Below are 144,179 nucleotides of genomic sequence, written 5' to 3' on the forward strand. Positions count from 1 at the left end.
TAATGTTTTGCTTATAGCAAAACATCATGGATGATAATGGAATTTGGGGTTTTATTTTTCTGAGATCCATTTAAGAAACAAACACTCTAAATTCCATATAGTTCCATCTGTTTTTTGGGTTGGTTTTTTTATAAAAAAAAATCAGCCTGAATGCCATTGCTCATGCAGCCCAAATAGAACTACCCACACACAAGAGAGAGGCATCAGTAGGGTGGGTGGGATCCCAAGGTTTGAAGAATTATTCATTTTTTATTTTATAAATCCTCAAAGGGTGTTGGGGAATAAAAATGAATCCCTGTGACCCACGTATGTGGAGAACTAATAAATTTAGAAACATGGCGCTTTGCACACTCTCCTGCAAGGAGAGAGCCCCAGTAGCAGAGAATAAACTCACAAAAGTTAAGCAGCAGTATAGTGTTAGGAATATAGGTTGCTAAACCGTTTTTATTCCGTACATCTACACACAGCAGCTGGCCTCTCTTTCTATCCCTCTTGCAATGAGCAGACCCCACACTGTAAGTAACTTTAAAATGCATTACTTACAGATTCAAGGTATCAGTAATGCATTGTTCCATGCAGCAGCAAGAATAATACAGGCAAAATATTCCTGGTTAGAAAATGCAGCAAAGATATCTCCAGACACATGCTCTAAGTTCAGAGCTAGCTTAAGTGTGTCTGTCCTCATTGGTTATATGAGGCAGAGAGAGAGAGAGAGAGAAGAACAGAACAGGAAGATAAGGCTTCACTTCCTCCTTCACTGGAGGAGAGTCTTGGAAGTACAATTCTGGGGTCCTTAACCCCTTCATGCACTAACTAGCAATCATACATAGTTTTGTTTGACTGCAAATTTCCCCCAAAGGGGACTCTCCCCCAAACCAGCCCAGTAAGATCTGACCATGCTTTTTAACAGCCATGTAATCTGACTGGTGGGGGGGGGGGGGCGGGAGACACAGAAATCTGGATGGGAGGGAGAAAATTTTAATTATTTATTTATTTATTTATTTATTTATTAATTATTATTATTATTATTATTATTATTATTATTATTATTATTATTACCCTGCCCATCTGGCTGGGTTTGCCCAGCCACTCTGAGAAGCTAACAGAATATATAAATCATAAAACATTAAAGACTTCCTGATACAGGGCTGACTTCACGTGTCTTCTAAAAGTTGTATAGTTCTTTATCTCATTGACATCTGAAGGGAGGGTGTTCCACAGGAAGGGCGCCACTACCGAGAATAGAATGGAGTGGTTGGAATTCTGAAAATAAGCACTCCCTGCTGCAACATTTTGTTGCAGCCCCTCTGGTTTATAGCATAGTAGTTGCCAAGATGTAGCTCTGTGATCACTATGAAAAGTTCCCAGAACAACGCGCATTGATCTTGGTACATGTTGCAGTATTTTCCCCAATGTAATCTGCTTCCTTAACTTGTGCAGACTTTTATTAAAGCAACAGGAAAAAGCCAAGCATGGAAAATATGACTGTATGCCTTTGGATGAGGGGTAGTAGTCAGACTGAGCTTGATGTAGAAGCTAAAAAGGTCATTGATTTTAAAGCACCCTCTGCTTTGCCTTATCCTAGGGGTATATTTCTATTTTATGGATGTATTTTTTTAAATTAAAAAACATCTTTATTGAAAGTTCAAAAAGTACATAATTACATGTGCACTAAACGTGGTGAGACATAAATATAGTGGTACCTCGGGTTACAGATGTTTCAGGTTACATACGCTTCAGGTTACAGACGCTTCAGGTTACAGACTCCGCTAACCCAGAAAAAGTACCTCGGGTTAAGAACTTTTCTTCAGGATGAGAACAGAAATCGTGTGGCGGCAGCGGGAGGCCCCATTAGCTAAAGTGGTACCTTAGGTTAAGAACAGTTTCAGGTTAAGAACGGACCTCCAGAATGAATTAAGTTATTAACCTGAGGTACCACTGTAAAAGAGAGAAAGAGAGAAAGAAAGAGAAACAGAACCCGTGTAGAAGGGAAAATAAAGTGGGGGGGAGGGGGAACCCCCCCAAAACTGTATACTTTACAGTGTTGTTATTATACTTTATGGATGTATAAAAATATTTTGCACATGCAGTGTTTTAGATAATATATTGCCTGTTACATTAAAATGGATACGTATTAAGTAGACCTGGCTTCAAGGAGAAGACCGAGACTGGAGTCATAAGCAAAAGGTTACCAAGCGCTGGCAGGGGAACGACAGCTGTGACAACACTTGCGGGCAGAACGTCTTCGGGACTGCCAGAGTCAATCCAGGGTTTGTTTTCTCATCCCTAACTTTCTCATTGCTGACTGTTTTTCATTTCAGTGATAATAATAAGAGAGGAGAAGGTCCTCCCTTAACACTGAAACAGTTCAATATTTGACCATGGCTATAAATACCAGCCCAAATGCAGCAGGATTTTATGCAGAAGAAAACAAAGATAACGTATATGAAACTGTTCTTGGCGAGATCAAGTACTTGGAGCTGCCTCTAGGAATCACTTTAGGGTAAGTAGCATCATATCGCAAAGAATGCACTTTATTCTGTCCTGTGGGGGTGGTTTTATTTATTTATGTTTGGTTATACAGAGCTATCCTATCATTCCTTCCGACCTCAGTAGAGGTTTAGCTGTTCCTAAAACAAGCAGTAAAAATGGACACCTCTGAAACTGAAGCACATCCTTTGATTTTAATGAAATGTGTTATTTCCATGAAAAGTATTTGGGTTCCATAAGTTAAGGCGAGATTCTTCTGTTTAGTGGTGTTATTTGGATTTCTGTGCTGGAAGCAGCTTTGCATTGGGGAACATGATTTCCTGATGGTATTGGTTTGGTTTCTGTGAATGTATACTCTTTATTTCCCCTGCTTTTGGAGTCTAAGAAAATGTTATATTTGAAAAATAGGTCCCCCCCTGATCCGTCCAACCCCCAGCGAGTGGATTACATTTCATACCCATGCAGATATAGCTTTGATGATTAAAAGGTATTTGTGCAGCTAGTGCAGAGTGAATTACCGAAAGGGTTGACATTCATAGTAGCACATTAACTTACTATAGGCTAAAATATAGCAATTAGCAAAGAAAAAAATACATTTGCGTTTCCATGGCCATATTATATATTTGATTACAAGGTATCATATTCAAGTTTATTTTTAGTACCCGACAGAGGTTTTTTTAAAAATAGCAAGGCTCTGCTGCCAGAAGGATCAGCTTACAAAGATGATTCTGCTAGAAAAACTATGAGAGAGAGCCAACTAAGTCATACTCAGAGTAGACCCATTGAAAGCAGTGGACAAACATTGCACATCACCCAGGATATTTTTATTTTCATGTCACAGTTTTATCAAATTTAACTTCCCCCCTGTTTCGTATGTTCTTCACCCAATGTAAATAAAATGGAAAAGCAATTTTTTAATATCTATTTGTATTTCAGTCCAGGTAGAATGTTGTTGAAAAATTATGGAAGAACCCACAGTAGCAACACTGCCTCCCTCCCTCCTGGTTCTGTGAGGATAGGAGGATGTTTCTTGGATTCCCATATGTCCTCTTTTTCTAGGACACGTCCTCTTTTTAGGGGGGTAAATTTTCTGTCCGGGTGGATTTCTTGAATTTGCCAAACTGTCTGGGGGTGTGGGAGCAGGCTACTTTTTATGTTGCATACTTAGTACTAGACAACCAAGTGCAACACACACACACACACACACACACACACACAAACACTGCAGGAAAGGACCAGGTCCTTGTTTTGGTATATTTTGAAGGGACATTGTAGATTGCACCCCCTCCCCCTCCCCTCTGGCCCCAGGCAAATGTGTCTTTTTCTTTGTTCTTCAAAATATGGCAACCCTAACACCCCTCTATCCAGTTGACCTGTTTGTTCCTGTTGCCCTTTCCTCATCTGAATAGTGTTTCAGGTTGAACTGCAAGTAAGGAGGACGTCAACTGGGCCTAGCTTTATGAGAAACCAAAACAATTCAACATATATATATATATATATATATATATATATATATATATATATATATATATATATATATATATTATTTTGGGCCCTGCCTTTTTCAGTTCAAAGAGTTTGTACTGCCTTACCCTCTCTCCTTCTTACACCTATGAGGTATTTACCGACCCATTTCCAGATACAGTGGCTAGATAGATGCAAATTGTATTTATCAAGAAAGTGTTTGCGCTGTCAGTGTTCTACTCTGGGATATGTGAAGGTGTTATAAAAAGGAGAGACCCATTGATGTGCAGAGTACCGTTTTAGTGTAGGATAACTAGACACCCATCCCACCCACCTTTTCTAAAGACAGAACTTCAGCGACCACCTGAGGGCGTTTCCAGACTGCCGATATTTTCGGGTAGGATTCAGCCCACATACCGACAAATCCAGGTTGTGGAGGAGTGGGAGCTTTTTTGCCACAAACCTGCTTGCAAAGATCGGACGTTTGCGATAAGGAAAGACGCAAAGTACCTCCCTGTAAACTAACAAGAGGGAACGCTCATTCAACAGCCAACATCGTCCGTCTAATATGTCTGCAATCAGGACGAATGCTCAATGAACAGGTCGTCTGGAAGCGCCTCCAAGTCGTTTTAGACGAGCGCAGACCAGTCTTGTACAGAGGTAGGAGCATCTAAATATGTGATGCCCCTCCTCCCTCCCCGGTTGGGGTTTGGTGCGCCGACCTCTGCCTAGGACTGGGCTGTCAGGCTGGGTAAGTCCCGTTGGACTCAGCAATTCCAGGCTTCTGGCCGAATACCTCCAAGTAAGCGCGAGCAAGACTTACTTCCAAGCACAGGAGCCAACTCCTAGGGGCCGAAGTTCCTTCGCTCCCTCTAATAAAATATTTGACGGGATCGCCGCCCCCCACCCAAATTAATGGACATTGCCATTCAGATGGTGTACGTGCACCACGTTACGTGATCGCTTGTGCAGGAAGGGGCTATTTTATTCAAGTTAGCACCCCTGCTTCCAAACACGCACGCATAGGATCGGGCTGCAGGGACAGGTTGGAGAAAGGGAATTAATAAGCGCGGAGCTGGGCAGAGCCTAGCGCTATGCGCAGAGTTAGGCCCCCACCCCATTGGCTGGAAACAGGCTTTCTGGGCGGGGAAGGACGTCCTCTTGAACTTTGTGCCACTGACTCCAAATTAGGAGCTCCTTAGTGCTCAGCAACCCCGCGCCTCCCCGACCCGCAGCGAGGGAAAGCTCCTTGCCCCAGCTCCCCGGCTGCCACAGCAGGAGCGCCCCGCGCCCCAGTTCGGGCCACCGCGCGCCCGAGGGAGTTCTGCAGGAGGCGGGCACCTCCGAAGGTCGACTGCTCCTTCCGGCTCGCTGATTGGCTCGCTTCCTCTGCGCAGCGGCTCGCCCCGCCCCTTCGAGCCTCCCCCGCGGGCTGCCTCGCTTTCCTCGCTCTCGCCCTTTCCCTCTGCGCGCCTCCGCTCGCTTCCCTCCCATCCAAGATGGCGGAGAGCCTGCCGGAGCATGAGCGGATCCTGCAGGAGATTGAGAGCACCGAGACGGCCTGTGTGGGACCCACCTTGAGGTGAGGGGGCGGGGGAGGCTCTCCCCGGCCGGGCGCAGGGGCTGCACGTGCCAGGCTCCCCCCCCCCGCGCGCTCCCCCACCCCATCTCTCTCTGGTTGCCACAGCAGGAGCAAGAGCAATGACAGCTCCTCCCCAGGCACACGCGCACATTGGCTGCGGGGAGCAGGCTCTAGGGAGAGGTGCCCCCTTTCCTACCAAGTCTCAGGAAGGGAGCTTCCTCCGAGCCTTTTAAGTCTTCCCTTCTGTGGAGTTTCTTGCCCTTCCCAACGTCTTGGGGCGGTGGTCTGTCTTGCTGGTGCCCCCCTCCCCCGTTCCTCTGTCGTCTTTCTCTCTCGTGTATCTTGTCTATTGTACCTACTTCAGCCTGACACTTCACCTCTGCCCTTCGCAGGCTCTTCTTTAAACCGAAAAGAAGGGGAGTGGGAGAGGTCTGCCTTCCTCATGATCTGACAGCTCACCTGGCCTCCCAGGACAGGCATATCGGTTAATCAATAGTCTGAGAAATTCAGTTCTGTGCTCCTTGAAATGAGAGAGAAAATGCACTCCTCTGGAGAAGCTGCATTTGGGTTTCTTGAGTTCTGAATTTGTACTAATTGCCTGTGTTTGGAGACCAATGAGCTATCAAATGAAGAAGGGAGACACCTTTTTGGAAAATCCTGTTAGGTGAAATGGGTTCGGTAGTTATCCATTTGTCCTGACAAACGCCCCCACCTTTTAGTTTTATTACTAAAGTTCCTCTGCAACTGATATTGGCCTGACCTTTTCTGGCACTCTATTTGTTTTGCTTAATTAGAGTGTCCCTGTATATTCTAATACGTTTGTTTTTAAGTTTTTTGTAGCTCTCTTCTGCCATTTTTGTTTTCCTTGGCACTTGCAAAGCTTACATCTGGTAGACTCTGGTTCTTGCCTCATCTTGTGTGAAATAGTTGTGCAATATATTGGAAGGAACATAAGAGTTGGATTTCGTATTACCCATTGTGGTTGGAGGAACAGTTTGGATGTTTGTATTTTTTTGGACCTGTGAAAGCCAGTGGGTGTGTCTTGCTATTTATGTAGTCACTGGACTTGTAAATCGGCTTCCTTTGAAAGTGTTGTGTTCACTAATCTTATGTGGAAACGAGGCTGCTCTTACTGTTTCTCACTACAATGTCCTGATCCTAATTACATGCTTTATAGTTGCAACCTGTGCCAAAGAAGTGGGGCACATCTGTTGCGTTCTTTACTAATTACTTATTGCTGCACCATCCAGTGGGCATATCTCCACAAAGATAAAGGTGGCTCTCTGGTGGCTAGAATAACTTTAGGTCTTAGTGATTTTCCTCCCCCTTTCATCTTGCCTGCAACACACCTCTCTTGTGCCATGGGATAGTTCTACAGCATGAAGCTAGGATATATTTTGGTGGTAGATGTTTCATCGCATAGTGGTTCTGATGTTTCATTATGTCATCTGTCTAGACCAGTCATTCTCAACCTTGTTGTTGGACTACAACTTTCATCATCCCTGACCACTGGTCCTGCTAGCAAGGGATGATAGGAGTTGTCGTCCAACAACATGCAGGAGCCCAAGGTTGAGAAAGGCTGGTCTAGAATGAGGATATGTTCGATTCTAATATTGTGTTCAGGTAGAAGATGCTGTGCCCCATTTCTCAGTGCTTGCTTGTTGAATTCACAAAACAAATATTAAATCGGGAAATAATGAAAGAGTGTAAGGATGAGGTGAGGGGAAAGTGGAATGATGTTCAGAGATAGGGCTTGCTTTCCCTGTTAGCAAAGGTTGAAGGAACTGGGTATGGTTAGGCTGGAGAAGAGGATGGGGGGGTTTACATGATAGGACTCCTCACTTAACTAAGGACCGTTGCAGAAAAGAGGGCAAATAGCTGCTCTCTGCTCCCCAGAGGACAGGACCAGAACTAATAGATTAAGTTAAAAGATGGTAGATTTTGGTTGAACAGTAGGATAAACTTTTAATGGAGAAATTTGGCAATGGGACCAATTACCGGTACTTGGGAGTGGGGGTATCTCTCTTGCTGGAGGTCTTCAAGTAGAGGTTAGGCAGCCAGCTGTTGGGGTGTGTGTGCGCGCTCTGCATTTCCTGCATCCAGCAAGGGGCTTGATTGCCATCAAGATCCTCTCCAAAAACTCTGCTTCCATACTCTATTTGCGCTACATAGGTGATTTCGCATGCAGGCTCTATGCTCTTTCTCTTCTGCTCTGGCATACTGAATCCAGTCAAAATCTTCAACAAGCTGTCAAGCTCCACTGAGTTTGGAAGCCCATTACAGTACAAAAGTTAGCACACTCATTCTGTCGCCAGAACTAAAGTTCCTTAAAGCTTAAAAACAAATCAATACTTGTCTTCATGAAACTTTTATTTTCATTATGAGTAGACAAGTCTCCCAAAAGCAATTCGTTCAGTTCCCCTTTACAGTAGAAGGGATTGATGCAGGGACACCAGCTGCACAAGGTTTGAAATAAACCCATTTCTTTCATTAGGTTTTCTACAGGCAAAGTTTCTGTTGAGTTGCTGGCCATATCTGTCTGTCTGTCTGTCTATCTATCTATCTATCTATCTATCTATCTATCTATCTATCTATCTATCATCTATCTATCATCTATCTATCTATCATCTATCTATCATCTATCTATATCAGGCATAGGCCCTCCAGATATTTGGGACTACAATTCTCATCATCTCTAGCTAACAGGACCAATGGTTAGGGATGATGGTAATTGTAGTCCCAAACATTTGGAGGGCTAGCATTTGTCTATGCCTGATATCTATCTATCTATCTATCTATCTATCTATCTATCTATCTATCTAGGTTTCCCATTCTCTCCTACAAAAGAGAAACAAATGTTCTCTATGCCCAGAGGAGTTTCATGTTGTGCACACTGCTTATTTGCCTCTTGTAGAATTATGAACCACTGGAAATGCTGTGCGTAAGTCAGCTGTGTAGGCAAATTTTCTGTGGAAGAGATTCTTGCACAATATGATAGGAAATCCACTCTTTGCCTGGTAAAGTTTACAACTTCAGATTTGTGTGTGCAACAATTTATTAAATAACCATTGTAACAATGCCTTTGAAACAGTAATGGGTTACATCTTGCTACAACCAACTATGCTACTAGCACTGGATATATTGAACAACTTATGTTGCATTTAAAACATATATTTTGTTCCTATCAGTGTTATGGCTGTTTTAACTAGGCTTGTAGAAACCCTCTTAAAACTTTTGAAATAGATAGATAAGCTGAACCTGTTGCTTCCCACCAGTATTTAATAAGGTTATATATATATATATATATATATATATATATGCTACTGCAGTATGAAAAGTATTTAAGGCACTTTCTTCATTATAGGGCAAAAAGTATATTGGAACTTAGGCTAAATATTTACAGTGAACAAGGTTTGTGTGTGCATGTGTGTATATACTCTCTCTCTCTCTCTCTCTCTCTCTCTCTCTCTCTCACACACACACACACACACACACACACACACTTTTTTTTAGTACAAGCAGCCTTTGGCAGATATACCATTTATACATAAGGATCTGGCTTTCTAATACAGCCGGTATACCTTGTGTCATAAGACATTGCTTGCGGAGACTGAAACACAGCCTTCTTCACTAAAGTGCATTGCAAGTCTGCAAGTAGAATGACATAGTATGTACAGTAGTGACTTTGCAAAACTAGATACTGATACATTTTTAAACTATAGCTTTGGGAAGAAGTTGAACAAGTGAAAATTACTTTGCCACCCGCGTATATCCATGTTTTCAATTTACTACTCACCAACTTTATACAGTATAGTGAAATAAGGCAGGGGTCTAACACAAGATGATCTGAGATGGGGAACTAACTTTAGCTTTCAGGAGCTTGGATAATGGTTAAATTCTTTGGAGAGCCTATTTCAGGGCCTTCATTCCACCCCTGCCCCAATTTATGTCTAGTAAGCATCTGATATTGTTGTCTCCCATACTTCTCTGCTGGAATACCTTTTATGTTATTTGTTGCACTTATGCTTCACCTTTTCCCCAAGGAGCTCAAAGTGCAGTACAGTGGTACCTCGGGTTACAGACGCTTCAGGTTACAAACTCTGCTAACCCAGAAAAAGTACCTCGGGTTAAGAACTTTGCTTCAGGATGAGAACAGAAATCGTGCTCCAGCGGCACAGCCGCAGCAGCAGGAGACCCCATTAGCTAAAGTGGTGCTTCAGGTTAAGAACAGTTTCAGGTTAAGAACGGACCTCCAGAACTAATTAAGTTCTTAACCTGAGGTACCACTGTACATGGTTCTCCCCCAGCTAGGCAGGGGCGGGGGGTGGCACAGTGGCTACTGGGCATCGGGCGGGGGGGGCTGCCAGGCGACAGGAGAGCTGCAGGGGGGCAAAGCCACTGTTCATCCTTCAAAAATGTTAGCTATGGGGGAGAAAGATCAACAACTTTGGTCCACCCCAGGTGCCGGCAGGGGTTGCTACGCCGCTGTCTCCTCTGCCTCATTTAATCACCACAACAACCCTGCGAGGTAGGTTATGCTGAGATGTTCTGACTGGCCCATTGAGCTTCATGGATGACTGGCAGTTTGAATTCTGGTCTCCCAGGTCCTATTTTGACACACTAACCACTCCCAGTGGGTCTGAAAGTTATTTTTTCTTTCTTATATTGTAATCTAAAACTCCCCGATATTCATTTTTTTAAAAAGGGAAATCATGCAGAGTTGTATATTTGCTACTGCTGTGTGAATTAAATTAAATTAAATTCAGGTTACCATTATTGAAGACATTTTCCACACTAAAAAAGTGTATTTGATACCTGGGCTTAATTGACTCTAGGTTATTGGTGAAAGATGGAAGCATAAGACAATGGGCCCATGTTTTCTAGGTCAAAAACACCAGTACATTCTTGCAACAATACTGCATTCAAATTATGTGGCGATGCCTCACTTAATGCTCTGTAATTCTCAGTTTCACAACAGAACTTCAAAGAAAGTCATGTGTGTGCTTAAGGCACCTGCGTACACATTGCTGTTGTTGATGTTTGGATGTTCAGTGAACTTGAGAAGGATGGTATAAGGACAGTCATTACCTCGGGCCCCAAGAAACAATGGTCCTGCTCAAAAGTGGCTCTAGGGTTCTTTGGACAGAAAGTGAGATTGCATGAAGCTTGTTTTTCAGGGAGACCAAGCAGTTCTAACAGGCACTAGGGATGTTGTTATGATTCTTTCCCGGTGGTTTCGTCACTTAACAGCACCCAGTATACCATTTGCTACTATGCTTCACAGTAGCCTCTTTGCTGATTGTGTCCTCTGAGGCTTTCCCTATGCCTGTTTTATGTCTGCTTTGCTCAGAATTGGCACAACACCATATAGAATCAAATATGTGCAGGGCCAATGTTTTCCTTTGACTCTTCTTTGGATGGATTTAAGCCATGCTAAACTCTGGAGTCACTTCAGATTTCAGCACTGCATTTTGCTTTCTTCAGTGAAACTGAGACAACCATCAGAAATAATAAAGGTTTTGGAGTAAGCTGATAGGAGAAACATTAACTTTAGATGTGCAGTGGGAAAGGGTGTAATTTCTAATTCCACGGCTTAAGATAACCTAATATAAGAAGCTGGCAATAGAACTGGCAGAGGATTTAGCAGTCAATAGCTGGAGACGATTTACCTATTTGTTCTTCCTTCTCTCAGCAATTGCTTAGAACTGAAGGAACAACTACACACACACACACACACACGTATTGGGAGAAATCCAATTGAATAAATACATTTGTATATACTTTCAAGTGAACATGTGCTGTTTGTGAGAGATACAAAACAGAAAAGGTATTGGAGCCTTTCTTCTTTTCAGGTTATCTCTAGAATGGGAACATAATCTTTTTGGACTCATGGTGTTGATAATAACTCAATAACTTAAGAAAGGAAGAGCAAGAAATTAAAAATAATAATTGTAGTTTTTATTAAGTCCTATCATATTGCTTGAGTGGTGGTCTTCGCAATACCAGGGGAGGAGGATTTTTGCTGAAGCTCTGTAAATATTCCTTTATTTCAAAGATTATTAAGCTGAGCAATATTGTTACAGAGCCTTCGGCTTTCTTCCTCCCTGCCCTTTTATATTAAAACCAGCTAGGGTTGACTTTCACTGCTTTGTGAACTCAAATAAAAAACATTTTTCCAAGGCCTCTTGCTTGCTGTAGAAGGAAAATCTCTTTTGTAAGGGATTTCCTTTTCTGTTGTAACCATTTCCAGAAGGGTAGCACAAGCTACCAGGAGTCCTGGGGCAACTTAAAAAACAAAAGGTGGCATTCAACTAAGATTTTTGAAGAGTCGACCTATTGAAATCAGTGAACATCAATTTCAGCTGAGTACCACTGAACCAAATTATGGCACAAACTTAGTGGACTGTGTGGTCTGTGAAAGCCTATGCCACAGTGAATCTGCTAGTCCTTAAGGGGCCACAAGATTCTGTTGTTTGCCTTTCTGCCTGGAGTAAAGGAATGGCTAAAACTGTCCTAGGCAAGGTAAGTGAGGCATCTACCAGACAAGCGAGGTATAGCTGTCTAGTTCTAGTAGCCCAATTGCCTATAAATAACCCTGCAGTGTGTATTTACCATCGCTTCCTCTTTCAGTGCTAGAGTAAGAGGGAAAATGTCTCCCTGTGCAATGGAACTCTCGCCCAACTGCATATGATTGGGTTCTGCTTTGGACAAATGTGTACATAAGGTCATCTTTGCTTCCTTTAAGAATTACTCTGGTTTGGGTACTGTCAGTCTCTTGGTTTCTTTAGCTTGCTGACCTCCACAAAATACTCAAGTTCTGCCAAGCTCTGTTATTTCAGCTCTTAAGGTTTTGCAATGTCTTACGTATGTAAATTTCCTTTTAATAAGTGACAAAGGCATAACTGTGCACAGAATTGCAACCCAACATTTGAAGCTAGAACTCCAGCGGGTTACAGTGACCATGGGGGATGGAGGCGATATAAATCTCATTGCTAAACTGGTACAATAACACACACCCGCCTATAATCTTGAATTACCTGGTGGTGTTATGGGCAAGACCATATGTTTGTACTGTATGTGCAGATGTCAGGAGGTGGGACTAGTCAGCAAGCACAGTTTTTTGTTAGGGCTACGTAGTGTGACATGGCTGGTGTGTTTAACACTTGGTTAGGTCTAGAAAGTAACTGGTATCTGGGAAAATCACGTAGAATAAGTTCACTGCCTTCAATGTTTTGGTCTACATTGTACACAATTGTAATTTTACAGGTGCCTCTTTGATGTCAGTGGGTTGCTGTTAGTAAGTCTTGAAAGCTGTTATATCTAGAGTCTAATCTGTCCTCTAGCTCTTAAGCTGAAATTAATAGTTTTAGAGATCAAGTATAGCGAGTTCAAGTGCATGGCTGATATACTCCACACAAACAGCTAGGGGAAGTCCTGTCTAAACATGCTGTGTGCTGTGCTTTAAAAGCTTTTTATTTTGCTATAGTTTCAATAGTTGTGGCCAAATCTTGATCTGAGATTGTGTTAGTTGATTCCCACAGTTATAAATGTTGATTTTAAGATTTGGTCACCAAAATGTTAACGAAGTAATTTAGTTTCTTTTTGCCAGCCAAAAGAGCACAAGGTTCAGTTTTGCCCCTGCCAATTCATCCATACAGTACTTTTATTTAGTTAACAAGTGACTACAGTAAAGGATGCTTTATAACTTGTTTTTTAGGTCTGTGTAACTAACATTCTTTAAGTGCACGTCTAAAAGTGTAAAGAGTAAATGTGAAGATTTGCAATGGTGGGTGTACACTAACGTGGAAGCAAGTCATGATTGCCTATATTTCTCTTGTTGGTTGTATACTTAGGGCAAACTTGCTTTTGCCATGGTGTGATGCGCATAATCATGCCTATACAATCATATAATATTTTATGTGCTTTCCATGTGTGCTTTAGGAAAGTTTTTATTTTTGCTATAAAGACTTCATCAGAGAAATGTGGAGCTGCCAACCAATAATATGAAATGTTGATTATCCTTTTTAAAAAGATCAAAGAGACCTGATAAAACTAAACTTGATAGATTTTTATTATGCATTGTGAAATAGTGAACAAATGCTCCAATCTTTCTGACTTTCCATGCATCCTAGTAAATGCTTCTTCAATGCACCAAACCAGTTTAGTCTTTTACCCCACACTCCTTCTGTGTCCCTCATTCCATCTGAATGTACATTTACCGTATTTTTCACTCTATAAGATGTGCATTTCCCCTCCAAAAAGTAAGGGGAAATGTGTGTGTGTCTTATGGAGTGAATGCAGGCTCCTTGGCTTCAGCGATAGCAACGCGAAGCCTCCGAAGCGCAGTGGGAGCGCTCCCGCCACGCTCTGGAGGCTTCGGGTTGCCTTCACTGAAGCCTAGAGAGCGAGAGGGGTGGGTGCGCACTGACCCGTCTCGCTCTCCAGGCTTCAAAGATAGCCGCTGGAGGTTGTGCTCTGGAGGCTTCGGGTTCCTTTCGCTGAAGGGTAGGTGCCCCTTCAGCTAAGGTGCAGCGCCCCTTCAGCTAAGTGGGAGGAGAAATGGAAGGGGCTCCGTTTCTCCTGCCGCTTCGCTGAAGGGGCGCTGCGCAGAGAGGGAGAATTTTTTTTTCTTGTTCTCCTCCTCTAAAACAAGGTGCGTCTTATGGTCGGGTGCGTCCTATAGAGCGAAAAATACGGTAGATAGCAGCTGACCCTGGATCTGGATGAATATTGTAATGTTCAAACGTGGCATAGGTGATGTCCTTGAATACATGGAAAAAGACTCTTTCCCCTTGCTCTCCAAGCATCCTCATGTTCATTGTTGGTGAAGCCACCTACTTTTCCCCTTCAATGGGTCCTTTCCCCTCTAGCACTAGGGTTGAGCTAGGTTAGTCAACCTCTCATTTCATGAAACATTTAAGACAGCAAATGTCTCATTGGCCACTTTCAGGTGCTCCATAGCATGTCACAAAAGTGTTTCTCTTCTTCTGTGGAATCCAAAGGACTCATGGAAGGAGAAGGACTGTTTTCTTCTTGTCCTTTAAGAGTAGTTAGCGATAGTCTCTTCCTGCTTCTGGCTGCTCCCAAACATAGATAACAAGTCCTCTGTGTGTATCAGAGGACTTGAGGTGGGAATGGGGTCTGTGTCTCTTCCTTGCAGGGGCCAACCCACTCATGAGGCAGGTGGAGAAGATGCACTGAAATCTCATTGTTTGCTTTAAAACAAAACAAATGGAAATCTGGGCCGCTAATGGGTACCAGGCAGTGGCCATTTTGCAGGACTCAAATGGGCACACCGACTGCTCTGTTCCTGACACAGCTCTGTTCCTGCTGTACATCCTTTCTCAAAGCTTGGTCTTTTTGTTTTCTGGCTTGTGCCAAAAGAGAGCTGGGCAGGCTAAATGGCCTAAGGTCCACTTTTTTTTTCTTGCTCTATTACTTGCTGGATGCTAATGGAAAATGTCCATTTTGCAGAAGCGTGCTAGGAAGTAATATTGCTCTTAATGCCTGAACGATGATATCATGGAAGCTTGTTTTCATGTAGGAAGCCGGTAAAGAAGTGGCAGTGTAAGATAAGCCACCAAAAGTGGTTGCTGTAAGAAGTGAATGTGTAAGTTATGGGAACTTGCTTTGTGTTGGGGTTTCTGTGTTGAAAGTAAATTATGTGGAAATGGGTATGCTTCCAGGTCCATTCAGGAATGTTACTGGATCCTGTGACTGCATTTGCTGGAAAGATTTCCATGCTGTCACTATTAAAGTATTGATCTGCGGCATTTGCATCATTGTGCCCAGAAAAGAGCATGAACTTAGTTGTCACAGCATAAATTACAGTTTAATACCCTATCTGTTTCTTGTGAATCTTACTATTCATTGCAAGGTTGAGATAACAGAAATAGTGAGAGTTTGGGATATAAAATACATCTCCCAACCAATCACTTGAGTAGTATACCGTAATTGTTTATGTCTTCGATGTCTGAAGGGAGGGTGCTCCACAGGGCAGGTGCCACTACTGAGAAGGCCCTCTGCTTGGTAACTTCACTTCTCGCAGTGAGGGAACTGCCAGAAGGCCTTCACAGCTAGATTGCAGTGTCCGGGCTGAACGATGGGGATGCTCCTTCAGGTATACAGGGCTGAGGCCATTTAGGACTTTAAAGGTCAACGCCAACACTTTGATCTGTACTCAGAAACATATTGGGAGCCAATGTAGATCTTTTAGTGTAGAATCAAGGCCAATTTTCAGATATTTTTCTGGTAGTATATGACCGAACCTATTCTACCAGTTTCCCAACCGTAAACCTCTTGTTCATTTTTTATCGACATATCAAGAGGAGCTTACGCATTAAGCACAACATTGCTAGGTGTGTTTGGGTGTTCCCTGTCTGGCCTGATTTCTTACAGGGGTTAAGTTGAAAGGGTGGTGGCAAGAGGAATTAAGATTTGTGAACATTTTAAAGCAAACACTTAAATTTGTAAACAGCTTTCCCGTTAATGGAACAGTTTGATAACTTGCTGCAAAGGTGGAGTTGCATTTGGGATGTAACCAACATTAATCTGATTCAGAGCAAACCCACTGATATGAACGGACATGATAAATTCAGGTTCATTCATTTTAGTGGATTTACTCGATGAGTAGGATTCACGTTGGATGCAATCGGTTGAAGCGAATCTTTGCAAACAGAATGTGGGCTTCAATGTCTTGTTCTGTTACAAAATGGCAAACTTGCTTATTACTGGGAAGGCTTATTGTATAAAATTGGTAAGTAGCACAAAAGCTTTGCAGGAAGAGGCATCTCCTTGCTTTGCGCTGTAAAAACAGGAAGAAGGAAGTCCATTGCAAATCTGGGTTTACTGATTATCCGTTGACATTTCACTACAAAGGATGTCCATTAACAGCCATCAGTGTGATACATGCTTATCCAGACTGAACAATAACCGCTGTAGTGTCACTACTACAGAATATTGACCCTGGTTATAGGAAGCAATGTTAACTAACAAACTGTACTCAGCCCTTTCCTGCTCATAGAAACAGGATACTATTAGTGAGAACAATTCACAGAAACTGCACATACAGGAAAACGTGCCAAATCAGGCAGAACTAAGATTAATAAATTATCTTCCCCTGTTTGCAAAATTTAAGCAGATTCCATTCTTTAGGCATGTTGTAATCTTCTAAGTAGAGCAGTGACTTATTTTTTAACAGGGATGGAAGAGATAATGTCTGCAAGTAGAAGGTCTGTTTAGGGATTGAGAATATGACCATATTAAATCGGTTGTTGAATTGCAGGAAGCACCTGGGCACCATTTTAGGAAAGATTGTAAGGGTGTGTGTTCAGAAAGCTACATGAAATACAGGAAAAATTAGCATCAGGAGCTGGTGATTAGTGGCAAATGTATGTTGGTAGGTTGTTAGAGCAGAAACTGTGGCAAGGCTTCCTGAGAAATTGCTGTAATAATGTAATGTTGTTGTTGTTTTTTGTACTGTCACATTTGGGTTATGCTAATTACGGTTTGGACAGCATCCAATTTGAAATGCAGTATCTTGTGTGTGTGTGCTTCAGGGTCCAGTGAGCTTTGTTTGAATATTTGAAAACTTCCCCTTGCATGCACAATTCAAGGTTACGGTCTAATAGCAGTTTTGTTAGACAAACATGGAACTAGAACCACATTTTGCTAAGCTTTGTTACTTTTGTTTCCATGTTTCAGCAGAGACTGGTTGGTATATATGAGGAGGCTGGATCAACGTTGGGAATTGGGTAGTTAGAACAAACAAAAGTTTGTTAGCAGCCCTGAGGATAGGCATGGAGGTAGGGTTGTTCATCAGGGCTGCTACCAAACTTCTGCTTGACCCCTTGGCTTTTATGCTGTGGGTTTCTGTCACTCATGTTGTTTAATATCTATATGTACCTACTAGGTACTAGGGACGCAGGTGGCACTGTGGTCTAAACCACAGAGCCTAGGGCTTGCCAATCAGAAGGTCAGCGGTTCGAATCCCCACAACGGCGTGAGCTCCCGTTGCTCGGTCCCTGCTCCTGCCCACCTAGCAGTTTGAAAGCACGTCAACGTGCAAGTAGATAAATAGGTACCACTCCGGCGGAAAGGTAAACAGCATTTCCGTGCGCTGCTCTGGTTCCCCAGAAGCCACTTAGTCATGCTGGCCACATGACCTGGAAGCTGTATGGTGGCTCCCTCAGCCAATTAGGCGAGATGAGCGCCGCAACCCCAGAGTCATCCATGACAGGACCTAATACTCAGGGGTCCCTTTACCTTTACCTACTAGGAGTAATCATCTGGGGATTTGGGACACAGCGTCATTAGGATGCTAATGAGGCCCAGTATCTCTCAGTTTGACTCTGGTGAGGCTGTGCAGGTGCTTAACTTATGCAGTGATGGGCTGGATGAGGGCCAATAACCTGAGGCTCAATCTGACAAGAAGGAGGTGATGGGGTGGGCTGTTCTCATGTTCAAGAACTGGGAAGATGTCCTCTTCTTGACTAAGTTGCACTGCTCTGAAGGAGCAGGAGCATATCCTGGATCTAGCTTTGCGTATGGAGGCCCAGGTGGCCTTCGTGATGTGAGTTCCCATGCCCTTATGATGAGGGTGGTGCTGTTATCTAAACCACTGACCCTCTTGGGCTTGCTGATTGGAAGGTCAGCAGTTCGAATCCTCGCAACGAAGTGAGCTACTGTTGCTCTGTCCCACTTCCTGGCAACCTAGCAGTACAAAAGCATACCAGTGCAAGTAGATAAATAGGTACTACTGCGCCGGAAAGGTAAACAGCGTTCCTGTGCGCTTTGGCTTCCGCCACGGTGTTCCATTGCACCAGAAGTGGTTTAGTCGTGCTGGCCACACAACTCAGAAAGTTGTCTGTGGACAAACGCCGGCTCCCTTGGCCTGAAAGCAAGATGTGTGCCGCAACCCCATAGTCGTCCTTACTGGACTTAACTGTCCAGGGGTCCTTCACCTTTACCTTTACCAGTTGGCTTTACTAGCTCCATCTGTTTGTGGACTGGGATAGCCAGGCCACAATTATTTGTGTTCTGGTATGCTCCCAGTTTACTCCCATTAAGTCAGCTTTTAAAGACCTCCAGTGTTTAGTGATGGTAAACGTTCGGCTTCTGTCAAGAGGGATTTTTATGTAATTGGGGTTTTTATGCGACCATCTCCTTGTCTAGTTGTGGATTGAGATGAGATTGTGCTTTGAGTCCAGCAGAATGATTTGTTCAGTTGCCTTAAAAAAACCAAAAAGTTGCCCAGAACCTGTTTAAGGAGAGGTCCGTCACTGTGTGAAAGTGAGATCCCAAATCCCTGCATTTGCCAACATTTCGCATCTTCTGATCGAGTTGTTTTATTTAATAAATTAATAAATGAACGAGGGTACGTGTGCCAATGATGAATAACTTTTCGGAGAATTTTCTTGTACCTCTGCAGAAATTAATGTAAGTGGTGCTTTATCCCATAATCTGGCCTAATGTGCATCTGTAGTATCCCAACCAAGATCTTGTTGATCCCTGGCATTTCCACATAGGGCTGGGAAAGAGTAGTGACTGAAACAATTGGTAGCTGCTGCCAGTCACTCAACCCTGAGCTAGGCAGACCAATGGTATAAAGCAGCTTATATGTTCCCTTAAGTGTTGCCGATTCATTTTATTCAGTAAGCCACACCTTGTGTGAAGGAGTGCTGCCCTCTAGTGCTCACATGATATTGATGAACTTCAGTGAATAATAAAACAAAAGCATAGTACTGTACAGTGGTACCTCTGGTTACATACTTAATTTGTTCCGGAGGTCGTTCTTAACCTGAAACTGTACTTAACCTGAAGCACCACTTTAGCTAATGGGGCCTCCTGCTGCTGCTGTGCCGCCGGAGCATTTCTGTTCTCATCCTGAAGCAAAGTTCTTAACTCGAGGTACTATTTCTGGGTTAGCGGAGTCTGTAACCTGAAGTGCATGTAACCTGAAGTGTATGTAACCCGAGGTACCATTGTACTGCATGAAATCCTACTATTGTGGGGCTTTCTTAGCCATAGAATTTTGCATGGATAGATAATGAAGTATTTGGATGAAAAGCCAACAAATCCTATCAATTGTAAATGCTGCAAGTCTTTCCTTTCTCAGGAGTACAGGCTTGGAGGAAATGGTAAATTCATAAAGAACATGGGTTCTTATCTGCTTTATCTGTTAATTCAAATGGAAAAGGAGCAGAAAAAAATATGTAGCATTTTTCAGAAATCACTGCATAGTAGATTTAAATGGGCAACAGAAAGAAGTAGAAACAAAGGTTGTGTATAAGTAAACTGCCTAACAAGAGTTATAAAACATGTGAAAAGGAAAATGGGTCAGCAGTGTAACATTTTAAGACTGATCATATGTAACTTCAACAACTTGTGTGTGCTATGAATGGGGTAATGCACAATAATTCATTTTAATTTAAGATTTTTAAAAAAAGCCTCCTTGTCAACAGCACACAAGATATGCAGAGTGCATTAAAATGAATCCAACATAAACCAGACTTTTAAAAAACCCCTTTATACTTCTAAGTGACTGGAGGTTGAACAGTGGTAATGTTTAGCGAACTTCTTCCTTCTTCTTTCACTAAAGAAAATACTAATTTCTAATTTCACTCATACCCATTAAATATTGTTTCATATTTCTCTTAGATCACAGATTTTGAGACAATACAAAAAAAATACTTTATTGTGTGTGCTGATAGGCAAAAGGTTGTCTTGTTTCATGAGACACTGCAAGAAAAGATTTATTATAACTCCCACAAGATGGTGCTATTTCCATGTGTAGCACAAAACGGCTATGGACAGTTGATTGCTTTATTCTGTACTACCTTCATATTGAACAACAAATGGCCTGTAAAAGGGTTGGCACTTTTCTACATTGTATATTATGATCTTTTTGGAAAGACAGGATGCCTTGAGACAACACATTACATCTGAACTGAAAACTTGGAGGACCTTCATTATACAGTATAAAACTACGATCTCCTGCAGCTTATACATAGTGGATTTTCACTTGTTTTTTTGCTATCAGGAACCCATTTTCTTTTCTTTTTCTGTGTTGGTGTTCTGCCTGCAAAATGGGGCCAATAATGCTTTGAGAAAGGTGGGGTGCATTGTAAGCACACATATAGATAAGGATCACAAACAACTGGTTTACGTAATTGTATTCAGGAAGCTGTATCAGTTTTATTAGTATGTATTTCCAATAATTTTCTGGCTGGCCTTCCCTTTGCTGTAAATCACTGTTGATTTCTCTGTTTTATAATTCCCCCTTTAGTTTCCATAACTGATTATTCCTCTATAGATAAGTATCTACAATATTATTACCCCCCCCATTTATTACCCACCCTTCACCGTGAGGTTCCAGGGCAGGTTTCTACAAATTAAAATTCAGTATTAGGTACAGTTAATGAATTACAGACATAGGAATAGAGTGGGTCCTGAAAATGATAGATAGATAGTAGATAGATAGAGATATAGATAGATGATAGATAGATAGATAGATAGATAGATAGATGTACGCACCACCCATCTGACTGAGTTTCCCCAGCCACTCTGGGTAAAGATAAATAAATAAGAAACACAGTAAGACATCAGATATTAAAAACTCCCCTAAACAAGGCTGCCTTCAGATGTCTTCTAAAAGTCAGATAGTTGTTTATCTCCTTGACATCTGATGGGAGGGTATTCCACAGGGTGGGCATGACTACTGAGAAGGCCTTAGGTGTCAGACGCCAGGGCGAAGAGGTGTATCTTTAGTATATGGTGGAAACTACTTAATGTGAGCCAGACAAACCTCTGTGGGGAGGGAATTCCACAGCCTAGGAGCTGCCTAGGTGAAGGATGCTTCCCCTGGGCCCCCACCACCCTGAACTTCTGAGCGCAGTGGAACTACCAAAAGAAACCCTTCTGTGGATCTTAATACTGGAGAAGGTCTGTAGGGAAGGAGGAAATCTTTCAGATATTTGGGGCCAAAGTCATTTATGGATGCATACTGTTATGGCAAACCATGGTTTAGCTTGATGTGAGTGAATCTAGTCTCCTCTCCAGAATCCCTCTGTTTTCCTGCATGGCTCTCAGTTTTCACTATTCATTACTTCCTGTGTTCCCTGCACCATCAAATTTTGTTAACACTAACCACTGTTAAGCCTCCCATGACAGCAGCTGTAATTGTTTGGTGTTGTTTTGCCTCTTACTGTGTTTTGGCTTCCAGTGGCCTGACTTGAATTTCCCGTGTCTGCCAATCTCTGCTTGTTCTCATTTCCCATGCTCCTCGGCCACACTTCCATTCCTCTTTTGTTCTCCCACCAATGCCCTTCCTGCATATGTTCTGCTTGCCTCTGCCAACAGACACATTGGCTTGTGAGTGAGAGTGTTTTTTCCAGTCTCACTTGGTTGATTTCCCTCCTCTGCTCAGCAGCAGAGCCAATGCCATTTATAAGCTCTGGGTATATGCATTTACCCAGAGACATTTGCAAACTGATGCGAACAGCAAATGCCGGGCAAGACTCCCTGAGTCATTGTTGCTGGTGCAAAGGGGAAAATGTGTAATTTGGTGTCTGGTATCTTGACAGGAAGGGACGTGGGTGGCGCTGTGGTCTAAACCACAGAGCCTAGGGCTTGCCGATCAGAAGGTCAGCGGTTCGAATTCCCGCGATGGGGTGAGCTCCCGTTGCTCAGTCCCTGCTCCTGCCTACCTAGCAGTTCGAAAACACGTCAAAGTGCAAGTAGATAAATAGGTACCACTCTGGCAGGAAGGTAAACGGCGTTTCCGTGCGCTGCTCTGCTTCGCCAGAAGCGGCTTAGTCATGCTGGCCACATGACCTGGAAGCTGTCTGTGGACAAACACTGGCTCCCTCGGTCTATAGAGTGATATGAGCCCCACAACCTCAGAGTCGTCCGCGACTGGACCTAACGGTCATGGGTACCTTTACCTTTATTTTGACAGGAAGGTCTATTGAGATATCCTGGATTAGGGGGCAACGGAGGCTCTCCTACCCCACCAAACTCAGTCTTCAGCAGGCCACCTCCCACCTGACTAACCTTACTTCCACCCTGTCCACCTCCTTAGTTTCAGTGTTGCTTTTCTAGAGCTCAGCATTGGTTCGAACGTGGTGCTGACCAACCCCAAGGTTGCAGGTTTGATCCCCGAATGGGACAGCTACACATTCCTGCATTTCAGGGGGTTGGACTAGATGATCCTCAGGGTCCTTTCCAGATCTAAAATTCTATCGGTCTATAAGCAGGAGGATGTGAACAAAGCGAGAATTAGTTTGCTCTGCTATTTCATGCCTTCCGTTCTACTAGTCTCCATGGGCACTGGCTGACTCCCATCTGGGGCTTTATATGTAAATAACTCGAGTAAAAGCTCATCCCAAAATCTTCTCTGGACCCCCAAAATCTTCACTGGAAGGTCCCTCAAATTGCCAGAGCAGATTTTGAGGGTATGCCAGGGAGCCATGGGGACTGAAGAGAGGAAGGTGAAGTCCCACTCTGGAAGCAGAACCCACGTTTGCTCTAGCTCAGACAGCTTTGGTTACAGCCTAATGGAATCACTGTGGTTAATGCTCCATTTTGATGCAATTAAAAATATACATATAAATTTCGTAAGCCATGTGTACCTTTTAATAGGTAGAAAAGAGGGTGTTGTAAAATAAGAACATCTAAGAAAGTGATGCTGAATCTGATATCTGGGTTTTGAGCATGTCTGTGCTAAAAATTGGTATTGCCCTATATTATTTATGTTATTTTACTTCTGTTTGTCTAGGCAAGCTTTCCTGGAAGGAGTGAGGCAGTACAATGGAGCCAAGTTTTGAACTTTTAGACACTGAGCAGTTGGCATTCATTCTCCGCTAGGGGGCTGATTGTGCAAGCTGATTTTGAACTGTATTTGCCTAGTGGCATGCAAAATGATGAAATATGATCTAGCATAGTTGAAGGCCATACATTCTGTATAGCAGCAATTCGTCTATTTTAATAAATGGCTGTTTAGGAGATCTTTGTTGTTTGGCATGCTAAGAGAAGAGCTCTAAGGTATGAATAATAGAGCTGAGATTTGATTGGCTGAATACCTGACTTAATGAAATGAAGTCTTAGTTTATTCTTCAAGCCTTGGGTTATGTCTTTCACTTCCCAAAGGCAATTATGATGGTATTGATAACTGAATTAAGTGGTGAATTTATTAGTTCATGTGTAATCTTGGATTATTATTTTTAAAAACAAATTTGGAGAAGTTTCTGTTATTAGTAAAATTCTAAAAGCCTGCTAATTGCTAACTCAAATGTAATTATTTATATATACTTGACAGGTCTGTATATGATGATCAACCAAATGCACACCAAAAGTTTATGGAAAAGCTAGATGGATGTATACGTAACCATGACAAGGAGATTGAAAAGATGTGCAATTTTCACCACCAAGGCTTTGTAGATGCTATTACAGAACTTCTTAAAGTAAGGGCTGATGCAGAAAAACTCAAGGTAAGGTATTAGTTATGATTACAATTACTGCAAAGTAGTGAAAAAAATATTCTTCATAATCACACATTCCTTTTTCGAATATTTCAAATATTGAATATATTTCTGTGCCTGGAACATTTTAATTGGTGTAAATATCACAGTGGTGAAGACAGAATAATAGAGTTGCATAGCAAGATTGTGGATGTAAATATTTTAGCAAGTTTAATCTATTTTTTTTAACAAGTACCCAAAATTTAGCAGGCTTTCTCCTTTCTCAAGCAAATGCTTCTCTGCTTTCTCAAAGGGCAGTTGGAATTGTTGGGATTCTTTAGAAACATGTTGTGAGATTTCCTCCGAAGTAAATTGTATAACTAGTCCCTTTAGCTCTCTTTACACATTTGCAAGAAAAATATGCACACCAGACAGAATGAGCATAGTTCACCAGAGGTTATGATTAGAACAGCATTATATAAAGGATATTCAGATAACAAGAGACCAAATACAACATCAATGAGGTCATTGAGCATCTTTGTTCAGAAATTAATGAGTTTTTTAATAAACTAGAATGTGCTCCCTTATTATGATGACCTAATGAGTCACTTAATATGTGGGAAAGTCTGAGGTCGAACACTGCCTGCACCTGCGGCATTAAAATGTTGCTGTGGCTTGGAGATTTCCACGTTTGATGTTAATCAACCACCCAGTGTTTGCATTCAGCAAAGTATGAATGTTTAATTACCGTAAAATGCAATCACCATTTCTTGCAGACAATGAATGGAACATAGAGCTCATTGAGGTTATCAAAAAGGGACCAGTGGTCAATTGGGTCAATGATTTGAATTGTTTGACAGACCTACAGAAACAAAAAAAGTTCAAAAATCCCAAGTAAATTTGAGAAGTTTGCCACAGAATCTGTTAGAAAGAACTGTCATAACTAATTGAAGTTAACAAAAACCCTTGGTGATCAAAAGTTCAAGTTCAAGCTGTAGAGTTAATTTGGATTTACATTTCTTTGTTCTAAGTTTCTCATGAAGCATGATCTGATTACAAGGGTGAGCGGCTGCATCAGGGCAATATGTGCATATTTGTCTAACAAAGGTGAAATTATTTTTAAGGTCCAAGTTACTGATACCAACCGAAGGCTTCAAGATGCTGGGAGAGAGGTGAGAAAATGGCGCTTCCTATGTGCTTAATGGATACTTGCAGGAAGCACCGTAGGTGCGCAATTTAACTCTAGTATGTTTGGAAATATCCAAGGTGATTGCTGAGACGGAAGAAATCATCCACTGTAGACTTCAGCAGAGGAATATTACAACAGTGGTTGAGAAGCTGCAGTTGTGTCTTCCGGGTGAGTTACAAATCATGTGCAGTACTTAAGCAACACTTGGCAAAATCAGAAGGATGCGCATTTCAGTACGGTTGGTTTAGAATTACCTCCATGTATTGTCGTTTATTTATTTTTAAAAAGGAATTATCGTTGTTGTGGTCCTCGGCGGAACATTTCAGCTGAGATGTAGCTCACTTAGCTCTGCTCCTGTTTGATATCCAGGCTATTGGTGAAAGATTATGGATGAAGCTAATGATCATGGCTTAATGCATATATAATGTTGTCATGCTGTTGCAATGTCATTTGACCTCTATTTACACAGGCATTCCCTTGACCTCTTGACCCAAGTCTCCTGTTTTTAATTGCTGTGTTTTAATGGGACTGCTTTATTGCATGTTTTAATGATGGATGTTTGTTTTCATGTTTTCAGGATTTTTCACATTTGTGTGCTTCCTTTATATTTTGTTAGCTGCTTAGATGTTTATTTAAGCGGTATATAAATAAAAATAGCTGAAATCTGAAGCTATTTTAAATTGTTTATTAGGAGACTTTAATGCCTCCTCTCGCAACAGCTTTGAGGCCATGAACAAAGTAATATATATATATATATATATATATATATATATATATATATATATATATGAGTTCATGAATTAAAATACAATGCCATCATACAAATGCAGCTGAAAATGGATGGGATATTGGAAATAAGCACCAGCAAAGGCTTTAGAGCAAGCTAAAATAAATACCATCTCCCTTGTCCTGAATCACTGTTTGTGGATATTTTAGCTGCCGAACCCTTGCACATTGCCGTTCTGAATATGCCAGTGTTGTCCCACGTGGTGTGCTGCTTATTAAGAGCTGTTCTGGTAGAAGGCAATGACCTTCTTTTGTCGTGTGTGTGCCCTGTAACTTGCAAGGATTACAGTAGGTGGTACTGTTGGCATACAGTGTGCTGCTCCCAGTAGCTTGTGATGGATCCTAGGGTACTTCCAATGGCTTAACTTAAAAAAGAAGAAGGTTAAGCTTGTGTTGATGTTGGCTTGAACTTACTGTTTGATTTTACTTTTCTGATTGTTCATGGACTCCCCCTTCACCATTCATTCCATTGCCTTACATCCCTCCCCCCCACCCCGTATTATTTCATCCTCTCATTGTAAAACATCCATGAGGCAAGTGTGCATTTGCATATAGAACTGGAGGACATATATGTATTTTGGAACCTTTGCACTTTTTTTTAGTAGGATTTATGTATTTTAATATCTTCGTTTTACACAGTACTGGAGATGTACAGCAAACTAAAAGAGCAGATGAATGTGAAAAGGTGAGTACAATTCCTTTAAGCCGAAGTATTGCTTTTTTTATTATTAATGAATGGGTTCATCCACTTGTCTTCTGCAATTACCGATGGGATGGTAAAGACTACTCTGGTCAAGACATATAATGAATTGTGGTCTGCTCTTTGTACTCTTTTCATGTCTTTGTTTCATGCCTGTCATTACAAATGAACAGATGTTATGAGAAAAATTAACCTTTTTGAAGGGTTTAATGAGAAAAGAAGCCCTGTCTTGTGCAATACGAAACGAAAACATTTTAAGTTCTGTTTGTCACGGTATTTATCACTTTATTTGCTTTGGTGTTTTAGAATAGTCTACAAATAACTGATACAGCGTAGGAACGGCAAAGAAGCTTTCCTTGCTCATAATTTGCTTTTGGCTGCAGTCCTTTGAACATTTTACACAGGTGTAAATTCTATTGAATGCAGTGGGAGTGGCTTCTGAATAAGAATGCTTAGGGTTGCACTTTTTCTTTGAAAGCACATTCCAAAGCAGTATTATAACTGTAAAAAAGAAAGAAAAAGTTATTAATCCTTTCTACTACTTATACATTATAAGTGTTTGTTGTTACCCTGTTTAGTATTAATGTAATTGCTCTAATTGTAACTCCTGTGGAGCTGTGCAATAAAGCACAGTGTTACATCTGTCAATTTGGGGTATATATACATATATGTTTGTGTATTTGCATGAAGAATCTGAATGAATTCTGGTGCGAGGTAGTTATGGGTATGAAGCAACTCATCAAAATGCTAATTTGGCAGCTTCTTAATATTTAGTCCCTGCAAGTCTCTCTCTCTCTCTCTCTCTCTCTCTCTTGTCTCTTTTTGTCTCTGACACTCTTACAATTGTGACTATTTATTTAAAACTTTTAAACCCCTCTCTTCAGCAAAATAAGGGAGGGCATAGCAGGTTACATATTCTAAGCCTGAAGGCAAGGACTATGGCATGGAGAGTAAAAAAAGAAAATGCTGGCACTATTTCTTAGTTACAGAGTTCCTGTAATGACTAGCTCCTAGAAAAATTTCAATGAGAGGAGGAGCAAAAAATTGCTGGTCTTTCTGAAGAGTTGATGGAGAGGTTCTGCAAACCCAACTCTCTCCCTGTCCCACAGCCTGATTGGATAGTGACTGTAGATGACAGCAGGGGGAGGAGCCTGATCATCATTGCATACAATGGTCACTTCTGCTGATCATGCATTTTTCTTCTATACCACTGATTAAAAGTTAAGCAATGAAGAGCCAGGGAAAGCATCTCAGCTTGTTAGGCTGCATCTATGCATTATGCATAACCGCAATTCAGCACTCTAGCCAGGAGATTGCACTTCATTATTTGCACAACTGCAAACGTTTCACAGATGAAACTACGTACAGTCCTGAGCATGAGTGGGTGAAGCTAGGGGCGGAGTCGGGTGATGTGGCCAGCTGGAAAATAGTGGGGCAAACACAACTCAGACTCAAAACGTGACAAAAGAGGAGTGAAGTCTGCAAGCAGACAGCAAGCTCCAGATTGCCAAAGTAGCGAGGCAAGCTGCACACACCACATGGCAATACATGAAATACACATATATTCACTGCATTGCATTTACATCTTTTTGGAGAATTTACTGAAGCAAAGCAAAGGGATGCCCAATCTTTGCCAGCCTGGTACCATCAAGGTGTTTTGAACTGCAACTCCCATCAGCCCCATTCAGCACAGCTGATAGGAGTTGTAGTCAAAAACATCTGGAGGGTGCCAGGTTGGCAAAGCCTGCGCTAGCCTAAATAAGCCATTTATGGCCAGGATTCTTAGCAGATATTATAGCTAAGAATGAACAGCAGCTAGAGGGCATATGGTGTAGAACTCTCCACAAAGGTGGCCAAACATATACTAGGGCAGCTTCTCATCTCCCTCTGCCTCCACATTTGCTCCTTTTGAGATCCTAATCTTATTTGCATGAAACTGCTCAGACTGTTACAGTTTTGTTAGGATTACGTTCAGATGGTAAACAACAACAACAACAACAACAACCCCCCCTTCTTTTCTCCAGATATTATTCTGCTTTAAAGACTATGGAACAGCTAGAAAACATCTACTTTCCTAGAGTTAGTCAGTACCGGTTTTGTCAGATAATGATTGAAAACCTTCCAAAACTTCGTGAGGAAATTAAAGAGATTTCCATGTCGGATCTGAAGGACTTCCTAGAGAGTATTCGGAAGCATTCGGATAAAATTGGTGAAACAGCGATGAAACAGGTATGTTTGCTGAAATCTAAGCATATTCAAGCTTGACTAAACCAATCGTAATCTAGCCTCAATTCATCTGCTTACAAGGCTTTACATGACAAGAGGTGCTACACAAACAGCTTCCTTCCCTCCGCACCCCCATGGGTGCCCGACTTGTGCAAACTTTCTCTCACATTTTCAAAACGTAGGAATTGCATGAATCCAACCTGTGTCAGTTAACTCAACTGGAAAATATTTCGGTCTTGTGTGACTTGGCCATCACTTGTCTTTGCTTTCGTAGGACCATAATGAATTGCATGTGATCTTTTTGTGTGTGTGTTCAATGGCGTGTTTTGCTATTACAGGCACAGCAGCAGAAAACCTTTAATACTGGTCTCCAGAAGCAAAACAATTTCCGTTATGGGAAGAGTCCATATATAAATAATGATGGCATTCCAGAGCCAAGGAATAAAATTGTTTCAAAACAAAACCTTGAAGAGGAAGAGGAAGAACATGAAGATGAGGTATTTCGATCTCAAATAATTTCCCTTCATTTTACTTGTGCTTATTGTTCAGTCTTTAGGAAACAATCCTGAAATAGGTGAAAGTTAATCTTAGAGTCTCTCAGGGGGCTTGTGGTAACCCATGAGACCATCTACCGTATTTTTCGCCCTATAAGACGCACTTTTCCCCCTCCAAAAATGAAGGGGAAATGTGTGTGCGTCCTATGGGGCGAATGCAGGCTTTCACTGAAGCCTGGAGAGCGAGAGGCGTCGGTGCGCACCGACCCCTCTCGCTCTCCAGGCTTCAGGAAGCTATCCGCAAGCCTTGGGAGCCTGGCCGGAGGGCCCGCCGGGCTTGCAAGGCTTGCGGGCAGCAGCCCCGGAGCACGCCCCGTGCTTCGCGCAGATGTCTGCAAGCCTTGCGAGCCCGGCGGGAGTTCCCTGTTCTGGGGGCTGGGGTCGGGGGAAGCTCCGGCTTCCCCAGACCCGCGACTGGGGTGTGTGTGTGTAAATATTTATTTATTTATTTATTTATTTCCCCCCCCAAAAATGAGGTGCGCCCTATGGGCCAGTGTGCCCTATAGGGCGAAAAATCCGGTAGCTTTCTTTTCATTTTGAATAGCAATTTTCCGCATGAAAAAGCCCTCAGTTTTAAAAAAGCAATTTGCCACATCAAATGGGGTGCGGGGAGAAAGCTGCTGGTTGAGGAAAGTGGTTTTTGGATTTTCATTTTTTACAATACTCACTTGTACAAAGTACTGGCACATCTTTTTTGCTGCCCCGGCAGCCATTTTGTGCTGACAGCCATGACACTTTTATCAATATATGAGTTCCAGCACTACATTATTATTTTTTACTAAATAAAGAACAGAGTATAACCATTAATTTTATCCCATGAGGAAAGAGTGGAGAAATAAGTGCTCACTGAATATTATTCAGGCAATTTTGATTTGACTTCAATATTTGTAGAAGGGAATCATACTTTTATCAGGCCTTTATCTGTCAAGGGCACCTGTACAATTACCAAAATGGCCGATCATGGCAGAGTCTGCCTCCTATCTAAATGCTGGCATCCTATTTGGCTTACTGTTATTAGTTTCTAATGCTCATTTGATTTATGAATGTCATGCTGCAGCTGAATGTGTTTTGGTTCCCCCTTCCTACAGGTTTTGACAGCTCATGATCTGGTAGATTTTTCTCCTGTTTATCGATGCTTGCATATTTACTCAGTTCTGGTACGTATATCATTCGTTTTTTTTTGTGGGGATTTTTAATTTTTACATTCCTCTTATCCTTTTGTCTGTTTTCTTTCTGTGTCTCAAAACTACATGAGTTTTCGTAAGACCATTGCAGCTACCTTAACAGAAATCCACCTGTGTTCTAAAAATAATGTGAGTGTGCTGTTTCTGCCAGACTCTGTTGACATCCTTTAGTTTATATCCATTAATACCTGTACCAGAATTTTTATAAGATTGTGTCGATATATGCACCTTCCATCCAGGGTAGGAATTCATGAGAGATTTCCAGTTTTTGTTATTGGGTGATCAGGAGAGAGAGAACCTGTTTCTTGGTAGCAACAGAGCAATAGTAATTGCTATCCCAACAGAGCATCCTTCGTATCAAATTAATTATGGTTCTTGTGTTGTTTTAGGTAAGAATATGCTCACTGTGTAGGGCAGACATAGGCAAACTCGGCCTTCCAGATGTTTTGGGACTACAACTCCCATCATCCCTAGCTAACAGGACCAGTGGTCAGGGATGATGGGAGTTGTAGGCCCAAAACATCTGGAGGGCCAAGTTTGCCTATTCCTGATGTAGGGTAAAGAGCACATTCCAGCAAATGAGTTAAATATACCTAAATTCAGATGTAATTTCAGTGGGAGAATTAAGCATAAGCTTAAGTTGCTCCCATTGAAAGGTACGGGAGTGAAAAAGTGTGTGTTCTGTTGGATAGTTGCAAGATCTTGCTCATGTAGCTAATTTGACAAATATGACTCATATGGGGGCGGGGTGGACCACGAACAACTCAAGTGGCAAAATGGAAACTTTAGAGCTTTCCAAAGGTAAAATTGTAACTAGTAGCTTTGATACAGTAAAAATACTGTACCGCTGTTGCTGATTAGGCATCACAAGCCTTTTCACTTGTTGGAAACTAGCTTTTGTGTGCTTTGTTTCTTGAATAGTCATGGTGATGGGGAGCAGTGGTCGGGACTGGGACCATGACAGGGGAAGGGTTTTAACCCTTTCCCCCCTGCTGTGGAACTGATCTGGACCACCCACCCCCACAGCTGCTATTTACTTTGTGCGTTTAGGAAGAATGCTACTTGAAAAATGCTCCTGCTAGGTAAATACTGTGCTGTATTTGCAATTATGCTACAGTAGTTGTTTCAGAATTACATGTTGCTCTTGGCTGAAGATAAAAACTCACATGGCATGGTAAGTACTTACATACATAGGTGTCCGTTCGCTGAATCTATTTTTAGAGTAATAGAAAGTATTGTATAGTTCTCTTGATCTGATAATGTAAACCACCAGCTTAGTTTACAGATCTTGTATTTTTAAATAATCTTTCAGCTTTGCATTTTGAGAAAGCCATCTGAGTGTAGTGGGTATTTCCATGTCTGTAATTTCTTATTACGGTACCCAATATATCTTTCTGCTTTGAATTTACTAATTAATGGAAACCTAAATAAGTAAGCTAAGCTAACCGCAAGAGTAGTAAAGCTGAACTTGAGCAGTTTAAGAGGGGTTTTTTGTTTTGTTTTTTAAATTCTGCTTACATGCAAATTACATTAATTTCAGTATATACAGATGAGTCAATTTTTGTTGTGGTTTTTAAGTAGACAGATGGTTCTTTCTGAATGAATCATCACGATAAAAAAGATCTAAATAGATTCCCCCCCCCCACATTATGAAGAGTTCTGAGAGTCAGGGGACAATTCCCCCCCCATTTCATAGGAAATAGAAACCAATGAAGTATAGAGGGTGGCCATTAAATACGTGCCACAAATAGATGTTTATTTTAAATATTAAATGAAGTCTTAGCAATGTTAATCAAGGAGAGTGAAAAGCACACCAGAAAAAGGTTTGTTCTCATTTTTCTCAAACTGATATTCCACACCACATAACTATACTACTTGAACATACTGAAACTATTAAGGAAGATAATGCCCTAACAGCAATGCCTACTCTATTTACGGTAGCCCTAATCTGTGTGACATCTTTAAATCTGGGCACGCTATGATGTTTCCAAACCTGAATATAACTATCTAATTAAAATTTAGCATGATGTAAGGGAGAAATAGCTGGTTTCTTTTTCTTTCCTTTCTCTCTCTCCCCCCCCCCCACCCCCGCCCCGGTCCCATACAGTACTTTCAAAACTGCACTTATGCATAATCTAGATAGATTTCGTGAGTGCTGATTTTCTAAAGTACTTTGCAAGAATATGGCTTTGGTGCTAGATTCAGATGGATGAGAACACAACTCTGCTCAATTTATATACCAAAGGGTACCCATTTCCTTTTTCATAGCAAAATATAATCAATTCTAACCATGTTGCTGAATAGTAGTAAATCATATTTGGAAACTTTAAACTTCAAACATCATAAATGGGTTTATTTAATGCTGTAGGAGCTAGCCTTGATTTCTTGTTACCTGCAGAAAAACAGTCAGTACTTTTGGCCGACCTTTCAACATAGTAACACCCCACCCCCATTTTACATTTTCAACTAAATTTAAGATTCTTGGCAAAGCATCCTTCAATAAAGTTGATACCCTTCCAAGCCCAAGACATCAGGAATAATTGTCAGCTTTTCATGTTGTTTTAAATTTCATCCACTGGTGGTGGAAACTTAACAGTGAACAAATCCTTGAGAGGCAAGATATTTCCCCCATGGCTTTTGAAATGTCACAAATCAGCGTTGTAAGTTTTCTTATAAATGATGCGAATTGGAAAAGAAAATGTTCTTTTTGTTCTAAGTAAGGAGTCGTTGAATGTCAACTTGCTGTTCAATAGTATTGTCAAAATGAGTTTGTTGAACTAAATGTGAAATTAGGGGTCGGGAACAGGTTCCATCTGGTAGGCTGGATCCTGAACTCCATCACCCCTAGTGGACCACTTTGACATTTGGGCGGGTCCACACTCCTGTCAGTCACCTGATGTTACAAATGAATGTCTCAGATGAAGTGCTTTTGGGTGTGTTTAGAGTATTGCCATTCCACAAACGTAACATACATTTTTGTCTGTGTACTTTCACAAGATTTATTTTTTTTAAAAAAAGATGTATGTATATATTTATTTTCCCCTTTAGGGTGATGCAGAGACATTTGAAAATTACTATAGAAAACAAAGAAGGAAACAAGCAAGACTAGTGTTGCAGCCACAGTCAAACATGGTACTTAATTTTCCTTTTAATGGAGATTGGTCTGTTTTGAAATACTTAACATATCAGATAACTGTTTATATATATATATATATTGCGTTCTTTTCTTAAAGCATGAAACGGTGGAAGGTTACAGAAGATACTTCAGTCAGATTGTAGGGTGAGTTCCAAAACATGGGTGTCTGTTGCTCTCCTGCTTTATAGGCCTTTCTTTGTGGTAGCTTTTGACTCTTCAGCTTGTTCAGTGTTGATTTGCAGCAATGCTAACTGCATTTTTGCCTAACCTGTTGACTGCTGCCTGCTTCAGATGTTGCCAGATGCCTGGGAGGCAGTGTGGGGGGGGCGGAGAGAGCAAATAACTCATGCTCAACCTCCATCCCGAAATAGCTTAAGCTTGCTTGAAAGCAAATCTTGTGCTTACTCTTGGAATGGGGTTTCCAGTGCAACCCCCCCCCCCCGTTCTCTTTTCCCTGGCCCCACAGAGAATTGTCACTCTCATCAGTGTATGTGTACCATAAACTCATTGACTGTCTGTTTGGATAGGAGAAATTGGTTCTGTCCCACAGCCTTGCCCCCACTGGTGGGGTCACAAATTAGCTTTATGACTGCTATTGCAACTCAGTTACTAGTTTCAAGGCAAATGACAAAGGGTGGCTTTCACCCTCAAGCTGGTTTGTGTAATCCTGTTAAACACCCTCTAGCAGCAAACCCCATAAAAATTGGTAACACTGGTTTAAACCTGTGTGTGTGTGTGTGTGTGTGAGAGAGAGAGAGAGAGAGAGAGAGAGAGAGAGAGAGAGAGAGCAAGAAACAAACAAGAAGCGGGTTGTTGTTTGATTATTTATGATTTTAACAGCGATTATTCCTCTTAACTATTTTCTATGCGTTCAGTTTTTTTGTAGTAGAAGATCACATTTTGCACGTAACCCAAGGATTGATAACGAGAGCTTACACTGATGAACTCTGGAACATGGCGCTTTCAAAGATTATTGCGGTCCTTAGAACTCATTCGGTAAGTGAGAAGGTGTTGTGAAGATGCCCTTTAGGTTTATTTACTTAAAGAACTTCTGAGTGTGTTTAAAGGAAGGATCATGTCAAAGTAAGGGGGTGGGGAATCCAGGTCCATTATTGGGAGGGTGTTGTGGGTTTTTTTGTAATTAAAAATTGCTCAGATTGGGAGAGAGCCTGCCAAGCTTTTGTTTGTCCCACCAGTCTCAGGCTGTGAGCCACAGCCTTGGGCTATCTGCATAATCCTTTGCTGATTTACAACTCCCTGGGTCTTCCAAACTGTGGCTTTAGTCCGGCAGTTTAGAATATGCAGAGTTAATCTGCTGTTATTATTGCAATCCGTCCTAATTAGTTTCAACTGACCTCTTCATTAGATCAGATTGAATTAGTTTAGTGCTGAAAGCAGCACCAGGAAATAGTTCCTAATTATCATTCCAAAACCCCTGTTTCCAAAATAAACTTCACCAGCGGAACCCTTAGAGCTGCCCTCTCTTTTTTTTGGTACTTCTGTTGCAACAGAGACACAATGCCTTGGATCTCTTTCCAGCTACTTGAAACTGGAACAGTGTTGTTAATTTAATATCTGTATTATTTGGTTGAGGGATAATTAATCACTATATAATGTGTGTCATTTAATGCAAAGTTATTTTTGCTCAATTTGCCCAGCTGAATACCTGCATGAGAAAGAGTGGAATAGCTTCAGTTGCTTAGGAGCATTCAACTTTGGGAAACTGCCCTATAATATGAGTCAAGCCATTGGTCCATCTAGTTCAGTATTGTTTACACTGACTGGCAGCAGTTGTCCAGGGTTTCAGATTTGGGTCTCTCTCAGCCTTACCTGGCAATACCAGAGATTGAATCTGGGACATTCTGCATGCAAAGCAGATTCTCTAACTGTTGCTGACAGAATGGGACTGTGGCAACCTGTGTGGTGTCCGTTGTGATTAAAAAATAATATTCGCACCACCTCACAAAAATAGTAGTAATAGTATTCATTTATTACCCACTCTTCATCCAAAGATCCCAGGGCACAAAACAACAATATAAAACACAACATTGTTATTTCAAAAGCAAATCCATCAATATAAGTACATTCCAATAATAATAATAATAATAATAATAATAATAATAATAATAATAATAATTTATTTCCCCAGCCACTCTGAGCAGCTCCCAACAGAATATTAAAAGCACAATAAAACGTCAAACATTAAAAACTTCCCTAAATAGGGCTGCCTTCAGTTGTCTTTTGAAAGTCAGGTGGTTGTTTATTTCCTTGACATCTGATGCAAGGGCATTCCAGAGGGCGGGCGTCACTACCGAGAAGGCCCTCTGCCTGGTTCATTCATGCCATTTTGTTGCATGACTGTTTTGTAGATGGATCATTTTGAGCAGTTAGAATAATAGACTCATAGAATTGTAGGGTTGAAAGGGACCACAAGGGTCATCTACTCCAAGCCTTCCATTGGTTAAAATTCGATTTTTGAAACACAATATGCGGTTTTTACCTTTCAGTCCTATTGCACTGATCCTGATCTTGTTTTGGAGCTGAAGAATCTGATTGTCGTGTTTGCTGACACCTTGCAGGTTGGTGGTAAAATACTTTGTTGTAAGCATTTCATTGGGTGTTCATTTGCAGCCCTTCTGTTGCCCAACTCAATTCAATTCAATGTCTAAACAGTAAGCCAAGGAAATGTATTATTTAAGGACATGTATATACTAAGGATGCCTTTATGTATTGATAGCAGGCATCAACTCTTAAAATTTTGTGGTATCATATTTTCACTTATATTCACTTGCAGCGATAGCATCTTTTAAAATATGTTTTTAAACTCTGTTTTCCTAGGGCTACGGGTTTCCTGTGAATAGACTCTTTGATCTTTTATTTGAAATAAGGGACCAGTACAACGAAACGCTGCTTAAAAAATGGGCTGTATTGTTCAGGTTAGTATCACAGAATATGAAGATCCTGTTTCAAAGTAATGTTAACCAGTTTTGGTTGTTCTTTCGATGGCTATATAGTTGCATATATCCAGCCAGGGGATTTCACTTAAAGAAAAAAATTCTAGCTCTTTAGAATTATTGTCAAAGTTACAATTGAAAGTGTGTGTGAAATGTGTGAAAGATGGAGCAGGACTACAGTGTCCTACATAGTCTTTGTTTATCTCCATGGCTAACAGAAGCTGTCTAAATTACACAAAATAAACAAATACCTGAAGTCCCACGGGTTTCTATTTCCTACCCTTGGACACTCTGCCTAACAGGCAATCACTTTTAAATAGTGCTGCCTCTGCTTCTATGTATTCCTTCCCACCAGCGGTTCACAGCTGCTCCTGTCCCCAGACTTTGAGCGCTAGCAATTAGATGGTTCAAAAGCAGTCTGTGACACCAGAGCTCAGCACATGCTTAGCTCTCAATGTTGAAAGCCGTAGAAGTGCTTCACTTTGGCTAGATTGTGCCCATATACGTTTGCCGTGTGCTTCAGTATTTATGTTTCTAATATGCTCATTTGATTGCACAGGGATATTTTTGAAGCAGATAATTGCAGCCCAATTCCCGTCTCAAATGAAGAAGAGTACAAAATTGTCATTAGCAAATTTCCCTTTCAAGATCCGGAACTTGATAAGGTAAGAAAACACACACTGTGCAAAAGCACCTGGGGAGGCATTCTGATGATCCTCCAAACCAAGTGCACTCCCTCTTTCCTCTCTTCTATGTGCACATAGAAGAGGAGGCTTCTTCCAGTTAGTGGCAAACCATTGTAATTTTGTCTGAATGCAGCAAACTGGTTTGCTCAAATCCTAGTTTGCCTGCGAGCTAGGATCAATTTTCAATATGTGTCTGGTGTATATGCACAATTTTGTTTTTGAAGTGTATGTATTTCCATCCTGGGACTTTGGGGTGAAGTATAGATACATAAAATAAATAATAAATAAATATTATTGTCTCAGTGCAGACGTAACCATTAATTAGGGATGAAGGCGAGGACAATGGGATTGTGTGCCTGGGCCCTTCCTCTCAGCTCATCTTCTTTTGTGTGTAGATTTCCTCTTACTACCCAATCCTCTTTTTCAGTCCTTAGGTGTTCTGGGCATTAAGAGAGCAGTACACACTTGTAGAATCCTGTAAAAGGAGAAATAACCTGATGAATTAGTGTGTTGTTGTTTTTTTGTTTTAAAAAAGCAAAACTTAACATACTTATAGCCTCCCTTGCCTTTTAAAATTCAATTTATACAGCTTGGAATGTATGGCCGTATTTGTGGTCCCAACTTGGAGAGATCTGAATACTGTAGCATATTTTTATATGATGAATTGTGTTGTCAGTCTCTTGCGGCCTTGCCCATCAGATGTTAGGAATGGCATGCCTCTCCCTATGCAGAGAGAGGGGAAACTTTTATGACTATAGAGATATCACAGCCAAATACAGCTTAGCACAGGCACCCCCAACCTTCGGCCCTCCAGATGTTTTGGACTACAATTCCCATAATCCCTGACCACTGGTCCTGTTAGCTAGGGATCATGGGAATTGTAGGCCAAAACATCTGGAGGGCCACAAGTTGGGGATGCCTAGCTTAGCATATGATATTACAGTCCTTTTTCTCCAACCTGCTTAGCTTTAGCCACTTTGAAATGCAGCGTAACATGGCACATATGTGTTTTGTTTCCACAGCAGGGTTTTCCAAAGAAACTTCCAATGTCTCAGTCAGTGCCTCAGATTTATATCCAGGTCAAAGAATTCATTTATGCAAGCCTTAAGTTTTCAGAGTCACTTCATCGCAGGTAAGCATTTACAAAAGCTGTGTGTGTGTGTGTGTGTGTGTGTGTGTGTGTGTAAAAGACACATAGGACCTATATATATATACAAGAAGAAAGGTTTGGAACTCAGAACACAAGGTGTGCTATCTAAAGGTCCCAGGTTCAATTGTATCCCAGGTAGGTAAAGGTAAGACTGCTCTCCGAAAGCCCTGAGAGCTGCTGTCAGTCAGCATAGGCGATGCTGAGTTAGATGGAGCAATTGCGAATATGGTAAGATGCAGTACAACAATGCATGTATGAGGATGGCTGCGTTACCAGATAAGGAATCTGTAAGTTGCATCAAAATCAAACAGCTGGCAGTCTTCTTGCAACTAGGGAGCATGTGGGATCATTGCTAGTGTTGCAGCCTGGTTATGAACATATAGAGGTGCTGAAATGTATTAACTAGTATCCGATCAGGTACACAGAACTCCTGTTTCTGACTTTATACTTATTTTGGCTATGCTCTTCAGAAAAAAAGGCAAATACAAAGTATACATTCAAAGCTATGTAATTAACAGGAAATGAAAATATTATCTTAAAAGAGTTCAAAATAAAACATTATGAAGGAGGTCAACCAGAGAATGCACGTTTAAAGCATTTAATGCAACTACAGAATGCACATTTAATGCTGCCAAGTTAACAAAAAAATATCTTGAACATTTCAAAAGAAAACATTACTAAATGAAATCAAATATAAAATCTACATTTAGAGCAGCACAATTATCAAAAGAACAAAAGATTGTCATAATTATGTTGTTTTGAATGTATATTTTACTTCCTTCTGTTACGTTTTCTTCTGTATTGTTTGGTGTTTTAATGTAGGTTGTAAGCCGCTTTGATATTTTGTTCCATAAATATTTAAAGTGGTATAAAAAATGAAATGAAAAGTAAAAATAAGTATAGAACATATCTGCTGCTGTTGCTGCCAATCCCACTAGTAGTGGTTCACGGCAGGGAGGCGGCTGCAGAAGCCAGACTTGATGACCTGGGTCTGTGCCACGAAACAGCCAGGATGGACTATGATATGGAAATATGGCTAGCACCAGGCATGTTTTTCTAAATCCTCATGGGATTTTCTGGAATTTGCTCTGTGGGCCATCTCATTGCCATCCCAACGTGGACTATAGGGAAAGTTTTTATGGGCCTGGGAATAGAGCCCTCCACTGTTAGACAGATTGAAACTTTAATGTTGGCTGGTCCCAAGGAAAACAGAGCGGTAGGTCAATGTGAACTGGGAAGCAAAATCCTTTCCACATCAGTAGCAAAGTTAGTTTTGTGAAACCCATAGCATCGTATTCAACCATGTCAGTTCCAAAGTGACTAAGAAATGCCACAACGTACTCTCTTCTCTTATGGTAAAGGTAAAGGGACCCCTGACCATTAGGTCCAGTTGTGGCCGACTCTGGGGTTGCGGCGCTCATCTCGCTTTATTGGCTGAGGGAGCTGGCGTACAGCTTCCGGGTCATGTGGCCAGCATGACTAAGCCGCTTCTGGTGAACCAGAGCAGCACACGGAAATGCCGTTTACCTTCCCGCCTATTTATCTACTCTCACTTTGATGTGCTTTCGAACTGCTGGGTTGGCAGGAGCAGGGACCGAGCAACAGGAGCTCACCCCATCGTGGGGATTCGAACCGCCGACCCTCTGATCGGCAAGTCCTAGTCTCTGTGGTTTAACCCACAGCACCACCCATGTCCCTTCTCTTATGGTAACCCCGAGTAATATACCATACCATGTTGGTTAAAAGCTGACCTACTTGGGGCACATAATGAGTCAGCCTCCACCTGGAAAAGTAGGGGTGTGGAGGGCAGAAGATCGTCCAATGCTATTCATGGAGACAGATACAATTTGGGAAAGTTGGGGCAAACCTGAGTAGCTGCTGTATGTCTCCTTGTTAGGGACCACATTTATTCTCTCTCCCCCCTCCCCCATCCTTCAGCATTACATTTTACTTTAAGAACCATTCAAAATAGTAAGACATTCAGGTTCTAATGGATGGGAGAAATTCATTACAAAAATTCATTATAAAAAAAGGCTTCCATTTAAGCCAGTCTGAAAAATATTGCTTGGTTCTAACTGGATAAAATGTGCTGTTCCCTTTTGCGTTCAGAAATCTGGAAGCTATTTCCAGTTTGTCATCAAGCTTTGTGCACTGTTGACAACTGTAAATTGCTCTCCCTTCACACATACTGAACTAATAAATAAGACTTCTGGGTCCTCATCTCTAACCAGGAACTATTAAAATATGCAGATGATTACTCTTTCCCAATGATGCTATGAACATAGTTCGAGTTTTTCATAAATGCATATCTTAAAAGTTTGTTAAACTGTTAACAAAGCAGTTGCTTGACTGATGGCCTGTCCTCTATTGGAGCTGAACAGATTTCTACTTGGTTATCCGGGAAGGGAGAAAAAAGGCTGCACAATTATTTTAAAGTTTCATCAGTGGTTTAATCATTCGTTTTCAAACCATCTTAAATTTTTGCATTTCAGTTCAACAGAGATAGATGATATGCTTAGAAAATCGACAAATTTGCTGCTGACTCGAACTTTAAGCAGTTGTTTACAGAACCTCATAAAAAAGCCTCACATAGGTTTGACGGAGGTAAGTTTTGAAATGCATGCTTCAGTGTTCTGGGTGCTCTTGTGCATAGTTCTCTGATTCTTCAGACTTTCCCTAAGAGCCGTGCATGTCCGCCAAAGCTTCTCAACTAGAAGCTCCTGAAAGGGAACATGCCCACTAGTATAACTATTGGGTTCACTCAGGATAATGGTGGCACTTAACAAGCCCAGAAAGTTATCACCACCCTGCATGAATTGTGATGAATGATATAGGATGCATTGTCCTCTCCAAGAAATGGGAATTCTGTAGTTGGCACAATGTAGTGGCACCCGCCCTTTGGAATGCCCTCTCACCAGATGTCAAAGAGAAGAACAACTACCAGACTTTTAGAAGACATCTGAAGGCAGCCCTGTTTAGGGAAGCTTTTAATGTTTAATAGACACTGTATTTTAATATTTTGTTGGAAGCCACCCAGAGTGGCTGGGGAAACCCAGCCAGATGGGTGGGGTATAAATAATAAATTATTATTATTAGTAGTAGTAGATAATGTATTAGATAATCGTTAGTAGATAATAGTAGGTTCTCTGAAGGTGGAAAATTTGCTTCTTGTAGCAATCCATTTACAACCTTGTAGCTTTTGCTAATAAGCATTCTGAATAATCTCCTTTAAATTAGTTGTGTCTCTTCTGCTATAGTCGATTCAAGTTTGGTTGTGTATTGCAAATGTATTTTATCAGAATTTGTTCCTTTTCTGTGTTTTCTGTTGTTGTTAAAGCTGGTGCAAATTATCATAAACACAACGCATTTGGAACAAGCTTGTAAATACCTTGAGGACTTTATAACCAACATTACAAATATTTCACAAGAAACTCTCCATACTGCAAGACTCTATGGTCTATCGACGTTTAAGGTATGCAAAGAGTTACCATCTTTTGGTTAACATTTTTAAATACACAGGTCCCAACCAGGGAAGACAATTATTCCTTTCTGGGTATAGCTTGGTTTAGTTCTCTGTTTTGGGAGGCAGGTTATGAATGTAACAGCCAGGAATATGTAACTCCACCAAAAATATTATGCAACACTACTGTGGCTTTAGTTCATTATTATTGTGGGGCAGATGTCATTGTTTTTCGATGGTTCTCTTAATTTAAATTGGGATAATCTCATTAAAGTTAATCCATGATGAACTGTGTGCCATATAGGTCTTGATGGGGTCGTATTGGGAAGTAGGCAAAACTGGAACATGTTTGTGCCCAATATTGTCAAAGCTACACCTACATATTTCTCAAACTTGATCATACATGTTGGTAGTTATCTCAGATTGTTTTTAATTAGCAAAAGCATGCCATTGTTTCCCAAAGAAACACATGTGAAAGAATGTTTTAATCAGGTTGCCTGGCTAGAATTATTGCACTGGCATCGCATGCCTTCCATACATCATTGTGGTCCTTTAGATTTGCCCTCTTCTCTGGAAGTTTGAAAGCCACAAACAAACTTCTTCTGCCATTGGGGCTTGGAATAAGAAGCAGTTTCTCATTCCTTGTATGCTAAGGTTACCAGATTTTTTTTCAATGAATCCGGGGACACTTTTAAACTTCGGTAGGAATGACAGGATTTTGTCAGGGGACTGATTTGTAAATCCGGGAAACGGATTTCCCCAGGAAACGGGAACGTCTGGTATCCTTATTGTATGCACAATGATTAGCATCGAGTTTTACTCAGAGCAAATCTACCATATTGGCCTGAATATAAGCTGCACCCGAATATAAGCCACCCCTTTAAAATTGGAGGGGGGGAAAAAGAAAAAATACCCGAATATAAGCTGCTCCCTTCCTCGCTGATCCTGGCTGCACACTGGGCGGGGGCGGGGGGGGGAGTCCTGCTGCGTTACCAGTGGCTTTTCCCCTTCCTCGCTCTCTCCCTTCCTGGCCTTGGGGGAGACGACGGGGGAGTACGCATGGGGCAGGTGCCGCTTTGCCTTGCTCCTGCCGCTGTTTGCCCTCCGCTCCTGGCTGCATACCATAAGTTCGTGAATATAAGCCGCACTTTAACTTTTTATAGTCGGAATTTGGGGGAAAAGTGAGGCTTATATTCAGGCCAATACGGTATTGAAACTAATGTGCCTAACTTAGTCAAGTTCATTAATTTCAGTGGGTATACTCTGTGCATAACTTAGTTCAGCTGGTCTTCAGCTGGTGGGTCGGGACTCACCGGTAAGTCTTGGCCTAATCCAGCGTGGGGAACAGCAGGAGCACTACCACCATGCAAATACATGGGGACAGATTAAGAAATTGGCATCCAAATGCATATTGGTGTTAAAAGTGTGTCCTGGATCTGGAAAGGTTGAAGATTCTTGACTTAGTTGAATACCACCTCATGTCTCTAAGTCAGTACAGGCGAGTTTCTATATAACTTATACCCTAGCACCCTGGCAGATTTCTGGTTGAATCTCTCTCTCTCTCTCTCTCTCTCTCTCTCTCTCTCTCTCTCTCTCTCTCTCTCTCTCGTGTGTGTGTGTGTGTGGGAGAGAGAGAGAGCGCGCGTGCACTTTCCCCTTCCTTGTCTGCAAGACAGTGAACATTATCCATTTGCCAGAGAATGAGGTAAAGATACTTTGTACAGGCTATTCATATTTTACACCTGAGCAAAAACAATGCGATTTGGAGCCAAAATAAAATGGCGGGAATATCTGACTGATGAATATTTTAGAGATTGCAAATCAGGACTTATTAGAGCTGCAGGCAGCTCTGTTGTGTGCTGCAAAAGGCTCTCAATGTTTGACAGATATTACTCTCAAATAAGTATATACAAGATGCCTTGTGCTAATGTAAAGGAAAGTTCGATCCCACCCCCACCATTGAATAGCCATTCTAACCCCCAGTCCCAGCCCCATTTCACATACTGTTTTTCAAACTCTTCAGCTACAAATTTAGTTTGGTAGGTAGAGTGAGGAGCTGTTGTTTTGAGAAACCTGGTTCAAACACCCTTTGGGCTTATGGGATGTTTTATGGATTATTCAATCCTAGATATGGTATTTCCCAGAGGCAAAAAAAATTTGTTGAGTATGTTAAATAAATAAAATATGTGGAGTGGTAATGTAAAGCGTAGCATAGGTTCAAAGTTTAGTCCTATAAATTTGTTGCATTTTGTAAAATAAGTGAACACACAAAAACAGGCATTGGTTGGTTCCATGACAGCTATATCTTCCATTTCAAATAATTGCCTTATTGTGTATACACCCAAATGCGACAGGATTTCACAGACCAACAAACTAAACAGGATTATTCCTACTGAGGCTAGTTCTGTCTTCAGTACTTTTAATTTTGTAACTAAATCTTAAAATAAACCTATCAAATTCCAATGTTAATCTCTGTTGTCAAGGTTAACGGAGGACATAAGCAGGATAAAGGCATGCTCAAAGGAATTAATACCATGCTCCTGAATTTTCAGCCTTGGGAACACTTAATTTGAGGAGTTGCACTGTTATGAATTTTGTAACCAGGGCAAATGGCAAAGATGACGTTTTCCATGGGTGCATGATCTTCCTACAGGATTTGCTGCATTGTAGCTTTGATCCCATGGGTTGGTTCTGTTGAAATATATGGAACCACATTTTATGAACTTCCAAACAGAATCTTATTTTCATATATATAACAGAATCATAGAACTGCAGAGTTGGAAGGGACTTCAAGGACCATCTAGTCTAACCCCCTGCAACTAGAGCATCATACATGACAGACAGCCATCCAGCCTTTGCTTAGCAGGGCACTGGAGAAATCCTCAGAATCCTACTGGTTGCTGTAGCTGCTTAATACAAATATTTATTATAACTGTTTCTTATTGGGAATCTGCCACGCATAAAAATAGTGGCTGTCTCTGCAGCTATGTGTCTCATCCACCCCCAAACAGAAAAGGATACACATGGCAAACTTCCTTTGGGCCATCAGGGAATCTAGCACTGGACTCAACATTACTAGACCTGGGCCTGGAATTAGAGTGGTGGCAGGTGCAGGGCAGAATTGGTAAAATTGTACCTGCTGAAAGGAAGCAGGCACTGCCGCCTTCTCTTCAGATGATGCAAGGAGCTGTCAGGCGAGACTGCTTTCAATAAGCTAATGGACTCTTCTTTTCTATGATCGTTGAGAAAAGGTTTGTTCATGGATGGAGGGGTTACCCCTTTGCGGCTGAAAAGATTTCAGAGCTCTTCTTCCCTCCCATGGATCCTGTTTTTTGGGGTTTGATGCAGAGAGAAGGTAGACGAAAGAGAAGAGAGTCTTTGGCTCTCCCTTCCCATCCTCCTGACAGTCATCAGTTTTCACTCTTTTGCTCAGACAAATTCATTATGTTTTCCCCTGTGCCATGTTTAATGTTGACGTTAGGACTAGGAAGCTCAACAGATCATAGGAACAGGGCACATGTTACTGCAGCACTGGTGGGCGGTAAGGAAATTTTACCATCAAGAAAGATTCGTTAGTGGGCGTTAGGTATAAAAAGGTTGACTACCACGGTCTAGAAGTTGGTTGAGTGGAACTCTGGAACCCAAAGACACTTTTAGTGAAAGTTTTAATGGATATTCCATGTGAAACCAGTAGTAGCAACAGCTGTTTTTTGTTCCTGTGTCAGATAAAAATGTCTGTCCCCCTTGTTATTATGTTCTGTGAGAGTTCACAGTTTGCCGCCTATGTGTATGCTGCATCTTGTGTATACTCAAGAAAGGAATGTACTAGCCTGTCTTCTGTGCTTTGGCTTAACCTTTTCTTTCTTTCTATTTTCACTCTGGGATTAAGTAGAAGTATTAATGAAGGGCCTCTATATCAAGCTATATGCACATTATCTAATTGTCTGTGGGACCATGCTGTGACTGTCATTTGCTGTATCTAAGCTCCTGGAACAAAACAAAACAAAAATCCAAAATTAATTGCAAACAAAGCCCAACCAGGTTATAAAAGCATACCCCTTTGTAGATTCTTCCCCCCACCTCCTGCTCTCTATATTACTAAAAACGTATTATTTTTACCCCAGAGAATCACACCAATGCATACGCTTCACTTGTGATGGAAAATCCTTTTTTTATTAATCCTTGTGTACCTTCTTATGGAAAGCTGAATACATCTCATCAGCCTAGCTATCCTGCCGTTTGGCATGCTCTGCTCTTGTTCATCTCCTGGAGGCAAACTTCATCTCCTGGAGGCAAATTGTATCAGTCTTAATATGTTTTTAAAAAATAACTTGGATTTCTCTCTTGGCATTCTGTTTTGTTTTGGTTTTTTTAAATGATACACCTTATGCAAAATAGTGTTCTGTGAGTTCTTATAGCAGAAGACTCGTAGATTTCAAATTTATTGGTTTCCAGTGTCTTTTTTTAAAAAAAAATATTAGTGACGTGTCTAGATGCTCTACATAAATATCTATTTAGATTTAGTCTAAAATACATCCTTACCAATAACAATATACAGTTGTGTATTATTTGCAGTTTATCATTCCAAAACATTAAAAACGTGAAACAATTACCGTCCTCTCACAAAGTTTGTCAGTTTAATCAAATTAAACATAAGGAGAGCCCTGCTGGATTAGGCCGCCCTAATGCAGCATCCTATTCCCGCCGTAGATATCCGGATGCCCAGGGAAAATCGGACTGCAAAAGCACTTTCCTCACAAACCATGTGTTTGTTTGGGCCCTGGGTGTGAGAGCCAAGGTGCATGTGCAGAGTCATTGCTGAGAGCAAGCAGGCTGAGAGGGGAAGGGTGTCAGAAGAAAAAACCAAAACCAGTCTCTCTATATTAGTAATATGTATGAATGTTACATTTATATATGAAACTGTAATAGGTATGAGTTACTCGTGTGTAAACTGGTGCCTTTCTCAGTTAATTTGCCTTGTTAAACCTTTCTGACTGCACAGCCCCTTCTCATCGTGGCTGTCTCAGTCACTGGCAGAATCCGTCAGTGGGCGTTTCTTGAACCTCTTCCAACATAAAAGTTGTTTGACACCCAGTCTCCTCCTCCTCTCACTGCGCGGGAGTCTTCTGCGCAGGGAAGGCGTGGGTAGCGGAGGACCTGGGCTCTCCTCACTGATGTCCAGTGAAGAGTCCTGGAGCCCTCTCTCCACTTCCCCCCGTCTGCCCCCCTTTATCCCTGGTGTTGCGCTGATTGGCTTCCCCCTCTACTGAGCTGTTTCTCCCCCTGCTGCTGGGTCCTTCGCCAGCATCATCTGAGAGCCTCCCCTTCGCCTCTCCCTCCGATGTCAGTTCCCTGACAGAAACGATGGCACGTTTTTGTAACGTTTGTTGTTCCTTGAGTTGCCTGTTTTATTTTTCTCTTCACAGCAGAGGGATAGCATGTTTCTATGCTGTGAATAGAAAAATAAAACAGTGGTTTAGACATGGACTCCATAGATAGATAGGTCTGGATTACAATAACAATGATTGGGCCCCCCCCTCACTTCTTGACCCTCATTTGCTACATTTGAAGAAACTATCTCTAGGATACTAAAACTTCAGCATACTTCTGTTGTTCCCCACTCCCCAGGATGCGAGACATGCTGCTGAAGGAGAAATTTATACCAAACTTAACCAAAAGATTGATGAGTTCATCCAGCTTGCTGACTATGATTGGACAATGAGTGAGCCAGATGGGAGAGCCAGTGGCTATTTAATGGATCTTATTAATTTCTTGAGGAGCACCTTTCAGGTTTTCACTCACTTGCCTGTAAGTATACAAACTGCAAGTAATTGCAAGTTTTATTTGTAATACAGTCTAAGGGTGCGAATGACACACATGGTGGAAGAAACAACAGTCCTGGGACCTGTATCAAACTTGCTTCGATCACAGATAGACCCAGTTCAGAAATGGGCTGAACTCTTGAAAAAAGAGTTAGGCATTGCAGGATTGGGTCTTGCTTAGTCTCAGGATTATGCATTCCCCACCTTCTCTGGTCTGACCGCTGGAGAGTACCAGAAGTTTCTGCTTTCTATTTGCAATTAGTCATAATTAAGCACACTGTCTGTTTAAAGGGAAAGTGCAAACCCAAGGCTTCTTGTGGTTTGTTTTCATCTTAGCAGGGCCACTGTGATATTCTAAGCAGAAATTGGTCCACACCCTTTTCCCTTGCTAGAATTAACCATGCTGTAGTGTTTCATCTGCACTGGAGCTAACCAGAATTTGTTTTATCCGGAATTAGCAAATGAGATTCCAGTCCTGCCTTCTTCTTCTTTTTCTCTTTTTTTTTCTTTTAAAGAGCCCTGACTAATGTTAATCATGGTGCCAGTCCCAACATTATTCTATGCCACAGCTAACAATGAAACTGCAACCTTGCCGTATTTCATTTGAATCCACAACAGTGGTGAAATAAAGAACTTGGTTCTTGTTTTCTTCTTTTAAAGAAATTCATTTTTAAATGCACCGTAAACCAATGCTTATTCACATATAATTGCTAGAAGATAAGAGAACCAATAATAATTCCTTACATCATTGGGGGAAAACACTGCATGTTATGAAAATTCTCATTCCAGAAGTTCATAAACATTGACTGCTTTTCTATAAATCTGTCGATTTGAGGTTTATAATAACTTGCTGTGAGATGAGTTGTTTTGTTTATAAAAATATTAATCTGCTGCTCCCTCATATAAAGTATCAAGGTGGTGTCCAACGGTATATACAAATAAAATAAACTATAGGATAGCATAAAACCAGCACAATATCCCATATTGTGAATGGTTTTGCAGGTGAAATAGCTACTGCACAATTAAGTTCTTTTAAAAATGGACGTTTGCACACAATAATGTTTTCTACATTTTGTTCTTCCATTGCCTACCTTGCTACAACAGGAAAGTGTTTAGTGTTTACAGAGCTTTTGGGAAACATGGTGTAAAACGACTGTAACACCGTAACACAGGTTTTACATAGAAGATTTTAAACTTTTCCCCTGAATCTTTTATTTTGTTTTGTTTTTTAAATTGTACCCAGACTAGATTTTTTTAAAAAAAGTTTTAAACTATGCTGAAAACCTCTTTGAGTTTCTTCCCCCTAAAATATAAGAAGTATGTAAACTGTTGTTATCAAGTCAAATATTCCTTTGCTTCAAGTATGTGGTCACTGTCTATTTTATGTTCTAGTTGTTATTTTGGCTGCTTATTAATTGGCTGGTTATATTTATGAAAATAAATATAAGTTAACCTGCTCGAGTTCGACTTAAATTTTATTTCATTAAAGGCAATGGACTCCTTATATTATAGGAGTGCTTCAAGAATAAAAATTATGTCTGGTCTCTGCGATCCATCCCGTCCCGTACAACTTGTTTTCTTGTTTTGTGTGAGAGTGTTTTACACTATATCTAGACGGTACTGAATCAAAGAAGTTAAGCTGGAAAACTTCTGAGAGTCATTCGAAATCTATAATTCTGTGCTATGCTTTGGCACAGTGCAAACATGTTAGATTTCCTCAGTGGCTTGTGTTTGGCTGCATTGGCAAGTGACAGAGACTAGACTTGATACATTTAACCAATGTGATTCACCATGGCCATGTTTGTACTAAGAGTTTCCCACAAGTTGGCTTTCTCCAGATGTTTACTGACACATATTCAACCATGGCTAGCCTGCAGATGTTGTGCAATGGAAGAGAAGTCAGTATGTCAAATATCAAGTTGTAGCTGAATGCACTTTAGTAGGGATTGAGAGCAACAAGGGCAGTTGAGAAGGAGGAGATGGATGCTGGACAGTTCCTTCTAAGAATTATTTGGCAGGCCTTGCCTGGATCCTCACATGCAGCAAGGTTATAGACAGTAAGTTTACATCACATTGCTGATGAATCTTTCCTGTGTTAAGAAAGCTAGCTCATGAGGATTCACAGTTCTGTTCCAGGCCTTTGCCTGCTGTGCTGATTTTCAATTTGCAGGGAGTTTCCAGATGTATTCTGGACTGGCATACCATGCTGAAGGTATGAAGGAGGGTTGCCTTCTTGAAAAGATGGGGGTAGCAAGACTTGGTTCCAAGAGAAGCAGGATTTCAATTCATGGAAAGGCTTGGCTGACTAGATCAATGAGAAGCCTTAGGTGAAGGTCTTGACATTTGGTTGGTAAGTAAAGGAAATTTTACTTACAACATCATTCGTATACTGCCCAATGAACAATGTCTTTGGGTGGCTAACAACAGAAGTTTGAATCCATGAAAACAGGGAGAGCTCTAAAAATCATACAGTGAGGAACCAAATAAATGGGTACCTATAGAAGGAAAACATACATTAGTGCTCCAGAGCGCAAAAAGAAAGATCTTAAAATGCCTGTAAAAACAAAAAGGCCTTCATCTGGCACTGAAAAGACCTAGGTGCCGGGCGAGTTTTACATCTGAAGCAGCTGTGTGTGTACAGAGGGGTGGGGACAAATCTATATCTCTTGAGAAGTTTTTGTTTGGGAGTTGATGGGGGTGGGGTGAAGTTTCCTTTAGAAAAAATCTTCTCCCCGCCCCGCCAAAAATCAAGCAAACAAAAACACCCTCCTGCAGAGATGCTGATAGAAGCCAAGTTTGTAGACAGCATCCATGCCATGCTCTGCACTTCCCAGGTAGTTGCAGGTAGGGGGAAAGCTTCTTTTATTGCTGAGAGATGGAGTGACCATATGATGTTGCTCTAGCTGAATCAGATAACTGGTCCATCTAGTCCACCTGTGACTGTCCACGACTCTCCAGGGACTGCAAGTGCCCATTGCCTCCTAATCTGGAAAGTGGGATTCGTAGGTTGTTATCAATGGGGGTTATTAGTGCAGGAGTGGCCAAACTTTGTTGGTCCAATAGGCTCCAATTGGTAGCTTCTCGGTGTGTCTGATTTATGCTAAAAGCAGCCTGGGTTTGCATTTAATGCCAATTTTCAACAGCTGTGAATGTAAGCTGCTCTTGTGAAGGAACAATTTGGGAGTATTTTCTAAGATTCCCAATTGTTCCTTTACTGTCCGGCACCCGACGTCATATGCCGTCAGGTGAGTGACAGGTAGGCTAGGCATGGGGGAAATGGACTTGCAGGCCAAACTGAGAGGCCCGGCAGGCCTAATTTAACCCATGGGGTGGACATTCCCCACTTATTCAGTAGGGAAATGTATCTTAAACTATTAAATACTATGTTCATTGAAACTTGAAGCAAGTGTGTTTCTAGGATCAGACTGTAAGTTCCTAGGCCACATGGCTGTAGGGGAAATCTCCCCACATATATGCCACTTCTGTAGGGTTGTAGTAGTTATGAGTTTGTAGCGTCTGTAGTGAACAAAATATATTATGCAGCCATGTTCTTTGACTTGTGCCTGGCTACATCTTTACTATAGAACACAACCAGAAGCATAACCATGAAGTGACCTGACATGGTCTCATTGGACAACAGATTCCGGAGGAGTCTTTCTCCAGCATTTCTATAATATCATTTTTCAAGCAAGTGTCACTTATTTACTTTTGACTTCAGGGATGAAAACATTTAAAACAGACACTAATGTAGAGGCAGCAATGTAAGGTGTGTGTGTTTTACATATGCCTGTGAAAGCCTTTTAGTCATAAGTGTGTAGCTTGGTCAGTTTCTTAATATCTTAGCACCTTTTCGTGTACAATGAATAGATTTGATCCAGTTTAGCTAGTCTGTGGATGGAAATGCTCCTTCCATATATGGAAGGTACTGAGATCCAGTAGAGTAGAGTAGGAGCCACTGACTTTTCTGGAAACTGGAGAAACTGTGGTTGGCACTACACACAGATCCACTGCAATGAAGTACACATCAACTTAATTCTTCTTTTGAGGCTAATTTTGATCAAGGGAGTGGATTCCATGCACACCAGGAGAGGCTTCTCTGGGCACATGAGTGCCTGGAGTGGAGATTTCCTGCCTAAGGAAGCTAGGCAGGTGATCTTTCCTGACCCCTCCTTCCCATTGCTGCTCCCTATTCCATCTCTCACACTGCTCTGGAGGCTGCAAAGGAAAGGAAGACTAGGTGAAGTTTGTCTCCCGATCTTCTTCCTCCAGAATGAGTGGAACACTACTGAGCACAACTCTGACTCCAGCCTCATAGCGTTTAACTATAAAGTACATCTGCAGCCCACAATAAAGCTATCTTGTCTTTACTATGAGATCTCTGCACAATTATCCTTATTGCTTGTAGCTACTGTGGTGTCATCTGGTTGCTAGATATGTTTCTTTAGCTTCGTTTCCCTAAAAGTGTCTTTGTATTATATTTGTCTGTGTTGCCACTTGATAGCAACAGCATTGTTGTTGTTTTTTAGGGCAGGGTGTTTTTTTTGTATTTGTACTGAAAACAAGACTTTTTACATTTCTGATCCATTTAACGGATGGATGTATTTATTTTTAAACACTGTCTGTTACTATTCCTTACACATATTTTTAGGAAAGTAGCAAAATAACAGATTGATGATGGCTGCGATGTAACATATCCCCCATGTGTGAGCTGAAAGCACTTCTCCATTCACACAGACAAGGGTTGATGCTTCCTTCTGTCAGTGGCTTCTCATGACTCAAGGGATGCTGCTCTGGAGAAGCACTGATCTTGTAGATCAACATTTTGCCGGGGCGAGGGGTGTTACAGGGATCTGCTGCTGCTATAAAGGGGCATCCCAGAAGCCCCAGTACACAGTAGTAGACCATCTGCAGAGATCTGGATTAATCCAAGGAGTTTTGAAATTATATGTTCCCAAAGCTCTTCAAATAGCACTTGAAACGAAATCTACCCAGCCTGTCTGCCGGAAAATACTGCTTAAACAGGATATTTTATTTCTCTGGTTTCTAGCACTGTGCTGTGTATTAATTCATTACACTTTCAGAATATCACTTAAAAATTGTGTCTATTTGGCTCTTACAGCTGCAAACAGAAGACTAATTTGGCTGAACCATGGCAGATCAATCTCGAATAATAATTTTGAACCATTCCCATCTTCAGGAAAGAAAGCCTATTGGCAGACATTACTTATTTTCTCAAGAGCCCTCCCCTACCCCCTCTGACTGCTACCAAATGCAATTTAATGTTGACAGTGCATTTTTATTTTTTGTTTTGTTTTGATTGCCTTACTGGTTTCCTTCTCAGAATAACAACAATGACCATGCAGCTATGTCGGTAAGTAGATGCAAGCTGAAGAAAAAGCATGCACATGGAAAACTTAAACTATGAACTGCCTGCAGGCTTATTGCTTCAATTCTGAGTGACTTTATTTAAAACCCCTCTATTTATACTGATCTGACTCTATACTAAATTGTGTAGCTGCATGCAGAATCCAAGTTGAAGACTAACCTTGGTTTTTGGACATCAAGGCAGAAGGAACCTTTTAAAGCCTCATAGAAACATGATAGGGCATGTGTTGCATCTGAAATGAGATCATTCAAAGGAGACCATAAGACCTCTTGGATGGGAGGTCAGGTGTCAGAATGCAGCTATGGGGATGTGCATACGAAATAAGGTTAAAATGGCTAGATAGTGGCTGAGAATAAAGAGCTGGTGAAAGTTTTAGACAGTCTCTTTCAAAAACATACTTTTTGAAGTGAGGAGAATGTCTGCACCCAAATGTATTTCTTAAAAGATGATGGATTGCTTTAAAAGATTCATGCCCCAATTATTTTCAGGTCACTGACTCATTTTGAGTAGTTTACTTTGGTCCAACATAAATATTTGCATTATAATGAATAACTGCTACTTTCAGATTTGCTAGCGATTGCAAAGCTTCCTCCTTTATTATTTTTTTAAAAGGCTGATGCAGAATTGTGTTCTACTCATTTACCCACAGGACACTTTCCCTACTTTATAATGATTTTGCACCAACACTTTGGTAGAAAAAGTATGCAACAAACGAGATATGATGATCATGTTAGTTCCACGCGTGTTGTGCTATAAGCATAAATAGTTGCAAGGGGTCAACTCATTCCACGTCCCCCTCCACTGTGACTTCTGACTTTCTGAAGACAAATTTAGAGGAAGATAAAAATGCTTAAAGATATTGTTGCAGATAATGCCGGGGTAAAAAACTCATGAAAGTATTGATAACATGAAAGGTAATTCTGGCTGACAGTCACGATGGCAGCCATAAGGAAATCTGATGTCCTAAGCGCAAAGCAGTCCCCCAAATGGCTACCATGTGGCAGCCATGCCTTCTCCAGTTATCTCTAGATAACACAATATTTCATTTGCTGGTCAGGGCTGCTTCATGCATGAAAACTATAACATGAGCAGATCCCAGTTATACATCATAAAGCTTCACTTGTCTGAAGCATACACATGTATTTTATTTCAATGCATATTCACCATTAAAGCATGTTGCAAAGCTGCATTTGGTTGTCTCTCTTTAAAATAGCATATTGGTATGTAGAGTATAGTTTGAAACCTTATATCCAGCTCAGCGGAATATTTATCCTTCAGTCACGTATTGATAATTCTTACCATTCATGATCTTCAATCTAGTTGAAAAAGTGTGCTTCTAAGTCGTTGCTTCTGTTGTTTGATTCAAAGTTTATTCAGTTGTTCATGCAAATCTGTAACTCCCCACACCCTGCCCCTGTTCTAATCTCTGTACATTTTAAACATTTAGAAAGAATGCAGTGTGTGTCCTAACTTGCTTAGAGAGGACAACTGGGAAAATGCCCTCTGACACTAATGTATTTCCTGGATATTGAGACCCATCTCTAAAACAGCAGATAGAGGCACTGAAGGGATGGGTGTTTTCCAGTGACGTAGTCATATTAGTCTGTTGCAATGAAAACAAGTCTTCTTTTACCTTTAGACTACAGAAAGGCGTTATAGCATAAGCTGTCATGAACTACAGTCCCCATGATCACATGCAACAGGATTAATGTATGGAAAGAAGTCCAGGCTTACTTACAACCACCTTCCAGCTGTACTGGTGATAGTTATGAACATAGGGAATTGCTTTGTACTGCATCAAGCTACTGGTCTACCTAGCTCAGAACTACATTGACTTGCAGTGGCTCTACAGGGTTTCAGATGGGGAGAATGGGAAAGTATTATTAGATTGTTTATTTATAATTTCTCCACTAAGAAAAAAGCAATTGGGTGGTTTGCCCAGCATTGCAGAAGAAGTCAATATGCCAGAGTTAGAAACTGATCTTCAACTGATTTCGTAGCAGCCTTATCCATTTTCTCAAGTAAAACTTAGTCACCTTGATTTGCTAAGAGCTAATTGGCCTTATCTTTCCAGAGTTGTTACCAGTTGTTGTGAGCCATTTGGCTTCCCCCAGCTCTGCTAAGGATTTTGCTGTTATGTGTTTGCTTTCACCTTGGAGTTCCTCAGAAAAAAAACATTTGCAGATGCTTTAATTTAACTGTTAGCAATGGTGGAGGTAACACAAATGAGGTGAACAACTGAGTTATCGTAATCTTATTCTTGTGTGGTCTAAAACAGACTTTGAATATTCTGGAAAAAAATGTAGACTATGCTGTTTCCCCCTCAAAGATGATATATAAAAAATCACTGGCAAAATTAGATGTTGGTAGAATGAAAATGGTTAAAGTTTGTCTGATAACTAAGCCTTTCCAAGAGTCTTTATGTTCATAACATATATTCAGAAACCATTATCACAGAATCCAGACCTTTGTTTTAAGTTCACAATCATGTACCATGATCCTAAAAAGCTGCTAGCATATTTGCCTATGATGTGCTCGTATAAAGCATCCTAATTACTTTCTTAGCAGCTATTGCCATGTGGAAGTTAGTTTGACCATCTTAATCAATTGCTTCTGTGTTATAGAAATTGCAGCTATTCCCAGCATGCCTTTTAGATCTGTTTTTAAGAGACACAGTTGTAAACACACCTATTATTATGATTGTTGTTGTTGTTTCTGATATTTTTATGAGAAGGGGTAATTTAGTGCTGCTATTAGATCAACAGGAAGATTCAATTCTTGCTATCAGGAGAATACTTGATTTAGCATTCTTAAATATGTGAGTTACCCTTTAGATTCTATACATTGAAAAGAAAGCTTCTGCTTAATGTGTGATTTAATATTGTTAAACTAATTATGAAGCTAGACTTTCAGATGTAACAGACAAGTCTTGTTGTTCCCTGTTTGCTTGGGGGATTGTGGATTGTGTTTTATTGTTCCCTTGATTGGCAGTAAAAGCCTTATTTCACAGCTTGCAGCGAGGAGCTATTGGATAAAGGGTGGTGGCGCTCCACAAGCTATATTCAAAAACTGTCAATCAAAAGCCCACGTAGGCTACTTAGAGAATGGAGTTTCTTACTGATTCTTCCAAATGTCGTCTCATGCTGTCCTTGATTGGCATAGCCTGGCAGGGAGGATGGATGAATCTGTCACCGGCTGGTTAATTGTGTTGCCGGTCTCAGTCTGACATCAGGTCTTTGACTCTTAAGTGGCTCAATACAAAACAAATTAGCAGATTGTAGTCATATTTCTCATCCTATATGCTTTGACTTTGTTGAATGCAGTCCATAAATCATATTGACTGACACACTACTGAATGATGAAAGCTGCTTTTGAGACAGCTAGCTATGAGTCTAGAAAGCAGCACCGTGAAGGTGCCATGCAAGAAGGATGCATATGGCTGACCCTTTGGGAATTTCCTAGGAGCCAAATGTCTCTTTACGGCAATTGTTCTTAAGAGAAAAGCTTTCGGATACTACAGAAAGGATTTAACATGTCAGCAGATTCTCTTTTACAAGTTCCTTTGAAATCTAAGACGTTTGTCTAAGGGTTTTCTTTTTCTCTCAAACTTGTATTTCAGCAAATGTGACGGGTGGGTAAGCTGAAGGTGTCCTATCTTCTAGCAGGTGTTATTGGTGATTTCTTTTTTAATGTAAGAGAATACTTATTTCTTGAACTTTGCCGTGATGGTATAAATATGGATAATTGATGAATCAAGACAAAGGTGTTAGTAGTTGTTGGGTAGTAGTAATTGTAGGGAACCGAAACAAAACCGTTTCCCCCACTTAAGTTAAATATACATAATGGATGTAAGAGCATCAAACAGGGATCCAATGCTGATGATTAAGGATGATTTTTAAGGCCCTTTGATAAACATTCATTCAGAATCTATGCAATGATGTTATAGTTTCTTGCATGTAAGAAATTGAAAGCGTTGGGTAACAAAAGATGCTTCAAACTGCCCTGTTAAGTCTAGAGACATGGGCTCACTTGCTCAAGATGAATTTGAACAAATACCTCCTTTTAACCCACCCTCATTTGCCAGTTTTGTGCATTTTTAATTTGGAAGACCTGTATACTTACAACAATTTAAAAGTTATTGGTAAACTGAGCAGTAAAAAACAGATTCAGGTACCTATGACTTACAGTTAAAAGTTCAAATGTTTAGACTTGGCTTCTTTATCTTGGTCCAAAATGAAAACCTACATGATCTCAAATGGTTATAACATGTTCCTTTTCCCTCTTCTGCTTTTTTCTTTACTGTGCCATGAGAGCAATAAGCCTGTAGTCCGAGTGCATAGTTGAAAGCAATTAAAAAAATTCATTTTAGGGGGTTAGCATTTGTCTACCATTATAACAAACATTTAATGTATCTGTATGAAACCTAACTCTTAAAAAGCCACACAAATTATCATGCTGTGTATTGTAACCATTACCTTGTGCTCCAGTACTATTGTAACCAATTTTAAACAACTGAATGCATAGGTTTGGTGAGAAATGTGAAATGGAATATATGCATAACAATATAGTCCATAATATAATTGCATTTTGCATTTAATTGGATGTTATGTTTTTTGATAACTTCACTAATATGCTTACTGTTACTACATTACAGTGGCATCAAAAAAATTATGTAAAATAGGACATGGAGCTGATTTGATGGGGTGCTGCATTAAATCAAAATGCAGTTGCTCCATTAAATCAAAATGATATTTCCATCAAGTATCTTAAATCAGCTACATCATAATTGAATTAAGCCCATTGAGTCTTCTCTCCTCCTCCCCACCCCAATTCTCCCCTCCCCCCTCCATTCATATTGATATTGTTCCATTTGGGGAATTAGAACTGCATGTCCCCCAGTCTGGTCACTGCTGGGTTTCAGACATTTCAAGCATGTTCCGGTGTGTGTTCATTTATTTCGTTTTCTGTTGACACTTGGTTTGTACCTGCCAAATGTTAGTTTCATAAAAGCTTTCAATTTTTAAATGTCCACCAAAGAGGATGTGTCATGGACCATGAACAGAACATATACTTTAGTATCCAGTAATAATAAATACAAACCAAAAATAGGAGAATTTTCAAAATCGAGTCTTTTTCTGTCTGCTTGTTTCAAAAGGTAGCTGAACACATACAGATGCTAAGTAGGTTATCTGCCCCAAATAACTGTAAACTTTAAGTCATAGTTCAAATCTATAATGAACAGCTTAACTATAGAAACCAAAGAAACTTACTTTATCTTCTGTGAGGGGTTGTCATTTCTCTCCTTTTGAGTCAGTATGTTTGGTATGCAACAAGATATAGGCCTGGTTTGCATGTAACATCAAACCATGGTTTAAGTAAGCCTTTGTTAATAAACCATGACTAGCATTACATGTGAACTATGCCCCTATTACTGTGGTTTGTTAGTGAAAAAAAATGCAATGGTTTGTTCTTGGCTTACTGACATTACCTTCAGTATGGCCTAGCATTACACACGAGCCTGGACATATAATGCAATTTAATGCTTTATTTAGGAATGGCATCATTCTTATTATATAGCACAATTCTGCGCATGTTTCCAGAGAAGTAAATCCTATTGTATTCGATAGGGCGTACTTCCAGATGTGTAGAATTGCAGTCTTAAGATGAAACCCAGTGATTCTTACCTAAGAGTAAACTTGATTGAACCCAGGGGAGTTACTTCTGAGTAAACATGCACGGGATTACACTGTTAAGCATACTAGTGTTTAAACTCACAAATTACCAAAGTATTAAAGCAAATTCTTATATTTTCCAATGTATTTAATTTAGAATTGAGGAGGAGCCCTAAAATGTTAGCAGTAACTTTTGTTAACATTATTTAACTGTTCCTTCTGATTAGATTAGAATTCATACCTGTGCTTTGATCCAGCCACTTATTTAGAAATAATTTCCATTAAAATCAATGAGACTTGCTTCTCTGGAAATGTGTATAAGCTGTTGTGTTGGCGTGTTTAACCTGCCTTTTCCATCACTGGCACTGACATTTATGCTATAATTACTGGAGCAGAAATGTGTACCATGAAACATGTATGTATACTTGAACAGCAGAGGGCTGCATATGACTTCATGGATTAATTATTTTTAGAATTCTCGTTCTCCCAGATGTATAGGTGCATAGATAGAGAAGGGAATATTTGAATTGTCAAGCTTGAAATGTGTAGCATTCCAGGAAATCCATTTTAATAGTGTTAAGGCAAGTGTTTTCTGTAAACCTGTTTTATGATGTGTGTTGCTGAATGTATATAACATGTTGGTTTCAGTTGTGTGTTTACATATTAACATTGTCATTTGAAAATACTATTCTAAATAAAGCTACTATTCGTAAACAGAATTTAAAAAAAAATACTGTACAACAGGAAGATGTAGCATTTACTGTCTGTTTGTTCTTGGGCTTTGTAAATGTGGGAGAAAATGACCATTCTGACAAAACATACTTACCTATTCTTACAACTTCTTGCCTTTTTTTTTAATAGGGAAAAGTGGCGCAGACTGCTTGTATGTCAGCTTGCCAGCATCTGTCAACTTCCCTGATGCAGATGCTGTTGGATAATGATTTAAAACAAATTAGCATGGGAGCCATTCAGCAGTTTAATTTAGATGTCATACAGTGTGAATGTAAGTATGAGATTCTGAGCTATAAGTTATGAGACAGTCATTCTTGTTTAGCGGGAGGATGTAAATATCCATTATATGTGCATTACTGTAATAAATAAATGTGGAAACTGGGGATCAATGAGATATTTCTGTTTATTCAAGCAATGGTTCAAGAGTTATTTGTTTGTTTGTTTGTTTATTAACTTTGTATGCCACCCTTCATCTGAAGTTCACAACATTGGTTGGATACCTTCTAGAAGCCTAGTAGTTCATTCATTGGAATAAGATGGAATAACTTAATAGATCTGTAACCATTTAAAATCCTTATCAACATTTACACTAATATGTGTTCCTTTTTCCTCTGAACTGCAGTCAAAACATTATAGCTTCTAACATTTGCAGTTGTAGGCAATGTCTTCTGATAGTATTTAATTCCTAAAAGAGAAAGTCTTAGGATCAGTCTGTAAATCACTTGAAACTTAAGCAACTGAAAAAGGAGAGTTTTATTTGCCATTCATTTAAAATTTGTTAGTATTTGTCTTTCAGAAACTGTTCTGGTGAGTTTCTTTTCAACAGAACTCTAAAAGAACCAATTGAGAGGTCTTAACATTTAAAATGTTTATAAATATATTATACTAATTCAGCAGTGGAACAAATGGAATAGGGAATCTCAGTTCTTCAAAATTGTAAGCACACAATGCCCTGCCCCCATCTCTCTCAACCCCCCCCATTGTATTTTTCTCCTGTTATTTGTTTGTTTTGTAACACAAAATAAAATCTGTAATAAAAACTAATTTAAAAAAAGTTTTTAAGCAAACAACTGGACATTTCCATTTTTGGCTGCCATGAGTTGCAGTAAAACCAACTCTTTGCTTCTCATATACTAAAATGTCCTTAATCTGTTTTATAAAGCTATATTAAATTTGCTCAGTTTGTAAACCCGCCCCCCACATTTCCTGTTTGACATATTAAACAACTAAGAGATCATTGTGGGTTTTTTGTTTTTCATAACATAATGGTTCAGCATCTGTTGCAATGCTTCTGTTACAGAATATCTTGTGTGGTAGGAACCATTACATAATGGCTTTGAGTTCCTTCCAACCTTATAATATTTATATTATTGTAGAAAAATGTAACCTTGGGTCTACAGATTATACTGTACTGGAAGGAGAAAGTAAAACCATGACTTTAATACTGGAACATGTTTAGTAAGATAAGTCCGTCAGCTGTTACTGGCTATATTAAAGCAAGTGCTTTGATACTATTTTAAAGGGAAAAAATAGTAATGAGAAGTGAGGATGGTAGGACCTCACTCCACAAGTAAAATATGCTCTTGCTTCAAATTCAGCCGGAATCTTTGCTTGGTAGGAAATGTCATTGTTTCAGGTCACTCATACAAGTGTTACTGACTGATTACTTAAGGTATTAAAAAGAAGGTCTAAGTTCACTTCAAAAAGTTCAAAATAGATGATTCAACATTTGTAAACTTGAGCTGTTCCCTGAAAACTTCAACTAAAACACAGGCAGTCTTGCTTAACGGGTGTGCTACACTCTCTCTCTCTCTCTCTCTCTCTCTCTCTCTCTCTCTCTCTCTCTCATGTGCTGAATCTGCTTTCTTTCTGACATTTCTTTCACAAGCTGTGCCATAGGCACATTCCACGAATCACTGTGCCAGCTGTGATTTATGATCTTACCACCCACTCCCTTCAGCTTCGCCCCTCCTGGGTCAACATTTTGAGCTTGGTACTTGGTGATTGTGCCATTTACACTAGGAAGTGTCTTGTTTACTGTATGCAATTAGATGATGTGGAAAACGGAAGTAGCCAATATACCAAGATGTGATTCCATGAGCACTCTCTCATCAGATAGAGAAACCTTTTGGAATTGTTAATTGACTTTTGGCGTTCTACCTGCTACCTGATTTCACCATTATGCATCAGTGAAATGTCCAGCGAGACAACTGGTAGAAGTTGCCTAAAAGGCAGCTTATGCACTGTTCCCAAACCCTTCCCTGCAAGGTGCAACTACAGGAAAGTTTTGGAAGTATTACACAATGCAGTCTCAGTTTACACAGGATGATAGACCTGGCCACTTACCAGAATGCCATGTGAACTGAATGTGAAGCATCACCTAGTGTCCTCTGCAACATTCCTGGATTTTGTATCATAGGGATGTCTTAGCAGACAAAACAATATGGGGAAGGCTTTCTGTTGGTTTAAGGTATAGTAGTATAACTTAACAAATCCACACATGCAGTGTGGTGGCTATTTTCTTTAAGAAATGTGTAAACTGCTTTCTGCCTTTAAAACCATGCAAAGTGATTCACAGATTATGTGCTCACTTTAGCAGCAGATGTTCATGTTTTAGGCTAATACTCATTTTGTCATTCTGAATGGCTGAATGGCAGCTTTGCAGGGAGGTAATATCCTAGATGTGAGACTGCAGCTTGCTACAGCAAATTCAGTTTTTCCTTTTGTCTCACAAGCTGAAGTGGACCATGCAACTGTATCATAAATATGACAGCTGATCATTATTCCTTGACCAAGTGATATATCGGAAAACGTAGCAGCAGAATAAAATTCCAAATAGTTTACAATATTCAGGTTACAGTCAGAAGCCAGACAAGTAAAAAAACAAAACAAAACACTGACCAACAGCCTACTGAAAAAGCCAGCTTTTTAACCTGGTGCTGAACAAACCACAGTGTAGTGGACAATTCCTCAAAGGTTGAGCCCTTTGCTAAAGAGGTGAGTTCTGGTAGCATAACAGAAGTGACATCTATGTGTATGTGAAAACCCACTGGAATAATTAGAGAATCCTTGATGTGATATTTTTCCTTGGAACCAAACCATGAACCATAAGGGTGTAGAATTGATTTTCTTGAATCCCAACACCTTATTTCATGTGGCAGACTATATTTGAAACTCAGCGGTGGTCTGTGAGGAAAAATCAATCCCATACTCCATAGACTCACCTAAAGTAGCCCGCCTTTGATATTGCTGCCCTTGCCTAGATATTGGCTAAAGCAGGTGCCCAATGTATTTAGACAGTGTCTCCATTATACACATGCACCAAGGGCTTGCTTTAGACCATGAAGAACATCTATCAATACTCGGTCAGGGTCTGATTAACCAATAGAAATTGCTTGGGGTGCTATGGACAAATGCACTTGTTCTCTCTCTCTCTCTCTCTCTCTCTCTCTCTCTCTCTCACACACACACACACACACACACAGAGAGAGAGAGAGAGAGAGAGAGAGAGAGAGAGAGAGAGAGAGAGAGACATACTGTAAACTTGTCTTCTGGAGATGTCTTCTGGAGATACCTCTGAGTTTGGGGACTCTGTCTCAGATTGAACTGGATCAACTCCAAATATGAATCAAAACAGGGAGATCTGTTTGTAACTATGACATAAAAGCAATGCTTACTGCGAAGCCTCAAATAATAAAATTTTATTACATCTGGATGAAGCGCATTTAAATTCAAATACCTGAGCCTACGCCATGTTCCTTGAAAGTAAGATCCATTGGAAATCAATGGGACTGATTTTCAAGTGGCATAGTTAGGACTGTGATGTAAAAATGGTCATATTGCAGCTTGTCTGCTTACTCCCTTTACCTGGTCTATAACATAACCTGCATACTACAGTGGTACCTCAGGTTACATACACTTCAGGTTACAGACTCCACTAACCCAGAAATAGTACCTCAGGTTAAGAACTTTGCTTCAGGATGAGAACAGAAATTGTGCGGCGGTGCAGCAGCAGCAGGAGGTCCCATTAGCTAAAGTGGTGCTTCAGGTTAAGAACAGTTTCAGGTTAAGAACAGACCTTCAGAACAAATTAAGTACATAACCAGAGGTACCACTGTAATTGCTCAGCTTCTGTATGGTTTGCATTTTAATGTATGGTCCTCTTACATAGCTTTTACACACTTTTGAATTTTAAGAGTAGAATTCTATTACAAACAACTTGTTAAAGGCATAAACACAACGTTCTATCTTTTCTGTAACTCAGCTTAGATTATTCTGCCTGTTTGGATCTTTATGCTCCCTCCTGCTTACTGTCAGTCTTCTTACCATGGTTAGGCTTAGGGACTAACCATCCCATTTTGCCACTGGAAGTGAAATGGGAATGTGCCACTGCCTTTCTTCGGCCATGCCACCCCCCCTTCCACTGCTGCCACAATGCCTCTCCCCTTGCCACAGCTGCTGAGTGAAGGGGCATTCTGCAATGTGTTCCTGCTCATCTTCTCTGCCCCAGGAAGAGAAAATGAGCGGCACTGTGGCACACCAGAACGCCTCTCCTCCCTCCAAAATTTGGCGAGAAGGGGATATTCTGCTAGTGGTGGAAGCGATCAGGCAGGCAGGGTGCTGCCTCTGGTTAGGCTAAGAAGATTTTATAGAGCAAATGCTATAATGACAAAATTAGATGCTGACAGCTTTGGAACTGCTAATAATTTTGAAAAGCTTTTCTGATAAATTCACCATGCAAAACAAAGTAAAGCTGCCTCGTTTTCATGCTATTTGGGACACAGGAACTCTGCACTGTAGGACAGAGGTGAAATGCTGGGAGGATATGCCAATGAAGGTGTGTTTCCAGATCATTGATCTTAAAAATGTCAATATCCCAGTGCTTGGTGATCCATGTTATAGTGGAAAGAAATTCTGGATTCTTGATTGAAAGGATTTATTGTTATTGTTATTACAGTGTTCGCCAGCTCTGAGCCTGTACCTGGGTTCCATGGAGAAACCTTACAGTTAGCGTTCATCGACCTCAGACAAGTAAGACATTATTTGTATGCCTGTTAATGGTCACATTTTACTGAACACCAAGCCTTTGATTCATAGTCCAAGCAACCCTATGTGTTAGCAGATGACATGAAGTCCACTCACACAATGACTTGTTGACCCTCCATCCCCGGCTGCATTGCATGCTGCTCTGTAGGTTCGCTAGAGGGTGGCTTGGGAGAAGCAAGATGCCGCTGCAGGAAGCCGGGCTGGAGAAACCCTGGTGCTTCTGAGCCACATCATCAGATGCTTATGCCATAAATGTGTTTGTTGGCCCCTCATGACTCTTGATTTTGTTGCAACAGACATAACACAACTACCCCTCTGACATTTTGGGGAAATTGGGGAAATGACTATCCCACTACTTCACGTGTAACAAAAAAAAAAAGGGTATAGCTATTCAGTTGTCAGGATGTGAGGTTGAATTCTAATGTATTTGCAGAGTTGTAAATTTGAATGAAAAGGCTGTTTTAATATATGCTGATCTCATAATGAGTACAATCTTGACGCATATTTCTGTGTGGTGCTATGTGAAATAGTTAAGTGGTAAGTAAGTTCAAATGATGGCTTTCGTGTGGGTTTGTTTGTTTTTTTAAACATGTTTAAGGTTAGAGTTATCATGCATCATCATTAAAAGTAACATTTTATTCTGTAGAATATAATCTCTTGTCAATCTTTTACTTTAGGCTGAAATCATATTTGAGACTGCTTGATTCTAGTAGGGCCTTATGAGGAGAGGCGGAAATGAAAATGTAAAAATATATATATAATCCTAATTTACCTTATGTAGGGTGCACCTTTTGCATTTCCTCACATCATAGGATTTATAATTTTTATTGTTATTAGTAATCTCTTTTACATAACTAGTCTATCTTTTGCTTTAAAATCATTACCCAATTCATTTTCACAACTACCCTGTGAAGGTAGACCATTATGATAAATCCTAGTTTACGTAAGAAAAAGCTGAACTGAGTTGTGTCTCTCCTAAGTATGACATAATATTTTCATTAGGTTCCCTATATCTGCCATTCAGAGTTCCAGGTGCACCATTATGTATTAAAAGCAGAATGCCTTCCAGGTATTTAAGCAACAACTATTTTAATACAATTTGTTGCAATCATTTTTGCTTTGCTTCTGAATACAGAACGTAAATGAAGACCAGTCCCTTTTTGTTTTCTTCCTCATCTACTCGCGGCTCATTGCAGTGATGTCAATCCTTACAAAGAGCAACATTTAGCTTTTAGTAAGGATTTAACACTCTTCCTCTCCCTTCTATTTATGATCCATTTCTTTCTTAATAGGCCAAATGACAGTTCTTTTCAAGCATACTTAGAAAGGCAACAGAGCCTTTTTCAGAAAGAGGTCATGCTTCTGTTTTTTAGTTTGAATTCGATACTGTTTCATGAATTGCAGGATATGAAAGATAAGGAAGTGGGTCCAGTGGTCAGGTTTTACCTGCCCACCCGGACTGTGCCCTGAGGTCAAACTCCTGATATTTGCTGTTTGGTACAGAGGAGCTGATGACAGGTAGGGGCTGATACAAGGGGGAAAGCTTGAACCATATCAAAGCTAAAAGGCAAGAGAATTGGGACTCAGTGAGAGACTGTAGCTAAAAGATGGATCAGCAGGGTTGCCCTCTTTTTAAAAAGTAGCTGACCTGTGAGGGAAAAGACTTTATCGTCCTGCCAATCACATGCTTACTAATGGAAGCCAGTTATCTCAACAACAGCTTACTCTTTTCTGTGTGATTTCATGGCAACGGGCAAGATTAGTAGGAGCGTGGGGTAGCCTTCGCTGGTTATTTCTGACACAAATTAATAAACGTAGCACGCACTGCAGTTAACTGTAAAGTTTTGGTGCTTTGAAGACACGTTCAGGGCTGTTTCAGGCTTGATGTAGATAGCACTTCTGCGTAGGAAATAGCATGAAACAGCTGTGTAGATCAGCATGTATGTGCTGTAACATACATGACTACCTATATCAGCGTTTGCTAACTGGGTGCCCTCCAAGTGTTTTAGACTACAACTCCTATCAGCACCAGCTAGCACAGCTGACTGACACTGTTGTTTTGCATGCCAATTTGCATGCTATTTTCATTTAGAAATTTTGTCAGAGTGGACATGGGCCTCATAGTGACTGAAAACTGGGGCAAGCATCCAAAAGTGAAAATGGCTGCCTCTAAAGAACCACATGAAACATGCTCCTCTGCTTTCAGCAACCTGCTGTAATAATAATTTAACTGTTGCTCCTTATATATTCCTCCATAGCTGATCTAGAACGACTAAAGTGAGAAGTAGAAATTAATTGGTAATTCCTTATGGAATGACTATAGCAAAATTGATCCAGTTCAAGACATATTCTTGCAGAAATCCACAGATAAAGCCTTCTTGGGCTATTGATTGCAAACTTTTATATATATATATATGCATCCTAAATAAATACTTTGCCCAGAGTTGTTTGTATGGGTGATATTGGATGATGGAAAAATCAATTATTCTTTTCTACAACCAAATGATCCTTATTCCTAAGTAAATGTATTTTAGTATCAGGGAGGCAGAAGCAAACACCATTTTGTTCCTGTAGCTATGGTAGAGAGTTTTAAGTGAATTTTTATAATGTGAAACTGCACATACTCAATGTCATTAATTTGCCAACTCTGTTTTTTAAAAAGTGTGCTGCTGTCAGGTTTTTTTGTGTTTTATTTTTTGCTGTAACAGATTAGGAATGTCAAAGCAGTTGGAAAGCATGAAATGTTGGTTGTGCAGTGGGAGGGAAAAAAATGGTATGCTTCACAACTGGTAACATTCTGGTTATCTAAAGGGGGAATCTCTATAAAACCATTAAGTCCAGGGTCTAAAATGATCTAGTGCTGCACAACTCAACCCAGTGCTGACTGACTTGTGATTCATAACTTGATGTACAGATGCACAATTCTTTGTTTTTCAAAGCCTGGTTCCTTAAATATCCAAAAGGCTATAGAGCACATTCAATTGATTTGGTAGGCAGGCCTTCGATTTTAACAGACTGAAATTCGCAGGAATTGCTTTCCAGGATTGGAAACTGTGATTATGCAAATAGGTGTTAGAAGGAGAAGGCTGGTATAATTGTTGTTGGTGCCACACAGACACTAAAGCCTAGAGGTTCAGAGCTGGAAGGCCACAAATGGACCTACCTGTGACTGTCAAACTCCTGCTCAACTCAAATGTAAAATAGTTGACCTAACATTTAAAAAACTGTATATTGTCCCATAGATTGGCCTTCCTACCTGAAGACTGGGAAGTGCCCAAGGTAACAACATGTAAAAAAAAGAGGTGCAGGAAACTTCTGGCAACCAAAATGATTAGGAGACTGAGGCAACTCTTCAGAGATTACAATGGTCAGGACTTTTTAACGTAGAAAAAAGGGAGTAAAAGGTGAGGGGACATGATAGAAGTTTATGAAGTTATCTGTGGTGTGTAAAAACTGGACAGAAACAAGTTTGCCTCCCTCACAATACTAGAAGCCATTGGCATCATCAACTGAAGCTGAAAGATGAGAGAGTGAGGACAAACAAAAGGGAAGTGCTACTTAACATAGTTAAACTGTGGAATTTGCTGTCCCACAAGATGTGATGGGGATGGATCAACTTTGTTGTTTAGTCGTTTAGTCATGTCTGACTCTTCGTGACCCCATGGACCAGAGCACGCCGGGCACTCCTGTTTCCACTGCCTCCCGCAGTTTGGTCAAACTCATGCTGGTAGCTTTGAGAACACCATCCAACCATCTCGTCCTCTGTTGTCCCCTTCTCCTTGTGTCCTCCATCTTTCCCAACATCAGGGTCTTTTCCAGGGAGTCTTCTCTTCTCATGAGGTGGCCAAAGTATTGGAGCCTCAGCTTCACGATCTGTCCTTCCAGTGAGCACTCAGGGCTGATTTCCTTAAGAATGGATAGGTTTGCTCTTCTTGCAGTCCATGGGACTCTCAAGAGTCTCCTCCAGCACCATAATTCAAAGGCATCAAATGGTCCAACTTAGTTCGCTTTAAAAGAGGTTTAGACTAGTTAATGAAGGATAAGGCTATCAATGAAGCAAATGGCCATCACGACACCTCCAATATCACAGGCAGAATGCCTCTCAACAGCGGGAGAAAGCTATTGCCCTCATGCAGTGTTCTTGAGCTTGGCGACTGTGGTAAACCAGATTATGCAGACTCAGGAGATCTCTTCTTATGTTCTTACCCATCTGCTGTCCTTCTAGAGTCAGCAGGATTTCCTTAAGTAGCCAGGTATTTGGCATCAAGGACCAATTATTATCCACTTGATCCTACTGGGTTCTAGAAGCTGTTCAAAACAGCTGCGGTTAAGACCTGTTATCCATTCACTCAGCATGATGTACACTCCTCTTCGGGGTAGCTAATGTGAGAAAAAGGTACAGTGGCTTTGTGAAATCCAGTCCCAACTGTTTATCAGAGGGCCAAAAGGTTATGAACAAGTGTACATTTTTGTAGGTTCATTCCATCGTGTAATTCTAATGTTGAATAGAAATATTAACACATGCTGAAACATGCTAAATAGCTCACTGCTTAAGTGTTCACATGCTTGCCAGATACTGTGGACTTTGTACTGATAGTTAGTGGATAGCTCAGTTGGTTAGATCATGGTGCTGATAACACCAAGGTTGCAGGTTCAATTTCCATATGGATATAACTGCATTGCAGGGGGTTGAACTAGATGATCTTCAGGCTCCCTTCCAACTCTGCAGTTCTATGATTCTATGTATTGGTTAATGGCTTTGGCTACTGGTTGCTCTGAGGGGGTTTCTGCCTTGGCTTCTAAACTTCATGCCCCCCCCCCCACTATTTGCCCATCTTATACTTACACTGATATGCTTGTTTTTCAATTTAAGGAGTAATTTGCTGTCAGATACTGTGCTATATACTTTGCTTAAAGGCACAGAAGATAAGATCAACTCTGTTTCCTTTGTCCAATATAAAGTTTGGTCTCTATTTTTGCATTCTTGCTGACTTGCATCTCATTGCTCTTCTAATAAGCTTGGGAAGCAGCCTAAATCATAGATACTTCCTGTAATTGGAAGCATTCTAAGCTTACAATTAATGGAACTTGTTCTGTGTAGCTAGACCCACTTTCAAATAAATCCAGAATAATGTACAAACTAGGAATACTCAACTGAAAGGAGCTGAAAGTTCAAATGACGTAGAAATTATTCCCAGTAAGCTTAATTTAACTAAGCCAATAATACACCTTAAACTTCTTTTGAGCTCAAATTACTTTAATGAAGGTGTTAATTACTGAGGGATTAACACTACTTCCAAGTGATAATGGATGGAGTCCATCAATAGTGGGTTAGAATAATATGGTTTTAGGGAACACAAGAATCTACCAAAGGATTACTTGCCAGGAATGGATGCTATTTCAAAGTAGAGGCAGGTCATAAGTGATGTGTGTTTTTCCCCTTAATCGCAGCAGGCTTGAATGAGGGAAAGAAATTATCTCTCCATTGTGAGGGCAAAATATTTCTCTTTTTGGCACAGTTCAACAAAAGCAAAAATAACTGAATTTATCAATTCCTATAGCTTTAGCTGACAGGATGCCAAAGGCGACTCATTCATTAAGTCAATATTGGAAAGATATGGGGAAATTAAAATAATCAACTACCTGTATATGGAAGTGTTATTTACATATTTTGAGAATGTACTGCGTAGGGAAGACAGCAGGTACAGAGTTCTAGAGTGAAAAGTAGCAATTAAATCTTACAATTTAACCATTTAAAATATATAGCCATTAAGACTGCATGTAAAATGTCAACATTTGTTCACTGAATGTATTAATGGAACACAGCCGGTCACAGCTGTGCACCTGAGTGTTCCGTTTGGTTTCTAAAGGTGGAAGCAAAGAGATTCCACGGACCTCTTGCATGGTATCTGCAGAGATCCACCCTATCAATATTTGCTGATGACTCTTCTCCAGACAAAGTTCCTATAGTGACAGTGGTTACCAAGTAACTGAACTGCAATTGTGAGCTGCACAGGAGAAATCCAACCCAACCCAATCATGATAAGATGGAAATCATGTTGGCTGGCAAGCCCTGTTACCTCAGGAGATTGCAGTTCCCCTCATACTGGGTCACCTTTCCCTGTCACTCAGGTTCATTGCCTTGGAAGCTTTTGGATCTTAACACTTCACCCGCCTTCTGGAGAGGCTTTCTGTATCTGCCTTAGATTGTAGGGAGACTACAGTGTGTCAAAACATCTGGTTTCAGTGCTTTGGTATATCAGTCAGCACAAGATGCCTCAGAGGAATTGCCAGGACTTACTAAATACCAGATGTGCTGAATCCCTGTTCTTTCTCAAACCACTCGTACTGGGCTTAATGGCCACTGAATTCAATCTAGTGCCAGCTGGCTACTCATGCTATCAAGTTTTAGTGTTCCTAATTCGAGGTTTGCTATTAGCGGTGCTGGAAAATAACAGTCTCTACTGTCTGCTTATGCTGCTCTACTTACTAAAGTTACTGGAGTCTCAAGTGACTTCTGTGTGGTTGGGTGTGCTTACGACCAGTTTAGGCTGGTTCACCAGCTATGGCTGTTCATGGACCAGGATAGCGTGTCCCCAGTTGTCCACATTTTGGTGACCTCCTGTCTGGAGCGCCATAATGTGCTCTGTGTGGGGCAGCTCTTGAAGGCAGCCCAGAGACAGCAGCTAGTTGCAGAACTGTACTGTACTGTACTGTAACCTAAAGGGCTCTGGGCCCAAGTTCTTTATAAAGCAGTCTCAACCATCTTGGGCCTTACAATGAGCAAGGAAGGCACTGTTGGTGGTGTCATCCCTAAGTGCTGCCCATTTGGCATTGGCCTATATCTGTCCTCCTCATTATTAATGTTTAGAAACAACTTACAAACATTCCTGCAATCAAATAGGTTTGGTCAGAGTGTTAAAAATTTGATACATTGTAGGAACTGCTTCAATAAAACATTGTAGTCTCAAAAGTTGCTTTTTTATTATTACTTTATTTCTTTTTATTTATATACTGTGTATATGCCCAAATGTCTTCTAAGTGGTTTACAACTATATAATAAAATTGTAATGCTGTTGTCACATTGCAATTCACATGACCACCAATAGGCCACAGCAACTCCAGTGTGAGGACCAAACATCAGACATTCATGTTGTGAAAGAACCCATTTCTTTCATTAAGTTTTTTACAGGCAAAGTTTTTGTTGAGTTGTTGGCTGTGTGTGTGTGTGTGTGTGAAACTTTTACAGTGTAAAGCCTATAATGTCTACCTGGAAGTAAGCCCTGTTGAATTCAGTGGGATTTAGTCCCTGTCAAGTGTCCATACTATTGCAGGCACAATATGCCAAATGAGCATTTGAAGCTTAAACCTGATGTTTTGGGGGCTGGAATCCTATATCTACTTTTACCTGGGAGTAAATATTGTTGAACTCAATAGGACGTCCTTCTAAGTCAACATGTATAGGATTGCACTGTCTGTGGTTTTCCCAGCAATTTGCTTAAACCCCAGTTTGTTACTTTCCCCATTTATTTGTCAAACATAACAGCAAAGGGATATAAATCGTATTAATTAACACAAAATTAAATAAAGATGTGACTTTGCAGCAACATTTCCCCTCCCCAACAGTTGTGGATTATTGCAACTCTTCTGATGAGTGGGGAGTGAAATATGTTTGGAATTTGTCTATGCACTGTTTTAAACATTGTGTTGTAAGTTCTGGAAAATGGTGACCTAAAACACTACTAATCCAACCAACTTTTACCTCTAAAATTGTTTTGTTGCTTTGTGCAAAAGGACTCTGTGTACAGGCTAACGGGCTACACAGAAACAACTTGTCCAGACCCCTTGCCCTTTGAAAACTGTCTGCCAGACGGCTCCTTTTCAAGCTGTAAACTCAAAAAGACAGTTCTTTTGCCACCGGTCCAGCTTATTCTTTAATGATGAGAAAGGAGGCACTACAATTAAACAATGTTTCTTTGTGTTTGTATTCAGGGTTGCTATAGCATAAGTGGTGCCTGCCTTACTCGATTTTATCAACCTTGCGACTTTCTATGACCTTTCTTTAGAAAAAAATTATAATGCTTGACTTCTAAAACAGGATTAGCAAAAGTTGTAGCATCAAAATATTTTCTGGGTAGTCTAGCAGAGCAACCGCCTTGTTTGCACAATTCCTACCTAACATCCTGCATTCTCCCCCACCCCCACCCCTTGCATACGGTCCTCAGTTCATTTGAAGTCCTAAGGAATTAGCAGTATATAATATAACAAGACCAGGCATCTCTCAGAATTTACCCCAAGGTCTAGATTTAAAGAAAGCACTCTGCCCTTGGGGGGAATTTAGGTTGTTAAGGATTAGTATGAACCCAAATAACTTTTGACTTTTTCAGAGCAGAACAATTCCCTGTGGTTCAGCTGTCATAACCCCTGAGTTTATGTATTTATATACACTTACAAATGTGTGAGAGATTATATCCCCATTATAGTGACAGCTAATATCTTCACTTAAGGATGTCAATTTGAAACAGATGTACATATCTTAAAAGGAAAGTAAGGGCAATCTATTGTTAATGTTCAGACTTTATCCTTAATTGCAGTATCTAAATAGATTTTACTATTGAATTATTATTATTTTTTAAAAATGCATTCCTGCTAATGTGATTGTCCTGTTCTCATATTTATAGCTAATGTACCTCACAGTGTTTAGTCGATTAGTTTAAGACTCTATTGACACTTAAGATGAAACTACAAAGTCTGATGAAATAAATCTTTGAAAATACATCCCTCCTGATACATTTGACATATCCCACCCCAATTAACATTGTTTTAGTTGTGCTTTATGCATAGGAACAATTTGTCCTTGTTATAAATTACATATTGTCAGGGAGAATATCTGGATTTTAGTAAGACTGATGTATCTGAACGTACATAAAGAAACAATGAAGAAACTGGACAGAACACACATACCCCCTTTCTCCCTGTTTCTAAAACATTATCTTCATCATTCCATAGACTTGTTCCTTTGGAGAGGGAGGGACTCGTTCCTTTTACTCATTTACATTTCTTGCCTGCCCTTCCTTCTAAGGCATGAATGAGGAACCTTTAGCCCTCCAGATGTTGCTGAACATCCACCAGCCGCAGTAAGTACAGCCATTGGCCAGGGATGATGGGAGTTTGAGTTCAGCAACATATGGAGGACCAGAAGCTCCCCACACCTGTCATAAGGCAGTCAGGTTAACAGATGTGTTTTTGCGTGGGCAGGCTACCTCAGATTTTCCTCAAGGAGAATGTGAAAATGTACCAGTGGGGAATATGACTTGGGGAGGTATCCCAAGGGCCAGATAGAGAGGTTTGGAGAGCCAAATCCCCTGGACCTGAGGTTCTGCTCCAGCAGCCATTTCCTCTGAAATCTGCAGTGACCCAGAGTTTCCAGTGCAGAACAGCAGCTGGAACATCTGAAATCTTATGAATCCCTTTGCCCCTCTCTAGTAACCCTTGTCTGTTTTTGTTGTCAGATGCCTCAAGAACCTTGGTTAGTAAATGGTATATAAATATTCTGAAACATTTAGCAATCTAAACCTACAGGGCTCAACAGGTAGTTGAAAGACTCTTTTAGTTGAGTGCTGCTGATTTCTTTGTTCATTTATTACAGTTTTGAATGGGTTTGTGTTGTGCCATGTTTGAGACAGCGGTAATCCCATATTCAGTTCTCTGTCAAATTCTGTATGTAATGGCTCTGAAATGTTTTCTGATTAAAGCAAGGATGCTAGTCATATTCGTTGTTGGCCAAAAAATATATAAAATTGTCTTGCATATAAAGACATAAAGTCTCATAGCGAACATAGTTCACAATTGCATATGTTTAGCAGGGGTTACTTTAGGAGGAAACGTTGGCCAGCCTTTTAGGTTTTTAATTAAGAAGGTCACAATCAATTATAGCTGAATTTCAAAGAATTTAGCAATTAGCTGTAATCTGCAGTTCCCAGCGGGAGGCTTTCATACTATTAAAAAGAGATTGTTTCCATCTCTGATCAAAGCCAAAATAAAACTAACAAGATTATAACATATTTTGTGTGTCTTATGCAGAACACTATACCGCTGTGTTAGTGATCGGGGTTTTCTTTTATTTTTTAATGCTATCTTTTGGTTTGATTTATTTTTTAACATTTTATGTGTAGGGGCCAGTACTTCATGAATGGTGACAACTTATCTGTTCCGTTAAGCAAGTGGAGCAATTTGGCCTTTTCCTTTTTCCTTTTTTCTTAAAGAGTATGTGAATAGCTTTGAATATTTTAAAGTAAATAATAAAAATGCAGTCTACGGTAACCTAAAGTTTTTGACATAAGTATTCATGTCATCGAAGTTAAAGTAAGCTGAATTGATGGGTTCTTTCAACAATCTAGGGTATGTGCCGAGTTTTGTACTTTTTTAAAAAAAGGTCTAATTTGCACTTTCCAATGAATTTAAACTTTCTAGATTTGTACCTACTTAAAAGAATGTTTGTGACCTTTTGACCCTTTTGTTATCCCTAATTCAGAAAGGCCTTTATTCTGTAAAAGCTTAGGTATTAAAAAAGAAAGAAAGAAAGAAGAGCGAAAAAGAGGGGGGGGGAGACGTTAATGGCATAACAGTCCTTTCTGGTCATCCTGTGTAAGATGTTTATGCAAAATGTCAATAGAAGCAATTGGCCTAACAGTGTGACAACTTACTTTGCTTGGAAATGGGCTAATCTCCTGTTTGGGTTATCCAGAGGTCAGGTAGGGATTTCTTTCCTCGCTCCCCATAGTGCAGGGCTATACACTTTTACAAGCTTTGTTGGGCTGAGGCCCAAATCTTCCCTACCCTGATGAGTCCCGGTTATCTGCCAAGGAAAACAGCATGCTTAACCCTGAGCACTGCAAGTAAAGCCCCATTTATTTTAATGGAGCTTGCTTCCAAATAAAAGTGTGCCTTGGATCTCAACTTCGGTGTGCGTTTAGTTACCCCTGAACGTGCACCTCCCTTTTGCATGCAAAGGATGGATTCACCCCACAACCAATGGGCAATTTTTATCCTCCTTTATTATGTTAAGCGGCTGAAAACCATGTCCCACTAACAAACACAGAGGGGAATGGGTGTGCATAGTTGTACAAGCACCTGAGTTTAGGATTGGAGTGCCAAACATACATGTTTTCTGCCCCTTGAAAATGGTTCTGCTTTAACATATGCTTCCTTTGCTTCTAGAGGGGGACTAGCTGATATTATCATCCATTCTTTCAAAGAATTCATTAGAGGCCTAGTCCTGTCCCTTCCTGAAGTTCATGTGGAAATCCCGCCCCCCCCCATCAAACATTGTCGTCCTTCAGAGCTTGCCACCACTGCCCTGTCACAGCAGGCTGGAACTCAATAAGTGCTCAGGCAAGCATGGAGGGCCATGAAATAGGCCTTGGCAGGTTGCATGCTGTGAACTCCTGGCTCAGTGAATCAGCTTCTGTGTGTTTTTATAACAGCCTTTCCCCCCCTCTGTTAATTACGCCCGGAGGCTGTGGAAAGGCAGCATTTACCTGTTGAAACAGACTAAGCAGCAAGTGTTCTGACATGTTTATCAGGCAAATTGTATCTGACAAATGGTAATTACACATGCAATCAGGTCTAGAAGTATCTGATTGATTACAGGTTAATAATAAAACTGTTAAGCATTGGGTACAATTTTTTGGTTGGAGGAAAGTTGTGTAAATCTGAATAACTAGTACTCACGGGTATAAATATTTTGGGATGTGGACTTTAACTTATAACCTTTTTAAACAACAACAACAACAAATATTCAACTTACAACTTCTGTTGGACAACTTCTTTGTGGACATTTCAGTCCATTTCTGTTAATTAAAATTAATCTGCAAATGAGCTTCTAGCTGTATATAGAACCTTATCTTCTTTAATTATTTTGGAGTTTGATCATGAATGAATCCAGCACATATGGCATTTCCATTGTTGCTTTTCTTTCCCAGCTAACTGTCTTGAAGGAGCTGTACTCCTCAAAGGACTATCTACAAAGAATACTGTATGGCTTTTATGTGTGGGACTTGAATATACCTGAAAGAGCAAGCTAGTGGGACCTCACTATATGTGGAGTAGCTTACACACGACTGTGTTCCTATTATAATGCACCACAGTGAGTTTCTCATTTATACATTAAAAAATTGACATTCAGTACAAGGTCACTTATGTCTGAAGAATAGCTGAAATGTTGGCCAAAATCACTTAAGGACAATGAGAGTTAACAAATAATCTGGATCAAAATTCAGCCTTGTTACCTACAGTTTTCAAACTGAACCTAAAGGAATCTAGTGACAGGAAAGAAAATCCTAAACCCCAAAGGTTATTCAAAGCAAGCAACAAATGTCCTTTTTATCTTGCAGCTAAACCGCTGAGTGGTGTATTTGAAGATGTGAATTAGGTTCAAATAGTGGGGCACATAACTTGGGGTCAGCTATAGGAATTCCTCACACAAATGTCTTCCCACATATTCTTTTGTTCTTTTGATACTAGTCAGGCTGCAGGGTTCAGCCTTAGCTCTTTGAGGGTTCAAATAGCAGGGAGTTAACTCATTACTGGGCAGCCGATACAACAAATGGATTTCCAAGCACCTATATGTTAGAAAGGAACAGAACTTTTAAAAATATAGCTAATTCAAAGACTTCTCTTGGATCTAGCACTTACCCCCATGCCTTGCACGAATATGCCTTTTTAATTTATGGGATCAGGTTTACCAGATTGTCTCTTGACCATCCAGTAGCTGAGATAACTATTCTTATAATATAGACAGACTAGCAGAACGTCAGTCCCAAGCATATTACAGGGAAACAATTGCCACTGATTTTAACCAATGCATTGGGAACGAATCATTATTAGAAAATATTACTTTAAAATGCAGTTGTGTTCAAATCCTATGTATAAAAGCCATGTACAATTCTTTGTATATGTTCTCTCACAGAGAGTATTTTATTGTATTTTTATTTATTGTTATAAATTAACAGGCACACCAGGACCTTTGCAGTGAATAATACTTCCAGTACTAAGCATAATGCAATGAAGACAACAAAATGTTTGTTAAAATTTTAACGGTATTAAAATCAGAAACTTTAGAGGAACTTTTATAAAGGAAAAATGATTTTGATCAGATCTAGGGCAAACAAGTTATAAGGAGAGATGTATAGATCCATGAAAATAATAAGTCTTTTAATAGAGGTTTAATGTACTTAGACTTTTGTTAAAAACATTTATTACGCTATTTTTTATACATTTTTTTATTTAGTTTATATTGGACCATTGTATTGTAGCACTCAAGGGAACTTGCATTAATCTCTGAAAAACAACAACTCCAATTACAAATGTGGAAAATTATATTAGGAGCAGATTGAAACAAATCCACCAACTTAAAAACATAAAAACCATGACAATGACAATGACCATTTAAAACAATTAATCAATATTAAATTTACATCTGAATACTGTATATATGTTTTACTTGAGTGACACACCTGGGTGGCTCCAGTTAGCCACTGAGAAAATAATACATTGCATTAAAAGCACAATCTTATAATTGAGGTCCAGTAGCTGAAGGACTTGACCTGCAGGTACCTGCTGTGCTGGCCAGTGGTGCATCTCCATCTTGTGGAACAGTTGCTGGCATAGTGCTCTGTTGGCAGAGCTGGAATAGCTCTGCCAGCAAACTTACACTGGCAGCATAGTTAAAGACTGGTACAGTCAAATGGTGGAGTCGCTGCTTGCGGGAAGCGAGAAGCTTGCGGGAAGTGAGAGTGGGAGGCGCAAGGCAACAAGGAAGGTGGCGCTGTGCGAGCACCCTGGTGGAGCCAACATCGTGTTCCTGCTGGTATGTTTGCACAGTGCTGACCTCCCTGTCCGCAGAAGGTCAAATAAGAACCACCACCACTCCCCACCCCACCATTCATTACTTTTATATATATATATATTAATAATTATTTTCCAATATACCCCCAATAACAGCCAAATTATAACAATAACAATTAATTCCTAAATTATATAATTATCAAAATGCCAATCAACTTCCAATTTTAGTTAAAGTGGCTCCTGCATGATGGTTTGGGTGCATTTCCGATCTTATATCACTGCGTTCCATGTCAATTACATTTCAGTTATAACAATAATCCCTTAGTCAACAGCTACATATTTAATGATTTCCATTTCTCATGTTACAATATGTAAATCTATAGCTTCAAGTGAGGAACTCAAACTATTATCTTCATTCTGCCCTGTGTGTGAGAACTGTTATGTTCATGGAGATTCTTTCTGTCCATATACAGTGGTAAGAACAGCTTAGTTTATGAACAACTTGGATTAAGAACGCTGCAAACCCGGAAGTAGGTGTTTTGGTTTGCAAACTTTGCCTTGGAATAAGAACATGTTTCACTTCCTGTTGAGTGTGTTCCATTTGTAAATTGAGTCCCCTGCTGCTATGGGAAAGCACGCCTTGGTTTAAGAACGGACTTCCAGTACGGTTTAAGTTTGTAAACCAAGGTACCACTGTATGGTGTCTCTTTCACTTCCTAGTTGTTGTTTTCTCCAATCGTGACTTCGAGAGGAACTGAATCTTGAAGTTTTTCAGAGGTCTTGTCTCTCCAACCCTTGCTTCAATGTCTCAGAACAGGCGACTGTCTGCTATAAACCATTCTGTCTCACCAGTAAAACATGTCACAGATCTTCATCATTTCCCCCTTAGCCTAGGAAAAGGTGGGCAGTTTTCGAACGCACTTTAATACTCCTTTCCAACTCCCAGAATCTCTGCAGCATTCTTATCACAGCCCCCAAATTCTTTTCCTTCAGCTAGAGATTTATGGCCCAATTAAACATTATTTTGGATTGCTTTCCATCAGTAGCACAAACAAATCTCAGTCTCTTTTTCCTTGTCTTTTGTTTTGAATCAGAGGTGAGGGGAATTATGCTGTCTTTCCAACAGTCATACTTGAGCTTCCCCTCCTTTCTTCATTTCAGATCACAAACAGTTTTCCCACAGTTCATATCAATATTACTCCAATGTCCCTTCCTCACTTGTAAATATCTTTTTGTTTTGTATTCCGGAGAGGCTTGCTGAATCATAAATATATAAAAGAAACTTGGAATAAACAAACCGTGGGCTTCCCTCCTCCCAACTGACTCTCACATTGAATAAAATCTTATCTCGATTCAAACCTTTGATCCATGTAGCCAGCACTTTTTTTCTGGGGGGATGCATACCCCTAAACATTTTGTGAATCTAAGTTTGCCCTCATTGAGGGGAAGTATTTCAATATGAGTAGGAAAATGAGAGTACCCCTAAACATTTTTTTAGAATGTATGTAGCTGATATGTTCCATAATGTGCTGCTGCAACCATTTTCCATCATGCACTGGTACTTTAAAGTCCTTTAAAGAGCCAATTAACCAGAGAACCTCTGTTCCTTAATGGCGGCATAGGAGGCTTTTCGCCAGGCAAAGTGCTTTTGCACTCGGCACCTCCCTGCCTCCCACATTTCATGCCGGAGCAAGAGCCAGGTACCGAGACAAACTGTGAGTGAGGCCCATTCCCCCCAGTCCCTGGGGGGAATTTGCAAGGGTGATTTACCCTCTGTCGTCCTTGCTTTCTGTTCACCAACAATTCCCCCCACTGTCATGGGAGCTACCTCCATTAAGGCAGGTGGGACCGGAAGCCCCAACCATCTGCTACTAGTACAATCATGGGTGGTGCGTGGAAGGAGCTCCCTCTCCCACTGCATATGATCCTCCTCCATTCCATAGCCATGCTTCTGTTGATAGTTCAACTATACCCCAGACCTGTTGCAAGAAATTTCCCTCCCATGATACGGTCAAAAGGGATTATTTACAGATGGCGTATCTTTTTCCATAGGAGGAGGCGGGAGCTTGAGTTATTGCTCTTTTTCCATTTGACATTTATATCGATAGTATAGTAGTCAATTTAGAAGGGCTTCATTTCCTACCTGTTTTCTCTTAGGCTACTTTGAATTTATGCCGACAATATGATTGTAGTGTCCCACTCGCCAACGGGCATCAGATGCCTGCTTGGAAGTCTTGGGCACTTCCTTGTGTAGGTGAGCAACTTGTCATAAATTATTATTATTGAAAGTTCAGTCTGTTTACCTATGCCAAGCTTATGGTGAGGAGGAACAGAATACAGGAGAGGTTAGGATGGTAGCTGTAAAATGTTGGAAGCTAATCCCTCTCCCTCTGCTCAGCATTGAACAGTTCTGCATTTAAGGCGAGAGGGTGGTGAAAATGTCAAACCATTGGAAAGTAAGAGAATGAGTCCTCTCTCTTCCAAGTATTATACCAGCCTTTTTAGTGAGAGGAGAGGAACTGGACAGGAAATATCCCTGACATCTCCAGGAGGTAGAGCTGGAAGAGACAGTCTCCTTGTCTGAGGGCTGCTGCCAGTCAGTGTGAGCGTAATTGAGCCAGATGGACCAATGGACTGACTTGGTATATAAGGCAGGTTCTTAAAATGGAAGCAGCTGCTCATAGCAAAGCTCTGACCGTTTGGATTAAGAACATGCCAGGAACTGTTCGCAAGGTTGACAAGCTGTGTTTTGATGGAGCAAATCCAAAAACAAAACAAAACAAAAAAAACACCACCAGGATTGCTTAAAAGCTCATGATTATGGCAAGCTTATAAATTCGTTCAGCAAAAGTGTTTGCTCTGCTTATGAATAATCCAAGGGCCGACAGAGAACCCTTCTCCCAGAGCATCAAAGACACAGTAACAAAAGCAGATTGAGCCATAATTTTGTTTCATGCAGACCTGGGACTTTTGAAAGACCATTTCAGATGCGGCTGAATGTGAGAGATCTTGAAATCCAGGAAATCTTTTCCTTATTTTGATTTCAGACTCTGAAATCTTCAGTAACTCTAAGACGAATGTGGTCAGAGAATGTGTACCTGTGGTTTAGTAATTTAGCCCATTATTTCCTGTTCCTCCTACAGTATGTAGCATTATCTGCCACTTTTGTTGCATTAAATTGGACTTCACACTTCCGTTACCTTTTTGGTGTCTTAAAAGAATAAATGCACGAGAATGTGCCTTTCAGGTTTAGCTAAACATTGTTTAGGAAAGATGGACACCCTAAAACCTCATTTTTTGATTATGCGAAACATGCCTGCATATAATGCCTTTTTTCTAGTGTCTTTCAAAGTATGTATATATTGTGTGTGTTTCCTTTACTATGATATTACTTGCCCCTCTATTCTTGTCCTTCTCTAGCTGTCTGTCTTGTTAGGTGCAATAAGAAAATGAATCCTGAGAGGACAGATAACATTAATTTTCCATTAATTGTCTTAATTTTCCCCACCTTTTCTTTGTCTGACATACCATTAATGCAATGCTTTCCTTAGAAATGCATTGAATTTGAGAGGAGTAATGAAGTTGCAGCAGGCTCCTTTCATCTATGGAAAATGATGATCTTAACGTGCACATCTAGCAAGTCATCAGTGGTTGGATCCAGAGGAAGTTAGTTGTGCTTTAGTTCTTCCAAAATCAGTGGGACTCAAGTTGTTATGAGTAGTGCATAACTAACTTCCTCTGGATCCAACCCAATGCATTTAGCATATATTTAGGCAGTTAAGGACAGCCACTTTTTAAAAAAGCAACTCCAAGTAAATACTTTAAAGTTAACACTGTGTCCCAGAGCCAACATTTGCTAATGTGGAAAGGCTCAAAATTGGGAACTAGTGTAGAGCACAACCATGTTAATAGCACATATATTCACACTAACTAGATCTGTGTGCCACAGTCTGGGAAACAATTAAGACAAAAGTTCAAAACACTGACATCCCCATAAACAATTGTAAGCTGGTGTATATATTTTTGGCAGATGTATCTGCCTTTTGATTGGACTTGCCCTCAAATTCTTTTCCTGTTCCACCTTTATATTAATTACAGGACTTAAATCTCCTAGGATTATATGCCTCTACTGTTTCAGTGGAAATGAACATGTACACTCTGTTTCCTCTGATGAATTCTGAGTCACAGTAGCATCTTGAGCCAAATCAGAAAAGATTACAGGCATTACGTCATGTACCTCTTCAAGAACACAACTACACACACACACGCACATACACACACACAGTGTCTAATTTACAAATATATAAACACACACACACGTATGCATATTCCCACACATTCTCTCTTACACAAACACTCCTATATTGATGTATGTTTTTGTTATTGCTGGTTTTATAACTTAAAAAACCCCCAAAAAAACCCTTTGGTTATCTTATTATGGAAACTCAATTGAGTTTTTACTCCCAAAGATGACCAATAAATATTAATATATATATATTTCAATGGCCTCCCCTGTTCCCTGTCCCTACTGACATTCTTTTTTTAATAGATTGTTATACATATCCAGTCATAAGCAAATTGAGTGTGTGACTTTCTAGCATCTTGTATATAATGGATTACTGTATAGCATACAGTAATTTCTCATACTTAATTCATTCAGATGCATTATATAGCATACTTTCCACTTTATCTTTTCCTTTGTGTTGTTAGATTTAAGCAAATGCATCTTATTTTTATTTTAAGCGAGGTAAAAAGTGAAGTGAGATAACAACTTGCTAGATCCTATTGAATACCTGGATGCTGTAACCTGGACCTTTCCACGGACATAACTGCAAAATGTCACACCAATCCTAGATCTAACTGTGAAAGCTGCTCATTGAAATGAGAATACTAGATACCCTAGACGTATATGCCTATTCACTTGTGAGTAAGCTCTATTGAATGCAGTGGGACTGACTTCTGATTAAGCATGTATACGATTATACTGGTAAAGTGTATTTTCCCTAATTCATATAGCAAATGAATAGAAATAGTTCTGCTTCATTTTCTAAATTAGGTCTATGCATTTGACGAGTGAATCTAGGCTTTATTACACTTGGCGCGCGCGCGCACACACACACACACACACACACACACTTGTGTGTGCACACACAGGCTGGGCGCCTCAATGGTGCCCCTCTGAAGGCTTCACCAGGGCAAAAATCCCCGGCTAGCGTGCCCCCACAGTAGCTTTACTAGCGCCTGATTACAAATCTTTGAAATCCTTCATGCCCAGTCCCCCTCATCTTAACTCCCAGAACTATCCTGTTAAAGAGATATTTTAATACCTGGGTTTTATTGTGCCTAGGGCTAAAACATATGACATATTTTTAAACCACTGTATTTACTATTGACTCTGAAGTCTAATCAGATGACAACTACATAGGAAGTCTGGAAAGCTAATAGCAATTGCAGGTGTCAAGGACTTGAGAGTTCAAATGATATATATGTACCAGTAAACCACTTTGATTATCTTCTGCAGCCTTGTGTGGACAAAATAACTAATGTTACTGCCAGCTGCCTTTGAAACCTCATACCACAAACAGGAAGGCATGAAATAGTCATGTTAATAGTGAGTAAAGTGAATCAAATCTTTTGTTTGTTTGTTTTTGGAGAAGCTGTGAAGGATGGTTAATACCCTGCCTTTCTCTGCGTATTAATGTAAGCTGAACTGATGGAAAGGTTCTTCATATCAGTCTATGAGGAACAGATGCAATTCCCACCATACAGATGCTCCTTGAAATGGCTTACAGGCACATATGGGAGTGATGCTGCCTCCCATCCCATTGCTTGTCTTGACGGTGCATTGCCTGAGTGCCAAATCATATGCAGGTGACCAGGACATGGTTGCAAAGACTAGGTCACCAGGCAGCTCTTGCCCACCCACAGCATACAGTATACATGCTGTCAAAGTCCATTACGCACAGCAAGGTGCGAAGCTGAGAGTGAGACAAAGAATAAGTGTGTAATAGCACCAAGCAGCCATCCTGCTGTCGCTGCAGCTCGCTGTTCTATCTGCACCATCTTCACCCGGGAGTTGTCCCAACATAACCCCTGAACCTGCCCTCCGGAGGGGAGAGGGAAGTTTATAATTGGACTGCTTATGTAATTTGCTTGTGCGTGTTGGTCTTCCGCAGCATGTAAAGCTGTGGCATTCAGAAAAAAAGAAACTTTCTAGAATTAATGAGGCTGCTGTGTAACCTTTCAGCTGAGCATAGGATGCGATTACATCCTCTGCCGTTGCTTACTCTCCTCCTGCTGCTCCTCTTTGAGGCTGGAGCTGATGCGATGGCGTTGAAGGTTGTTCCTGTTCATATAGGATATGTACCAAAAGCAGAAAATACAGTGGCACATGCATGCCATTCAAGTACATCTATTTTGCTTATCTATATATGTTTTCCATATTTATATGGTCTGTTTGGTTATTTTCCACAAAAGGGAGACGCAGGATACACACTCGGCATCCTGAGAATTCCCAATTTCCTTTTTCTTTTTGAAGCAATTTCCCCATTTTGGGTGGCTGCAGAAATTTTCTTGAAAGCATGTGGGGATAATTGGTCTTTTCTGTGGTCCGGGGGCAAAGCTTCAGCGTCCTGCCTAGCTCCCTGCTCTGTCCCATTACTAATGCAAACAGAATTGTGCAAAAATATGCCCATTTTACAGAATGTGTTCTGCTTCTCTTGATGCAGAATGCGTGTGATTTTTTAAAGGCTGGTTTTTGTATGCCTACATGTTGTACATTCTACATTTCCTAAGAGTGTAAACTCTAAGGAACAGAGGGGGACTTCTGGGTAAACATGCATAGGATCCTCGGTTGTCTTTGAACTGGATGTGAAAGTAAGTGTCATTTTAAACAGTGGAACTATCTGAAGTATTTTGAGTAGTGCAGCTTTAATGTTTCTTGCATAGATCTTGATAAATCTGAGGAGTGGTACCTGCATTACTCTTCAAATAGCCACCCTGCGCAGTCCACAGTCGGCCTGCATTATATCTGAATGGATATGTGTAGTTTTCTTTCAAGAATACCCAAGGATGATACATCAGGATAGTCTGAAGTGTGACACCCCCCCCCCAATTTGATTAATCAGCCTTCTGCAAAACATTTTGCCAATGTCTACTTGGATACTTGGAGACGTGGTGCAGTAGCTAACACAATCATAGAGGCATGATAAAGTACCGTATTTTTCGCTCTATAAGACGCACCAGACCACAAGACGCACCTAGTTTTTGGAAGAGGAAAACAAGGAAAAAAATATTCTGAATCCCAGAAGCCAGAACAGCAAGAGGGATCGCTGCGCAGTGAAAGCAGCAATCCCTCTTGCTGTTCTGACTTATGGGATAGCTGCGCAGCCTGCATTCGCTCCATAAGACGCACACACATTTCCCCTTACTTTTTAGGAGGGAAAAAGTGAGTCTTATAGAGCAAAAAATACGGTATATGGGAATATGCTGCATCAGTATCCCAGGAAACGTCACACACTGTGAATGGTACCCTCTTTGGGTGGGGCTATAACTAGGCAGACAGGGCTACCCCTAGACATTTTGCTGCTTGAGGCAAAGGGCAAAATGCCCCCTCCCCACTTTTCCATTTACAGAAGCCAACTGGACTAGCAGTTGCATTTTATTTTGATACTGGCAATGAGATGGTGCTCTTTGCCAAACACGAGGGCGCAACAGGCTAGTTATGAGTGTGCAGGGCGCCCATTGCTTCCAGTCTCTGCCACCTGATGCAGTGGCCTCATTTCAGTTCTGCCTAGTGGCAGGGACGGCCCTGCATGGCAGGTTCCATTGTAATTTTCTCCGTTTGAAAACAAAAAGAGCACAGGCACTTCAGTATGCCTCACCAAAATAAATCTGGTGTTTGGTTGAGCCTAATTAGCTGCACTGTTAGAAAGCGCTCCAGAAAAAAAACTGTCACTGCGCTAATTAGTCTACTATAAAAACACACCAAGAAACACATTAAAGGGTGGGACAGGCAAATTGGTTGAGGTGCAAGAATGGGTGGCCTGTTGTGCTCGTTACCAGATTGTGCATCTCTATGACTAGATGAGTAATGTTTTAATTTAGAGATTGCCAAGGGAAGAACTGAAAACAGGGGGAAGTCATTTGCTATGCCAAAGCTTTCCATTATCCAGTGCACTGATTTGATCTATCTGAATGATGAAAAATACAGAAACCCACTACATTAATCAACCTGCATTAGAAAATGGAAACATCTTATTTTGCAGTCTCATGCCCGGATTGCTAAATGGAGAGACTATGAAGTCTGAGATACATTGCAAGAACCGAAATTTTAATTCCACAGCAGGGATTTTCAGGTTTGCTGTTGAATTAATGTTTCATATTGATTTCCAATGCAAAATGCTCTTAATACGGTTTGTAGGACAGAAACATTGATGGCTGTACGATTTCGCTCTTTATGCTCCTGCTGTAAGTTTACACAGAAAGTTATTCCAGAACTTTGTACTGTAAACTGAGCCAATTGTATATGAGCAGCATGTGAACCATTTATGTAGGATATCCTACATCAGATTAAAATTGGAAAGTGATGCTAGTAAAGTGAGTGTCACCAAATTTCAAAAGGGTTTCATGGCTGAGAGTTTCTTATGGAGCTTCTGTGGGCAAAATATTGGTTTTGGTGATAGATATGAAGACATTACCATAAATTGATTCTTGGACATTTTCATTCGGACAAATATTATTGAGTAAAACTTTCCTTTCTTTCGCCTTTGGGTAACTCTGGTGAAAAATTGCATGTTAAGTAAGATGTATGCTTCTGAACTTGCTTTTGTCTTCTGAATCCTGAATATGATTTTATTTTATTTTTACTGATGTATACCAGCAGTTTTCTTGAGGGTTTTTGATTCATCAGCATACCACGCTTTGCTTCTTCAGGCCATTTTGTGTGTTTTTCTTGCCTGTTTTTAATTTTTTATTTTAAATATGAAGATGCACTACCAACAAAAACGAACTCCTGAGTCATAAGCACCTTATTTGGAAGTAAAGACCCATTAATCCCAATGCTCACTTCCAGGTCAGTGTGCTTACTATCATAGGCTGAGTAGTCCGACCAAGATGAATAGTGTCAAGAAACCTGTTTAGCATGTGGTGAATGAAATTCTACACTCTGATGCTACACTTACGGGTCTTGCTGCTCAGCAGAAGAAATGTCTTACACATGAAATTGCTGTTCTGTAGGGTCATGGACAAATCCAGATTAGTCCTGGATTTTGCTCTTCTTAAAGCGAAATCCAAGGACACCAAACATGATTTATTTACCCCTTCTGACACTTTAACTATACTCTCCTACTTCTGTTTTCTAAGAGTAGAATAGGGGTGCAATGATGGGTGATGATGGGTAAGAATAGTAATGATGGGTAAGAAACCAGGGTCTGTGAATTAGACCAGGTATGTAGCAATCAGACTTAAAGGTTTATTTGGGGTGGTGGAATGACATTTCAGAGCTTGCAGTGTTACTGCTCAGGCATGGGCTTCCCCCTCTTTCTATCATCACCACCTCAGAAGTGCCCACATTCATACTAGTTAAAACATGTTTGCATACATGTGTCTTTCCTTCAGACCTTGCAGAAAAGGGTAGGGTTGGCATGCTATGGAAATGCAGGGCTCGTTTTCCCTATGGTTTCTGAAGCCAAGAGGTTATAGGGTAGGATGGGGGAGGTGATCAGGAATGAGGAGTTGCCCACTGTGGCCAAGAGAATTCAAATGGCTCAAAGAAGGTTGCAGATGGCTCTGCCCAGCTGAGGTGCTTCCCTATGTTGTCCTCTGACCCCACTCATAATTTGGGACATCTCTTATTTTTATAAATTGGTCTCTGAGGCAGATGTGGAAAAACTGCACTGGCTTGAAGTTCCATCTGTCCTACCGCGCAGGGCACAAATAGCAAGAGAGAGATGTGAGACTCTGGCTTTTTAGATAGTGTCTGCCAGACTGAAGCGTGACTTGTGACAATAATCTATGGAATGGCCTGTTTTTAGGAAAACATGGAAATAACCGGCCTCCAGTGGGAGATGAGCTGGAGGAGACTTGTGAAGTCTCCTCTCCCCTGACTCTGGACCTCATGAGGGATAGGCAGTGCTTTAATTTCTAAGCAAAGGAGAAGCCGGGCCTCAAGTCTAGCTGGAAGCAACCTCTTGTCTTTCATCCTTGCCATCTATGGTGGACTATAGGAGCCAACTCCTAGGGTCCATGTGGGCTTCGGCCCCCACAATAAAATATTTGAGGGGGCTGGGCTCCCCCACAGTTGATGGGCATTCCCATTCAAATGATATGTGTGCACTGCGTCATGTGATCGGTTATGTGTGGTGGGGCTTACCTGGGCCCCCACAATATTTTATTCAAATTGGCACCCCTGCAGTGCACTCAGGCTTTGCAGTCAGTGACAAGGGAAGATGGCACCCTAAACAGGTCCCAGGACCGCTTTGACTCACTCCTCCTTCATCCCTGCCTGGGCTCCCATGAAACTCCAGGTGTAAGTTAAGAAGGAAAGTCCCAGCCTTGGGACTGGAGGCGTGGAAGGAGGAAAGCCTTCGCAAAGTGTAGCGGGATAGGGTAACCTCTAGCCTGCCTCTACCCTTAGCTGTTGGACCACGCTGGCTGGGGCTGATGGGACTTGAGCATCCCTGGTTTAGTGAGACAGTTCTAGCGTCAGCCTTCCCACGTCCCCGGCCGCTGTCTGCTTGGCATCCAGCGCCGCTCATCCTTCCCACTCCTCCTCCTCCTCCGGAGGGAACTGGTTTCGAGTTTAGGCGGCTGAAGAAGATTCCGCTCGACTTGGGAGGGCCACCGTGGGGAAACCGTGGAGGGCCTCAGAGAGACCGGAGCTCCTTGCAAATCTCTCTCTGGGAGTGTCAAAAAGCCCCCGGAGGCGGCGCAAGTGTAGGTGGCTGGGGGGACCCCGCCGTTCCTCTCCTACGCGCGCCTTCCTTTTGCCCCACGGTCTCCAGGTTAAGGCGAAAAGGAAATGGCAAACCGAGCCCTGATAATGGGCAGATGAATAAACGTGCGAGAAACTCCTCTTGGCCACTCCTCCCCACCTTTTCCTTGGCTCCTTCAAAGCCGCCAAACAACCTGCTCTCCAGAAACCGCCGGGGCTGGAAGGAAGACGATCCGCGCCCCAAGTAGCGAGTGAAGGGCTTGGCAGTTTTGAAACAATGAGAAACCTGGATCGGAAGTTGGGTTTAAGTGGCTTAGAGGGGATTAGGGCTTCAAATTGGCGGCGGGGCCCGGCGCTTTCCTGCGAGAGTCACGCCGCCTTTTAAAAGATTACGCGCAGATTTGACAGCAGCTCCGGCTGGATATTATGAGCCGAGCAAAGGCAGCTGGAAGGAGCCGGGGTGGAGGTCCCTCCCGAGGGATTTTATTTTATCCAATTTTATTTTATTTTATCCCGGCTCCTTCTGTTCCTCGCCTCCAGTTTCCTTGTGCCAGTACTTTAAATAAAGGCTACTTTTGAAGCGTGTTTTGGGAAGAGCAGGGCGCACAGAGGCATTGGAACGAACATTCATATTCCACTCAAACGCGTTTTAATTTTGGTATGAAAAGCATACCCCCGTTAAAACGAAGGAGAGGTGCCCAACAATTTTTCTGATTAACGAGTTTTTCGATTGCATTATCTGTGGAACTTGAGTGGTCACTTTCCCCCGTTTTAAGGTGTAAGAACAGCGTTTGTAAACGGAGGCTTTGTAAGGCGGAGCGCTGAAATGCGCGCTTCCCCGAAAGGGGTACTAAGCTGTGTTCTGTGTTGCAACAAAAAACCACAGCAGTGCCTTGTGGCAAGCTTAAAAGTACTCAACAAATGAAGATATTTCTTAATGGCGCACGAAGGTGTGGGAATCGATCCTACTCGAAAAATGGACATATAAACTTAGAGCCGCTAGAGGTCCACAAAATAAGGACCAATTTCTTTCTATTTGGTATGGTTTTATTGTTGTTCACATTAATGACACAGAGCATAGCCAACCTCCCGCCCTCCATGAATGGCTGTGGAAAATACGAAAAATAGAAATAGAGGCAGAGCTTTACATACTAAGGTTCTCTGGAAATGCAGCTCATCTTCCCCTGGAAAATGAGGGGTATCCAAGCCAGTGGGGTTTTTATTTGTATAGACATGTTTTATAACGCCTCCGTATTTTATCGAAAGTCTGGAGTGCATTTCTGAAGTCTCTCGGCCCCCTCTTGGTCTCGGTTCGTGCCTGTTTTCTGTGATTGACTTCCTTCTATGCTCGATTTTGCCTATTTACTTATTTCCCGCCTTTCACCAGGGTGGGTGGGTTATGCGATACATTTCGTGGCATAAACTGCTGTGGGCCAAAGCCCCGCTCGTTAGCATTAGCGGATGTTACATTTGATGACTCTCATACCATTAGAAATTGGTTCGAGGGGCTCTCTGCCTTGAAAAAACGGGGGATTTTTTTTTTAATGGCTTGCTTTAAAACGACGAAAGAAGCATATTTCCATTTTTTCGTTTGCTTTCTTCCTCCCCCCCCCCCGGGGGGGGTCGTGTTGTGCATCTTGAGCTGTTCCTAACGCGGGATGAAAGTTGGTGGTCGAAGGAGACGGGGTAAAGTCGCCACATCCATTGGGAGCGAGAGGAAACTCCACACCCCAGAGGCCCTTAACGTCACTTTGTGTGTGTCCCCCTCTCGCCCCCCCCCCACTTCAGCTTCTGGATCTCTTCATGGTGTGGGATTGGTCGACTTACCTAGCAGACTACGGGCAGCCCAGCTCCAAGTACCTGCGCGTCAATCCAACCACCGCCTTGGCCCTCCTGGAGAAGTGAGTCACACACAGCCCTCCTCCTCCTCCTCTAGTCATCTCTGCAGGCGCTATCAGGAGACCAATGCCTTGCAGGAGAGCGAATGCTAGGACACCCCCCCCCCCAGGACACGCATAGGGAAAGGTTAGGTTGTAACCCAAATGCGTGCGCTTAGGTGCCGCCTGTCCCTTTGCAAACGGGGAAATGCTTCTTTTGGTTTTAGCAGCTCCATCCGGATCTCTGGTGATTAGGACTGCACACTATCTGCATCTTCCCGCTTAGGAAATTTGCCCATTCTAAATTTCCTTGGACGGACGAGTCCCCTTTCATTGGCGCCCCCAAACGAAGCCCACGCAAGATGGCAAAGTGTGGGATGGATCTCGGAGCAATTGGTAAAAGTCCTAATTTGCAGGACCTTTTGGTTTAAAATTATTCCAAAAAAATGTAATTACTCTTTGGGAGAGAGAGAGAGAGAAACAGACAGACAGAGAGAAACCAGCAGAAAAAAGCCAACACAAATGTGACTAAACTGCAGTATTAAAAATGATTCTTTTCAGTATGGGGTCTTTGCTTGCGTTGCGCTATGCAAAATTCCCATCACCAACCCCCCCCCTTCAAGGAGTCCACGTGCTTTGATTTAACCGGATAGTAGTTGATCCATTTGATCCAGTGTGCCCCCCAGTGCAGGCAGGCCTTGGCTGAGGATCTAACCTTGATCGAGAGGGAGAGGGAGAAAGATGGATGTCTCCACAGTCTAGCTGTTCCAAGGATCGCGGCAGCTGCCTTGAAAATGGGAAAGAGAGGAAGGAAGGTGCAGTCCTGGGCAGGCTTCACCTGGGACTACGTCCCTCTGGGCTGAATGGTACTTACGTCTGAGCAAACCTCTTTAGGTTGAAGCAGCGAGGCTCTCTGGAAGCTTCAGCCTCGCCGCGAATGCGGAATAGCAAAGAGCGTTTAGGACTCAAGGCACACCGCTTGCAGCTACACCCTGAAATGTAAAGGCGTTATAAATATTTAGCTGTACCTTAAACTACCCCCTTCCTTTCTAACTGTTGATTCGTTTTCTTTCTTCCCCCCTCGCAACGCCCCAACGTTTTGCAGAGTCCACAGAGGGTATGTATTTTTGTACTTTTTCGGTTTTACTTCTTCTGTCACTCCGAATTTATTCCTTTTGGTATTGAACCTCCCAAGGTTCCGCTTCGAAGAGATTAATAGGAAGGCTGACTAAAACAAACAAATAAACAAAAAACAACTCAAGCCAAAGTGTCTTAATGGTTACAAGTAGTGGCCCATATACGAATTACAATGAACTACATTCTGTTCCTTGTACAAGTAACTTAAAAAACAACTGATTGTAACAGAATTCCCTTTGATTCCATGGATACTTCCACACATCTATAATATTTAGTGTAGCCTCCATCCCCCATTAAAAAAAAAAGTCATGTGCACTGGAAAATCCCGCTTTGTCATCCCAGCTCAGAATTTTCAGATTTGGAAAACGAACTCAGGTCCCGGAAAGTTTATGCCATCCTAAAATATTTTTTGCCTTAGAAGTTCACGGGGGTCTCTGTTGTTTTCGCCTAGACTGCTCTTTACGCCGTTCCGATTGGAAGAAAATCGGATTAAGTTGGTGCCATAAACTCGGCTGCTTGAGAACCTCAAACGTTCCGAGCGCGCCGTTTTTTGCGCGTTTGGGTGGGGGGCTGCGGACATTAAACCCTTCGCATTGGGAACGAACGCAAATGAGGAGGAAATTTGGGCTTCTTTTGAAAACGAACGAACTAACTTAAATTCTGTTTGTTTCCTTTTCTCCCGTTCTGCTTTCAGAATGAAAGACGTGAAGAAGAACAACATCTTCGCCCAGTTCAGGAAGAACGACCGCGACAAGCAGAAGCTCATCGAGACGGTGGTGAGGCAGCTGCGAGGCTTGGTGAACGGGATGTCCCAGCACTCCTGAACGCCGGGCGTTTCTGGAGACCGGCGGGCGCAGGCCGAAAACTAAGCCTGCGTCTCCCCGGTTAGGGTCCTTGCTCCATGGACAACTGGAAAAGATGCTGTGAAAGGGACCGGCCTATGGAAATAGCCGGAGAGAACCTGAGCGTCTGCACTGCTGTCAATTAATGCTATCTTAACAACAACAACTTGTAAAAGGAAAAACAAACACACACACACACATACATTAGTAGGGGTGGAATAGGGCTGTATATTTACCAAGGCAAAATGCCAAATTGTACATGCAACAGTGGGATTGTAAATAACTTTCTTTGCGGTCTGCGGGCAATGCCTCAAGATTCCCCCCTCCCCTTTTCCAAAGGACTTGGTGGGGGTGAGATTGCCACGAAATCCGCCTTTGCTGCTCCCTACACTAACCCCGAGGTCATGTTTTCCCAAACAAGGAACTTTTTCTGTTTCAATAGTTGCCTGTCTCTCTAAATATAAATATAAATAATATATATATATATATTTACACACACTCTCCTGTATTATTTGTAAATTATTAGCCTTAAGTGATCCAACAGGTTTTCTATACCAGATTTTTTTCTTTTCTTTTTTTGTAGTGGGGGCAAAAAAGGAGAGGGTTTTCCTTTTTTTTGTAGAGAGCCTTTCCAAACTACCTGAATCAAGACTCCGGCCTTGGTGGTCTTTGAACAACTGGACTTTTCTCGGGTATTTGAGCGACGGGACTTTTATATACAATTCTTAAACCCCCGCGGCGCCCCCCCCCCCTTTCCTCTGCCTGCGTAAGGGATAAGGCAGCGCGATGCCAATGTTGTGCGTGTAGTTGTGTAGGTAGGTCTGTGTGTGTGTGTGTCCATCTGGGTGTTTCTAGGACTAGCTATTCCCCACCCCACTCCGTCCCCCTCAATTTTCAACTTCTGCACTGGAGCAGCCTCGTTCGAAACGCAAAGCGAATGTATTCTAAATTCCAAAAAACCCAAATGAATCGAGGGACTTGCATAAAGAATGTATCTTTCTTTCCTTCTTTTCATGCGCTCCGTGTATTAAGTTATTTGGACAGTCCCGAATACAGTAATATAAACCTTACCCTCCCTTTGGTGTGGCTTGTTTCATTTTTTTTTTCTAATGGGGGAATGCTGCGTCTCAGCCTGCTGGACCTTCTCTCATCGGGGTTTCGATCAAACGAATCTCTTCTTCTGACTTCGGCTCAGGCACAGTCGAGATCGTCCGCGCCCTCGGATCTTCCTGCCTGTCCAGGCGGCCTCTACGGTTTGTGGGAGCAGCAGCCGCGATTTCAAGGAGTGTGCAACCGGGGAAGATCCCCCCCCCCCAGCCAAGTCCACCAGCCTTGGAGATGCGACCGGAAAGTCAGGGCACCTCGGAGCATCTTGCTTATTTTCCCTCTCTCTTTTCTTCCCACTCTTTTCTCATTAGAGGAGACAAGATTGAAGCTGCATTCAATCGTGCATTGTTTAGGGAGGAACTCTGGGGGTGTTGGGTTGTGCCTTTTTTTTTTAAGGAAGGGATGGGGGCAGCTGCCGGGAGGATCAATCGGAGCCGAAGACAGAGAGCTGTCGCTTCGGGTTTGCTGGCCAAGACCGATGGCCCCCAAAGGGCATGGACGGGGCCAGCCTGGCCTCACCCTCGGAGGGTTTGATCTGCCCGGCGACAAGGCCTCTGCAGCCCACCTTTCCTCATGAGGCAGCCGGGTAAGTTCTTTTGCTTCTTAGCGAGGGAGGGCTGCAGATCTGGCTAAAAAGGGGGCCGGTAGCTTGCTGCTGAAGTTCCAGCAATTTGGGGGCGGAATTGGGAATGAGAGGGTCAAATGGACAACGAAGCTATTCAGGGCAGATCAAAGGAAGTGCCTCTTCACGCCGCGCAAGGATGAGCTGTGGAACTCGCTTCCACAGGAGGCAGCGGAGACCTCTATGGCTTTAAAAGAGGACTAGACAAATTCTAAGTTGCCCGTGGCAACTAGACATGATGGCTGTAGCAATGCTTCTCAGTACGAGTTGCTGGAAACCACAGGAGGGGAGAGAGAGGGGTCTTGCGCTCGAATACTGCTTGCTGGTTTCCCACAGGCATCTGGTTGGTCACTGTGAGAACAGGCTTTCGACCAGGCCCCTAATTGCTCTTATATGCTAAGGACGCGCCTGTAACAATCTGGGCTTTGCAAAGACTCAACGAGCCAACAGAGCAGCTCAGGTCGACGGGAATTTGGCCTTCACAGTCTTGGGAGACGTGATGAGCGGCCCGCGCGCTTGCTTTGCGCCAAGCCGGGCACCTGGAATCATTTCCCGGTTCTTGACAAATGCAGCAAGGAAACTGGGGTGTGGGATAGATGGATGGAGAGCCAGAGTGTCCCCCTTGGCATTAAGTGAAACAGGGAAAGGTGTTCTTTGATCTTGACATCCTGCAAGAACTTTGAATGAAGGCGGAGACCCGAGCTTTAGGCATCCACAGGAGCTGGCAGGCGCTGCAGCGGGGAAAGAGGCACCAGGCACTTACGCACCTCGGGGGGAAAGTGGTGCAGCTTCACTTCTTCAGCCCCCCCCCCCGCCCCGCCCCGCACGCTCCAGCACAAAGGACAGATGCTTCTGTGATCTGGATCTCTAAGGGGCAGCCCTATCTGGGAAGTAGAAAAGACGCCTTTTTTTTTTTTTTAAAGGACCAGTATTGAGAAAATCCCGTAGCATTTCCCGCTAATGTCACTCGTTAGCCATTCTTATGGGCACCACTGGGACTAGGAAGGTGATTTGAGATAGAGCCTCTTAGCGGGACAAAGCCGGGGTCTAAGTATTCTAAATAAATAAGTGCAAAAAACAGGGGACGGAAGGGACAGAACTAAGCAAGTTCAGTGAGTACGGAACTGGGCTATTGGGAGAGAGGATGGGGTGTGCGGAATGGACCCGCGTGTTTCTGGTCCCGCTTGGATTGGACAGGAAAAGAGAAACCGACCGTGCCTTAGGGTTCAAAACTAGTCGCTCAGGTCTTTCAGCCTGAGGTTCTTGTCACCGTCTAAGATGGCCTTTCGCCAATACATATGAAAAAGGCGAAAAAAATAAATCAGATGGCCTTTCGCTCGTCGCTTGTGGCCTTCGGGTCTTCTCTCCGCAGGCCATGTCTTTGTGGTCTTTTCGTTGAGGGACTTAATAATAATAATAATAATAATAATAATAATAATAATAATAATAATAATAATACAAAAGCAAGTGCAATAAACCTCTACAATATGCATTAAAGGCGAGATACAATGTGTGTGGGGGGGGGGGAGGGGAGTCACCAAGCTGCTTACATGAACTTATCAGCGTTCAATTCCCTTACCGCTACTGTTGCCACAAATGCAACCTAAGACCTTCGCCCACGCAAGAGCACGTGTGTCGTGTTATTTCCTCATTTTAAGTTCCAGCAAATTAGCTGGAAGGTGACTTCAAAACGCGGCTTGGAAAGCGGCGGCATTTACGTACTTCGCTAATCTCTCCAGTAGAGCTGTTCCCCTGCCTTTGCCGGTTCCTTGAAGGAATTTTGCCGGCTGCACCCGAGATAAATTTGCTTAGCAATTGCCGCCTTCGAAGCGAATCTCTGCAAAAGAGATGCGGCGCTTCGGCGTCATCCCACCCAGAACTTGGCTGCAAATGTTTAGGAAAGCGGCGCAAACCACAGGCATTCTCCGCGCAGTGATTAGAGAACCTTGCGATTTTCATGGCTGCATATTATTAATATTTGCTAATAAGAATCACTAGCATTCGTTGTATTAGCGGTGCAGAGTTGGTAGTAGAAACGTCCCCCGGTCGAAAGCTGTGTGGATTGGGGCGGGTTGTGTAGTTATTAAGCCTTCCCCGGGACTCGCCCCACTCACTACCTCCAAGCTAAGGTAACTGGAAGTCCGGCCTGCGTAAATGGAGATGGGGCCGGAATCGACCAGCTACAATCCGCGGACTAAAGTGAGAGAAAAGAAGCACAGACTGCAGGTCAGCTCATGGGCGCCTCGCCCCATTGCTACCTGTGGGTGATATTTGGGAGTTAGCAAGCAAAGGCTTTCATCTCCCTGTCTTCGCCTCTCTCTTTAATATTGCTTGAAATGGCAGTCACGACAGGACCCAACTCCGTCGGACTGAAGTAGCTCTGCTTCTCCGTTGCCCACGGAGGGAACTTTTACACCCCACCAAAGTGGGCCCGGAGGGGTTGTTTCAGGGAGGGACGGGGAGAGACGCGTGGCTTGCCGCCTGCGGCTTCCAATCCACAAAAGACCTAGCCATCCTCTTTGGGGCGGCAGAAGAAACCCAGTTGGTTTATTTCATGTACATCGCGCTTGTCCTCCAAGTAGCTGAGGGGTGATCCATAGAGCCCCCCCTCCCCCCAGCCTCCCCTCATTTAATCCTCCGAACAACCCTGCAATGTAGCTTTGGGAGAGAATGATTGGCCCAAGGCCACCTAGGGAGCGCCGAGCTGAGTGTTCCTATCCTGACCTTCTGTAAACCAGATGTTGACAGACTTCAGGCTGGTGGAATCTGCTTAGAGTTTTTAAACCCGGAGCCAGGAAGCTAGAGGCAACCCCCCCCCACAGCACCTTGGGACACACTACTTCTGAAAGTGCAAATTCCTCCCACCAGGTAACAACCTTTGTAGCTTCGTGATAGAGCATCTGCTTTACAAGTCGCGGGTTCAATCCGGGTAGGCCTGGGACTTCTGGCGTTCTGGAGAGCGCCTGCCTGTCAGTGTAGACAATAATGACCTAGATATAGCAGTGGCCTGGCTTGGTATAAGGCAGGTTCCCAGGTTGCTGATTTAGAAAGGGCTGACGGAAGTGAATTACCTGCTTTGCCTTTGTTACCAAGAAGTCTTATTACCCACAGATCTTTCTGCGCGCCCCTGCTCTGAATCACTATTACAGAGCCAACCTGTGGCGACCCTAAGCCCGCTTACCTGGGAGTAAGCCCCACTGAATTAAAGGGCGGGGGGGGGAGCCCTCATTTCTGAGTAGACCTGTCTAGGATTGCCTTAACCGTGCTCAGTAGGGGCGGGGGGCTTATTTCCAGGTCTCAGCTCTCCTGGCATAAAGTCCTGCGCCTTCTGCTTCCAATGAGACTCCTGGTTTTCCAAATCCAGGCGGGGCGGGCAGGGTCCCAGGGGGCTGCTCTTGGGTTACCTGCGAGGCGAGTCTCCCCCTCCCGAGACAGGAGAGGTCCGTCCCAGCAGCGCGTTCCTCCTCCTCCTCCCCCCCTTCATCGCGGACCCTCTCAGGCGCCAATCGCAGCGCTTTCGGCCCCCCGTTTTAAATATGCAGCGGAGACGTCAGCAGGCGCACCCCCCAGCGAAGGTGGCTGGCCAATATCTATATAAATCTGTGCAAGGCAGAGAATAGTTAAAAGGGGTGTGCGCGAAGGATGCTCCCAAAGAGTGAGAGAAGGAGCGTCCGAGCGCAGGCGGCTTTTGACAGCTCCGCAGAGAAGGGGAAGCGCGGAGGGGGATGAAGAAGAAGGCTGCCTCTTCAGAGTCCTCATCCCACGCGCGAGCAGCCTGGGCGGTCAAATCCTCTTTGGATGCCGAGCGGCTGGCCGTCGAGGATGGGGCTCGTGGTGCTTGCAAGTGGGTCCGAGGGATCCCGATCCCAGGCACGCCGGTTCTGAGCAGAATGGCCCCCTCTCGCTCCCTGGCCGCAAAAGGAAACGACGGTGCGCTGTAGTTTCCCCGATCCTTTCAAAGTAGGTTGCGATTCTTTCAGACGCGCAGTGGAAACGGGAAGAGACCCCCTCCGAGGTGAGAGCAAAGTGGCTGCGCTGTTGGGTTTCCTTTTATGTTTTGTGGGGGGCGGGGGGAGACGCACCAGGAGAGGTGTCTTGGAGGTCTCCTTGACACCTCCCTCCCGGTTTGAATCTCAGGTTTTGCGCGGGCGCACCCGCTTTGGATCGCAAGCTTTGCGCCAGATTCCTTTGGGGACTTTAATGGACGGGTGGCGAGGAAAAGCATCTTTGAATAAAAAGTGGCAATTTGGGGTTGGGTTGGCTTCTTTGCTTCCTGTATGGTGAGTTGAGCCCACCTCTATGGGAATCCTAATCCGGAGTAGGATGCCCTGGCATCTGGTAGCAGATTTTCCCTCTCCAATATTCCCTTTCTCTCTCCCTCCCCAGCTGAAGCCACAGTCGGCCAGTGAATTCCGCCGGACGATGCTGCCCAGCCCGAGCACGAAGATGCTGCCGCCGGTGGCAACCTCTGAGGATGCGCTCTCCTGGCTGGAGGCTGCGCTGGCCACCTGCCTGGCGGTGGCCTTCCTGCTGGCGCTGGCGCGGCACCTGTGGGCGCTGCGTTGGAGCCTGAGCCGAGACCGCGCCAGCGCCCTGCCACTGCCCAAGGGCTCCATGGGTTGGCCCTTCTTCGGCGAGACGCTGCATTGGCTGGTCCAGGTGAGCACTGGGGCGGCGGGCGGGGCAGGGCGGGGCAGGTAAAGGACGAGCCTCCTGGGCTTAGCGCAGCCAGGGCCGCGGGCGGGGGCTCAGCCCAGAGGCACTCTGCACATGACCAAGGCGCCGAAAAAGAGTTCTAGCGAAGGTGTCCCGCTCAAGGGAAGGTCCTACCGCTAGTCGCCCATTTCTCAGGATGGGAAAACAAAAGCCCTCGAGCTGGAATGGACGGGGGCTGGGCAAATCAGGGGTAGCTCAGTCGGTAGAGCATGAGACTCTTAAGCTCATGGTCGTGGGTTCCGACATTGCAGGGAATCTGACTACATGGCCTTTGTGGTCCCTTCCAACTCTACAATTGCACGATTTTACGACGCATTTGCCCAGCTGTCAGTTCAGTGGGATTTATTCCCAAGCAGGTGCGCCTAAGGCTGTATCACGTTCAGAGGTGTTCCTCAATGCAGGGAGGAAAGCACTTTTGTGAGGCTCAGAGACACTCTTCACATGTCCCAGGGTTGAAGTTTAGGAATCATAATAAACCGATTCCCCACTCTGAGCCCACTCGGAGGCGACCTCGGGCCGATGGAGCTCTTTCTGGGGGACTAGGATACGTTTGACACAAAGAAGCAGCTGCGAGGACTCAGCCCCGTGGGGAAAGCGCTCTTCACTACCTCAGAGACACCGTCGACTTTCTTCGCAAACTGTCCGCGAAGCTTGAGTCCAGGCCTGGGCCTCCATCCCTCTGTTTATCTGACTGGCTGTGCAGGGTTCCAGCTTCCACAGCTCCCGGCGGCAGAGATACGGCGCCGTGTTCAAGACGCACCTACTGGGCAAGCCGGTGATCCGCGTGAGCGGCGCCGACAACGTGCGCAAGATCCTGCTGGGAGAGCACAGCCTGGTCAGCGCCCAGTGGCCGCTCAGCACCCAGATCCTGCTGGGCTCGCACACCCTCCTCAACGCCAGCGCCGAGGCGCACCGCCAGCGCAGGAAGGTAGGGGGCTGAGGGGCGCGTCGCTGGGGAGGGAAACCTTGGCCGCCGAGCCTGAAACCGAACCTAGGCGCTCTCTGGGAAAGAGAAGGCAGCTCGCTGGCATTCATCTCCCCCATACAGGTGTTGTTGAGCCCCCACTCCCCACTCAGCTTCAACCAGCACGGCCAATGGTGAGGAACCACGAGAGATGCGGTCCAGCAATATCTAGGGGTGGGGAGCCCTATAGCTAAAAGCTGGCTGTCGAAGTTTGTGCTAGGCGCTGTCGCAGATTCCAGTAGCCACTCCACGCAAAGGTTTAGGACCCGCGCCTTACTCAATTCTCTTGGTTGCTGCTAGGACTATACCACTTAGGGCTACTGCTGGTGGCCGGGGTTGCACCCCCCCCCCATTCTTACATTCTCTCTCTCTCTCTCTCTCTCTCTCTCTCTCTCTCTCTCTCTCTCTCTCTCTCGTATAACTGAACACAGGCAACGTCTCCCAGCTTAGGAAAGTTTCCCCACCCCATAGCTCAGCATTCAAAAACGCGCAAAGTCCGGGGAAGAATCTCGGCGGTTCCGGTGTTTGTACCGACTGGCCCATTCAAGAGACCAGAATAGGGGAAAGAATTGGGGGACTGGTGAAGGGAAAAAATGGGTCTATGGCTTTGGGGCACGATGTCCCTAGTAGCGACCGCTCCCCCAATTAATTTTACATCGCCCACCGCGGTTCTCTCCCTTCTCTTTTCGCCGCGTCAGATCCTGGTCAGAGTCTTCAGCCGCGCCGCCCTGGAGAGCTACCTGCCCCGCATCCAGAAGGTGGTGCGCTGGGAGCTGCGCGGCTGGTGCCAGCAGCCGGGCCCCGTCGCCGTCTATTCTTCCGCCAAGACCTTGACCTTCCGCATCGCCGCGCGGATCCTGCTGGGACTCAGCCTGGAGGAGAAGCAGTTCAAGGAGCTGGCTCGGACCTTTGAGCAGCTGGTGGAGAATCTCTTCTCCTTGCCGCTCAACATCCCCTTCAGCGGGCTGCGGAAGGTAGGGCTGCGTGCGCATGTGTGCACGCATCTTCATCGCCATCCAAAGAACCTACTCCGACCATGATCACTTACCCCGATCCATTCTGAAGTCCCGCTAATGCCGTTGATGAGCGCAGAATCCTAGAACCCCTGGTCTAAAGTGTGTTTATGGCTGTATCCGTACCCTTTACATCGGATAGACCTTATTTATTACTATAGTTCACATCTTTCTAGGCCGCCTTTCAAGACTATGGGTGTCCCAAGGCGGCTTTCCTCAATAGCAAGTATTAAAGTGAGTGAAAGACCCCTTTCTGGCCTATTTGGGGGTCGGAGGTGGGGTGAGGTTCTGGCTTTGAGCTCTCGGGAGCCCCATCCTCTATTCAGACCAAGCAGCTGGAATAATTTTCTGCTGGAAAGGTATTCTGCACCTGCTCAGAGATGCACCTCTTGCGTATTTGTTTGTGTAGGCTATTTTAACCCCCCCTTTCCCCCCAAGCAGGACGCAATTAAGTTTTATAGCACAAATGAGACAGCAACCAACCTTTAAAGGCACAAAATCCCAATTAAAACAAAATAACTACCTGCCTATTCTAAAGCCTTTGAAAAGGAAGGGTTTTTTTTTTTTAAAAAATGGATTTAATATTCACCCGCGTTGCAATGTTCTGTTGCACATTGACTCTAATATAGAATGAACGGTGCGAAATTCAGTCTGAAAGGTCTGAATTGCCCAAGGTGTCCAGCTGAAAAGGGACAAACTCCGGCATCTGTCGCATCGTGCTGGAACACTGATCGCAACCCTTAGGGGGCCACCACAAAAAAGGCTCTTTCTGCCTGACAAGCGGCAGAACCGCAAATTGGTTCTCATTCCCAGATCGGAAAGGTCAGGGGGGAGCGCTGCCTGGACCTGAGCAGAGCCTTGCATTTAGCCCCCAAACGATTCGGAACCCAGCGGAGCCCATAAAGAACAGGTGCCAGTTCTAACCTGAGCGACAGGCTACTGGGCAGGCTGAGATCTTTACTGGTCCAGATTCAAAGCCTGGTCGAAGCCACCCGGTTCCTTGCAACCGAGCAGTTTCTGTGGCTTCTGCTCAAGACCTTTATTGGCTGTGAAGGGATTTTGGCGGCGCACGTGGACGCGGGTCGCGCAGTGCCGGCCACCCCTCCTCTAAAACTAGGTTCCTTTGAATTCAATGCGTCTTGGTCTCTTTGAATTCACAGGGTCTTACTCCCAGGTAAACAGATATTTATGGCTGTAGCCTAAGGACCCCGTTGAATTCAACAGGACTTACTTCTGAGTAGACCTGCACCAAGTTTCACTGCTCATTGGGGCTTATTTATTGATTTCCCAGGTCCATAGGATCGCCTAAGGCTCTCTCATCACCCCCCACACCCCCACACCCGAGCGAGTTTCGTAGAAATCCATTGGGTTCTCCCGACAAGTAAAGCAATAATCCAAAACAGCATTCTTTGAGTTGGAAGCAAATCCCATTTGAACTCTTTCCTTCGGAGTTAAGACGATCGCATTCGCATTGCACAAAAGGCAGGAACAAGTTGCGTCCTGCGGTGTAAAGGCGTCGTCAATGCAGAGTGCCTTTGTACGGTCACGGTGGCTGCCTGGTGGCGGAGGAAAAGGCATTGAGATGTCCTCGAATATCTTCCCCTTTCTCCTTTTTTTGCTTCCAGAAAGTCGTTCATGCCTGATCCATTTAAACACTGTCTCATCCGTGCTCCCATTGCACCGGCTGCGACGCCTTACGATTTAAGGCTTTAAACGATTCCCTTCCTGGTATAATTTGGGATTGTTCACACACACGCAAGTCTAGCGCAAGTTTGGGCCAGGTGTGGTGCCATTCATTTGGGTTTTTCTTTAGCAACCAGTGGACTTTCAGGATCTCGGATTCCTCCACCCCCACCGCTGGAGTTCCTGGCTTCCTCTTATTGTTCACCTTTTCAAAATTTGGCAGCTCAGCGGCTGAAGGCTTTGTAGTCCTCGGGATTTCCTTTCTCACTGCACTGATTATGGGTTTCGTTGGGCGGGATTGACAGGAACTTTCCCCGTTTCAGCGAAGGAAGAGGATATATTAAGCGCCGCTTCTAATTATAATGAGCTCCTACCTGGAGAAGTACGGTAAAAGATTGCCTGAACGTTCCAAGCAATAAGCGACTTCTGACTTCTTCGGCCTCCAAAGGGGCTAGACCTGTGTGTGTGTGTGTGTGTGTGCGCGCGTGCGCGTGCGCGTCTGTGCCTTTCTCCTTAGCCATTGCTGTTTTTTCTCTGAACCCTTCAGGGAATAAAGGCCAGGAATCTGCTACACGAGTACATGGAGAAAGCCATCTCGGAGAAACTGAAGCAGAAGGATCCGGAGGCTCACAGCGACGCTCTGGATTTCATTATCAACAGTGCCAAGGAGCATGGCAAAGAATTTACCATGCAGGAGCTGAAGGTAACTTCCTTTAAGCCGCCTGGAGTGGCCACAGTTGTCCCCTAACTCAGTGTTTCCCAACCTTTTTTGGGCAAAGGCACACTTGTTTGATGAAAAAAATCTCGAGGCACACCACCATTACAGCCCCGTGACGTCAGCGCGCAGCGTCACGCCGGGAGGGACGCACGAAAGTGTAAGTTTCAATTTTTCCCCCTCCCCCTTGCCTTCCTTCTGTGCCAACCGCCGAAAAGCCAAGAATCGCGGGACCGCCGGCGGAGGGGGGGAGGGCGAGCGGAGGCAGCGGCGAGCCCCGTTCCTCCCCATCCGCCCCATTCCGTGCAAGGAGCGCGAACAGGTGTGAGAAGGGGGTCAAACCTGCGGGTCGGCGCCGGGGATCCTCCAAGCTTTGGGGGTGGGGGGGGAGGAGGCAGCAAAGCGAGGCAGGAAGGAGAGCGCGGCTTGGCTGGGTGAGCTTTGGCAGGGGCAGGGAATGAGAGCCGCGAGGCGGGCGCTGCGGACGGAGGCGCTGCCCGCCGAGCTCGCAGGCAGCCAGGCAGGCAGACGGCGAGAGCCCCACGCTGGGCGGCCTCTCCTCGCCGCCGCCGCCCCGCCTCTCGCCGCCCGACTCGCCCGCCTCCCTCCGGGGACGGCGCCCAATCGAAAATTTGACTTTAAAAAAAAAAATCTTTCGAATTTTTTAATTTTCCCCACGGCACACCAGGCAACATCTCGCGGCACAATAGTGTGCCGCGGAACAGTGGTTGAAAAACACTGCCCTAGCTCACACAACCAAACATGGTCCTTTCCAAAATGACCATGTAAAGAAGTAATAAAGGTGTAAGTGCCTCTGAGCATGTGCAAAGGTCATTTCTGTAGGTGCATCCCACACAGTCTACAAGCAAGACATTATCACAGGACTTCCAAGCACCTGATAAGACTCTCTTTCCAAGTTAGTTCCAACCATATTATAGAAATAATAACCACATATGATGAAATAATTATTCCCACTCTCTCTGGCATAATCTTTGCTCTGCATCTTTTCTGTGGTGTTCAGTTAACTCACATTGACTTTGAACCAGGCATGGATCAGGATCATGCCCATTTGTTAATTAAGGTTGTATTATGCTTTTCCTTTGGGAAATTCGAAGTGGTTTCTTGGCAGTACACACAAAGCATCCTAGGAATTGTGGTTTTTCACCTTTCACAAAACTACAATTCCCAGCACCCTTGACAAATTACAGCCTCCAGGATTCTTTGTGAGGGAGAAATGGGTTGCTTAGCTCTAGCACTGTGACAGCATCCTGTTACCTCAAGCCGATGAGTGTCAGTACTGCACCCAGAAGTCATTGTGGTGACTGCGGTCCTCTCCCACTTGCCACAGGGACAGATGGGTTTCACTGGGTGGGATTGACAGAAGGAGAACTTTCCTAATTTCAGCTAAGGAAGAGGATATACTGAATCTGGTGTCTGGAGATCTGATATGGCCTCCTGCACTTATCCTGAATAGAATCCAGGGCTTAGGGTTGCCATATTTCAAAAAGTAAAAACCAGGACACCCCAAGCTCTTTTGACGGCATTTTTGGCACAATTTAACCCCCATTGCCAGTTTTCCAGGACATTTGACTGATTTCCAAAAAATAATCCAGGACGCAATTTTCGGAGGCAAAATCCTGGACATGTCCTGGAAAATCAGGAGGGATGGCAGCCCTACAAGGCTGGGTGTGGAGATTTTTGCAGCAAATGGTTTGAAGTGGAGTTTATTTGATTGCTCTACACCAGATCTCTTTCTCCACGTATCATATTGAACTGAATTATTATAAATAGCAGCCTTGAGCAGAAGCTATTTTTTCTTGAAAATAGGGCCAATTCAGTACAGTCCCAAACACACTTTAGGGGAAGAGGTAAAAAAATCAGTTTCAAAGAAGTGAGACTTCTTTCTGGGCCTCTGATCACCCATCAGGAACCACATCAATAGGAGTAGTCTTTAAAGGACAGAATATAGTTGTGCTGTTTTTATTTTAATTTTAAGTCATTCTTGTTTTGACAATTGAAATCGATTGGAATGGTCAGAGTAAGTGTTTCCAGGATCCAAACGATAAACAGAACCACATGAGCTGGTTGATGGGATTCCATATGACATAAGCAGCTGTCTAAACTAGAAAGGCCTCTTTCCAGACAATGAAGTATGTGCCATGCCATGCTGACTCCGCTGTAATAGGTGGTGACTTCACTGAAGTCAACGATTACCCATCTGCATGGCTATTTTGGCAAATTGGCTTTGCTAGGATTGTGTGTGAATTGGTCTATTCTGTAAACCAGAGATGGGGAACCTGCAGCTTCCAGATGTTGTTGGACTCCCATCTTCCCCAGCCAGTGTGTCCAGAGATGCTAGGACAGGAATCCCCAACCTGTGGCCCTCTAGATGTTTTGGCCTACAACTCCCATGATCCCTAGCTAACAGGACCAGTGGTCAGGGATGATGGGAACTGTAGTCCAAAACATCTGGAGGGCCAAAGGTTGGGAATTCCTGTGAGAGGAGGTGTCACCCAGCAACATCTGGAGGGCCACAAGTTCCCCACTTCTGTGAGTGCAAAAAGAGATTGATTGGAGCACACATAATTTTCATATTTTCTTTTCAGCATAAAGAGAAACTTTTCAACACTTTTCAACATTTGTTGCTTAAACCAGGCTCCCTCAAACTCGGCCCTCCAGATGTTTTTGGCCTACAACTCCCATGATACCTAGCTAGCAGGACCAGTGGTCAGGGATGATGGGAATTGTAGTCTCAAAACATCTGGAGGGCTGAGTTTGAGGAAGGCTGGCTTAAACAATGATATAAGAAAGATTGACATGGGGATCTGCTGCCCCTATGGATCCTGTCGCCTGAGGTGGTCAGCTCGCCTGGCCTCATGGGTTGTCTGGCCCTGAACTCAAATTCCCATCAGCCTCAGCCAGGAGGCCAGTGGCCAGGGATTACAGTCATGGATGATGGGAGGTGTAGTCCAACAGTATCCAGAGGGTCACAGGTTAGACTCTGGATTTAATGGATGGAGAGGGGCTCTTGATTCCGGATTTAATCTTATGGAGGTAACGTGCATCCTTAGATGGTACCATCCTTAGATAGTAACATGCATCAATTCACTTTATTGCTGCTGCTCCCTCCTTCTGCTGAGTGGAGCCCCAAGCCTCTGTCCCAAGGTCCGAGGCCCAGCTGTACTACTGCTTGGATGTGTAACAAGTGTGGATTGCACAAGCCTGTAAGGAATATTCACTGTTGCAATTGGTAGCCCAAGGCAGTTGGGATGAGGAGCCATTTTTTAAATAAGTAATTTAGCCCCTTACTGTAGCTCTGATCATGGGTGTAACTAAGGGGGACAGCTATATCCTCAAATATTATTATTATTTATTATTTTATTATTTCTTAAAAAAAAAAAAACTTTGGCTGTCCCACCTCAACAAAAATCCTGGCTATACCCATGGCTTTCACCAAAACTATCACCTCAACAATTTCTTATGGATGCTCATGTTTTCCAGGCCAGGTTGGAATCAAAAAATGATTCCAGTTACAGATAGGTAGCCGTGTTGGTCTGCCATAGTCAAAATAAAAAAAATCCCTTCCAGTAGCACCTTAAAGACCAACTAAGTTAGTTCTTGGTATGAGCTTTCGTGTGCATGCACACTTCTTCAGATACACTGAAACAGAAGTTGCCAGACCCTTCTATATAGTGAGAAGGTGGGGAGGGGTATTACTCAGAAGGGTGGTGGGAATGGGCCAATCTCCCATTCCCACCACCCTTCTGCCAATCTCCCATTCCCACCACCCTTCTGAGTAATACCCCTCCCCACCTTCTCACTATATAGAAGGATCTGGCAACTTCTGTTTCAGTGTATCTGAAGAAGTGTGCATGCACACAAAAGCTCATACCAAGAACTAACTTAGTTGGTCTTTAAGGTGCTACTGGAAGGAATTTTTTTATCAAAAAATGATGTGAGTTTTCTGGTTCCCCACAGCTTGAAAACTCTAACAATGTTATATTTGAATTCTAATCACAATGTGTGTGCCTGCCTGACTTTGACGCACAAGTGGACTCTGTCTTAAATGGCTTGTGGGTGTCATGCCAAAAAAAGGGGGTATTTAATCTCTCTCCCAATGGCTTATCTTGCAGGAGTCTGCGATTGAATTGATCTTTGCTGCTTTCTTCACCACTGCCAGTGCTACTACTTCCATGATCCTCCTGTTGCTGAAACACCCCTTGGTCATAAAAAAGATTCAGCAGGAGCTGGTGTCCCATGATCTCACCGGGCAGTGTCATTGCCTCGCTGCAGGAGATTCTCTGAGAAACCATCAGTCTTGCCCAGAGACTCTGGTCATCCATGGAAAAGACAACAAAGACAGGGATTCCAATCCGCCTCTTCCTCCCAGGCTGGAAGGAGAAGTAGACAGAGAGACAAAGAGGGAAGTCAGAGTCCCTAAGTTGGGTCCCATTGCTAGAGCAGCCCAAGGAACTGTCCATGAGACTACAAACTGCCCTTGCTCTGCAGCCAAACAAGAAGAAGCAAACCAAGTCCTTGGCGAGCTGGAAAGACATGAGCACTATTGTCAGTCTTACTTGACACTGGAGAAGATGAGCCGTCTGCGGTACTTGGATTGCGTCATCAAGGAAGTGCTGCGTTTGCTGCCCCCAGTGTCCGGAGGCTATAGGACAGCCTTACAAACCTTTGAACTGGATGTGAGTTTTGCGGCTTGCTGTGTGGGTTGCTTTTGTGGAAGTGCATGGAATTTGGGCTGGGTTGAGTTGGGTTTCACAAGGTTAGTCTGACCACTTCACAGGGGCAATGGCAGCTACCTTGGGAGCCATGGGAAACACCCTCCTTTCCCAGTGATGCTATGTGTTTATCCTACTTGGGGACAGAAGATGTTGCAAGAAACAACAGGGGCACTTGGGGTTCACAAGTTAGAAACCTAATGGCCCCTGGGGTTTGCTGTGGGAAAGTATGATTGATAGAGTGCAGAAACTAGAATTGGGGGGGGGGGCAGGGAAGCATGGGAGAGATACAATGAACAGGAGACCCCGGTAGTGGATAGGTAACTGGGACGTCTTGTGAGAATGAAAGCAGTTGTGAAGAAGGTCCTATTAAGTTTCAGTGAATAAACCATAGAACTGATTACTGAGACAGGTGCCTCAAGAGATAGACAGCTGGGGATTGGTAGGGTGCAATTGTTCAGGTTTCGGGTGGCGCTGTGGTCTAAAACACTGAGCCTCTTGGGCTTGCCAATCAGAAGGTCGGCGGTTTGAATCCCCATGATGGGGTTCAGCTCCCATTGCTTGGTCCTAGCTCCTGCCAACCTAGCAGTTCAAAAACATGCCAAAAGTGCAAGCAGATAAATAGGTACCACTCTGGCAGGAAGGTAAACGGTGTTTCCGTGCGCTGCTATGGTTTTGGTGTTCCGTTGTGCCAGAAGCGGCTTAGTCATGCCGGCCACATGACCCAGAAAAACTGTCTGCGGACAAACGCCGGCTCCCTCGGCCTGTACAGTGAGATGAGCGCCGCAACCCCAGAGTCATCTGTGACTGGACTTAACTGTCAGGGGTCCTTTACCTTTACCTTTTACCAAAATGAATATGGCCACCCTGGATGTTCATTAGACCAATTAGCAGGATTGCTGCCATTACAAGTATTGCAATTGGAGCATCTATTGTGGAGACTAGTAGTTGGCAATGGAAGCTGTGCTTGGAGAATGTTTAAAGATTCATAAGCTGAAGGATTGCTGCAAGTGTGTTCCCTACAAAGTACTTGATTTAACATTAGGGTTAAAAGGGACCTAACTCTCCATAGCTGCAACAAACTCCTCATAGTTATAATTTTCTAGGTGATTTCACCTCAAGCTGTGGCTCACAGAACTACCAAACTGCTCTTTTAATCAGCTCAGATACCATTTCAAGTAAACTTGATTGAAGGCATGAAAGAGGAAATTGCTCCCTTTACAAAAAAAAACCCCAAAACATTCATGCCAAAGCAATGACCTCTTGTGCAGGACATAGAGTACTAGTCTCATTTATATATTTAAATAAACTCCCAGAAAAGTGTGGGCTCTGGATCAAGCCTCATCTTGTTGTTGTTATAGCATCAAATAGAAGGTGCCGTCCAGTATGTATTTATTTAGCAAAATGTACATACGACTTGATTGTCACAAAACCTCAAAGCAATAAATAGCACAACATGCTTGTTAAGTTGCTTTTGGCTGCCTGCATGTGTGCCGGTAGGAGAGAAAGTGTGATAATGTGCATCCGAAAGTTGTACACCCCTTGAAAATTAACATAGGCTGTTGACCCATCTGGTTGGGCTTCAAGCAAAGGTCTTCCCCAGCCCTGCTGCCTGAAATCACTTTTTAGTTATGCCTCACCGATAATGGGAGCTGTCACACTGCATAAGAATTAAATTATGTGCCAAATATTGTAAGCATTGCTGCCGAGTAGTCTTTAGGTGCTGTGTCAGCTAGATTTATTCTTGTCTGGCTCTTACACTGTTAGGATTAGCATGCTCTCAAGGTGTTGCAAGACCCACACCCTTCATCAAAGATAGAGGTCGATGTGGTGGGGGGAAATTAACAGGTTTTCTGTCAAATATTTGTTGCATACCCATTTCTATTCGACTGTTAAACGGGATTTTGAATACTTCAGTGTACATTCCCTGAAGTTGTAATTCACACATCACTGAAACCATGGTATTTCTGCACCGCCCATTATAGGTCTCTTAACATCTTAATAGGCTTGAGCTTCTGCTCAAGGGTAATGGTACGGGGGAGTTGAATTTGTGAGGTTTCCTCAAAGATGGGGGTCTGTCCTTGTGGATGCTCTAGTAGAGAAGTCGCTTCCTTTCTCCTTCCCTCTGCAGGCTGCCCTCTGCAGGTTGCTGTCTCTGGTGCTGATTTTGTTCTGTCTCCCTCCTGCAGGGCTGCCAGATTCCCAAGGGCTGGAGCGTGATGTACAGTATTCGGGACACGCACGAGACCGCCAGCATCTATCAGAGTCCACCAGACATGTTTGACCCCGAGCGGTTTTGGGTGCCACAGGAGGAACGGGAAGAGCACAAAGGAGCTGGCCCCGTCCGCTTTCACTATATCCCCTTTGGTGGGGGAGTCCGAAATTGCATAGGCAAAGAACTGGCCCAGATGGTCCTCAAGTTGCTTGCTATTGAACTGGTCAGCACAGCCCGCTGGGAGCTGGCCACAGCACACTTCCCTAAGATGCAAACGGTGCCTATTGTGCACCCGGTGGATGGCTTGCAGCTCTATTTCCATCCTGTGAAGCAGGGAAGAGAAAGCAGCGGAACCAGCAAGACAGAGACTTGAGAACCATAAACCTCACACGCAATTCCAGCTGAGGATTGTGGCAGAACATGTTTCTAGGACAAAACATCCGTCCTCTCCCAGTGTAGGTTTTTTTCAGCTGGTGCAAGCCCATTCCCTGTCTGTTGGTTGTGGGAGGTGAAAGGATGAAGTCCCTGCCTATGGTCCTTAATGGGCTGTGAGTTTCCTATTAGCATCCATTCAGAGACATGCATCTTTCTTAGTTGCACTTTTTGTTTTGTGTGTGTGTGTGTGTGTGTGTGTGTGTGTGTGTGTGTGTGTGTGATGCCACTTTGGGATCTGGTTAGAGAAATCACGGTCCAAAGTTAGATGTCTCAGAACGAATCCTAGGAAACATTGTTGTCAGTTTTCTATAAGGAGAAGCAAAGGATGTGTAGGTCAAGTAGGGCTTGTGTAGGTTAAGTAGAGGGTTTGTTACCTGAGAGTGTTCTGCATTGATAGTAGACCTAACCTGTTCCTGGAACAGATTCTTTAGAGCTCCTTGCAGTTTAGGATAACAGCTCCTCTGTTATCACAATGTAGTGGTGGGTCTGTTTCTGATGGGAAGGAAAGTCAATCAACCACTTGCCTGCCAAATAGATCTGCTGTAAGTATATTGCAAGGCAGGCATGGGAACTGTCACATGAGTGGTGGTGGTAGTGCCTATCAGAGGGCAGGTGAAGGAGAAGATGGTATGTGGATACATATACAGGTCTACTCAGGTGGAGTTCAATGGCACTGACTCCCAGGTTAAGTGTGCCTGGGTTTGCAGCCTGATTTATCTGCCAGACTGCATTGCTATGGTCTGGTCTTAATTTCACACCATTTAAAAATGCAGACTAGTTATGGATTTGGGATGCTAGGCTGTTAGGAGAAATATGGGGAGGATTTCTTAGGTATGGTTTGCATCATGCATACATGTTTTTCGATTTCTTATTTCTTCATACTTCATAGCTGAATGTATGAGCCAACTCCATTGAAAACATTGAGGTGATATATAGATCCTATTTCTGGCATTCTGACCTGTGATGGCTCCTTGGTAAATTCAAGTCATTAGGCAATGATCATGCACTTAATCAAGCTTCACTTGGTCATTGGTCTGCTCAAGATGCTCTCTAGAAGCTTACACCAAACTGCCAACAGGGTACAGTTCCCACAATGATGGCACTCTGCCCCCCCCAAACCCCCCAGATAAAATAGCAGTGGTTGGGTTTAAATTAGTTCCAACTCACAAAGCAACTGGTTTGTAGATTGTGGCTTATGAGTACATACCTTTAATTCTGTACCCCTGTTCATTATAGGCCAATGCTGTGTATTATATAAAATCTCTTATTCCTGAGAGGTGTCTTTGAAGTCCAATCTTTTGGCTCAAGAGTGCTTTTAGTGCTCCTCTCCAGCTGATTATGAAAGCACTTCATAGAAATGGGGGAAAAATGTGAGTGGGTTATGCTGCTGGTGTGAGCCAAGGAGGAGTGGATAGTGGAATTGTAGAAGCGGTAAGTGTGGTTAATTTCAACCTGTGGGCAGCTCCCATGCAAATGTCCAAGTGTGTAGGATGCTGCTTTAGTGACATGGGTTGGACAAGATGTCTTGGTAGCTTACAATATTGCAATAAGCATCTTCCGTTTCCGATGGAGATCTGCTTAAAGCTACTGCTAGGAATTGCCATCTCTAGAGGCCCATGGGTTGTGGCATTTAGGATGATTTGAGAAGAAGAAAACCAGGCTGCTGGCTGTGAATTAGAAACTCAGAAAGAATTTTTTTTTTTTTAAAGGAAACATGCAGGCGATATGAATCTGTGATGTGCAGGGCTGCAATGGGCATTCCTATTACTTGTAGACAGCAAGAAATACTGTCTTGTTAGGGGCTTAGTTCTTGCTGTACACCTGTACACACTTCACATTTCAGGTGGGGGCTACTTGATTAAATGCTATTCCATACAACAACAAAGCAAAGCAAAAAACTGGCATGCCTGATAGAAAGCTAGCCTAGAACGCTTGTTTTTGACATGTCAATGTTCTGTGCACATGACTTTTTTTGAATTAAGGAACTTTTCATCATGTGGGCTCCCCCTGCCAGCAGTCTGAAGTAGTGCATTCCAGGCACATGTTTGCCACCTCCTTGAGAACAAGGCCTTCCTTATAAGCAGCACTTCAAAGGTGTCCTTGTAATTCTGTCTTCCCTTAGGATGTATACACCTCAAGTAGCCTAGATGCATCAGATGTTGTATAGTGGTGTTGTAGGTTCAACATTGTACTGTGGTGACCACCATGCTGCTACAGACTAGCAATAAACATTTGAGGTAACTTTGCTGTAGAGAACATAGCCCCCAGGTGAAATTCTGTACAAGTTTTCACCAGGGACAAGATCTTTCAGGAATGAACAGTGTCAGAAAGATGTCCTGTCCAGTTTTGTTTATTAAAAATGTTTGTCATGACACACCGAGTAGTTGAGAGCTGGACTTGCCTTGGAGCATTCCGATAAGAACTTCACCTGGTTTTTGAGCCAGAACACCCATTAACCCTGCCAAAATCATGCCTTAGGAAACACAAGAACACAAGAAGAGCCCACCAAAACAGGCCAATGGTTCATCTAGTCCAGCTTCCTGTTCCCAGAGCGGTCAACCAGATGTATTCCCTTCCCAGGGAAGACCTGAGAAATAATCTGTTAACAGTGGCTGACATTCACAAAAATGATTCTTGTTGTACACTGACAAAGCAAGAGGATTTTAGTTTGAATCAAAAGTACTACGAGAAGGAAAGTATGGCTGATTGCCTTCTAGCATAGCAATTATCACTGCAATCCTAACCATGTGTTCTCAGAAGTAAGTCCTATTGAATTAAATGGGTCTTATGCACAGGTTAGTTGGGGCTGGATTGCAGCCTTAATTCTCAAAAAAGCCCATCTATCATTGCAGCAATGACTAAGGCTGAAAAATTTGGTCTTCTAAAGACCATTGGTGTGATTTATTCTCAACAGAAAACAACATTTTAAATTATTCTGACAACTATTGAAATTAGTTCAGGTGTTCACAGGACAGTCTGTGTTAACAGCAGAAGGGCACATTCTCCCTTATGTGAAATATGAGGAAATGCAGCTTTTAAAATATTGAACCTGTTAGGTTGCATCAGGGGCACCAAGTCCCACCCACACTCAATCTAACCTTTTTTTCTTTTCTGTATTGAGATCTGAACATCCTGGCCCATCCATCTACACTTTCTCTGTTGTTGGCAGCAAAGCTAAAGTTTGGATTGCCCCAAAGTGGAGCTCACCAAATTAAAGTTGTAGGACTAAGCTGGAGGCTTTCCTCCTTACGAAGAGACCATCTACTGAGTATATCAGAGATCTTGATAGCTCAGCATTACAACCTTCAAAATACAGAGCAGCATGCCTATTAGTGTCCTATGAAAGAAGCCCTCAGGTTGCAATCTTAGACGCCCTTACGTGGGAATAAGTCCCATTGAACTCAGTGGGACCTGGAAGTAAGCCAGAGTGGGGCATCTCCCAACCTGAGGGCCACACTCCTTCATGGCGAATATTCTGGGGACCACATGCCAGTGCTGGGTGAGGCAAATGTAGACAGAACAGCAGACATGACCTTTAACTTTGTACAGTAGGCCACAGTCCTCCCTGCAAAAGCCATGGGTACAGTGGTACCTCGGGTTAAGAACTTAATTCGTTCTGGAGGTCCGTTCTTAACCTGAAACTGTTCTTAACCTGAAGCACCACTTTAGCTAATGGGGCCTCCTACTGCCGCCGCGCCGCCGCTGCACAATTTCTGTTCTCATTCTGAAGCAAAGTTCTTAACCTGAAGCACTATTTCTGGGTTAGTGGAGTGTGTAACCTGAAGCGTACGTAACCTGAAGCGTATGTAACCCGAGGTACCACTGTACTGGGGTATAATTTTGTTTAATGCACAGCTTGGACACCAATGGACGTATGGATGCCCATTTTAATGTCATTTCAGTTCTAAGTAATGACTACTGATGCTCTTGTTCTTTAGTGCATGAAAGCATCTGTTCCAGTTTTTTTTGGTTGGATGGCATCTTGTAAGCCTCCTTCCGGCAACTCCTGCAGCCAAGGTGCTGCCAAACATTTTGCTCTGCTTTCCTTTGGACCACATCAGTGAGGCTGAGAGGGGGGTCTTGCCATATTGGCAGCCCAGAACCTCCATATCCATGTGCTCCATTCTCTCTTGAGACAGACGAATGCCAACTATATACCACAAGTTTCTCATATATAACAAAACAAGTTAGTACAGACATTACTGGTAATTAGTTCACCCTACTAGTTATATGCACACAACAGAGTGTTATTTCCAGGTAAGAAGCAGTTGTCAAAGTTAAAATATAGCCATTTTCTCCACCTGGTGGCATTTAAAACAAACTACAACAGAATGCATCTTTGAGTTCAGTTATTTCTAATCACTTTAAAGGGGTCTGTGACTGTATAATAACTGGTTGATTGTTTCTAATTGCTCTGTGGTTTGTACAGGAGAGGGTTTTTTTAAGCAGTAAGATTAATAACAAGAGGAGTCAAAACAAACTTTCTTTGTGATCAATTTTACACCTCTTTGCTTCAGTGGATGGACAGATGAATCATCCCATCGTTCCCACTCCTGCCAATTTTTACTGAATACCAGCTTTACACAACCTGGTGCTCTTGAGATATTTTGGACTACAACTTCTATTAGCTCCAGTCCAGTCCAGTCTCAGGTTGGGGAAGGATGCTTGAGATGATCACTATGTCTGAAATTAACTCCTGATTTTAGTTACTATTCCTTCTCTTGCAGCTGAAACAAATTTGGGGAAAACATCGTCCTAACTCAGTTGTGTTTTACAAAATGTTAGGCATTTGTTTTCTGATAATTTGAATCCACTCACAGAGACAGGTGTGAATACTGTTAGGTTTAGGAGGAGGAGTTAAGGAGAAAAACAAAATTGGCAAATTGATACTGGAAAGTATTGCCTTAAAATTAATAAGCAAAGTCAAATGTCAAAGCCAAAAAGTAAACCTTAAATTTTGAAAAAGGCTGAACTTTGAGTCTGTAAAAAGTTTCATTTCTACCTCCTCCCTGCAGATTTAAAAAAATTGCTACCTACCCAGCTTCCAACACTCTTCAATTTACCATGTCATCAGGTGGACATGGCACTTTCCTTTGTGCAATTTTTAAAACTGTGAATGGATCCATTATTCTGCCCAGAGCCAGTTTTTAAGGCAATATATTCATGCTTCTGTTTTGTGGGCCCCAAATACTAGGTTTATTTATTTATCGAATTTATATACTGCCCTATACCCGGAGGTCTCAGGGCAGTTCACATAACAAGATCACAATATATAAAATCAAAATAAGAACAACAACCCACTAACACCTCCCCGCAAAAAGAGTCACATTTTAAAAGGGAATAGGATGTCAGTCAGGTCAACCAAAGGCTGGTTAAAAAGGAATGTTTTTGCCTGGTGCCTAAAGGTGTATAATGAAGACGCCAGGCGAACTTCCCTGGGGATAGCATTCCATAGATGGGGAGCCACTGCAGAGAAGCCACGTTCTTGTGTTGCCACCCTCCGGACCTCTCAGGGAGGAGGCACATGAAGGAGGGTCTCAGAAGATGATCTCAGGGTCTGGTTAGGTTCGTATGGAAAGAGGCGGTCCTTGAGGTATTGCAGTCCTGAGCAGTTTTAGGCTTTATGGGTCAAAACCAGCACTTTGAATAGGGCCCAGAAACTAATTGGTAGCCAGTACAGTCAGTTCTCATTATGGTGAGGTCTTGTTAGCAGTTATTATGTTTAAACAGAAACACTATTGCTGCAACCCCTGTCTTAGGTAAAATTTGCCTAAAGTATTATCTTGCATACTGCCTGTGATGAATTGATAGTGTGTAGTTGTACCATAATATTCCAGTGTTATTGCCAGTAAATGGCTGGCTTAAAATGGAGTTAGCAGAGGTGAAAGTATCCTCTGCTTTGTTCTTATCACCAGTTAATCAATCATGAAATGAAACAAGCATTTAAACATACAGTTTTCTTTAAAATATCATCTCTTAAATGAGGTTATCTTCTTCTGCTTCCTGCTATGATTGCCGCTGTTTTTACTTACACTGTAAGACACTCAGAACAGAAATTCAGCAGATGGAGCATTACCTGTATAATCTTTAATGTTTCAGAAACCCACATCTGCAGAATATTTGGTAGTCCTGCATTCGTTAATCCTGCTTCCTATCAGGGGCCTCTGGAGTCAAAATACCAGCCCTGATTTCATTTACATTCTGAAAGGAAGATGCCTGTTGGGTTCACTGGACTTTAACCCTGGCCTAAATAAACTTCATTCATATCTAGTTAAAGGGTCTGATTAAGGGAGTCTTCATGTGCCTGACACCATGGCTTGAAACAGATTTATTGGGAATCAAGTCTCACTGCTATCAGCAGAATTTATACTGCCATTCTTAGTGTGACTTTTTATTAGTATTCATTGGGGTTGTCCCAGGAGTAAAACATTGTAGTTGATTAATTCTATGAGTTCTAGTTGATTAAGTCATTGTTCAATCAACTGCATTTTTATAAGTTTGCCTCAGCTAAGTGGTCCAAAACAAACAAACAAACAAACAAACAAACAAACAAACAAACAAACAAAGCATACAAACATGTGACCAAGGCACCCCCTTACAAGACCTGTTTTCTACATGAGAAAGAATAGGGAACAGTTCTCCCAAGCTGTAGGTTTTATTTATATAGTTGTATATCACCGCTTTGAGGGCGGTTTCCCCCCCTAAAAGCAAGTGGTGTATAAATTTTATGAAATAAACAAATAAACATTAACTCTTCTTTTTTTAAAAAAAATTCTGTCTGAGTAACCAGCCACCATTTCAGTAGACTAAGCTAAATTTCAAATGTAGAAAGTTGAGAAGCTTTAGAAAGTTTGTATGAGTTTTAACTTGTTTCGGTCTATTCACTTTTAACTTTCTGTATGTTTTAAATTATGGTTGCAAATTTTTTTTAGTGTTTTTTTTGTTTTATCTTTCTTGTAAACTGCTTTGAGGCTTTTTCCTACAATCAATTAGTTAAAAAAATTATGAATTAAATAAATTAGATTAAACAATAACTCAAGTAAACATTACAGCCCTACTATTCTTCCATCATAAACTGGGATCAGAAGAGGGGATAAAAATACCCATCATTGACTTTTCACTCTAATGTGACTTATTAGCCGCCACCAGAAATTCCTATTTTTCAGAAAGAGGTGCTTTACCTGTCCTCCAAGTATCTCCTTTGTGGAAGAAAGGGCTTATTTCTCTAATAATAATAATAATAATAATAATAATAATAATAATAATAATAATAATAATAATAATAATAATAATTTACAGATTTCTGTTCTGTTTCATCCTCCTTTTCTTGTGAAAAACCCTTGTCTGAAAACAGCGGGGTTGTTAGATAACTGGCATTGGGTGTCTATAGAATACCTTTGGACCTCCATAATAAGTCAGAGAGACCATCAGTAGACTCACTTACCTGGAGGTACAGAAGCACCAACTGGAAAGCAAGATTTCCGAATTAACTCTCAGGGTGCGGATCCTGTGTAAGATAATTCCCCCTTTGTTTTTTCTCTCTTCCACCGCCCCCCCCCTCGCGAAGGTTGCCCTTAAATGCTGAGTTAAATGCTGTTGGCAGGCTGACCCTCGAGTGAACCTGAAGCCTCTGCCCTCTTGACCTTGCCTTTTAAGGTGAATCTTTGTGGTAAACTGAGAAAAAAACAACAACAGCCAAATGTCAATGACTAACTTTAATTAGCACAGCTCCCCTAGACGACCCCCCTTCCAAAGGCTACAGATAGAAGTCATGGTGAGATTTCCCTCCTTTAATCAAATGGTTTTGATTAAAAGAAAAAAAAAACAATGGAAATAAGAAGCGCCGGGACTGTTGGATTTCGTTTTGGAGACCTGTTTCACACCTACTCCACCGCTTCGGTTCACACCCAATTCGGTGGTCCTAAACGCGGGTGTGGATCGTGTGAAAGGGGTTCTTCTACCACGCGTTGACTAACCTGCCGGCAGGAGTGTGGAGGACAGGGAAAGAGCGAATGTCTCCTACCATGATACTGCCTTCATTCAATCTAGCATGGAGAGGGTATAATCTACAGATGTTCCTGGTCCAGTTTTCTTTCGTTCTCCTCTCCTCCTCCAGAAAAGCCTGGGAACTTAACTCGGGCTTTCAGACACAAAATTCATTCTTCTCGCTTTTTCTTCATTCCCCGAATCTTAGCGCTTCCTATTGCAGAGCACTCACTCCTATGACCGTCTGCTGGGAAGTAAGTCCCGTTGTATTGAATGGGGAAGAGCGCACGGAATTGAGGACACAGGCTGCAGTTCTGTACCTTACTTCCTAGGTAGACAGCCCCACTGGGACTTGCTTCTGAGGAGACATGCACTGCACACCACTGTAGTTAGTTAGGCTCTCCAGGGCGCACTGCAAGCCTCAGATTCACTGGCCCGAATAAAAAGCAGAAACCTGTGAGTCTGAAACAGGCGAAGGCGCGAAGGGCGCTTGAAGCTCGAATGCAGCCGCTGGTACGTTTCCAAAAGCAAGACTGAAAGAGGGATAGATCCGGCTTTCAAGCTGGTGGACGCGCCAGATTGAAATGAAATTTGGAATGAAAATTGAATCTCTGAAGCCTCTGACGTACGCGCGTTGAACTCCGAGTGTCGGGATTTTAAACAGAAAGCTGTTTAAAAACCGGATAGCGCAGAAACCTAATGCGCTCTTGATTCCGGTTGACTTACCTCGGAGAATAAACACAAACATAGGATTGGTCAACATAAGAAGATCATATATATTTCGTTTGAAATATTTTCGTTTTCTTTTTCAAAAATGCCCTCTTAGTGTGTTGGGGCGGAAATGTTGATTTATTTATCATTTATTAAATTTATATAGTGCCCTTCCTCTGAAGATCTCAGGGCACTTCACAAAATTGAATATATATGTGTGTGAATTCGTATATTCATAAGTACATGAAGAGTCTCCTGGCACGTTAACGACAAAGGGTGGGTTTATATCCAAAGGTAGTCAAAGTAGACCTACTGAAAGCAATGGACGGTCAAATTCTAACAAGCTTCCACGGACCACCACCAGACCTGAGGATTATTTCCCTCATGCATCTGCTGAAGGGGACTTTGGTAAAGTGGACCCCGAAAGCTCATTCCCAGTCAAACGTGTTAGGCTTTCGAGGTGCCAAAAACCGCGTGTGATGTTGTTACTGCTGCTTTAAAGGGTTTAGCTCGGGGATCGTGGCAGCCTTTAACTCGCCTAAGGTTGCGCAGGAGTTAATAGGTTTTTTGTTTTTTTGAGAACAGAAGCCCGGACCTTTCCCCACGGTAGAAGTCCGAACCCCACCCCACTCCACCCCCGCTTCTTCCCCCTTCGCAAGTGCAACGTAATGACCGTTAACTTGCCACCCCCACCGCCCCAGTCCCTTCGTATTAGGCTGTTAATTTCCTGACCTTCTTCCAAGATGTCTTTAATGATCCCTTTCACTCTCTGACCACTGGAGAATCCCCCCCCCCCCGCAGCCTCGGGATTGACGGCTGCGGAGATAATAAAGGTTTCCTGTGTTAATTAACGGTGCTCAGACCACCGTATCTCGTTATTTGGCGGACAGTGAACTTGGCGCAGGAGCTGGCAGGGTTCATTCATCCGGGCGGTAGGTCACTGGCAGGTCAGCGCATGGGAACGCGCAAGTGCCCCGGGGTTAGGCCACTGTTCGCGGAGCCGCAGACGCACCACCGGACGGGCATCCGCCCCCATTAGGCGCACACGCACGAGGAGGATCCAGCCCCCCCCAGCTCTCCAGGGCCCTGGGCTTATATAGGTCAGGCGAGGGGGCGAGGAGGGAACACAGTGAGCCTTAAAAAAAATCTACTAAAAACAAAAGCCAATCGTGGGGGAAAGAACGACACAGGCCAGGAGTCCGTCCTCGCCTCTTTCCCTCCAACATAATTAATATAATCAGCTCCCATTCCGGCAGTGCTTGTTGACTGGGGGGTCGGGAAGGAAGGAGCCAGGAGGAGCCGGAGGATCGGGACCGACTTCAGCTGCCCTCGAACTGAACAACGCACTTTTGTTAACCCCTAGCCAGATTATAATTACGTATAATCATTTGAGTAAGAGACTTGGCCAGTGTTAATGGCAGGCTGGGATGACACGCAGCTTGCAGAGAGAAAGGACCCGATTCTCCCCACGCGCACCGACTCGCGAAAGAAACCATTCCGAGGAGAGGGGCTTTTCGCACGGCATGCCAAGAATGCTTGGGTGCGTGTGAACGTTGTTTATGCGAGTCAGAAGTTCTCGGGCGCTGCGTTTCCTTCGGCTCCCTGAAAAGAAGACAAAGCTTTTGAGGAGACACGTGTACGATTGCCCCGCTGTGTATGTGGTTTGCGGCAACTCCTGCAAAGGATCCTGGGCTCAGTGGGCTCGGTCCCATTTTATGCTCCTCAGGCAGAGAACAAAACGAGGAGCAAAACGCTTCTCCCGGCCTGGCCCATATTACATCCTCACCACAACCCTGTGAGGTAGACAAGAGTTTCGTGGCTGAGTGACATCTGAACCTGCTTCTTCCCAGGTGCCCTCTGGCAGTCTGCCCGCCCCACCAGACTCACTGCCCAGGATAAAGAAATATGCACACTTAGCCATTCCCTGCAGAGCAGACTTATTGCTGTCCACGAATTTACTCCAGAGCAACTTGCTCCAAGGGTGCATCCCGATTCTCAAAGTGTAACACTTCCTCCCGTAGTGCTTTGATTTCTCTCTCTCTCCATTCTTAACTCCAGGAGGAATTGAAAGAATACCAATTAGACACTTCCACTGCCCTGCGCCTTCCGACCGTCCCCAACAAACCCCTGCATTTTTCTAGGTTCACCCTTGCCCATAGCTGTCAACGTTTCTCTTTTTTTAAGGGAAATTCCCTTATTCCGAATAGAATTCCTCGCAAGAAAAGGGAAAATTTGACAGCTATGCCCTTGCCCCTTCAGCTCAAAGGGATCTCCCCGTAAACCAGCCGCATAATCAAAATGCACGACATAAATCTATGATCAGCTGCAAAAAAGGCAGCAAGCAAGCGCTGCCTGCTCAAGGCGCTTCTTGAATTCCCTCGCCTTGCAGTGGAACGGAGTGCACTAATGCATTTACTCGAGTCCTACACAAATCCCACCGCCCTCTCCTTGGGAGAAAAAATGCGACACCTAGGCCGCATTTCCCCTAGAATAGCCGCAGGCCGATCCCGGGTGGCGACTCTGTGAGCAGCGGGACCACCTCCCTGACCCTTCTGCTTTCGCTCCCGGGCTATGCAAGTGCTATGCGTGTCTGCAGCGCTTGGCGAGCACCCAGCGCCCTCTGGCACGAAAGGGAAATTTTCGGCCTGGCTTGGGAAGCCTCTTGGAGAGGCAAAGAAAGGCGGCAGCGGGGGCGTCCAGAGGGTCCCCAGAGAAGCGGCATCTTCTGGTCTAGTAACCCCACTAAAACTTTTTGTTGTTTAGTCGTTTAGTCGTGTCCAATTCTTCGTGACCCCATGGACCAGAGCACGCCAGGCACTCCTGTCTTCCACTGCCTCCCGCAGTTTGGTCAAACTCATGCTGGTAGCTTCGAGAACACTGTCCAACCATCTCGTCTTCTGTCGTCCCCTTCTGCTTGTGCAGATCTTTCCCAACATCAGGGTCTTTTCCAGGGAGTCTTCTCTTCTCATGAGGTGGCCAAAGTATTGGAGCTTATTATTATTATTATTATTATTATTATTATTATTATTATTATTATTATTATTATTATTATTATTATTATTATTATTTGCTAAGCGAGGAACACCCCCACTCCCTCCCCGCCAGTTTGCTCCCAAGCACGATTAGCTGGGGAAACCAATGAAGGGAAGATGTCCGCAGGTCACCTTTGACGCATAGTCTTACGGGGGTGACAACGCAAATATCCGGGGTATGTCTCAGTGGGCAAGTAAAATGGGGGCGGGGAGTCGACGTCGCAGCCTTGGCCAAGCAGCGAGAGAGCTTTTTTCTTCTTCTTGCCCCTCAGCGATGTCACTGCACCCATTGGAGCTCACGGGTCTTACTTCCGAGTAGACAATTGGACTGTCAGCTGGCTGGTTTGTGCAAACAGGTGTCTGTCGCCCTCGGCTGGCTTCTTTCCAGGGATCAGGCTGCGGATGCTACCAAGTTGAACCCAAGGCTAGGGCGCAAAGGTTTCGAGTTGGGCCTTTAAATCGTAGTTCTTTAAACCGGAGTAGGCAGGGGGTGATCCTAAAGGCCAGGCGAAGCCCCACCCCACGCCATTCTCGGCAGATTTATAGGGCGGTCAGTTAAACGAGGCTTTACTCCCCCAGGTCAGTAGGCCGTGAGGATTGTGGAGTCCGGGGAGACTTCCTTCGGGGTCAGAGTCTATAAAACGGCCTTTGGGGTTCAGAGGTGCCTGGAGTACGGCGGGTTCGGGGTACATAATAACAATAACAATTTTTATTATTATTTTGCTGCGCCCACTCTGCGCGGCTCCTGCACCTGCACTTTTCTCTGCCCGAGGCTTTTTTTCTTACAGGGCAGCAGTGGGGAATGGGGTTTATTTCCCTTCCAGGAGAAAGTAGCGCAAGGCAAGTGCGCTCAAACCCGTAGCACCCAGCGGGACTTGGGGAACCGGAACGGGGCGCAGCCTTGCGCCCGGTGCACGCGTGTGGCCGCCTCTTGTCCACCCCTCGCTTACTTCCGTTCCAACTTCTCTGGCCGGCCCCAGAGAAACCGACTTGACATTTCTGCAGATTCGGGGTCAAGATGGCTGCGGAGTGAAGCCTGATTCGCCCTCCCCCGCCACGCAGGTCTGGAGAGAATCCGAGTTCACACCTTCTCTGCCCGCCCTCGCAGATCCGGCTGCCCCCCCCCCTCAGAGGCGACTCTGTGTGTTTATCTTTCGCCCCAACAACCTCCCTTTCCCTCGCTGACCTGCGTTTGAACCTACGATTCGCCCCGCGCCATCAGCTTGGAGAATTTACTCCGTCTTCTCGCTGCTGCTGCGGATTCCTCCTCTCAGGTCCCTTGAACGTAAATATCCAACCCCTGTCGGTGGGGTGAACTGCAGGCCAAGGACTAATTTTAGAGAAAGCGGCCAGGGCTCGGCCATTCTTCCCCGGGCAGCTGACATCATTTATGGTTTCGAGCCTCGGAAACATCCTGCGCTCCCTTTGCAAGGCAGCGGCTGCTGCGGAGGCAACGCTGGCGCGGAGCTGGAGAGCCGCGGATTGGGGGCAGGCCCAGGGCTTTCCCACCCTAAATCTTCACGGCCCTTCCAGCCAAAGGGGGCAGAGAGAAGCCGGAGCTACAGTGGTTCAGCAACCGGATCGGTTCCTTGTAGTGGGGGGCTCTCCCCGAGCCCCCAAAACCCACCCCCAATGCTTGGCCGCAGAAATTTGTTTCAACCTTAATGTACGGTTCGGGAACATTATTACTCGGTTAATGGTCTGCGGCCCAGCCTAACCTCTCTTACCTACGAGTAAGGGCCGCTGAATTCAGTCAGCAATTCGTGGACAGGTTTGCTAACAGAGGGTTAGATCCTCATGGCTTTCCCTCGAGTAAGTGGATAAGACTTCTGTCCCAGGCTGCTACCGCCAGGATACTGACCGAAGTTTCAGTGAAGTCATAGAATCATAGAATCATAGAGTTGGAAGAGACCACAAGGGCCATCGAGTCCAACCCCCTGCCAAGCAGGAAACACCATCAGAGCACTCCTGACATATGGTTGTCAAGCCTCTGCTTAAAGACCTCCAAAGAAGGAGACTCCACCACACTCCTTGGCAGCAAATTCCACTGTCGAACAGCTCTTACTGTCAGGAAGTTCTTCCTAATGTTTAGGTGGAATCTTCTTTCAATGGAAGTTGTAGGGTGCACATCTCCCGTGAAATCCAGGTAAGCACCTTGACTTAACTACAATGCGGATCAGCAAGTGCCGAGACTATGGAAGGCCCCTAGAACAGGGAAGTATTTTTTAAAAAGAGAGGAGCTGCTGGTATCTGAGGTGAGTGCCTGCTGCCCACTGATGGGGGGAAAAGTTGACTTTGCCCTGGTACACACGACTTTCTCTCCACGTTGCTCACGGTGTGATCTCTCCAACAGCAGCACCCTCAGGTCAAACCTGGGTGTGTGTGTGTGTGACCGAGAGATTTTTGGCAGGGAACCAGCGTTGGGCCAGTCGGGATCGCTTCTTGCTGCCTGATCCAGGTCTGGCCACCCTGTCTAGTTGTTTTGAAAGCGGGTTTAAGGTAACCTGCCCTTTCTGCCAGGTCTACACCGCAGGGTTGTTCGGAGAACAAGAGGAGAAGCGAACGGCTCGAGTGTGCGGGATGAAGATACAGCAACAAATGTTTACAAATTAATACATCCTAGAGAAACAAGTTGGCTGTGGTCGCACCGTCGTAATGGGGAAGCGCCATTTGTCTAGGAATACAAAGCGGTGCCTTAGTACAGAAACCGGATTATTTGTCCGAGTGCGGATTGTCCGAGCGCGTGTTTACTCCTCCAGTAAAACAAGGAGCAGATAAAGCCCCTCTCTGGGAAGCAAACCTCATAATTTACTCCGGAGTAAAGATCGAACCCAGGCTACCAAACCATGGAAACGAAGAGAACTACTAGAGAAGGCACAGGGTTATCGCTTCATTTTTAATTATGCTTTTATGATGTATTTTGTGTTTTTCTCTTGTGAACCGCCCTGAGATCTACGGATCTACGGATGAAGGGCGGTATAAAAAAATATAGTAAATGAATAAATAAATGACACAGGATTGGAGCCCAAGCTTAAATGCACGGGAGGGAGGGGGGAGACTCTTAAATGTATTGCAAAACATCCCCGTTGATTGGAGTTGGGAGCACGTCTGAAATGGCTCTTGGATGCACGCGACTGACTTGCCTTAGGTTGAGTCGCCGGGCCTGTTTTTGCGATGCAGTCCTAAACTATGGAGTGGAGCTTACATCTGCGCAAGTGCGCGCAGGATCTAGCGCAACGTGTGGCATCCTCACTTCGAAGCGGTGGGTGAGCCGCCGACCGACCAACCAGTTCCACAGGGCTTCCTTCCTTCCTAAAGTGCTGAGCTCCACCACCCGGTGATCCGAAGAGGCATTAGGAGCAACTCACTAACCCTGCTCTTTTCAATGGCCTGAAGCGCAGCCAACTGGGACCAGAGCAGAACAATCCAACTGTGTACGCCTACTCTAGACGGCAGCCTCGTTGCGCGCCTAAGTGTCCATAAACGCTCCAACCGTAGGGCAGGGTCCTTCCTGCTGGCAGCCACTGGGATGTGCCCCGGAGCACTTGGCTGCCTTTACGGGAGAGTAGGCCTTATTGGGAACCCAGCGAAGGTCTCCTTGTGAGCCACTGCGCCTAGGCTCGCCCTAGACGACCCAAGCGCACCTGCGTTTCCCAGTCAAGCCGCTGGCTTGGCTTGGCTTGGGGTGGGGGCTGGGAGGACATCCGCGGAGGCAGGAGAGGCGCTCAGCATCCGCTTTGCAACTGCGGCTGGCTCCCAAGTGCTTTCTGCAGAGCGCAGGAGAGAGGCGGAGACGCGGAAGGCGCAAAGCCCGCCCAAGGCAGGCAGAGTGCATCGACGGGGCGGAGCCTGCCGGGCCCGAGGGGCAATTAAGGATGAACTTTCGGTGAACTAATTGATCGCACGGCCCAAGGTAAAGTGGGCAGCGACCTGGGCCGAGGATGCCTATAAAAGGGGGCCCCCGCCGCGGTGCTGGGCCCTTGCGCTCACTCGCCAGCCCCCGGGGGAAGTCTGCCAGCCTGCCCGCCAGCCTGACGGCAGGTGCCCGCCCCGCTCGCTGCAGCCCGGCCCCGGCGGCCAGCATGGGTTTCTCTGCCTTGCTGCCCAGCGCTGTGCTCACCTTCGTGCTGCTGCCGCTGCTCCTCTTCCTGGCCGCAGTGAAGCTGTGGGACTTGTACTGCCTGCGCGGCCGCGATCCCAGCTGCCCGCTGCCCCTGCCCCCTGGCACCATGGGGCTGCCCTTTTTCGGGGAGACGCTGCAGTTAGTGTTGCAGGTGAGGAGAAGGAAGAGGGACGACGGGGGAGAGAGAGAAAAAACACAAACCAAACAGGTGCCTTTGAGCTCCCCAGATTGATCCACCCCTCTTCTTTTCGCTCTCTTTTTGCAGCGGCGGAAATTCCTGCAGCTGAAGCGGCGCAAGTACGGCTACATCTACAAGACGCACCTCTTCGGGCGGCCCACGGTGCGCGTGATGGGGGTGGACAATGTGCGCCACATCCTGCTGGGCGAGCACCGGCTGGTGGCAGTGCAGTGGCCGGCGTCGGTGCGCACCATCCTGGGCGCCGGCTGCCTCTCCAACCTCCACGACGGGCAGCACAAGCACCGCAAGAAGGCAAGCGGGGAGCGGCTCTGCCGGACGAAGGAGGCACCGCCGTAGCTCCGGGGCGGGGGGGGGGCGCAGCTCTCTGAAAGGCACGCCAGCCTCGATGGGGCCGGAGGGAGGAGGGCTCCCTGTAGCGGGTTGGGGTGGCTCCGAGCCCGCGGGTGAGGGAAGAGAAGTTGTGGAGCCATTAGGTGACTTTTGATTCTGGACTTCTGAAGATTCCTTTCCTTTCTTAGCCCGGCTGTGTAGTGGGGACCTCTTTCTGCTCATTTTGTGGACTGGGGGCCTGGACTTCTGCCCCCGATGGCACCAGTGGGGGCGGGGGGATCTGCTCCAGAAGTCTGCCTTCGGCTCTTGGAGAGGGCGCCGATTTTCATTGAAATGAGCCCCCAAATTCTAGATTTCAGCCTCAACTTGGAATCTTTAGAATTCCACGCAGGAACGCGCTTCTTCCTAGTAGCAACTCAAACCTAGACGCATATACTCAGAAGTCACACTGATTTCACGTCGGGCTCTTCCCAGGCAGGACTGCAGTCCAAGCGCGTTCAGGGATTGCAAGCCCGCGCGCGTTTCTCTGCCTGCCTGCCTGCTTCCTGGAAGAAATCCCCGACGTGTTCGGTGATGGGCTTTTATTTCTGGGTAAACACAGGTCGGCTCTGGCTTTCTCGGGAAGAGTTCTAAGGGAAAGAGGACGAGGTTAGAAGGCCAGGGTGCTAAAAACACATCTGGGGGAAAGTCCATTCCAATAAAAGCGACTCCCATAAAACGAATGGCGCCTTCCATAAATAGCCTCGAGAAGTAAAAGGGAGCAATCGAGAGACCATAAAAAGAGGTCTTGGCGCCCCGGCCTTCCACACCACGCGGCGAAGTCTCCTTGATTTCAAAGGTGCTTTCTTCCCTTTCAAGTCACGGGGCGCAGGAGTGCCAAAATGCGAAGCGACATTTGGAGGAAACGGCACTGTTGACGCCCCCCCTCCAACTCCCCACAGTCCTGCTCCGAAGGTTTTCTTTTGGAAAGGCGCCTCCTAACTCAAAACCGCGAAACAACAGTTTTCTCTCTCATCTGCTTTGAACTGGGGACTTTTGGAGCCTCGATCCGCCCCGTCGAGTTCGGTGGGATTTACTCTGATGTCCAGCCATCTGCTTGCTGCCTTAATCGCCGAGTTTAGTGCCTGGAACCTGTTTGCATTTGGGTCGACTCCTGAGCAGACTTACTTGGAAGCAAGTGCCTTTGAAATCGGGGGTACGAGACTGGCTCTCCGCGCCCCTGGTCTTGGCTTGCAGCAAGGCAGAAACAACCCCCTGGATTCGAATCCATGGCCTTGCCAAACGCGCCACCGAAGTTTTTAACCGCGGGCGCGCAGACCTCTTTAAAAAAAAACCTCTCGCCATTTTTTGTGGGCAAGCTCTTGGCAAGCAGAAGAGCGCAGGACGAAGCGCTGCGGCTTTCCCCCAGACTTGGAGCACTTGTTTAGCTTTGCGGGTTTTTTTCCCTTTAAAAAAGGTTCCTCCCGTCCGAGGGTCCCCTTAAAAGTAACCGCCTCTCCTTCCGCCGCAGGTAATCATGCGCGCTTTCTCCCGGGAGGCCCTGCAGCACTACATGCCGGTCATCCAGGAAGAGGTGAGCGCCTGCCTGCGCCAATGGCTCCTGGTGAGCGCCGGCGGCGGCGGCGGCTCTTGCCTGCTTGTTTACCCGGAGGTGAAACGCCTCATGTTCCGCATCGCCATGCGCATCCTACTGGGCTTCCGGCCCAGCCCGACGGCGGGCTCGGACGGCGAGCAGCACCTCATGGAGGCCTTCGAGGAGATGATCCGCAACCTCTTCTCGCTGCCCATCGACTTGCCTTTCAGCGGCCTCTACAAGGTAAAGGGTGGTCTGAGAGGTTGTGGGGGAGGGAGGTGGGAGGTGGCCCGAGGGGGACCCCCTGCCCGGACATGGCGAGCGGCGCTCAGGAGAGGGGAGCCCGCCTCTCTGAAGGGATCCGCTCTTGTTTCCAGGGCTTGAGGGCGCGCGATGTCATCCACGCCAAGATCGAGGAGAGCATCCAGGCGAAGCTGGCCGGGAAGGAGCCCCCCGACGGCTACAAGGACGCGCTGCAGTTGCTGATGGAGCACACGCAGGGCAACGGGGAGCAGCTCAACATGCAGGTGGGGAGAGGTCCCAAGGCGCTGGGATCCTGACCGGGCTCTCTCTTTCTCTCTCTCAGCTTTGGGGGCCTGGGATTCCAGTGCTGGAGGTGGTCTAGTAGCCACCAGGGACTCTAGGATGCCCCCGAGTCAATAGCACCTGCTCTTTCGAAGTTAGGGTTGCCAGGCTTTGAGAGCTAGTGTGGTTGTAGTGGTTACAAGTGTTGGACTCTGAGTGAGAGAGCTTTGAATCTCCACCCAGCCATGAAGCCACTTGAGAGCGACTTTGGGTCAGTCTCTTTCTCAGCCTATCCTACAGGGTCGCTGTGACAATAAAATGGTGAGGAGGAGCGATCTGTGTTCTCTGGCTTCAACACATGGGGTGGGGTGGGCAGTTGGAATATTATAATAGTGGTGGCGGTGATGATGACTAATTTGTTTTAGTTGATGTCCTCTTGTTGCAACAGGCATAAGGTTAGTTGGGCCCCTCTGAAATCAACGTGAAAATGCTAGTTGCATCCTAGTGATATGTTTTTGTATATGCTGGAAGCTGCCCAGAGTGGCTGGGGTAACCCAGACAGATGGGCAAGGTACAAATAATAAAAATTTTATTATTACTGTTAGTAGTAGGTAATAGTAGTGGTAGTATTAAACAACTGGCTGATCAATGAATTGCTATGGTCCTCAAGTTCTCATAAGGATCTCAGTGCTCAGTGTGTAGGAAGTGGGCACAACTGGAGCTGCTCTCCAATTTTCTTAGCTACCCTGCCCGTCTCCCAAAACTTCTTAGTCTTTAGTTTTTAGACTACACACAGAAGGATGCATAATATACCTTTGTCCCATGAAATCACTATGTGCGGAAAACTGGGTTAGAACCCATCACCTGGACATCCAAGTTTTCAAAATGGCCGAGTTTTTATGTTTGGCATGGAGGAATATTCAGCATGTGACTATGCCCATGCAGTCACAAGTGGAGCAGCCCAGCCATGGAACTGGTTACCACGGGTGCTAAACCTATGGCAGCTTTGTTCTCTTAATTCACAACAGGGTTTGAGACCCGCACTGTGCTCCACTCTTGCTTATTTATTTAGCCCATTTATATCCTGCTCTACACCTGGGTGGGTCAACGAGAACATTCCCCAACACCAAACCAATTCCTAAAACATGCAACACAAAAAATCACGCAATAGGAGCAGCAGTTAGGGAGCAATCTGAAATGATAGTGGCAGTGTCACCTAGAGGGCTGAGTCAGATAAGTGTTAACCTGACATCTAACTACCAGCCATTTTCTCTTGCATGTTTCTTAACTCCTGGAAAGTGCTTGCTTCTACTGTCTCTTACAACCACATTCTTGTCTTGACTCTGCAGTACAGGAATGAGGAACCTGTGGCCCTCCAGATGTTGGTGGACATCCCATCATTATTGACTATGCTGACTAGGACTGATGGGAAGTTAAGCCCAGGAACATCTGGAGGACCAAAAGTTCCCCATCCCTGCCTTACAACCTGACTTTTCTCTCCTCTCCTCTGCAATGGACTTTACTAAGGTCAAAGATGATATCCTTGCTGCTTGCCCGATTCAAAGGTGAATACTGTGCTCCCATCCTCCCTGATCTCTCTACTGCCTTAGACCCAGTTTATCAAAACGTTGCTTGCTTGGCTCCCTCTGTATCCTACCTTCTTCAACTCTGCTCTTAGTCAGTGGAAGATTTCTCGCTTCTCATTGCAAGGGATTATCAGATAGTTAATGAATTTGACTCGGCAAGATGCAATTGTTGTGCGGAAACCAGATGGAAAGTGACAGTAGAGAACAGAAGTGGAAGTCCTGCTAGTGCAAGGACTAGTAATAGCACAATGGGATTTCCCCCCTTCCTCTCTTCACATGCCCTGCGCCATCCCATAGACCAGGGATTCTCAAACTTGGCTCTCCATCTGTGTTTGGACTCTCATCATCCCTAGCTAGCAGGACCCGTAGTCAGGGGTGATGGGAATTGTAGTCCAAAAACATATGGAGACCCAAGTTTAGGAAACCCTGCCATAGACCATGCAGTGTGACCTGCTATCCTCCTGCCTCATGTTCTTGTGCATTATCAAACCATCTTTAGGGCAAGTTGGTGTCATCTTTAGTAGGGTAAAGTGGCTGACTAGGGAGTGGCTGATAACTATGTGCATCAGCCTCTCCCTTCATTTCTTAAATCAGCAATGCAGATGTCAAAGGAATGTGGAAAGTAAAGGGAGTGGATTGCAGTATATTCAGGTGGAGAAGAGCAGGTGGATATTGAGTGTGCAACTTGAAGCCAAGGGGGAAGGTGTGGAATGGGAAGGAGGTAGCCCTTGAAAGCACTGAGAGAAAAACAGGCCATTCAGACTGGCAGAAAAGAGCAATAAGAGGCACCCATGAACTTAGCACAACAACATGGCCATTAAGTACCGGGATCTGTATCCCTGGGAAGTTTGCCTCTGCAGCCGCTTTGTGTGTGTGTGATATCCCTGAAATAAAAGGATTCTGATGCAAAGTACAGGCTGATTTTCTTTCTCCTGTTTTTCCTCTCCACCTGAAGGAGCTGAAAGAATCTGCGACGGAGCTTCTTTTTGCTGGGCACGAGACAACTGCCAGTGCTGCTACATCCTTGATTACTTTCCTAGGCCTTCACCAAGATGTGCTGCAGAAAGTGAGGAAGGAATTGCAGGAGAAGGTAGGTGTTGTCTAAGTGTTTGGAAGACAGGTTGTACCGTGCATGAAGCAGGCTGCTGTGATCCTGTAGACAGTCTTGGAAATGGAGCTGGGAGACTTGGTTTGGAAACCCTGCTGGCACAGATTACAAATGAGTCTGGTCATATTAACAAAGCTATTAATAAATAGGTGGAATGATGCTCAGGTATGATGCTAAAGGGGTTGCATTTGGCACTGTGGTCTAAACCACTGAGCCCCTTGGGCTTGCTCATCGGAAGGTCAGCGGTTCGAATCCCTGCGACAGGGTGAGCTCCCATTGTTCGGTCCCTGCTCCTGCCAACCTAGCAGTTCAAAAGCATGTCAAAGTGCAAGTAGATAAATAGGTACTGCTCCAGCGGGAAGGTAAATGGCGTTTCTGTGTGCTGCTCTGGTTTTGCCAGAAGTGGCTTAGTCATGCTGGCCACATCGCCTGGAAAAACTCTGCGGACAAACATTGGCTCCCTCGGCCGGTAAAGTGAGATGAGTGCCGCAACCCCAGAGTCGTTTGCAACTGGACTGTCAGGGGTCCTATACCTTTAACTTTTTAAGGTGATTTCTCCTTTGTGTAACAGAATGACCTCCCCCAGCTCACCCCTTAAATCTGTTCTAGGGTTCTCCCCAATCTTCTGGAGCAGGTTTGGGTATGGCAATGCAACTATTTAGTTGACTGCTGCCCAAGGTCTGTACTGAATATGCCAAACTTCTGCCAGTCTCTTTGTATATATCTTACCCACTAGAGTGCATATAAAATATTTTCCTTTGTAGAAGTAGTCATATAAAGAGATAAAGATTAGCTTTACTAATTAAAATATCACATTTTTTTTAAAGATAAAAAAGATATCCTCCATTTAAATGGGCAGTGTCTTTTTCTAGACGGTTAATGTTTCAAATATAAGAAAATATCACTGGCAGATGAATCCTTCTCTGTTCTCTTAAAAGGGAATTGTTGCCAAGAACCAGGGCCATTGTGTCCCGTTTCACCGCTAGAGGTGAAACAGGAAGTACCGCCTTGCCCTGCCACTGCCGCCACTGCTGCAGATGGTGACCCTGCTTCATTCATTCTGCTGCCTCCGTCAGTGGTGGAGAAGCAGTACTGGCATCTGCGCAATTTCAGGCAAGATCTCACCCAAACCGTGAGATTTCTCCATAAGACCTTGCATGATACCAGCACTGCTTCTGGAGGCAGTGGGGCAGGTAAGCCACCTGCGGTGTTCCTGCCTTGGGGGCATTGCAGCCTGAGGCTGTCTAATGGCAGGGCCAACTCTGCCAGGAACAAATATAATAGTCTGTTATAGTTACATAAGCTTTGTTAACGTGCCTGTATCCATATTTAATTGATTAAATCTCATTTTATTGTGGCTGCCATTAATCAACAGATGTCTGTGCCATGCATGTGGCAAACTTTACAGGTGTGTATTTCAAACCGGGCAAGGGTCTCCCGGGCTATTGGGAAGTACATCACTTGAGTGGCATGTAGATTATCACTTGAGTGGCATGTAAATCTTTACTAAATATACAAAATAAACAAAACAACCATTCAGGAAGTGGCAACAAAAGTATGTGTAAAGTAGGAGGGGGTGGAGGAAAGAAGTCAGAACGGGGCTAAAATCTTTGCTTTCACCTTCAGGTGCAAAAGGAAGTGGCGTGAAATGTCATTTTTAACATGCCGTTTTAAACAATCGGTCCCTCTTCACAGGGAACTCTGGGAATGGTAGTTCTGTGAGGGGAATTAAGGGGTCTCCTTGCAACTCTCAGCACCCATAACAAACTATAGCTCCCATAATATTTTGTGGGAAACCATGGCTGTTTAATGTGGCATGGATACTGCTTTTTAAATGTATGGCGTGAATGTGACCTTCGCCTGGAACTTCTTTTCCTGTGGCTACGTGGGATCTTGCTTTGGGACCTATTGCATGAATGCAGATGGTCCTGTGGGGGCTGGATCGCTAAGCCTTCTCTCTACACTGGTACTCAAGACACATCCTTTGTTTTCAGGGATTGTTGGGCAACATGAGCCAAGAGAAGCATTTGGAAATGGAACTCTTGGAGCAACTGAAGTACACTGGCTGTGTCATCAAGGAGACTCTCCGTCTGAGTCCACCAGTTCCTGGAGGATTCAGAGTGGCTCTCAAGACTTTTGAGCTAAATGTAAGCAGGCAAAGCCCATTTTCATTAAGTCTCCATAACATCTCAGTTCTGCTGATTTTCCATGGAGATCCTTCTTTAGTGCTTAGCATCGCAACAAAATATTGCAGCAATAACTGGACTGCTCATACCATAATAATAATAAGTACATTTAGAATTTTTATAAGAGCAAACTTCCAACAGTTTCTGCATCGCTGCAATGCCTTGGGATAAGCTTTATCTGTCCCTCTCTGAAGCAATTTTGATTCTATGATTGGGGAGACAAAAAATGGTCTTTTTTTGGATTATGATGTCGGTCCAAGTTACACAGATGTAGTTTCTGTGGAGTCACAGTTTGGGGGGAAATGGCAGCTATTGAAATTGTTCTGTTCCAGAGTGCTTAAGCTTGTTTCTTTTGGTATTGGAATAAGTCAGACATAACTAGCTCTTTTCATGACATTTGTCATGCCAGAAAAGTAAGTTCTTGAAGCTGTTCTTATGCCTTGGTATGAGGAATTTAGCCAATGCTTGCCTTTCAGTCTGAGCACCATATGCTCTTGCAAATGTGCAAGAGAGAATTCTGGGAGTTGCAGCTTCTCCAGTGTGATGCTAGGAAGAAAGTCTACCTGCTGAAAATCTCCGCTATGCAGCTTTACAAAAGGTGCAGGAATACCTGTATGGAACTAGCAGCCCTCTTTCCCCCTCCTATAATAGTAAAGGTGTTGCCATCCTAATGCACTATGAATTAGGGAGCTATGTTTCACAGAGATTAGCTGTAGCTCTAGAGAAAGTGTGGCAGCCCAAGACATTTGTTACTTGAGGCAAAGGACAAAATAGTGCTCTCTTTCATGTACCAAGGTATACCAGCACTGACTTTAGTGCTGAGAGAGTCCTTGACCGCAGCAGATGAGCTATGGGGGTGCAGGCCAGGCCATGTGATTCTCAAAGCCCTGTCTGCTTTCCACCCATATCTGCTGCCTTAAGCAGTCATTTCACTCTGCCTAATGGTAGGACCAGCTGTTCCCCATTTTATACACATGGTAGCCTCTGAACTTTCTTGGTACTGATCACCTGTGCCAGGTGTAGGACAGCTTTGGCCCTCCAGGTGTTACTGAACTCAACTCCCCATCACTCCTGGTCATTGGCCATGCTTGCAAAGGCTGGTGAGAGTTTTAGTTTAGCAACATCTGGAGGTCCAAAGCCTAAGAGGTCCTATGTGCCTAGGAAGTGGTGCATGGAATTCGTTCTGTCTTCCCTGAGCCGGGTGATCAGCTTTGAACGGTGAAAGAAGCATCTTTTCCATGTGTAGATTACCCTTAGTGAGTAAGGGGATAGCTTGGGTCATCTTGCTGGAGCTGTTAGACAAATCAGAAAGGTGCGCTGTTAAATCAATCCTTAGTCTTATAGAAGAAGACTGCCTGTAAATCTATGTGATGAGTAGAACCCAGACCATGCCTTGGAATCCATTTCCCCAATGCCATTGTGGTGAGGTGCATCATCTTTCAAAAGACGTTAATCTCTCCTAAATGGCTCCATACATGTGACCACGTTGTCTCTGTTTTGTGTCCTCATTCCATCTCTTGTTTCTTGTAGGGCTACCAGATTCCTAAAGGTTGGAATGTCATTTACAGTATCTGTGACACACATGATGTTGCGGAGCTTTTCACCAACAAAGATGAATTCAACCCCGACCGCTTCATGTCTCCTTTCCCAGAAGACTCCTCACGCTTCAGCTTCATCCCTTTTGGAGGGGGCTTGAGAAGCTGTGTAGGCAAAGAATTTGCAAAGATTCTTCTAAAAATCTTTACTGTAGAGTTGGCCCGGAACTGTGACTGGCAACTTTTAAATGGACCACCAACAATGAAGACCGGCCCTACTGTGTACCCAGAGGACAATCTGCCAACAAAATTCACAAGTTTCAATGGTCGGGTTTAATAAATTCCGGAACAGTATCACTGTGATCTTAACTTAAGTTTTGGTGAATTTAAAACATGCACAATGGCTTTTCATAGTGTCCTAAATTCAATATTATATATTTAAATTTATAATGTGTAATAGTTATTTATAAGTGTGTTTTCTAAGAATATTTTTAAAGCTATTTCATGTATTAAACTTTTTTTTTTTTAGGCAAGCACTGTAATTATGAGTCCTTGGGATTCATAAATGGATAATTTTATTTCTATAGAAATAAAGTTTCCTTCTATTTAAGAATCGTACTCAAAGCTTGTTTACTAATTATGTTGAAACCATTTAAGGACCTTTATGTGTATCCAGACACACGGTCAAAAGTTAAATGGAATTATATGTATACTGTGAACCAAATTATGTCATAAATAAAAAAAATTCTGCAGCTAGAATGTTGGTGTTTGTTTACATTTATATGGGGAATTTTGACCTGCTATGAGAGTGTGTTCAGCCAAGTTAACACCTTGATCCTAAGCAGACTTGACTTGGCAGTTCCACTGAAAACAGTAGAATTTGGTGGAATGTGCTAGTGTTTTAAAGAAGTATGGCCAAAATCAGAGATGGGCCTGGAAATAGATTTGTCCCTCCATCCCTCTTTACTCTGAAGACTGCACCTTGGGGGGGCAGTTAATTATCTGACCCACTTCATAAATAGTCAGCGTCTAATAAAGAAAGTTGACACCACCTTGAAGGAAGGTTATGAGAGCCTATGTGGTCACATGGTATGAGGTCATTGACACAGGGGGACTGAGGAACTAACGGGCTTTCTGAAAAATACCTCCAAGAGCTACTTGACTATTTTAATTTTTTTTGCCATGTGCAAGAAAGCAACAAAATAAATTTTATCTGAAGACTCCAGACACTTGTCATCACTTTCCTACAAAAGGAAGCTGAGCAATATTTACATGCTGAAAACTTGGTTGAGGGCCAGGCGAGATACATAACTGCCTTAGGGCCAGGTCTGGCTTGCAAGTCATCCGTAGCCTTGACTCTCTGACAGGCAAGTAGATCAACATACTTGGCAAATATAGGCTTGGAAGGTTGGGTTGAATAGTTTGCCCCAGGTCACCTTTGAAATGAACTCTTCCCTCCCCTGAAAAACTCCCATCTTGGCTGAGCAGTGTGGCTGCTGTAACTAAAACTCGAATGCACTTCATTGCACTCTTCTAAAGGAGAGACGAGCAGATGATTGCATAAGATCCAAAACTGGATTGAAAGAGAGACAAGACAGGATTTGTTTATGAAAAATCACTGTGCATCTAGCACACAGAAACTTCCTTTTGCAGCTGGAGGCAAATTAAGAGCAAAGTAGGACATTGCTTTTTGCCATAACAGTATGAAACAAAGGCTAGCTCACACCTCCACTCTCTCCCACTCTTGTCCCATGGATGGGTTCAGCTGTAGTGTACGACCAATTAATACGAGCCTATCAGTCATGATCACTCTAGTCTATATGGAACATCCATGGTCAGAGATAGTATACCCTTGAATAGCCATTGCTTGGGGCAGAGCACCAGGAGAGAGCTATACTCTTTGTGTCTTGCCTTCTGGAGGCATCAGGGAAATGGGACAGGGAAACCTGGTTCAAATCCTCGCTTGACTGTGAAACTAACGTACCACACAGGGTTCTTGTGAGGAGAAAATGAGCTGGGAAGAGGACCGTGTATGGCACTTTGAGCTCTTGGAAGAAAGGTTGGATAATTGGATAGGATGTTGAACTTCTGGTTTGATCGATTCGTGAACGCCTAAGGTTAAAGTGATTCTGTTTCCCCTTCCTCCTGCTGAAAAACTATTAAAGCCTAAAATGAAAATCAAAAGAAATCGTTTTGAGGCCAGCTTGTGCTCAAAGGTTGTTGTTCAGTGCAAACTGTCATACAAATAACTAATAGGCAGAGAAGTGAGCTATTTAACAGTGCAATCCTGTACATGCCTACTCAGAAGTATGTCTTTATGCTTTATCTGAGTTTAGTGTGTATAGGATTGCAACCTTCAACTTCCTGGCTCTAGAGTACCCTTCACATAAATACTATTATCTCTGCCCCTCCCGCCCAGTTTGCTGATGTAATTGAAAACCCTTCTGCAGACACACTTCTAATATCCTGCACAAGCATGACCATGATGGATAAAATGGCCCAGGAATGACCCTCTGAACCTTGGCTAACCTTAAAGACTTACACATTTGGTCACATTTCTGTCCTGGCTATGGTCATGGCTTTCACTAAGCACCAAAACATTAACCAAGGTAATTCAGTTGTGTCAATAGTAAAACAAAAAACAACAAAAACCACTCATACACAAAACACCCCACAAACTTTCTCACCATACATCACTTCCACCACACAAATAAAGCACCCACTGTTGAACCTCTGGGTCCTTCTGGATAACTCGATGGATGTGACTTTCCTTTTATTTCTTTTTCAGAGGGAAGTGGAAATTCCCGTTTGCCCATAGAAACTGCAGAAGCCATTCCCCCAGTGTGCATTTCTGATCCTGATTTCAATGGAGACCTGGATTTCACAGAGTGATGGGGGATTCTTGCAAAGTGTGTTTTTCCTGTCCCGCTGGTAAGCTATTTAGAACACAATACAACCCCAGGAAATCCTAATTAATGATCCGTGCATGTTGCAATAAGTATTTATCTCATACCCCAAATTTAAAGACATGGGGGTGTTGGGTGGCATGCATGGTGCTTATTTTTCTCTCATTTCAAATACATTTGATCAGAACAACTCTTGCAATGGAGGTCACTTTTGAGGGTGCTTTTGGTTATGCTCCTTTCGCACTGACTCCCTTTGCTTTCCGTGTAAGCAGTTGCTGTCTTGTACTGCTGGGAACAAGCAAAAAGGGAGAGAGACTGAATATTCTGAGAAGCAACAGCCAAATCAGAGCCACATCATGTGCTTCTGTTCCTTGTCTGACAGCATCAAAGGAGAAATATCATAGCTCAGTGATAGAACATCCCCTTTGTATGCAGAACATCTCAGGTTCAATCCAGACAAGCTAGGCTGTGAAACAATGACTGTTCCAAGGTCACCCAGTGGGCTTCATGCTTGAACCCTGGTCTCCAGGTCCTCTTTCAACACTTTAACAGTTGCTGCCCAGTTCTGCATCTTAAAAGCCAATCGGTAGCATCTCTTCCAAATACTTCCTGGTTTTCCTTTTCTATAGAGGGCTACAGCTGTTTCCCGAAGCTCACCATTACAATTTTTCCTTCATGCTCCTTACCGGACGGCTTAGAAGTTCTGAAATAATTTAAATAGAATCCAACATGGTATTATTTTCACGGAATTCCTTTGCAAAGCTCTGGCAAATATGTGTTTTGATTTGCAAACCTTGCTTTGAACAGTTTGTCCCATTTCTTCTATTGTCTATGGATCCAGGTAGTCATCACATCTAAAAAAGGCAGTGTAACCTTTTCCTTAAAACCATCTAGACTGCAGTCCCACGCTCCCTTACTTGTTCTGAGGAGACGCACATAGGATTGCACTGCTAATTAACAATAGCATTCCAGACTTCGGGAATCTACTAAACTCACCATCACAAACATTTAGGTGTTTACATTTTAGGTATTTATATTTGATCACCAACGTAGTTTGGTGTTCCAGACTGAATGGATCCACTTCACCAACTGATGAGCTGGGCGCCAGCCAACAAGCTGCAACAATAAATGTGTTTATCTTTTAGATGGTACAAGAGTCTTTGTAGTTTTTGCTCCAATAGCCTAATGCAGTTATCTCTCTAGAATTTATCTGCTAAATACATCACAAAAGCTGATTAGCCCAAGCTGACCCATTTAAGGAAGTTTAAGCATTTTAAGTTCATCACAAATATGCTTGCAATATTGTGTACTTTTAACAACTGTCAAACCCCCCTCTCCACCACCCAGAAGTGGTTACACTTCAGTGGATAGAATAATTCCTGATTGTAAAACTCTTAGGGATCAAAGGCACTACTTTAAGAAAAGAGGCTATATTTTCCATAGAACACCAAAGGTTCGGAAAGTAAGTGGGAGCTGGGGGTATGCGTGTCTTGGCTGGCGGTCCCCATTCTAGATCTAAACATCTCCTGCTCCCCACTCTCACATGCAGTGCAAGAAATATACAGAACACTCCTAAAAGGCTATGTTTATGGGCAAGAATCTATTAACATGACGGGTAAGAATTCAGGGAAGGTAGTAGATGGCAGCAAGCTTAGAAAAGGCTCATTTCAGGACAGGAGAGCCCAAATTGTTTAACAAATCGGCATGAAAAATGATGACTTGAAGAGCTGTATGAATTATGCAGCCTTCATTGTGGAATGGAAATAAATGCAGCTTTCTCGGATGGGTGTGAGATAAAATATTTAGCAAATCTGTTTGGGTGTGAGAAGGCACAGGAACATCACGACCAGTGTTTAATTACTTCCAAATGATTCTGTTTCAGAGGGTGGGGGGCTGGCAGTAGAATAAAGATCCTTTTGCAGGGCAGCTCAAAGTTCCACCCGAAAAAGGAAGTTTGTCACGTGCATCAGAGAAGTGGCATGTGCCAGCAAGAGACATTAATATATATATACATAGCACAGCCTCACTATATAGGCAGACTCTGAATTAAGAATGTAAGAAGAACCTCGCTAGACCATCATAGTCCAACATCTTGTCCTCACAGTGGCCACTGATTAGATGCCTATGGGCAGCCCCCAAGCAGGACTTGAGAGCAACAGGTCTTAATATGGAACCTTAGAGGTCTCTACTTTCTACACCTCTCCATTGGTAATTGTCTCAATAACTGCCCTGTTGAGGATCTTGAAGAAACAACAATTTCCCTTCTGGGAAATAGTAGCAGCTCAGGCAGACTGTGGAACTGTAAGGTTTTTTGGAATGCAGAGACTGGGCTTGTCAGCTGCACCACTTCTTCAGTAACTAGATTTTAATGTGCAATTGAAGTTTTCGCTGACGGATCACATAGATTAAAGCTTTCAGCCCTAGGTTGCAGTTGTGGTTGTGCCTGTTTTGTATCAACTGCATGCTGGTTTCCACAGAACCATCTCTCTGCCTCCCCTCCCCACAATATTTTCTTCATACATACCTATTGGTCAGAATGGGTGGCATCTGAACTTGTTATCTGACATGATTAGAAGTACAATTACTTTTGAGATACAGCCAGCTGATTCCCTTATAGTAATCAAGCCGGAACTTTGGTGAAGCAGAGATGAAATCAAAGGCCCTTTCCCGTGACGGTCAAAAACAACAGAGAGAATTTGGAGAAGTCGTCTAAAGACACGAGCTTATATCAGGATGTGAAGGTCAAAGATCAAAGCTGTTGCCTCTCAAAGGTGAATGTCCTGAGGTATGATAATGAACTATTGATTTAGTGAATGATTTATTGTGATACATATAACTTAAACGGTAAAAGTAATTCTAGAGTATTTCTTTTCATATATTTCAGCTGAGACAAGGTCTTATTGATTAGGTTGCAATCCTATACTTCCCTGTGAGTAAGCCTGATTGAACCCAATCAGATTTATTTCTGAGTAGATGTGTATACAATTACACTGTCCATATGTCCATTGAATCATAGAGTTGGAAGGGACTCCAAGACTTCATCCAGTCCAACCCCTTGCAATGCAAGTCAACTGCTTTACATATCATAGAAGCCAACTCCTAGGGGCTGAGGTCCCTTTGCCCCCCTTAAATACTTGAGGCCCCCCCAAAAAAGTTTATGGGCATAGCCTTTCAAATGGTGCGTGTTCACTGCATCTTGTGATTGATTATGCGAGGCGGGGCTTACCTGCACCTTCAAATATTTTATTCAAGTTGGCACCCCTGGCAGCTGTAGTAGCTGGTTCATAGTGTGAGCTGCAACGTTTTGGGGACCGTTGGGCAAGATCCCTTTGTGGTAGTGGCAGCTGGTGCCCACTGTGACTGCTAGGAGGTCACAGGGGCATGGCCAATGAGGTCACAGGTGGGATCCCTTCTCAGAGTCATTGATCTCCTTTCCACAGTCTCCACTAGTCATTTGATGGTCCTTTCTCCAACCCAAGTAGTAGTAGCAGTAGTAATTTATACCCCGCCCATCTGGCTGGGCTTCCCCAGCCACTCTGGGCAGCTTCCAACAAAATATTAAAATACAGTAATCCATCAAACATTAAAAGCTTCCCTAAACTGCGCTGCCTTCAGATGTCTTCTAAAAGTCTGGTAGTTGTTGTTCTCTTTGACATCTGGTGGGAGGGTGTTCCACAGGGCGGGCGCCACTACCGAGAAGGCCCTCTGCCTGGTTCCCTGTAACTTGGCTTCTTGCCGTGAGGGAACTGCCAGAAGGCCCTCGGCACTGGACCTCAGTGTCTGGGTAGAACAATGGGGGTGGAGATGCTCCTTCAGGTATACTGGACCGAGGTCGTAAGTGGGAGAGTATGAGTGGAGGATGCTTCTCCACCTCCTCACTCTCCTCACTGTCTGTGTGTTCAGAGACAGGAGGGCTGGGAGACTGGGCCAGGAATGAGAGATGGACCTCAAGAGGGGCATGGACCTCACCAGGTGCCCAATTATTCTGACTCTGGATGTGGGCCCAGTCGCTGTATACAATGGCTCTTAGAAGATGAAGCCTGTTTGTACCTCTCTGTGCATGCATTATAGAGTACATTAGTATAGATTTCTTCCATATCTTTATTGATTTCTTCTATTCAGGAATATTGTGCCCATGTCCTGTTTGTGGCCATTTAGTTGTGGATGCAGTATGCTATGTACTAGATAAGCCTTTGACCTGACCCAGCAGGGTTAATCTTATGTTCTTTTCTATGGACCTAGCTCTATGCTAGGCTATTGGATAAGGGCATGGAACTACTGTTCTGATTCTGAGTCCTTATTAAAATGGACCCTCTGATGTAAATTAACTTTTATTCTTCTGATTTCCCCTTTTTATAACCACCTAGCATCACAACTATGCATTATTGATGCTAACAGTTCTGCCTTCAGAGTCACAGACAAGATAGTGCATGCATTATACATCTAGCATAATGGAGAAGTTCATTAGCCTAATAAGAAGATATATTGAGGGCTGGGCCAATTAATGTATCAAGATGATTTTCCTTGATGTTTGGAGAGTTAAAGGCTGTTTCACGCATTATGCAGGGACAAACCTGCATTTGCCATAGGCTGCATATACTGCCTTTAGTTTCAAAAAGTAATACCAAGGTGGTTCACAAACAAACAAAAGCCAATAGCAAAATAGCAAGGATTATAACAAGCAAAATAACAAGAAATTATAAAAATGCAGCTACCCATAATACATAGTAAAGCAACTACATTAAAACATCCATAATTAAAATATATAATATACAAGTCCAGTAAAACAGCATAACAGTTTAAACAGCACTCAAAGCAGGAGAGTCAAGTCAAGAGATTAGGGAAGTGCTTGTCTAAACAGA

The 144,179-nt window shown here is 43.4% G+C and overlaps 3 protein-coding genes and 1 long non-coding RNA gene across 19 annotated transcripts; 3 read left to right on the top strand and 1 right to left on the bottom strand.

Moving 5' to 3' along the window:
* Positions 1–2,218: 2,218 nt before the first annotated feature.
* EXOC6 (exocyst complex component 6) lies at positions 2,219–94,384 on the top strand (the record flags this gene model as incomplete). 14 transcript variants are annotated; one of them, XM_081192174.1, is made up of 24 exons in its annotated part: positions 2,220–2,503; positions 23,853–24,024; positions 25,119–25,166; positions 25,261–25,351; positions 26,609–26,654; positions 28,694–28,898; positions 29,234–29,392; positions 30,538–30,606; positions 33,682–33,765; positions 33,867–33,913; positions 34,645–34,765; positions 36,277–36,348; positions 36,608–36,705; positions 37,283–37,388; positions 38,432–38,541; positions 41,052–41,163; positions 41,897–42,031; positions 47,648–47,827; positions 53,183–53,212; positions 59,761–59,902; positions 64,589–64,662; positions 91,247–91,359; positions 92,441–92,452; positions 93,167–94,384. In XM_081192174.1, the coding sequence occupies exons 1-24, from the start codon at positions 2,382–2,384 to the stop codon at positions 93,294–93,296; spliced, it is 2,478 nt and encodes an 825-aa protein (XP_081048300.1). In that variant the 5' UTR covers positions 2,220–2,381. The 14 variants fall into 14 exon arrangements, with proteins under 14 accessions (XP_081048301.1, XP_081048300.1, XP_081048294.1 ...); XM_081192172.1 differs by lacking the exon at positions 2,220–2,503 and adding an exon at positions 5,380–5,536; XM_081192175.1 differs by lacking the exons at positions 92,441–92,452; positions 93,167–94,384 and adding an exon at positions 91,622–92,418 and having other exon boundaries at positions 2,219–2,503; positions 38,435–38,541.
* LOC308586002 lies at positions 93,919–96,461 on the bottom strand. Its single transcript, XR_014007710.1, has 2 exons — positions 96,374–96,461; positions 93,919–96,326 (listed from the first exon to the last, which is right to left on the bottom strand). It is a non-coding gene; the product is annotated as an uncharacterized lncRNA (long non-coding RNA).
* Positions 96,462–98,696: 2,235 nt separating this feature from the next.
* On the top strand, positions 98,697–116,484 carry CYP26C1 (cytochrome P450 family 26 subfamily C member 1). Of its 3 annotated transcripts, none has more exons than XM_081192196.1 (7): positions 98,697–99,058; positions 99,430–99,702; positions 100,463–100,687; positions 101,422–101,697; positions 103,967–104,122; positions 108,268–108,831; positions 111,057–116,484. In XM_081192196.1, the coding sequence occupies exons 2-7, from the start codon at positions 99,466–99,468 to the stop codon at positions 111,453–111,455; spliced, it is 1,857 nt and encodes a 618-aa protein (XP_081048322.1). In that variant the 5' UTR covers positions 98,697–99,058; positions 99,430–99,465; the 3' UTR covers positions 111,456–116,484. The 3 variants fall into 3 exon arrangements, with proteins under 3 accessions (XP_081048322.1, XP_081048320.1, XP_081048321.1); XM_081192195.1 differs by lacking the exon at positions 98,697–99,058 and adding an exon at positions 99,246–99,323; XM_081192194.1 differs by lacking the exon at positions 98,697–99,058 and having other exon boundaries at positions 99,105–99,702.
* Positions 116,485–126,813: 10,329 nt separating this feature from the next.
* On the top strand, positions 126,814–137,150 carry CYP26A1 (cytochrome P450 family 26 subfamily A member 1). Its single transcript, XM_081192197.1, has 7 exons — positions 126,814–127,520; positions 127,635–127,859; positions 129,409–129,714; positions 129,849–129,998; positions 132,538–132,672; positions 134,685–134,837; positions 136,407–137,150. The coding sequence occupies exons 1-7, from the start codon at positions 127,188–127,190 to the stop codon at positions 136,746–136,748; spliced, it is 1,644 nt and encodes a 547-aa protein (XP_081048323.1). The 5' UTR covers positions 126,814–127,187; the 3' UTR covers positions 136,749–137,150.
* Positions 137,151–144,179: the final 7,029 nt, after the last annotated feature.

Source organism: Podarcis bocagei (genome assembly GCF_964188305.1).
Source record: "Podarcis bocagei genome assembly, chromosome: 4".
Taxonomy (NCBI): Eukaryota; Metazoa; Chordata; class Lepidosauria; order Squamata; family Lacertidae; genus Podarcis; species Podarcis bocagei.

What these genes read in the sequence shown, in the direction of transcription:
- CYP26C1 (XM_081192194.1), top strand. Translation starts at nt 99,343, where the DNA reads ATGGGAATCCTAATCCGGAGTAGGATGCCCTGGCATCTGGTAGCAGAT. An exon ending in CGCACCGCCAGCGCAGGAAG is followed by an intron (nt 100,688 to 101,421) that starts GTAGGGGGCTGA and finishes TCGCCGCGTCAG; the next exon opens with ATCCTGGTCAGAGTCTTCAG. An exon ending in CCTTCAGCGGGCTGCGGAAG is followed by an intron (nt 101,698 to 103,966) that starts GTAGGGCTGCGT and finishes TGAACCCTTCAG; the next exon opens with GGAATAAAGGCCAGGAATCT.
- CYP26A1 (XM_081192197.1), top strand. Translation starts at nt 127,188, where the DNA reads ATGCCTATAAAAGGGGGCCCCCGCCGCGGTGCTGGGCCCTTGCGCTCA. An exon ending in CTTTCAGCGGCCTCTACAAG is followed by an intron (nt 129,715 to 129,848) that starts GTAAAGGGTGGT and finishes TCTTGTTTCCAG; the next exon opens with GGCTTGAGGGCGCGCGATGT. An exon ending in GGAAGGAATTGCAGGAGAAG is followed by an intron (nt 132,673 to 134,684) that starts GTAGGTGTTGTC and finishes CTTTGTTTTCAG; the next exon opens with GGATTGTTGGGCAACATGAG.